This window comes from Bos taurus, chromosome 21, assembly GCF_002263795.3.
Source record: "Bos taurus isolate L1 Dominette 01449 registration number 42190680 breed Hereford chromosome 21, ARS-UCD2.0, whole genome shotgun sequence".
In the NCBI taxonomy this organism is placed as follows: Eukaryota; Metazoa; Chordata; class Mammalia; order Artiodactyla; family Bovidae; genus Bos; species Bos taurus.
The window spans coordinates 18,077,375-18,221,553 of record NC_037348.1 but is presented as its reverse complement, the minus strand read 5'-3'; positions in this window follow the sequence as shown (position 1 = coordinate 18,221,553).

Genomic DNA, 144,179 nt, shown 5'->3' with positions numbered 1-144,179 from the left:
GCGTCTACAAAAAATGCAGGAGGGGGAAAATAAAGCAGACTGAGTTAGTGAAAATGGAGAACTAAAGAGGGGAATCTTAATAAAGCATGGAATGCAAAGGTGAGTTACTAATATAGGTAATCAGTCCAATTTGGGGTAAAACAAAACAAAAACTCAAAAATTTCAAGATATACTGATCTGGTTAAAATGAAGAACTCCTTGAAATCAATTTTTTTTTTTTTTCCAATTTAAGAACTATAGTATATTGACTAGAGGCTGCTTGTGAGCTTTTGGCTTTTATTTATTTCTTTTACTAGAGTATAATTGCTTTACAATGTTGAGTTGGTTTCTGGTCTACAACAAAGAGAATTAGCTATGCCTGGAGAATCCCATGGACGGAGGAGCCTGGTGGGCTACAGTCCATGGACGCTAAGAGTCGGACACGACTGAAGCGACTTAGCAGCAGCAGCAGCAGCATACCTGTATCTCCTCCCTCTTGAATTTCCTCCTACTCACCCTCTTCTGACCCCTCTAGGTCATCACAGAGTGCCAAGCTGAGTTTATTGGAAATTTTAAAGTAATTATCAAATAGACCAATATTACAATTATAGGGCATTAGAAGAATACTAGAAGGGATATATATTTATATGCATAGAAATACATATATTTTATTTATGTATATAGCCATATATCTATGTAAATAAAATAAGATAAACTTCCCATGGACAATGTCAGTCTCTCCTTTCAGCAAAAAAACTTACCTTTTAAAGAATAATGTAGTATTCTTCTGTCCATGAAAAGCCTTGTTTATATAAAATCAGCAAAATAATTGCTAAAGTCATCAGATTTTCTTTCCAATGACCATGAATTAAATAAACTCATTCTTCCAACAAGTAGTTATTGAATTTCAACTCCATGTTAAATACTATACAAAATGCTGCAGGATATATAAACAAGTATAGAAAATTGTCTTCCTTCAAGGATTTTAAAGTCTTGCGTGTATATGTGTCTATGTACATCTGTGTCATCTATATCTATCTGTTTGACATGTGTGTGATTTTGTTTATAAGTATTTTTATTTACATAAAATTTTAACAATGAAGAAAAATATATAATAGACATTATTCTAGATCATTCATTGCTTGTTCTGACTGTGCTACATTTTGGGAAAGAAAGGTATGTATAAAATGTTATCTTTACCATTTAGGAGTATTCAGATTAGTAGGGGAAAACATAAATACCGAGAAGCAGATAATCATAAAACCATTCCCCATATATCAAATAAAAAAAGTGCAGCCAAGAGGAAACAATTAATCTAACTTAGAGGCATCAATAAGCTTTCAAAGTAAGCTACTAAGGACATTCCAGTGGAAGAGAAACACAAAGGTGGGAAAAGTCTTTGAGGTAGATGGGAATAGCATGATGACATGTAAAAAAGTCATGAAACAACTACCTTTTGGGGAAATGTGTGGCTAGACCAGCTGGAGGAGCAGAAGGAACATAAGATGTATAGCAATGAGAGAGGAGTCTGAAAAATACATGAGAAAGTACAGGGTGTGCCATGTTATGGAATCAGAACAGGATCTCTTGGATAAGGAGCCGTTTTCCTACTAAAATAAACTAATCTATTTTCTGTTTATATAAAACATAGTTCATTCAGTATATTCAGTTCAGTCTCTTAGTCGTGTCTGACCCCATGAATCGCAGCACGCCAGGCCTCCCTGTCCATCACCAACTCCCGGAGTTCACCCAGACTCACGTCCATCGAGTCAGTGATGCCACCCAGCCATCTCATCCTCTGTCGTCCCCTTCTCCTCCCTGTCCCCAACCCCTCACAGTATCAGAGACTTTTCCAATGAGTCAGCTCTTCGCATGAGGTGGCCAAAGTACTGGAGTTTCAGCCTTAGCATCATTCCTTCCAAAGAAATCCCAGGGCTGATCTCCTTCAGAATGGACTGGCTGGATCTCCTTGCAGTCCAAGGGACTCTCAAGAGTCTTCTCCAACACCACAGTTCAAAAGCATCAATTCTTCAGCGCTCAGCCTTCTTCACAGTCCAACTCTCATATCCATACATGACCACAGGAAAAACCATAGCCTTGACTAGACGGACCTTTGTTGGCAAAGTAATGTCTCTGCTTTTGAATATGCTATCTAGGTTGGTCATAACTTTCCTTCCAAGGAGTAAACATCTTTTAATTTCATGGCTGCAGTCACCATCTGCAGTGATTTTGGAGCCCCCAAAAATAAAGTCTGACACTGTTTCCACTGTTTCCCCATCTATTTCCCATGAAGTGATGGGACCGGATGCCATGATCTTGGTTTTCTGAATGATGAGCTTTAAGCCAACTTTTTCACTCTCCACTTTCACTTTCATCAAGAGGCTTTGTAGTTCCTCTTCACTTTCTGCCATAAGGGTGGTGTTATCTGCATATCTGAGGTTATTGATAATTCTCCCGGCAATCTTGATTCCAGCTTGTGCTTCTTCCAGTCCAACGTTTCTCATGATGTACTCTGCATAGAAGTTAAATAAGCAGGGTGACAATATACAGCCTTGACATACTCCTTTTCCTATTTGGAACCAGTTTGTTGTTCCATGTCCAGTTCTAACTGTTGCTTCCTGACCTGCATACAAATTTCTCAAGAGGCAGATCAGGTGGTCTGGTATTCCCATATCTTTCAGGATTTTCCACAGTTTATTGTGATCCACACAATCAAAGGCTTTGGCATAGTCAACAAAGCAGAAATAGATGTTTTTCTGGAACTCTCTTGCTTTTTCCATGGTCCAGCGGATGTTGTCAGTTTGATCTCTGGTTCCTCTGCCTTTTTTAAAACCAGCTTGAACATCAGGAAGTTCACGGTTCACATATTGCTGAAGCCTGGCTTGGAGAATTTTGAGCATTACATTATATTAACCTAATTTAAATTATGAATTAATGTTATTTAGTAATTGTGTGCATGTGTGATCAGTTGCTCAGTCTGACTCTTTGCGGCCCTATGGGCTATAGCTTGGTAGGTTGGTGGTCCCCCTGGCATATAGTATCATAACAGAGCCCAGAGCTGGTTATGCAATTGCAGAAGTTGGTACTCATTCACAGCAATAGCTGAATCCTAATTGGAGAAGAGAAGTCCATGTGTTGAGCCTTTTATAAACTGCATGCATGCCACCATAAACGTATCAATGAAGCTGTAGGGCTGCTGATGGAAAGACGTTTTCCATGTGTAGGTATTTTGTTCACCTGATGACTAAAGCCTATCCCTGTTGTGAGGCAGTACTCACCTGGAAAACAAGCTGTCTTACTCAAGGTCCATTCTGAGATTCCTTTTCATAAAATGATTACCTAAAATTATTTTTTAAGCTGAGGTATAACTGACTTACAGTATTAACATTAGTTTCAGGTGTATAACATAGTCATTTGATATTCTTAGGTATTATGAAATAATTACTGTGTTAAGTCTAGTCACCATCTGTCACCATACAAAGTTATTACCTCCTATTTACTGTATCCCCAATGCTTTACATCATATCCCCAAGACTTGCTTATTTCATAAGTGTGCACTTAATTCCCTTCACCTACTTCAACTCTCCCCACACTTCCCCTCCCCTCTGACCATCACTTGTTTGTTCTCTGTGCATATGAACCTGTCTCTGTTTTGTTCTGTTTTTCATTTGTTTTGTTTTTAGATATCACACATAAATGAAATAATTTTGCATTTGTCTTTCTCTGTCTACTTTATTTCACATAGCACAGTACCTTTTAGGACTATCCATGTTGTCTGCAAATGGCACGATCCAATTCCTTGTTATGGCTGAGTAATATTCTATTGTACATATAACCAACATCTTCTTTATTCATCTGTCTTTATTCATTTTCTTTATTCTTTATTCATCTGGGCACTTATGTTATTTCCAAAATTCTTTAATGCCAGTACACCAGACTTCTTATTTTTAAATCACTAAACATCCAGCCAAACCAAAGCTCTTAGAATTCTTCATTCTATTATCTAATTTTCTTCATAGCTGAATAAAATCATTGATTATTCTGTTCCACTATAAAAATTTAAGATAGTGCCTACAACATGGTGGGCAATCATATTTTTTCGATGAATGCAAAAATGCAAAAAAACAAAAAAAGCTGTTGAAGTTTACAAGCAGTAGAATGTCAAAATGTCAGGTGGGACAAATGAGATACATAAGTGAAAAGTGAAAGGGTGGTCACTCAGTCGTGTCTGACTGTTTGCAACAACATGGACTGTAGTCCATCAGGATCCTCTGTCCATGGAATTCTCCAGGAGAGAATACTGGGTGGATTGCCATTCCCTTCTCCAGGGGATCTTCCTGATCCAAGGATCAGATCTGTGTCTCCCACACTGTGCAGATTCTTCACCATCTGATCTATAAGGGAAGACCCTGAGATAGGTAAGCAGGGTGGAAAACAAATATTAAATTAAAAAAAAAAGAAGCATAGCAAACATTATTTAACAGTATGCCAGACACTGAACTGAGAGCTTTATGCACATCATCATTTAATCTTCACAATTCCATGAGGTAGGCACTGAAAGACCTTCTAGCACAAACACCCCCAAAAGATGTCCTTTCCGTTATAGAGGACTAGAATGCAAAAGTAGTAAGTCAAGAGATACGTGGAATAACAAGCAAATTTGGCCTTGGTGTACAAGATGATGCAGGGCAAAGGCTAATAGAGTTTTGCTAAAAGAATGCACTGGTCATAGTAAACACCCTCTTCCAACAACACAAGAGAAAACTCTACACATGGACATCACCAGATGGTCAATACTGAAATCATATTGATAATATTCTTTGCAGCCAAAGTTGGAGAAGCTCTACACAGTCAACAAAAACAAGACTGGGAGCCGACTGTGGCTCAGATTATGAACTCCTTATTGCCAAATTCAGACTTAAATCGAAGAAAGTAGGGGAAACCACTAGACCATTCAGTCATGACCTAAATTAAATCCCTTACGATTATACAGTGGCAGTGGCAAATAGGTTCGAGGGATTAGATCTGAAAGAGTGCTTGAAGAACTATGGATGGAGGTTCATGACATTGTATGAGGGGCAGAGATCAAGACCATCCCCAAGAAAAAGAAATGCAAAAAGGCAAATGGTTGTCTGAGGAGGCCTTACAAATAGCTGGGAAAAGAAGAGAAGTGAAAGGCAATGGAGAAAAGGCAAGATATACCCATTTGAATGCAGAGTTCAAAAGAAGAGCAAGGACAGATAAGAAAGCCTTCCTTGGTGATCAATGCAAACAAACAGGAAAACAAAAGAATGGGAAAGACTAGAGATATCTTCAAGAAAATTAGAGATACCAGGGGAACATTTCATGCAAAGATGGGTTCAATAAAGGACAGAAATGGTATGGACCTAACAGAAGCAGAAGATATTAAGAAGTGGCAAGAATACACAGAAGAACCATACAAAAAAGATTGTCATGACCCAAATAACTACAATGGTGTGGTCACTCACCTAGAGCCAGACATCCTGGAATGTGAAGTCAAGTGGGCCTTAGGAAGCATCACTATGAACAAAGCTAGTGGAGGTGATGAAATTTGAGCTGAGCTATTTCAAATTCTAAAAGATGATGCTGTGAAAGTGCTGCACTCAATATGCCAGCCACTTTGGAAAATTCAGCAGTGGCCATCAGTCTGGAAAAAGTCAGTTTTCATTCCAATTCCAAGGAAAGGCAATGTCAAAGAATGTTCAAACTACCATGCAATTGCCCTCATCACACATGCTAGCAAAGTAATGCTCAAAATTCTCCAAGCCAGGCTTCAATAGTATGTGAACTGTGAACTTCCAGATGTTCAAGCTGGATTTAGAAAAAACAGAGGGGCCAGAGATCAAATTGCCAACATCCACTGGATTATTGAAAATGCAAGAGAGTTCCAGAAAAACATCTACTTCTGCTTTATTGACTATGCCAAAGCCTTTGATTGTGTGGATCACAACAAACTGTGGAAGATTCTTCAAGAGATGGAAATACCAGACCACCTGACCTGCCTTCTGAGAAATCTGTATGCAGGTCAAGAAACAACAGTTAGAACTGGACATGGAACAACAGACTGGTTCCAAATTGGGAAAAGAGTACGTCAAGCCTATACATTGTCACCCTGCTTATTTAACTTATATGCAGAGTACATCATGTGAAATGTTGGGCTGGATGAAGCACAAGCTGAAATCAAGATTGCCAGGAGAAATATCGACAACCTCAGATATGCAAATGACACCACCCTTATGGCAGAAAGCGAAGACAAACTGAAGAGCCTCTTGATGAAGGTGAAAGAGGAGAGTGAGAAAGTTGGCTTCAAACTCAACATTCAGAAAACTAAGAATATGGCATCTCATCCCATAACTTCATGGCAAATAGATGGGGAAACAGTGGAAACAGTGAGAGACTTTATTTTGGAGGGCTCCAAAATCACTGCAGATGGTGACTGCAGCCATGAAATTAAAAGATGCTTGCTGCTTGGAAGGAAAGTTATGACCAACCTAGATATCATATTAAAAAGCAGAGACATCACTTTGCCCTCAAGGGTCCATCTAGTCAAACCTATGGTTTTTCCTGTGGTCATGTATGGATGTGAGAGTTGGACTGTGAAGAAAGCTGAGTATTGAAGAATTGATGCTTTTGAACTATGGTGTTGGAGAAGACTCTTGAGAGTCCCTTGGACTGCAAGGAGATCCAACCAGTCCATCCTAAAGGAGATCAGTCCTGGGTGTTCACTGGGAGGACTGATGCTGAAGCTGAAGCTCCAGTACTTAGGCCACCTCATGCGAAGAGCTGACTCATTGGAAAAGACCCTGATGTTGGGAAAGATTGAAAGCAGGAGGAGAAGGGGATGACAGAGGATGATATGGTTGGATGGCATCACCGACTCAAAGGATATGAGTTTGAGTAAGCTCTGAGAGTTGATGATGGACAGGGAAGCATGGTGTGCTGCAATCCATTGAGTCGCAAAGACCTGGACACAGCTGAGTGACTGTACTGAACTGAGGCACTAATATATTTATTTGTAGATAAGTAATGTGAGGCACAGAGAGGCTAAGTAACTTTCCAACAATCACACAGCTACTCAGTGACAGAATCTACAATTTTGGTTCCCAAGGCCATCTTGAACTCCTATACCATGTATTGCTGGAGAATCAATGTAGAGGAAAGATAGATAATGGCATGACAAAGTCTTTAGAATATATTAAACATGCTTGCATTCAGCTTTTGATGAGTTTATCTCAAAGGCCAAGGAGAAGGCATCAAGAAAAATGAATTTTCCAAGATAGTTGAGATGGGGCCTTGAATTGATGAAGACCATGGCTATGAAAACTGGGAGTTTGTGTAAGGAACAAATAGATGGACCTACCCTTCTTGGTTTGTGTAGTAAATAATTTGTGATGTTGTTTAGTCGCTAAGATGTGTTTGACCCTTTTGCAACCCCATGGACTACAGCCAAGCTCCCTGTCCATGGGATTCTCCAGGGAAGAATACTGGAGTGGGTTGCCATTTCCTTCTCTGGAGGATCTTCTCAACCCAGGGATCAAACCCACTTCCCAAAAGAAGTGTAGCCTTTATCTTCTAGGAGGCAATCTTTAATCCCTTAGACTGACATGCCTGATAGGAGTATCTTTGTTTGCCTGGGGCCTTGGATCACAATGGATATAGGGTGGAAACTTTGGGCCAAGACAATTCATAACACCACAACTGGAGGATTTGGGTTCACCCAGGATCAGTCAAATTGGAGCTGGAGATCGCCTTTATGTTCAATTATCCATGCCTCTGTGCTGGAGCCCCAGTGCAAATTCTGGAAACTGAGGCTCGGCCACAATCCTGGCTGGCAATCCTCCCTGCCTGATGTTACACATTGTATCTGGGAAGGGTTAATGAGTGTGGGATCCACAGGGAGAGAATGACTGAAAGTTCCATGTTCAGAGACTTCCTAGATGCTGCTCCATACATCTCTTCCCTTGGCTGATTTTATTCCATAAAAAGTGTTTGTAGCCATAACCAGAACAGCTTTTGGTGAGTTCTTGCAAGCTATTCAACCCAAGGATAGTTTTAGGAACCACCATCCCTGGTGACTCAGATGGTGAAGAATCTGCCTGCAGTGCAGGAGACCCAGGTTTGATCCCTCAGTCACAAAGATTCTCCTGGAAAAGTGCATGGCAACTCATTTTCAGTATTCTTGCCTGGAGAATTCCATGGACAAAGGAGTCTGGTGGGCCACAGTCCATGGGGTCACAGAGTCAGATATGACTGAACAACTAACAATTTTTTTTCCCTAACTTACAATTGGTTGTAGTAGTGAGGGTGATCTTTCGTGGACTGTGTGACCTCAAACTTGGCCCAGACTATACACAACTATAATAGTGAGGAAAGGTAACTCGTATATATGAGTGTGTGCATATCTATGAGTGCGTGGTATGCTAAGTGACTTCAGTCATATCCGGGTCTGTGTGACCCTATGGACTGTGGCCTTCCAGTCTCCTGTGTCCTTGGGATTCTCTAGGCAAGAATACTGGAGTGGGTAGCCATTTCCTCCTGATCCAGGGATCGAACCCATGTCTCTTACATCTCCTGCATTGGCAGGCAGGTTCTTTACCACTACCACCACGTGTGAAGCCCTTGTCTGTGAGTGGAAAATCATTTAGGACCAGCACTGAGCTCTTTGCTTGAGTGGTCTTGCACAACACACCAGGTGACCTGCGACAGAGATGCTATTATTCCTGTTTTCAGATGAAGAAACTGTGGCTCAGTGAGGTTTTGTGACTAACCTAAGGATGCAAAGACCAAGGAATATATTCAGGTCCCTAATTGTTATTTTATATTAAAACTAAGATTTTGTTTCTAGTACTGAGGGTGGAACTGGGTCATATCAGGGGTGAAAGACGGGCTGTAAGAGGGTCCTGCCCACCGAACAGAAAGGAATAAAAACAATTCCATGAATTATTGAATATCTTAGACTTCTGCAAAATGTAACCAAATGAATCTGAACTGGATTATTCCTCAAGCTCATACTTTAGCCCTAATTTATCACAAACACTACCTTCTATTTATGGAGCTCAGTAATTATGTTTTAGAAACCTCATTATATTTATTGCAAATACAAAGGATGCAAAATAGATACTGTATCTGCCCTAGTGCAGTATTGGAGACACAGTCAACAAGAACTAAAGGAAATAGAACATATATAAAATTACAATTTTGGTAATTGCTCCAAAGGAAAAGTTCAAAGTCTAGGGCTTTGTATGGGGAGGTCAGAAAAGCCTCCATAGAAAAAGATGCTTTAACTGAAAGTTAATAGATACTACTCAGGAGAGGTGAAAGAGTAAGAATGTTCTTGACAGAGGGGAGAAAAGGATTTTGACACGTTTCAGAAACCAAAGGCGATGTGACTAAAGCATAGTGACAAGGAGAGAGGAGGGCAGAGCCAGGCCATTGTGAGCTATAATAAGGACTGCAGAGTTGGGAGACAGGCTAGAATCTGGATGTTAGATATGATAGCATTTAGGGTACAAACAAGAAAGGCGAGAAGGTGAGTGACAGAGAAGAAAGGGTTAAGTTCAGTGATGATGTCAGTAGCGTTGAAGATAAACCTGAAATACCCCAGTGTACAGAAAGTCTGGAAAAGCTGGTGCATATAGTGTGTTCAACCTAATCAAACTACCCCTTCTAGTGGCTTTGACAGAAGATTTCCTAAAGGGGCCACAAGAAATTAAAACAAACAAAAAAACTGTGTGCAAGTCTTCTGTATATCTCTATTTCAGTAGGTTAGAATGTCTTATGAACAAAATTCAATTAAAATTTCAGATCACTCCTGAGGAATGGAAATGACCATTTCCAGTGGGAGAAAACCCAGGAATAGAAAGGAAATCCATCCTATAATAACATATTATTTAAAATTCAGCTTCCTGTCACTTCAATGACCCTTGATGTGCTTACCATGTGGATGTGGTCCCTGGGTCTGAAGGCTGCTGAGGTCTGAGAGATACTACACTTGTGCTAAAGTATGTAGACTTGCTATTTAAAGCCTCAGTTGTTGGCAATCCAATTTTCTTTTAGATTCTTTCTGTTTGTTTTTGTTCAGTTCTAGGAACTCAGCCTGAGTCTGGTAAATAATTTAAGAATCCTTACTCCAACCACTGGGACATATCTTTCTAAATCATCAGCAACATTTTCTCTTTTCAAAGAAGACCAGATGAGTCCTAGCTCCCCGTCCTCAGTCCAAAGGAATTTCTGAGAACTTCAAGTTCAAAATGGCTGGTGGAACATTTGAGGTTATACCTGCTTCCTCCCCTAAGCTCAGTGAATTTACAGTGAAAAAATAATGGCACCAGCTTTAGGAGCCCAGGGTGTTGTTCATCAGCAGGAGGTAACATTTGGGATTCTGTGGATGCTACAACATTCCGTGATGGAGCACATGATAAAAAATAAAACAAAGTGAGCATATCAACATACCACATAGAGAGGAGAGGATCTTCAATACAAGGAGGTTTCCTGGGGTCAGTGTAGACTGCAGGAATGGGCTATGGAGAAACTGGCGGCCATATTAATTAAAATGAAAAAGCTGTTACATAGCATAGCTGGCTGGACCAGTCTTTGCCGTATAAACTAACTGTGGAAACAGTTGTCCTGTGTACATCTGTTATTGTGGAATTTGCCATCCTAGCTAGAGATTTTTTAGTATTGCAAGAGAAAGAAGCTGAGCAGCTCCAGGTACTTCCTGGCCGCCACACAGAACACGGAACACCTTCCACTGTTGATCTACGAATCTCACTGTTTGTTTAGCTGTTGTTCAACTGCTCAGTCATGTCCAACTATTTTGTGATCCCATAACCTGCCAAGCTCCTCTGTCCATGGGATTTTCCAGGCAAGAATACTGGAGTGGTTTGCCATTTCCTTCTCCAGGGGATCTTCCTGACCCAGGGATCAAACCCATGTCTCCTACAAATCTCCCGCATTGAAGGCAGGTGCTTTGCTGCTGAGCCACCAGGGAAAACCTTGTTTATTTTGTTAGTTACCTTCATAATGTTTTACCAGCCCATGAACATATCACCCGTAACAGAAGCTGAGCCACAAGGGAAGCCCAAGAATACTAGAGTGGGTAGCCTATTGCTTCTCTAGCGGATCTTCCCAACTCAGGAATTGAACCGGAGTCTCCTGCATTGCAGGCAGATTCTTTACCAACTCAACATCAGGGAAACCCATAACAGAAGCTAGGATCTTGATAATGGTCCCTCCATCACTCCGTTACCCATCCCCTGTTAGGATGATCGTCTTAAATCACACCCCCTATTCATCATTTCCTTTCCACATGTGTTTATTTCTTATACAGAAATTCTTTTAAAATTATATTATTATTTTACTTTATAAAAATCGGTATAATGCTGTGTGTAATCCTTTTTTTAAACTTTTTATTTTATATTGAGGGATAGCTGATTAACAATGTTATGATAGTTTCAGGTTAACAGTGAAGCGACTCAGGCATACACGTACATGCATCCTTTCTTCCCCAAACTCACCTCTCTTCCAGGCTGCCACATAACATTAAGCTGAGTTCCCTGTGCCGTACAGTAGGTCCTTGTGGTTATTCATGTTAAATATAGCAGTGTGTATATGTTCATTCCAAACTCCCTACCTATCCCTTCCCCCTGGCAACTGTAAGTTCATTCTTTAAGTCTGGGAGTCTGATTCTGTTTTGTAAATAAGTACGTTTGTATCATTTCTTTTTATATTCCACATATAAGGAATATCATATATTAGAAGATATGATCCACATATACAATGGTGTTACTCAGCCGTTGACAAGAATGAAATAATGCCATTTGCAGCAAAATGCATGGACTTAAGAGCTATCATACTGAGTGGAGTCAGTCAGACAGAGAGAGAGAAATATAATTCTTTTACAGTTACTTTTCTATTTAAATTTATATTGCTATATTTTATCCCTATTCTTTCTAGTTATGCATTATAACCGCTACATGAGATTTTGTCGTCTGCGTTTACTTATTTTAGTCGTGTTCTCTCCTGCTGTGAGTGCTCAGACTGTTTCTAGTTTTTTGATGATGTAAACAGCGCTCCTATGAATGTGCTGAACAGCTGTCCTGTGTCCAGGTACAGAGGCTTCTCTTGGTATACACCTAAGAGACAAATTGTCAGACCATAGCAGGGGGGATGTCTGACTTTAGCCAGGAACACCAAACCATTCTCTAAAGTGGTTACCCAACCCACAGTCCCTCCAGCAAGGTACACTTTATCCAAGTACTCGTCTTCAGTACTTCATATTGTCAGATTTTTAACTTTTGTGCATGAAATCATATAATGCCATTGTGGTCGTTACTGACATTTTTCTGATTATTTATTATGTTGAATATTTCTTGACAAATTTGTCATTTGTGTTTACTCTTCTGTGGAATGCTTGTTCTTGTTGCCTATTACCTTGCTTTTTAAAATGAGTTTGTTGGTATTTCTCTAGTTATTTTTGTTGTTGTTACTGAGTTGTGGGACTTCTTTAGATATTCTGGATATCTTATCACATATATGATGTGCAAGTATTTTCTCCATTATATCAGCTGCCTTTTTACTTTTCTGTGTCCTTTGGTGCATTTTTTTTTTTTTTGGTGTGTTTTTTGCCATGCTGTGCAGCATGCAGTATCTTAGTTCCCCAGCCAGGGATCAAACCCGTGCCCCCTGCTGTAGAAGTAAGAAGTCTCAACTACTGGGTTGCCAGGGAAGTCCTTCTAGCTAATTTTTGAGCCTTTAAAATATATTTTCAATAGTAATCTTTTGATTTTCTGTTTTGCAGAGATGCTTTCCCAAATTGTAACTTACTTTTCCACTTTCTTGAACATGTCTTTTGATAAGTAAAATCTGAATTTTAATATTGCTTATTTGTTGATATTGTATATGCCTTGCTATTTCTATGTTATTTAAGGAACTGCTTTTTAAAAATTAATGTAGTCATCTTGATAAATTATTATATGATTTGTAAATTATTTTCTGTGTTTTATTTTAGGTTTTGTGTATAAGCAGTTATCTTCTGGTGATGACATTTTTGCTTTCTCCTTTCTAAACTTGTGAGTCTACTTTTTTTCCCTTTCATATCTCTTAAATCTTACTGTACTGGCTAGGACTTCTGTTAAAATATTGATTAGAAGTGGTGATAGTGGATCCTCTTGTCATATTTCCTGTTGTAAAAGGACTATTTATGATATCTTTCCATTTATAATTAAAATTGCCCATATATTTTTATTCCAAGTGAGTGTTGAAAGTGAAAGTGAAGTCGCTCAGTCATGTCCGACTCTTAGTGACCCCACGGACTGCACCCTACCAGGCTCCTGCATCCATGGGATTCTCCAGGCAAGAGTACTGGAGTGGGTTGCCATTGCCTTCTCCAAAATGAGTGTTAGATTTTATCAAATCCTGTTTTGCATCTCTTAAAATAACGACATGAACATTGCTCAGTCGTATCCAACTCTGTGACCCCATGACTGCAGCCTTCCAGGCTTCTCTGTCCATGGGATTCTCCAGGCAAGAATACTGGTGTGGGTTGCCATTTCCCTCTCCACATGATCTTTCCTACCCAGGGATCTCCTGCAAGTCGCTTGCATTGTGGGTAGATTCTTTACCACCTCACCACCTGGGAAAACCCTCAAATTTAACTGGGTCTACTGTAATTTGTATTTCCTAATTTGACGGCTCTAGTATAGATACAGGCATTATTTATCCCAGAGTCTCTTGGAATACTTGGTAAAGCGCTGATTTTTCAGCTCCACTCCCTCAGTTCTGATTGAGTTTGTCTGGGAGAGACCCCCAAAATTTAAATTTCTCACAAGCTCCCTGAAGGTGCTAATGCTAGCCTGGAGCCAGACTTTGAGATCCTTTAGTTCATCCCAAAACAATGGTCAGGGAGAAAGCAGAGAACTATTGCTTTTTATCCTCCTACAAAACTACTGCACCACACAAACCAGCATGCACTCTAGAGATTTTTCACAGTTTTTGATGTATCTTGGTTTTTCTTCTGTTTGCCTTTTGGGATCATTCCTAGGAGAGACAGTCAGAAACTGTGCTAGTTCAACATCTTGGTAAGAACTGGAATCATAGAACAGTGACTTTATTTTAAATTGTGGAAGAAAATTTGCAACAGAAATTCTCCCAGAACTAGTTATGTTATTTTATACCTGTATACAACAGTAGGGCTTCCCAGGGGCGCTACTGGTAAAGAATCTGCCTGCCAATGCAGGAGAGGCAAAAGACGGTGGGTTTGTTAGGCACACTAGACTCTGAGAACAGATTAGAGTTTCTTTTCTTTCTTTCTTTCTTTATTTTTTTTAACTAATTCTATGAGATTGGCAAGTTGATAACAGAGAGGTAGTTGTCAAGAACACTGTTCTTGTTTTAGAGGAAAAATAACTGTCAGGTTTTATAATTAGCCCAAGAAAGACACTTAGATTTGTTTTCTCCACTATTTTTAATGAACGATTTTGAAAGTTTGGTAAGGTAGATAATTCTATTTTGACAAGTCTCTTTTAGACAGTGTAGAGTTATTGTACATCGTGTACACAAACTGAGATTCTTGATTACCCAGAATTTAAGTGAAAGATAGCCAAAGGAATATACAGAAGTTTGGTTATGTAGGAATTTTTTCATCATTTCAATTCAGCTTAGCTAATAAAAGCATTAAATTTGTTCTAGGTTATCTGTGTTTATTTTAAAGTTGCTAATTATTTTAAATTAGACATGACTTGCAAGGTTTAATAAATAATTTGTGATAAATAACTATGCTATTTTCAAAAATAATTAAGTTCACAGGAAGTTATGCATTAGAAATAAACACTGCTGCTGCTGCTGCTGCTAAGTCGCTTCAGTCGTGTCCGACTCTGTGTGACCCCTAGAAGGCAGATACAACCAATTCTTGCCTTGGAAACTTTGACAGCTAGCTTATGTAAATGCCTTAAGTCTATTCACCTGGGGTGACCTCCCACATTTTAGACAAAAAACGAAAAAACAAGTAACTACTGTCTATATCCTGTAGTACTACGGTCTCAAGAGTGGGGTGTCTGCGCTGGGTATACAAAATACAGTCCTATGGGGGAGTGCAAGAAGAAGTGATCAGAACTTCTATTTACATTTATTTAAAATATTATCATTTGCAATTTTCTATTTTTGGTTGCATATTGTAATATCCATGATATTCATGTGTATGTGTGTGTTAGACACTCTCTCAGTCGTGTCTAACTCTTTGCAATCTATGGGCTATAGCCTGACAATCTCCTCAACCCATGGGATTCTCCAGGGAAGAATACTGGAGTGGGTTGCCATTTCCTTCTCCAGAGGATCTTCCCAATCCAGGGATTGAACTCAGGTCTGCTACATTGCAGGCAGATTATTTACAGTCTGAGCCACCAGGGAAGCCCATAATATTGGTAATAAGTGATAACAAACAAATTACTTTATACATCAGTATAAAGTATGTTGGTGGTACCAAACAACTTTGCTGTATAATAGGAAATAACAACATTGTATATCAACTATACTTCAATAAAAATAAATAAATAAGAAAAACTATACTGATGGTGTATATACTGGAGGTGTATGCTCTTGCACTTTTTTTTAAATTTATTTTTTATTGAAGGATAATTGCTTAACAGAATTTTGCTGTTTTCTGTCAAACCTCAACATGAATCAGCCATAGGTATACATATATCCCCTCCCTTTTGGAACTCCCTCCCATCTCCCTCCCCATCCCAGCCCTCTAGGTAGATACAGAGCCCCTGTTTGAGTTTTCTGAGCCATACAGCAAATTCCTGTTGACTATCTATTTTACATATGGCAATGTAAGTTTCCATGTTACTCTTTCCATACATCTCACCCTCTCCGCATGTCCATAAGTCTGTTCTCTATGTCTGTTTCTCCATTGTTGTCCTGTAAATAAATTCTTCAGTTCTATTTTTCTAGATTCTGTATATATATGTTAGGATACAGTGTTTATCTTTCTCTTTCTGACTCACTTCACTCTGTGTAATAGGTTCTAGGTTCATCCACCTCATTAGAACTGACTCAAATGAGTTCCTTTTCATGGCTGAGTAATATTCCATTGTGTATATATATACCACAACTTCTTTATCCATTCATCTGTCCATGGACATCTAGGTTGCTTCCATGTTCTAGCAATTGTAAATAATGCTGCAATGAACAATGGGATACACGTGTCTCTTTCAATTTTGGTTTCCTCAGGGTATATGCCTAGGAGTGGGATTGCTGGGTCATATGGTAGTTTTATTCCTAGTTTTTTAAGGAATCTCCATACCGTCTTCAGTAGTGACTGTATCAATTTACATTCCCACCAATAGTGCAAAAGCATTCCCTTTTCTCCACACCCTTTCCAGCATTTATTTTTTGTAGACTTTTTGATGAGGGTCATTCTGACTGGTGTGAGGTGATATCTTATTGTGGTTTTGATTTGCATTTCTCTAATAATGAGCAATGTTTTCATGTGTTTGTTAGGCATCTGTATGTCTTCTTTGGAGAAATGTCTGTTTAGGTCTTTTTCCCACTTTTTGATTGGGTTGTTTGTTTTTCTGGTACTGAGTTGTATGAACTGCTTGTATATTTTGGAAATTAATCCTTTGTCAGTTGTTTCATTTGCTGTTATTTTCTCCCATTCTGAGGGCTGTCTTTTCACCTTGCTTATAGTTTCCTTTGCTGTACAAAAGCTTTTAAGTTTAATCGGGTCCCACTTGTTTACTTCTGCTTTTATTTCCGTTACTCTAGGAGGTGGGTCATAGAGGACCTTGCTTTGAATTATGTCATTGAGTGTTCTGCCTATGTTTTCCTCTAAGAGTTTGATAGTTCCTGGTCTTACATTTAGGTCTTTAATCCATTTTGAGTTTATTTTTGTGTATGGTGTTAGGAAGTGTTCTAATTTAATTCTTTTACAGGTAGCTGTCCAGTTTTCCCAGCACTGTTTATTGAAGAGGGTGTCTTTGTCCTATTGTATATTCTTGCCTCCTTTGTCAAAAATAAGGTACCCATAGGTGTATGGGTTTATTTCTGGGCTTTCTATCTTGTTCCATTGGTCCATATTTCTGTTTTTGTGCCAGTACCATACTGTCTTGATGAATGTAGCTTTGTAGTATAACCTGAATCAGGAAGCTTGATTTCTCCAGCTCCATTCTTCTTTGTCAGAACTGCTTTGGCTATTTGGGGTCTTTTATGTTTCCATATGAATTGTGAAAATTTTCGTTCTAGTTCTGTGAAAATGCCGTTGGTAATTTGATGGAAATTGCATTGAATCTGTAGATTGCATTTGGTAGTATAGTCACTTTGACAATATTGATTCTTCCTACCCAGGAACATGGAATATCTCTCCATCTGTTTATTTCATCTTTGATTTCTTTCACTAGTGTCTTATAACGTTCTGTGTACAGTTCTTTTGTCTCCTTAGGTAAGTTTATTCCTAGATATTTAATTCTTTTTGTTGCAGTGGTGAATGGGATTGATTCTTAATTCCTCTTTCTGATTTTTCATTGTTAGTATAAAGAAATGCAAGTGATTCCTGAGTGTTGACTTTGTATCCTGCAACATTGTTAAATTCATTGATTAGCTCTAGTAATCTTCTGATACTATCTTTAGGGTTTTCTATGTACACTATCATGTCATCTTCAAACAGTGAGAACTTTACTTCTTCTCCAATCTGGATTCCTTTTATTTCTTTTTCTTCTCTGATTACTTCTTCTCCAATCTGGATTCCTTTTATTTCTTTTTCTTCTCTGATTGCTGTAGCTAGGATTTCCAGAACTATGTTGAATAATAGTGGCAAAAGGGGACACCCTTGTCTTGTTCCTGATCTTAGGGGGAATGTTTTCAATTTTTGACCTTTGAGATTAATGTTTGCTGTAGGCTTATTATGGCCTTTACTATGTTGAAGTAGGTTCCTTCTATGCCCATTTTTTAAAAAGTTTTAACCATAAATAGGTGCTGTATTTTGTCAAAGGCTTTTTTTGCATCTATTAAGATGATCATTTGGTTTTTATCTTTCAATTTGTTAGTATGGTGTATCATATTGATTGATTTGCATATATTGATGAATCCTTGCATCCCTGGAATAAACCCAACTTGATCATGGTGTATGAGGTTTTGACATGTTGCTGAATTCTGTTTGCTAAAGTTTTGGTGAGGAATTTTGCATCTATGTTCATCAGTGATATTGGCCTGTTTTCTTTTTTTGTGTTGTCTTTGTCTGGTTTTGGTATCGGGGTGATGGTGGCCTCTTAGAATGAGTTTGAAAGTGTTCCTTCCTCTTCAATTTTTTGAAAGAGTTTTAGAAGGATAGGATTAGCTCTTCTCTAAATGTTTGATTGGAGAAGGAAATGGCAACCCACTCCAATGATCTTGCCTGGAGAATCCCATGGACAGGGGAGCCTGGTGTGCTGCCGTCTATGGGGTCACACAGAGTTGGACACGACTGAAGTGACTTAGCAGCAGAAGCAGCAGCAAATGTTTGATAGAATTCTCCTGTGAATCCATCTGGTCCTGGGCTTTTGTTTTGTGGGATATTTTTGATCACAGCTTCAATTTCAGTACTTGTAATTGGGTTGCTCATACGTTTTATTTCTTCCTGGTTCAGTCTTGGAAGATTGAACTTTTCTAAGAATCTGTCCATTTCTTTCAGGTTATCTATTTTATTGCCATATAGTTGTTCATAATAGTCTCTTATAATCCTTTGTGTCTCTACCTCATCTGTTGTAACATCTCTTTTTTCATTTCTAATTTTGTTGATTTGGTTCTTCTTTCTTTTTTTCTGATGAGTCTGGCTAAGGGTTTGTCAGTTTTGATTATCTTCTCAAAAGAACCAGCTTTTAGTTTTCCTAACCTTTTCTATTGTTTCTTTCATTTCTTTTTCATTCATTTCTGCTTAGATCTTTATGATTTCTTTCCTACTACTAATTTGTTGTTGTTCTTTTTCCAGTTGTTTTAGGTGTAAAGTTAGGTCATCTATTTGATGTTTTTTTGTTTCTTGAGGTAGGATTCTATTGCTATAAAATTCCCCTTAGAACTGGTTTTGCTGCATCCCATAGGTTTTGAGTGGTTGTGTTTACATTGTTATTTGTGTCTAGAAATTTTTTGATTTCCCTTTTGATTTCTTCAGTAATCTTCTGGTTATTTAGAAAGATGTTGTTTAATCTCCATGTGTTTGTGTTTCTTTCTTACAGTTTTTTCTCTTTTGATTGATATCTAGTTTCATAGCATTGTAGTCAGAGAAGATGCTTGATATGATTTCAGTTTTCTTAAACTTACTGAAGTCTAATTTGTGACCCAAGATATGGTCTAAACTGGAGAATTTGCCATGTGCACTTGAGAAAGAAAGTGTATTTGGATTTGGATTTGGAATGTCCTGAAGATATCAATGGGATCCATCTCATCCAATGTATCATTTAAGACTTGTGTTTCCTTATTACATTTCTGTTTTGATGATCTGTCTATTGGTGTGAGTGGGGTATTAAAGTCTCCTACTATTATTGTGTTACTGTCAATTTCTCCTTTTATGTCTGTTAGTGTTTGTCTTATGTATTGAGGTGTTCCTATGTTGTGTGCATAAATATTTATAATTGTTATGTCTTCCTCTTGGATTGATCCCTTGATCATTATGTAGTGTCCTTCCTTATCTCTTGTAATCTTTATCTTGGTCTATTTGGTCTGATATGAGGACTGCTACTGCAGCTTTCTTTTGCTTCCCATTTGCATGGAATATATTTTTCCATCCTCTCAGTTTCAGTCTACATGTGTCTTGAGGTCTGAAGTGAGTTTCTTGTAGACAGCATATATATGGGTCTTGTTTTTCTATCCATTCAGCCAGTCTGTGTCTTTTGGTTGGTGCATTTAATCCATGTACATTTACAGTTATTATTGATATATATGTTCCTATTGCCATTTTCTAATTGTTAGGGGTCGATTTTGTAGATCTTGTTTCTTCTGTTGTATTTCTTGACTATGAGTCTGTTTAACATTTGTTGTAAAGCTGATTTGGTGGTACTGAAATCTCCTAACTTTTGCTTCTCTGACAAGCTTTTTAGTTCTCATCAATTTTGAATGATATCCTTGCTGGGTACAATAATCTTGGTTGTAGATTTTTCCTTTTCCGTACTTTATATATATCCTGCCATTCCCTTCTGGCCTGCAGAGTTTCTGCTGAAAGATCAGCTGTTAAGGATATGGGGTTTCCCTTTTGTGTTACTTGTTGCTTCTCCCTTGCTGCTTTTAATATTCTTTCTTTGTGTTTAGCCTTTGTTAGTTTGATTAATACGTGTCTTGGCATGTTCCTCCTTGAATTTATACTGCATCGGACTCTTTGTGCCTCTTGAACTTGATTGGGTATTTCCTTTTCCATGTCAGGGAAATTTTCAACTATAATCTCTTCAAAATTTTTCTCATACTCTTTCTTTTTCTTTTCTTCTTCTGGGACCCCTATAATTTGAATGTTGGTGTGTTTGATATAGTCCCAGAGGTCTCTGAGACTGTCCTCAGCTCTTTTCATTCTTTTTACTTTATTCTGCTCTTCAGAAGTTATTTCCACCATTTTATCTTCCAGCTCACTGATTCGTTCTTCTGCTTCAAATATTCTGCTATTGATTCCTTCTAGAGTATTTTTAATTTCAGTAATTGTGTTGTTTGTCTATGTATGCTTATTCTTTAATTCTTCTAGGTTTTTGTTAATTGATTATTGCATTTTCTCCATTTTGTTTTCAAGGTTTTTGATCATCTTTACTATCATTATTCTGAATTCTTTTCCAGGTAATTTTCCTATTTCCTTTTCATTTATTTGGACTTCTGTGTTTCTAGTTTATTCCTTCATTTGTGCAGTATTTCTCTGCATTTTAATTTTTTTTTTTAAGTTATTGTATCTGAGGTCTCCTTTTCCCAGGCTTCAAGGAAAGTTGAATTCTTTCCTTGAAGAAGGTTGAATTCTTCCTTTCTTTTGGTTTCTGCCCTCCTGAGGTTGGTCCAGTGGTTTGTGTGAGCTTCATATAGGGTGAGATTTATGCTGAGCTTTTGTTTGTTTGATTGATTTTCCTCTGATGGACAAGGCTGAGTGAGGTGGTACTCTTGTCTGCTGATGATTTGGTTTTTATTTTTGTTTTGTTTGTTGTTTAGATGAGGTGTTCTGCATGGGGTGCTATTGGTGGTTGGATGATGTCATGTCTTGTACTCAAGTGGTTTCCTTTGTGTGAGTTCTCACTATTTGATACACTCTAAGGTTGGTTCTCTGGTAGTCTAGGGTCTTGGAGTCAGTGCTCCCACTGCAAAGGCTCAGGGTTTGATCTCTGGTCAGGATTGAAGATTCCACAAGTGGTTTGTTATGGCATTAGGGAGAGTAAAACAATTATCCAAAAACAAGGAACCAAAGATGAACCCCAGACCAATGGCAGTTACAAAATCATGCAAATAATAATTAAAATAATGGAATAAAGACATATATATATATATATACACCCATGAGGAAAATCAAAACAGTCCAACAAAAATAAAGTACGGTAGATTGATCCAGCAAATAAAGGAAATCAAAAATTATATTTACCAGTTAAGAACAAAACTAACAAGCAGAAACTGGAAAACAAAACTAAAGCAAGGTGCCAAGTGGGGAATAACACAATGAAAACAAAACTAACAAATCTGTTGAAAGTAAAGCAAAGAAAGAGGGAATAGATATGCAAAGAGGTAGATGAAGAAGATTTATATGCGTTAAAGATTAACTGCAAGGAGAAAAGAACAGTAGGAAAATCTAACAAAGGAATAAATGTAGAAAAAATATAATAGATTTTAAAAAATTAAAAATTAAAATTATAGAAAAGAGAAAACAAAGGAAGAAGAAAGAAAAAAGGGGAAAAAAAGGAAAACTCCACAGAACTGCAAACACCCAATTTAGAGGCAGAGGTTTATAACAACAATAGAAAATGTGAGTGATATACACATATACATATACACCCACAAGCAAAGTCAAAACAGTCCAACAAAAATTAAGTATGATATATTGACCTGGCAAACAAAGGAAACCAAAAACTATATCTACTAGAACAAAAGTAATTAAAGCACAAACTGGAAAACAAAACTAAAGCATGGTACCAATTGGGGAATAAAGCAATGAAAATAAAACTAACAAATATGGTGAGAGGAAAGGAGAGAAAGAAAATAAAGAAAAAATAGATATTCAAAGTTAAATAGAGGTAGATAAAGAGGCTTTATATACATTAAAGATTAACTGCAAGGGGAAAAGAACAGTAGGAAAAACAAATAAAGGAATACATGTAGAAAAAATAATAATAGGTTTAAAAAATTAAAAAAAAAAGAGAGAGAGAAAAAGAAAACTCTATAGAATTGCAAAAGCCCAATGTAGAGGCAGAAGTTTATGATAACAATAAAAAATGTGACTGAGGAAAAAGAAAAAAGAAAAATAAGTTCAAAAGCTTAATTGGATTTCTTAGTGCCAATAAAATCGACAACTACAACAGAGGGTGGAAAAATGGAAAAAAAAAAAAAATCTACAGAACAAGTCATAAAATAAGAATAATAAATGTTTTTTCTTGAGTCACTGCTGTCAGAGTCCTTTCTCTAGCTGGGAATCAGAGCCCACCTTACCACCCTAGGATGCCCTTCAACACTATGCAGATCTCTGTATCTGCTGTGGGGGCTGTTTAGATTCTAATCTGGTCCTACTCCTGTGTGTTCTCACCTCCAATGTCCACAGCTATCAGAGCTAGTGCGTTTTCTTTTGTGGGAGCTTTCAATGGCTTTTTATATATTTCATAGACATAGAGTCTGCTTAGTTGATTCTGCGATTTAATCGGCAGCTTGTACAGCTAGTAGGAAGGTCTTCTTCCTTAGCCACACTGCCCCTGGGTTTCAATTGTGGTTTTATTTCCATCTCTACATGTGGGTCATCCACTCGGGTCTGCTCCTGAGGCTGCCCTGGGGGGCTTGGGTTTACCCCTGTGAGGGCCAGGCCTGGAGGTGATACAGCTGCTTGAGTTGCAGGGGTTCAGGTACTCAGTGGGTTGGCTGCTGGAGTAGCAGGAAATATAGTGCTCTAGAAGGGTATGGCAACCAGTATTGGCCAGTACGCTCCAGTATTCTTGTCTGGAGAACCCCTCTCTCTAACAGAGAAGCCTGGCAGGCCACAGTCTACAGGGTTGGAAAGAGTTGGACAGGACCGAAGTGACCCTGTGCGGATAAACACAAGACTTTCTTTTTGCCTGTGGCAGCTCTGCCCCAGTGACAGTTGAGCATGAAGGTGGTGCAGCTGCTTGGCTTGTGGGGACCCTGGCAGTGCCAAGTGTGCAGGGACACAGACTGCCTCTGCAGCAGGAGTTATGTCCCTATCGGAGTCTTTTTTTTTTGAGCCTCTTGTAGCTGGCGATCAGAAGGCCTCTTTGGCCAGTCTTTCTCTGTAGCTCCACCCTTTCAGGCACTTACAGGGATCCCTTGCCTGGGTCCTTCTCTGTTGTTGTGCCCATCAGGCACATAGAGGTGGCCTTCCCTGACTGGGGTCCTACTCTGTAGATCAGTGCATCAGGCACTCAAAGGGGCACCCTGGGTGGGGTCCTACTCTGTAGTTCAGTGTGTCAGGTGTTCCAGCTGCCAAAGCGGATGCTGCGTGTGGAGAGAGAGGCTGTGGTGATGGCTCCACCCCCAAAGCATGACTCAGCAGAATCGCCTTGCTTCCGTGGCTGCCTGGCTTTCCTCCACATGCATTTCCCACCACAGTCTCCTCCCTCACATCCCCTTGCTCTGTCTCTCTGCAGTCAACAGTGGCCCTCATGCTGTGATTTCTCCACAATCCCTCAACTCCAGCTCCCAGCCACTGCCCCTTCCAGAACACCAGGATTTCTGCCTGGCGTACGTATGGCTGCGCAAGGACTGTCTGATTCTCATTCCATTTAGGCAGCCACAGATCAGCTGTTTCACTATCAGCCTTAAATGTTTCTCCTCTGACTTAGACAGTGGCCCCAATGTGGGGATTGGACCCCTGCTTCAGTTGCCCCGCCTGCTGAGGGCAGGTCCAGTCCTACTAACACTCCTGCTTTCCCCCCTAGTTCCTTCCTCCTACTAAGTTTTGCATGGGTCTATATATTCTTTTCCACTGGTCAGGTCCTCCTGTCCACTCTCAGCTGGTGTCCTGCATGCACTTCTGTGTCTGAAGGGGTATTCCTCATGTATCCATGGAGAGAGATGTACTCCTTGTCCACCTAGCCCTCCACCATCTTGTTCTCCCCGCTCTTGCACTTTTAATTGCACATTTGGCAACTTCAAGTACATTTAGAGATCCCTGCTCTAAAGCCTTGCACCTCTTTATGGGGTCTACTGACCACCAGCTATAGCCTCCTCTGAGCAATTGTTTTAAATTTAAAATTTAAATTAAAAAAAATTTTTTTTGCAGGCCCAAATCCAGTTCAGTTCAGTTGCTCAGTCATGTCCAACTCTCTGTGACCCCATGGACTGCAGCATGGCAGGCTTCCCTATCCATCACCAACTCCTGAAGCTTGCTCAAACTCACGTCCACCGAGTTGGTGATGCCATCCAATCATTTCATCCTCTGTTGTCCCCTTCTCCTTCCACCTTCAATTTTTCCCAGCATCAAGGTCTTTTCCAATGAGTCAGCTCTTTACATCTGGTGGCCAAAGTACTGAAGCTTCAGCTTTAGCATCAGTCCTTCCAGTGAATATTCAGGACTAATATCCTTTAGGACTAACTGAACCGGAATCTACATTTTCATTATCTCCTCAGATTTCTTTGCCTAGTTAAATTTGAGGAGCACAGAGGACTGGCCTTGTAAATCCTTTCCAAATTAATTCTCAGGGATCCTATGAAGGAAAAAGCAGATAAAACTCTTTGCCCTGATGACTCAGTGGTAAAGAATCTGTCTGCAATACAGGAAATGCAGGAGATGTGGTTTCGATCCCTGGGTTGGGAAGATCCCCTGGAGGAGGAAATGGCAAGCCATTCCAGTGTTCTTGCCTGGAGAATCTCACAGACAGAGGAGCCTGGCTGGCTACAGTCCATGGGGTTGCAAAGAGTTGGATATGACCGAGCACACACACACACACAATACACAATTTATTTAATTCTGTTAGTAGGAGAGAGGGGCACATTTTCTGTTTCTGTCCTGTCAGTTTTAGCTCAGAAAAGCCAAAGGTGGTCTGTCTTCTTCAGTCACAGATGTTCTTTTCCCTTGTTCTTTTTTTCCATTCTTTTTTTTTTTAAACAGTATTATAGGTTTTCCCCTGGGTTATATTATTTCTTTAAAAGACAATGCCCTTGGACACATACCTCTATTTGAGACTATTTTGCAGTGCAGAAACTAGAGAGAAGTCTGCTTGATTGCCTGATACTTTCTGTGACTCCAGTTTCCAGTATCGAAATAGCCTTCTAGCTGACAACTCTTACCTTTTCCTCCAGTACACCCTCTGTAAAGCAATCAGTTAGTTACCTTTCTAAAACTGGATTGTCAGACAGTTCCTCTATTTAAAAGTATTTTAACAAAATAGTAGTTTCTGGTTTTTTAAAACAACCTATCATTAAACATAACTGAATATGGAATTTCTCAAAAATGTTTATATTTCTATTTTATATTAGTATCTATAAAGCATAATCATGAATTATAATATTATGCTAGCATATTTCAATATTATTACAATATTATGCTAGTATTAGCATACTAATATATTTCATATTAATATATGAGGTAAAAAGCATGAGAACAGGATGAAATCATATTTTACTATCTTATTGATCATCTGGAATTTATACTATTATTATAATAGCTAACAGCTTATAAGAAAATATACCCTTAGGACAAAGTTCATTAATTTTTTCAATATTGATTTATTTGGCTGCATTGGGTCCTAGTTGCAGCACGTGGGATTTTCGTTGAGGCACATGGACTCTCTACTTGTCGCACACAGACTCCAAAGCATGCAGGTTCAGTAACTGTGGTTGGCAGGCTTAGTTGTTCCATGGCATACGGGATCTTCACTCCCAAAGCAAAGGTAGAACCCATGTCTCCTGCATTGTAAAGCAGATTCTCTAACCACTGGACTACTCCAAAAGTCCCCAAAGTTCCTCCTTAACAGTAGCAGATATAAGCATTTCCAAGAATTTTCTTGATCATTTCAAGTGTTTTTTGCTGATCCCTTGTCAGAGCTGATTGCATTGTCATTATTTCTGCTTCGTCATGTGGCTGATGAAGAGCTACTGTGAGGTTAAAGGAATGTGTCAGCTCTGCCGTTTTTGACTAGCTCACTTGTTCTTGCTTTATTAGTATTATCTTCAGTCTGCAGTGCTTGGGGGGAAAAATCTTTTTAAACCACTTGTCCATTTCATGATGGTTTAATTAAAACCAGATAATTTAATGCACAACTCCATGCAGCTTAGCCCACAGAACTACAACATATTGTGATGTGCTGAAAGCAAGTAAATAAGAAAGGGTGGGGCTGTCTATACTTGTTTTGGGGGCCTCACATCTTCCTACTGGACACCCGTACATTAGATGAGATTGGGGACCACCTTACACACATCCCAGCAAAGACTTTGGTGACAATCCACATGATAATGTAAATAAAACTTCTTTTATTATTATTATTTTTTAGCTTAATAGTATAAGTAGAAAGTCAAATATATATTATCCCAGTGGGTTCTTTTGTACCTAATGAAGACTGCTGGCCTTAAAAATTAAATTCAAATTCAGGAAGCTCAAATAGGGTCTCTGTATCAATTTAGAGACATGGGATAGGGAGGGAGATGGGAGGGAGGCTCAAAAGGGAGGGGATATATGTTACCTATGGCTGATGCATGTTGAAGTTTGACAGAAAACAACAAAAGTCTGTAAAGCAATTATCCTTCAGTAAAAAAAAGAAATTAATTAAAAAAATTAAATTCAAATTCCAATGCCATGTTTATTGGATTAGACAGCCTAAGATTACACACACTTTATAGATTGGGATAAGATTTCTCACTTCCCTATCCAGGAATCTTCATTTAGAGCTTACTTTTTGCCCAATGAAAGTGAAAGCGTCAGTCATTCAGTCATGTCCGACACTGTGTAACCCCATGGACTGTGACCTGCCAGACTCCTCTGTCCATGGGATTCTCTCCAGGCAAGAACACTGGGAGAGAATTGTCATTCCTTTCTGCAGGGACTGTTCTCAGTCCAGGGATCAAATCCAGGTCTCCCACATTGCAGGCAGATTCTTTACTATCTGTGCCACCAGGAAAGTTCTAGTAATAATTAAATGATGCCATTTACTTTTTGTCAAAAGGGTCTAAAGTCATTTTATTGGTTTTTAAGGATCTTTGAACCACATTAATGTTCTTTACGCAAGCTTTAGTTTCTTATTTCTTTGTGCATTGTTATGTCTCACAGCAGAGGAGAGAAGTTCAATAGAGAATTCAGTGACCTTTTACTTATTCACTGCTATTTGATAATCTACAAACTCTTCCCAGAGTTACAGCACTGTGGGCCTTTATGGGTTCCTTCTTCTCATCATACCAATTGCTTACTTATTTATTCTCTTATTTCCAATAAAAAAAATCTGATACTCAGAAAAAAAAAAACTGAGTGGATATGAGATCATGCATGATCGCACCGTATTCTCTCCATCTTTCTGGCAAATGTTCTTGCAATTTCTCTGATAAATGGGTGGCGAGTGAGTGAAATTCTGACACACAGACAGACTAATTCTTACATTCTTCCTTTGGAAGAAAGCTAAGCTATGAAAGGGATTGTTAATAGCTCTTTGGAGCATCCATAACTTTGGCTTTTAATACTGTGGTTGGAAAAGGAAATATTATACTCCATACTGAAGGGATCTACTTTGAATAGTACATGGATAAAGATTTGACTCAGCTCTACTAGGAATTGGGTGTGTGGTTTCCTGAGGACTGCACATACTATATCTGATTTTGAGATTCCTAAACCAGACCTTTAGGCAGATTACATTGCCTAAGTATTCTTACAGTGCCAAGGACCTGCCTATATTTTTGCTTATTTCTCTGAGATAGCTTTTTTCTTTCCTTCTTTCTCTTTCTCCCTTTTCTTCTTTCTCCTTTCCTTCCGTCCTTCTTTTCTTCCTTCCTTTCCACATTTTACAATAACTTATCATCTTATCCTCTTCCTCCTCATCCTCCAACTCTTTCTCCTTTTATTTATTTATTTATTTTTAATTTAGATCTTAGTTGCTCTCGGAAACCAATTCTCTTTGCTTCAGATCAGATCAGTTCAGTCACTCAGTCATGTCTGACTCTGCGACCCCATGGACTGCAGCACACCAGGCCTCCCTGTCCACCACCAACTCCCAGAGTTTGCTCAAACTCATGTCCATCAAGTCGGTGATGCCATCCAACCATCTCATCCTCTGTTGTCCCCTTCTGCCCCTGTCTTCAATCTTTCCCAGAATCAGGGTCTTTTCAAATGAGTCAGTTCTTCACATCAGATGGCCAAAGTATTGGAGTTTAAGCTTCAGCATCAGTCGTTCCAATGAATATTCAGGACTGATCTCCTTTAGAATGGACTGGTTGGATCTCCTTGCAGTCCAAGGGACTCTCAAGAGTCTTCTTCAACACCACAGTTCAAAAGCATCAATTCTTCAGTGCTCACATCTTTATAGTCCACCTCTCACATCCATACATGGGTACTGGAAAAACCATAGCCTCGACTAGATGGACCTTTGTTGGCAAAGCAATGTCTCTGCTTTTTAATATGCTGTCTAGGTTTGTTATAACTTTTCCTCCAAGGAGTGTCTTTTAATTTCATGGCTGCAGTCACCATCTGCAGTGATTCTGGAGCCCCGCAAAATAAAGTCTTAGGGTGTTCAAACGAACCAGTCTGAATTGATGGTAGAGAAAAGTAAATCTTGGTCAGTGTTAAGACAGGACAATTAATAAGTAAAATGTATCAGTTTCAATAAACTAAAAATAAAGATTTTGTTATAAAACCTATACAGTTAAGTCAAGCAATCTCCGTATGGTTGGTCTATAGGACTCACCACAAGGCAGAGTTCTGTCACATGGAGGGAAGAACTGAGCCTAATTGTTAGAAAAAAGCTCACTTTCCATTTTACCTTCCTTAAGTAAAACAAGTTTATTAGTTCTGTGTTAATGTCAGGAAGAAATAGCTGCAACAGATGAGAACTATGGTTGTGTCAAAAAATGGTAATGGAGAGAGATATCGAAAACATTAACATTGCTTTACTAGGTTGGTGCATTTTATTTGGTTTGGAGAGAGACAGACAGAAAAAAATGTTTGGGATGAATATACATTGTACATATTGTCGTTACTGAGAACTGATTCTAAAATTTGAGAAAAGTGATCTAAAAATTTGACATAAAATTGATTATCTGAAGTGTTTTTTACACTTGCAGATGAACTAAAAACTTATTTTTGAACAAGTAAAACGAGATACAGGGCACACAAAGGAAAAAAAAAGTGAGAGAGAAAGAGGCATCTACTTCATAAAGCAAAAGATGTGCTGAAGCTGTTCGAAAGTTGGATGGATACAGTATTATGATACTATAATCTCCTGTAATTTTATTCTTAATTTTATTGTTCTGCCTTTGCTGTCTAGTTTCTTTCTCTTGGGGGTAAAGTGATGTGTCCAATGAGCTAACTTTTTAAGCCAGGGTGTGCCTCTCCTGGTCTAACATACCTTAGTACTAAAACCATAGGCCTGTTCTCATTGGGGTGCCAAGTTTGAGACTGATTTCTTAGTCCATTAGGATGTCCCTTATCCTAAAGGGACAATCCAAATGCCTTATATTTGTTACCAGGACAACAACTCAAAGGGACCTGTGTTTGCTACCAGGACCATAAACTGAAGGGGCCTTTCCTTCAATTATTGTCCCAGTAGCAAATACAAGGAATGGACACAGCATCTATTCGAGTCTTCACAGGTTAGCAGCATCATACCAAGTGTTACCAAGGAACACAAAAGAAGATAACATTTAAAGCTGTCAGGCACAATTGTTGTTTAATCACTAAGTATCCGACTCTTGTGACCCATGGCCTGCAGCCCACCAGGCTCCTCTGTCCATGGGATTTCCCTGGCAAGCACACTGGAGTGGGGTGCCACTTTCCCCTCCAGGAGATCTTCCTGACTCGGGGATTGAACCTGTGCTTCCTGCATTGACAGGTGGATTCTTTACCACTCAGCCACCGGGGAAGCCCAAGGCAGACACAATACATGATGCCTTTAGGCTTCTTTTTATAGATAATAAAATCATGGATAGAAAAATAATATGAAAGATATGAGAGCACACAATGAGTTAATACTAAAATTGAGACTGAGGAGGCAAAGCTTTGCTCCCCAGGTCTGTGTTTGTTCTGTGGAATCACACCTGCCCTCTGCTTAGGCTGAAGGAAAGGGACACAACTGAACTGGACAGACCATCTGATGTATTGAGTTCAGGGCTTTCCCAGAGTTAACCGGACCACTTTGACTTCTTGGCAATACTTAGCCAAGCCTATTCAATTATGTTTTCTTATTTAATCTTCATCATTGTTAAATGCTTGCCTGGTGACTCAGTAAAGAGAGACTTGGGTTTGATCCCTGGGTTGGGTATGTCCCCTGGAGAAGGAAATGGCAACCCACTCCAGTATTCTTACCAGGGAAATCCCATGGACAGAGGAGCCTGGTGGGCTACAGTCCATAGGTTCACAAGAGCCAGACACAACTTAGTGACTAAACAGCAATATAGTTAAGTGTGGGAAGATATCATTAGTCTCACATTTTTGGAGGAAATACCCAAGTTGGAAGAGTTCACTCAAGGGTTTACCTATATGGGCACTTACAATTTTTTTTCTTTTCATTTGGAGTTTTATAAGATTAAACAAAAGTTTTTCATTCACTTTCATATTTAGCAAGATTGATTACAGTACACTCATGGGAATTTAATTAAATTCTGGATCTTATTTAAGTTAGCTTACACTTAAACCTTTGCACAGTGCCCTGATCCCTAATTCAGACACAGGATTCCTGCACAGGGTTGAAATTTTCTCTAAGAAACATGTACTCTATCACTCAAAGAACTTATGAGTCTAAATTCAGTGTATTTTTAAACCATTCCTTGGGGCTTTATTTTAAGAAAAATTGCCTTTGGTTTTCATTTTCCAATCCAACACTCAAGGGAGTGATTGCTGTACAGAGCAAGAAGGGCCATGGCTGCTCATTTCATTTGTACTCATTAAAAAAGATTAAAAAAAACACTAAATAGGAAACTATGCACAATAAGCATTGAATTTATAAGATGATGTATAGAAATAGAAAGTCTCTTGAAACTAATTCTGAATAGTTAGAATGCAGTCATCATGCCATGTGGCTAAAAGGTTGGCACTATCTTCTACTGGAAAATTATGTTTTGATTTAATGAATGTGTGTTCAACACCTATTTGTACCAAGCAGTAGTATAAAATTTGAAGAAACAATGGCAAATGAAATAAAATCCTGACTTCATATAGAAGTTATTTTCTATTGAAAGCTACAAGTATAAAGTGGCTCAGACCATAAAGAATCTGCCTGCAGCGCAAGAGACCCAGGTTCGATCTCTGGGTTGGAAAGATCCCCTGGAGAAGAGAATGGCTACCTACTCCAGTGTTCTTGCCTGGGAAATCCCAGGCAGGCCTGGTGGACCACAGTCCATGGGGTCACAAACAATCAGACACAACTGAACAACTAATACTTTCACGAGTGCGAAACAAGCAAACGTACTTGTGATTGAGTGGTAAAAAGGGGGGAAAAAGGTGCAGTTGGATGTAGTTGGGTCAATTTGTAGACAGTTGAGTAACTGACTCATTTGAAAAGACCCTGATGCTGGGAAAGATTGAAGGTGGGAGGAGAAGGGGATGACAGAGGATGAGATAGTTGTATGACATCACTGACTCAATGGACTTGAAATTCCTCATGCAGTGAGTACTCATGAGATGACCAGTGGCATCTTGATTGTTTAAATTACAGTTAATCTTCAGTTCCAGAGTCAGTGTGTTCCCATTTCCTTGAGGCTGATTCTCAGAATCATGGAAGCTTATGTCATGGCTACAGTCTGGTCATCATGTGGTTAACTTCTTCCACTTGGTGGGAGTTTCAGTATCTATATGACAGCTCACAGCACATGGCTCAGAATATTATCTGTAGCCCTTGAGCAGGAACTAAATGCCCTTGCCTTTGCTTACTGACTAAACTGTTACTGTTTGTTCCTGTTTGACTATTTTTCTTTGCTTCTAATTTTCTCACTTTGCTGATTAAACATGTTCTTTGGCTAAAGTTTTTCCACAGACAAAAGACAGGTGGAGGATGTGGTGCGGGAGTAGGGGATGGAGAACCACTGGGTCTTGTTCCATTTCAGAGGGAGAAGGGATAACCTTGGCTTTTGAGTCATTGCCTCCTTGTCTTCTCTTTGCCCTGTAGCCTGCCTTTTGAATATTTCTGTTGCTTCTTTTAATTGAAAGAGGTCCAGGCTCATCTTTGTAGGTGTGCAGGGAACTCCACATGTTTGCACTGGGAACATTGCCCTGGCCATCCTCTTCCTCAGAAACACAAGCCAGAGTCTGTTTTCTATTGATTAATGTTAGTTAGTGTTAGTTGCTCAGTTTTGTCTGACTCTTTGCAACCCCATGGATGTAGCCCACCAGGTCCCTCTGTTCATGGAATTCTCCAGGCAAAAATACTGGAGTGGGTTTCCATTCCCTTCTCCAGGGGATCTTCCTGATCCAGAAATTGAACCCAGGTATCCCACATTGCAGGTGGATTCTTAGCATTCTCATCATCTTAGCCATCATATTACAAAAGTATCTAGGAAACGTTGAGTTTGGAAAACAAAGAAATCACATGAAAAGGAGACTGCCGAAGAAAATCAGATACCTGTTTTTGACTTCTGGTGAAGCTTTATTGTTCAGTAAACTTGAACATTGATTGTAGACATTTTTTTCTTATGGTGAAAGGGAGTGTATGGAAACTACTTGGTGAGGTTAGAGGGGAGACTTGATTTAACGGGGTGTTAAATTCTAATTGAATTGACTTTGATGAAATCTGTACCCCCAGTGCCATGAACACAGGCTGGACAGTTGTCTCCTTTTTAAATTTCAGCAAGCAGCCAATCACCCCCAGAAAGATTTAAAGGGAGACCAGGTGGTAAGAAATAAAGATAAACATTCTAGCATTCTTAGGACAGGTAGGATTATCTCACCTAATATTATTCTAGCCTACATATATCAAACATAGCTATCTAAATACACAGACATTGATGGTCAATGTGTTTCTACAGCAAGACAGAATAAAGAGTCTGAGGTATGTTTAATCACAATGGCTTATTGTACAGATTGTGAAGCATGTTTTGTTGGCCAAACTATATGCGTTGTATAAATGTGAAGCATGTTTTGTTGGCCAAATATAAATGTTTAAGATGATGGTAGTAAAGAGAGATTGGCTATTTGGGATCTTAAAGCTTTCAAAGAGAAAAGACTTGCAATGATCACTGTAGCAACCAACCCAAAATAAACGATTTAAAAACCCATAGCTCAAGTCCAAAGACAATTTTATTTGGGACATCAGACACATTTAATAGTTTTAAGAAAAGCATCCATCTAAAGCAAGTTTCTTTATAACCAAATTTGTTGGCTTGTGGTTCCATGTGTTACTTTAGACCTAAATGGATTAAGATTGCCCTGAAGCAAACACAGAAAGAGCATTTTTTTTATAGAGACACTTGTGGGATTTGTGTTGGAGGAACCCCATTATCACAGTGTTCTTTGGGGCATATTAGCAATTCTTCCCTCCTGAGAAGAGTACTGAGAATGTCATTTCCTTCCTTAAAAAACCTTGCCATTGCATACACTCAAAATATTTCAGCACACCATTTGAGACTATTGATTATAATGAGAATGGTTACTTCTGTAGAGTTTACAATAAAACCATGCACTCTAGAAACAACATTTTATTTCCATGTCTTCTGGTTCCCCATCTTATTTTGTCAGCTAACCACTCTTTTTGTTTTATCAATTCTTCAGCCAGTTTCTTCCTCTAAATTTCTGCATGCTTCTTCACCATTATATTTATTTTTTCCTTCTGAGTGAGAACACCTTTTGGGCATTTAATGCATTCCTTGACACATAGAACATTCTCAGTAATATGATGAATGAATGAATAACTACAGAAAAACTTAAGTCTTCACTGGTTTCACTCCATTTTTACTCACTGAAATTCTCTTTTCCTTCAAAGCTCACTTAAAAAGATGTCATCTCATGAAATATCTTAATTGTATTATTTAAATTAAAATGTATTTTTTTCTTGCTTAAAATTCTTTGTAGCTTCATTATAACAGACCTCTATTAATTATATTTAAGGATTACATGTCCCTGAAGGGAATTATAAACTCCTTGAGGGACAAATTCAGGTTTTCTTCACTTTTTTAGGATCAGTGGTGATTAACATAGTACTTTTTATAGTTATGTATTACTTGAAAGTATATATTATCACTTGAATTTTATATGTAGGGTGACTAATTTTCCAAGGGTTTGTCCCTATGTGAACTCTTTTTAAAATCTGTTTATCTGCCTTTCCAGAGAGTTTCCCAGGTGGTGCTAGTGGTAAAGAACCCACCTGCCAATGCAGGAGACATAACACACATCAGTTTGTTCCCTGGATTGGGAGAATACCCAGGAAAAGGAAATGGCAACCCACTCCAGTATTCTTGCCTGGGGAATCCCATAGACAGAGGAGCCAGGAGCTCTACAGTCCCTGAACACAGCACAGCAGAGCCTTTCTATAATAAACATTTATCCTCTACAAAAACAGCCCCCTTGGGAGGATGTGTACTTCCCAAAATAATGCTGCTGTTGTCCAAGTCATTTGCAAAACTATTTTGGGGAATTGCCTTACAACCAAACATGTATCATAACTCTCCTTTTCCTTTTGAATATTTTTTTTTTCTATTTCCTGCCACTTACCATATGTAAATAACAAGATAAATGTTTCCTTAGGGTATACACTGATAGTACACAATTATGTTCTGAAAGAGGATTTTGTTGAAGGATTAGGGTTCTCTCCACTCCCAGATGGAGCGTCCCTGGTGGCTTAGTGGTAAAGAGCCAATGGCATCTTTGGCATCTGCATTGGCAGGAGATGCAGGTTAGATCCCTGGGCCGGGAAGATCCCCTAGAGAAGGAAATGACAACCTGCTCCAGTATTCTTGCCTGGGACATACTATGAACAGAGGACCCAGGCAGGCCACAGTCCATGGGGTCCCAAACAGCCCTCCTGGCTAGCCCAATTTATATAGGGCAGGCTCAGGGGGAGGAGAAAAAACATATAAAGAAGCCAAAATTGAGCCTGGGGTTTCTCTTCTCTTTGTGTCTTTTGGGTAGGCCCACCCTCACACCTCCAGGATATATTTTCCTTTGTTAACCAAATAAAACTGAGCTGCAACATGGAGCTAGAACACTGGTTCATCCATTGCTTCAAATTTTTGCTGCAGCGAGACAGAACTGAGGAAATTACACACTCTCCTGACATATATATGCTCCAATAATTCGCATGTGATTAGGAAACCTCTTTGGCAAGAGACAAGTATATTAAATGAATCTGTGGCTCAAGGAGAACCAGGGATTTAGGAAGAGAGAGAATCTTGCATTTTTGGAGTAGCAAGTGGTCTGGAAATAGCCTTTACAGAACTTTTTGGATATTACTATATAATAGGGGATCCTTTGAAATATTAAAGACTAATCTAAAAAAAAAAAAAAAGAGCTGAACACTAAACAACCACCACCACACAGCAACAGCAGCCACTCCCAAATCTCAAGTCAGGTCAATAAGACTTCGCTATACTTGGTCAACACCAAAATATGAATGTCAAGGATTAAGACTGATTTACACACTCCTCTATCTTTTAGTACAATTTATTTTTGTTTCAAAAGCTCACTAATTTCTAATTAACCATTGAACACCCAGATAAAATAAAAGGAAGGGAAAACCACCTACATTCTTATTTTATTGTTTGTAAGATTTTTGCATCATTTTCTCACGTTTCTAACTCACTTTTAATTTCATCTTTTGGAGACCAGAGATATCTTATAAATGGCCTCTAAGTTGGCTCTCAAAATAAGAGCTTTTGGTGATTTCAGAAAGACGTTCAGAGGTATTTCTTGGAAATATGAAATATAAATGTGATTATATAGCTTCTAATTTTTAATTTGTGTCTTACTTTCTTTATCTTCTTGTTTTCTCTTTCTCAATCCCAATCCCCTCTTTCAACTTCCAGTTGGTCAATTGGAGAGAAAAAAAAAGGGGGGGGGGGCGGAATGGGATTTGGAGTCAGACAGACTTGGATTTTAATTGCTGTTCTGACTGTGAAGTTATTTATTCTATCTGAGCCTTGTTTCCTTCATTAAGAAAGTGATACTCTTAATAGGAAATTGTACATATTTAAGGGACCATGGATAATGCATAATGTACTTAGCACAGCATAGGTGCTTATTGAAATTTAGCCTAATTGGAAACACATGTGTTTTACAGTCTGAAAAACAATGGCTCATTTTTTTCCTTATCTGGACATAATGAGTGGTGTCCTTTCCTTTTTGGTTTGTTGTAATGACCAAATTAAATCATGTATATAACATGAAACAGGGAGGCTGGAATATAATATCTGTCCAACAGACCTCTAAGACATGGATCTATTATATGTTTCATGTTTTAGTCCTAGTCCAATGCTTTGCGGATAGTAAGATTCCAAATACTTTAAAAAAATGAAGTGAATTTTATTGTTTATAGACTTATGCTGGTCTATAAACTTCTCCAGCAAGATATGTCATGCTATTTTACTAGAAAATATACAGGAAATGCATGGAGTGCTGTTTGCTGTAGGAGGTATATTAGTAAAACAAATAAGTAAACACACTTTCCTCACCTAAAACATACACATTAATTATAAAGAAAAATGAAAATTACAGATGAAAACAAAGAAACAACCTAAAAATATTACAAAGGATCCTATGATTCTTCTCTGATTGTATTTACCTAATTGCCAAGGGCATCAAACAACACTGGTAGTTGGGGCAAAAAGCTTTAGAAGCCAAGTTCAAATGGCAACCCAGGTCTTCTGGGTTTCACTCTGGTTTCCACAGTGTTCCTTCACTGTGAGTGACTTTGATGTTCATTTCTGTTCCTTGCACCAATTCTGTACGTGTGGCTCTTCACATGACTTAAAACCTTCTTGATCTGCTTTTCCCACCCCCATGGCTGCAGCACCTCACGCAAGCTGCTTTCCTGTTGCTCCTTCCTTTAACTTCTGTGGAAATCTTTCACAGCGCATTTGAATGATATGTAACTTTCATTTCAAAGGCTTCATTTAATCACAACAGACTTTTATTCTATAATATCTATTTAGAATAGATAGGATGGCCTTTTAGAGAACACGATTTGTAATGAAGGAGCTTTATTGTCTATTTTCTTTCTCTGTCCCCATCATACACACACAGTACCTTCATTATGTTAAAAAATATTTCCTATTTTACTAACTTGGTCACAAAATTATGGCAGTTTAATGAAAACTTCAAGTCATTGTACATGAAAACCTCTCAAATAGAGAGTGATTTTAATGCACTCCCTCACCTGGACAGTGTGATACTGTTTTCTTTATTGAGCTAACCCCTCACACACACACTGTCTTGTGCACACACACACACACACACACACTCACATGCACACACTTCCTCACATATGTACTCACTGTCTTACACATGTATTCACTCACAGGGACATACACATGTTCTCACTTTCTGACATCCGTATATTTCCTTATTTTCCAAACCCCTACTCTCAAAAAGAACTCTTAATTATGGTTTTCAGAGGAGAAGAGTGTGGGGGAAGGATCATTAAGGAGTTTCAGATGGACGTGTTTTGTTATTCAGTCTCTAAGTCATGTCTGACTCTTTTTGACCCCGTAGACTGTAGCAGGCCAGACTTCCCTGTCCTTCACTGTCTCCTGGAGTTTGCTCAAGCTCATGTCCATTGATTTGGTGATGCCATCCATGTAAATACACGGGTAACCAACAAGCCCACTTGACTTCACATTCCAGGATGTCTGGCTCTAGGTGAGTGATCACACCATCATGATTATCTGGATCGTGAAGCTCTTTTTTGTACAGTTCTTCTGTGTATTCTTGCCACCTCTTCTTAGTATCTTCTGCTTCTGTTAGGTCCATACCATTTCTGTCCTTTATCGAGCCCAACATTGCATGAAATGTTCCCTTGGTATCTCTAATTATTTTGAAGAGATCTCTAGTCTTTCCCATTCTGTTGTTTTCCTCTATTTCTTTGCATTGATCACTGAGGAAGGCCTTCTTATCTCTCCTTGCTATTCTTTGGAACTCTGCATTCGGATGCTTATATCTTTCCTTTTCTCCTTTGCTTTTCACTTCTCTTCTTTTCACAGCTATTTGTAAGGCCTCCTCAGACAGCCATTTTGCTTTTTTGCATTTCTTTTCCATGGGTATGGTCTTGATCCCTGTCTCCTGTACAATGCCACGAACCTCAGTCCATAGTTCATCAGGCACTCTCTCTATCAGATCTAGTCCCTTAAATCTATTTCTCACTTCCATTGTAAAATCATAAGGGATTTGATTTAGGTCATACCTGAATGGTCTAGTGGTTTTCCTTACTTTTTTCAATTTAAATCTGAATTTGGCAATAAAGAGTTCATGATCTGAGCCACAGTCAGCTCCCAGTCTTGTTTTTGCTGACTGTATAGAGCTTCTCCATATTTGGCTGCAAAGAATATAATCAATCTGATTTCAGTGTTGACCATCTGGTGATGTCCATGTGTAGAGTCTTCTCTTGTGTTGTTGGAAGAGGGTGTTTGCTATGACCACTGCATTCTCTTGGCAAAACCCTATTAGCCTTTGCCCTGCTTCATTCGGTACGCAAAGGCCAAATTTGCCTGTTACTCCAGGTGTTTCTTGACTTCCTACTTTTGCATTCCAGTCCCCTATAATGAAAAGGACATCTGTTTTGGGTGTTAGTTCCAAAAGGTCTTGTAGGTCTTCATGGAATCGTTCAACTTCAGCTTCTTCAGTGTTACTGGTTGGGGCATAGGCTTGGAATACCATGATATTGAATGGTTTGCCTTGGAAGAGAACAGAGATCATTCTGTCATTTTTGAAATTGCATCCAAGTACTGAGTTAGAAAGCATCACTATGAACAAAGCTAGTGGAGGTGATGGAATTCTAGTTGAGCTATTTCAAATTCTGAAAGATGATCCTGTGAAAGTGCTGCACTCAATATGCCAGCAAATTTGGAAAACTCAGAAGTGACAACAGGACTGGAAAAGGTCAGTTTTCATTCCAATCCAAAAGAAAGATAATGCCAAAGAATGCTCAAACTACCGCACAATTGCATTCATCTCACATGCTAGTAAAGTAATGCTCAAAATTCTCCAAGCCAGGCTTCAGCAATACATGAACCATGAACTTCCAGATGTTCAAGCTGGTTTTAGAAAAGGCAGAGGAACCAGAGATCAAATTGCCAACATCTGCTGGATCATGGAAAAAGCAAGAGAGTTCCAGAAAAACATCTATTTCTGCTTTATTGACTATGCCAAAATCTTTGACTGTGTGGATCACAGTAAACTGTGGAAAATTCTGAAAGAGATGGGAATACCAGTCCACCTGACCTGCTTCTTGAGAAACTTATATACAGGTCAGGAAGCAACAGTTAGAACTGCACATGGAACAACAGACTGGTTCCAAATAGGAAAAGGAGTATGTCAAGGCTGTATATTGCCACCCTGCTTATTTAACTTATATGTAGAGTACACCATGAGAAACGCTGGGCTGGAAGAAGCACAAGCTGGAATTAAGATTGCTGGGAGAAATATCAATAACCTCAGATATGCAGATGACACCACCCTTATGGCAGAAAGTGAAGAGGAACTAAAATGCCTCTTGATGAAAGTGAAAGTGGAAGGTGAAAAAGTTGGCTTAAAGCTCAACATTCAGAAAACTAAGATCATGGCATCTAGTCCCATCACTTCATGGGAAATAGATGGGGAAACAGTGGAAACAGTGTCAGACTTTATTTTTTGGGGCTCCAAAATCACTGCAGATGGTGATTGCAGCCATGAATTAAAAGACACTTACTCCTTGGAAGGAAAGCTATGACCAACCTAGATAGCATATTCAAAAGCAGAGACATTACTTTGCCAACAAAGGTCCGTCTAGTCAAGGCTACGGTTTTTCCAGTGGTCATGTATGGATGTGAGAGTTGGACTGTGAAGAAAGCTGAGTGCCGAAGACTTGATGCTTTTGAACTGTGGTGTTGGAGAAGACTCTTGAGAGTCCCTTGGACTGCAAGGAGATCCAGCCAGTCCATTCTGAAGGAGATCAGTCCTGGGTGTTCATTGGAAGGACTGATGCTAAAGCTGAACCTCCAATACTTTGGCCACCTCATGAGAAGAGCTGACTCACTGGAAAAGACCCTGATGCTGGGAGGGATGGGGGGCAGGAGGAGAAGGGGATGACAGAGGATGAGATGGCTTGATGGCATCACCGATTCGATGGACATGAGTTTGGGTAAACTATGGGAGTTGGTGATGGACAGGGAGGTCTAGCATGCTGTGATTCACAGGGTCTCAAAGAGTTGGACACGACTGAGTGACTGAAGTGAACTGAACTGAACTGAACCAACAAGGACCTACTGTATAGCACAGGGAACTCTGCTCAATGTTATGTGGAAGCCTGGATGTCAGGGGAGTTTGGGGGAGGATGGATACATGTATATGTATGTCTGAGTCCCTTTGCTGTCCACCTGAAACTATCACAACATTGTTAATTGGCTATACTATGATATATAATAAAAAGGTTTTTTTTTTAATAAATTAATTTAAAAAGCTCTCAGGTGGCAGAAACATCAACTTAATTGATGTAACCCACATCACTGAAATGCGTGGACAATACTTGGTCAATAATTTTTGACCGAATAGCAACATTCCATTAATTCAATCTGTGTAGCTATAGATTGACTGCAGCTCATTAGTATTTTCTTCTTTCTAAATCAGAAGTGACAGCCTCCATTATCTAAATCTATGGTTTTCAGTCAATATATGAAATACTAAAATCATCCTGAAACTCTAAACAGTATACTTCCCAGACTTCAACTTGAGCCATTTGAACTCCATTAAGCGGGGTGAGACCCTCAGCATCGTTTTTCTTCAGTCTTAGGGGACTCTAAGATTCCTCAGAGTGCATTGCCACTGGTATTCCTATACTTTTGAGTTGCCTGCCCCAGGGGGCTGCTGGCCACTTCATCCTAAAAAGCTAAAGCTAGAGGCTTTAACTGGAGAAGGAAATGGCAACCCATTCCAGTTTTCTTGCCTGGAGAATCCCAGGGACGGGGGATCCCGGTGGGCTGCCGTCTATGGGGTCGCACAGAGTCGGACAGGATTGAAGTGACTTAGCAGAGGCTTTAACAGAGGGCTATAGAGGGGAGAAACATTCCCCCAAATTCTTAGAGAACATTGAAAACAATCTGTAAACAGTAAATGATCCATTTAAAGAGAAGTCCAGAGAGAAGAAAGCTTAGAAGATAAAGTATTAAAAAAAAAAAAAAAAGCCAGGAAGCAGATGGATGTTTATGGAAACTAGCTGGAAAACAAAGTAAATAAAATCATCTGTTGTTGTTGCTGCTGTTGTTCAGTAGTTCAGTCGTGTCTGACTCTTTGGGACCCCTTGGGCTGCGGCAGGCCAGGCTTCCCTGTCCACCTGGAGTTTGCTTCCTTGCCCAACCACCTGGAGTTTGCTCAGATTCATCTCCATTGAGTCCTTGATGCTATCTAACCATAGATGCTATCTAATGTTGGAGTATTTACACATCAATGTCTGGTTCCAGTTACCTTAAAGGCATCTAATCTGGTCAGACAATCTCCATTGACTTAAGTCTTCACTGGCTTCATCTGTGTTTATAAAGACTGTAGTATAGCTAAGAGCTCCTCGCTAGACTTTTCAAAGTAATTGAACATATATTTCGACAATACAGTCACAATGACCACACTATGGCTTCTCTATTGTTGGGGAAAAAGCAGACCCTAAGTACTTATCTCTCCCTGAGACTATCTTGAAAGCAATTAATGGGCAGTAATCATTGTCAGATTCTAAGTTCATTTCACTGAGGTCCATCTCAAACTTTGTGCACAGTATAGCTTGTCCTCGGGTGAGACTGAAGCCAATAACTGTCATGCCCCCATAATTGCTAGGACCCAGAGCCAGAAAATTTCTGCCACTGAATGAAGATTTTTACAATGAATAATTACAAATGAGGCAGGCAATCATTTGTGTCATGGTTCATTGGCCCCGTCAGAGTGAAACAAAGATATTTTTCATTCTCTTCCCTCTACCATATGCACTATTAAAATGCCTTTGTAGATTACTGTAAATAATTCAAATGTTTATTAAAAACTCCGTTGGAAGATCAAGGAACCATAGATAATAGGAGAGAATACCATCCAATTTATTTTTATGTGGCATGTTCCATCCATCATATGACAAGGCACTTCAAGGGGAAACACAAAGGGAGACAGGTATTTCAGGCACAACTCAGAGAGGAGGTCACTGAAAATGATCTGAGAAGATGTGTTAAGAAAGTGATTCCTTGCTTCTAGGGTCCTAGTTACTGTGCTGGGTTAGGTCATTTTTCTAATTTAGCTCAAACGGTTACTTATTTTCATCATAATGATGGACTTGGCTTAGTGTAAGGAGAAGTGGGTATATTTTCTAGCATCTGTACACATCCCATCTTCTGTGTCCTTCTGTTTTTTGGTGTGTGCACACAGAAGGAGAAAATGTGAACCCCACCTGGCTCCACCTTGGACTAGGGGCATTATGACGGCAGCATTGCCACATGGCATGTGACTGCCATGCTGACCTGCTGTGAGATGAAGTAGGGGAGGCCAGGCCAGGACAAAGTGGCATCCTTATCTGATCTATGATGTTCTTGGTTGAGCATGATCACGGACCCTCAGCCCCAGTGACACTTGTAGCTAACAATAGTAAGGTAATCATACCTGCCATTCATGAGGCACCTGACCTGTATCAGGCACCATCGTTTGTCATTTTGATACAATAATAGTGATTTTGTCTCCTGATGACTGAGTTGCTGGCTTGGTAGTCAGACTGAAGAATGTGGAGTCTTGGCTTCACATGCACCAGTTCAGTGCCTTGAGCAAATTATTTAACCTTTCTAAATCTCAAGTTCTTCATCTTTAGAATGTATTTAACAATGAAATCTGTTTCACAGGGTTGTGGACTGGACGGTACTCCATGAATAAGCATGAGCCTCTGATTAGCACTGCTAACATTCCAGAAATGTTTGCAATTATTATTAATCTCACTTGATACTTAATACTAATAACTGACACACTGTAGTGAAGATACCGGGTTGGCCAAAAAGTTGGTTAGGGTTTTTCTGTAAGATGTAATAGAAAAATCTTAACCAACTTTTTGGCCAACTCAATACTTTACTATTAGGGCAATATTATCATTTCTATTTTATATTAAAAAGAGGTACTGAGAGTCGGTGACATTTAATAGCTTGTGTGTGACCCAACTAACATTTGAATCTAGGCTTACTTGATTTCATAGCATGTTTCAAATGTGGTTATCAAAAGGCTTTACCCTTATCCACTCTACAAATAGAATTTTAAAGTCATTGTACCTCCTTTAGAAAAAGAAAATAACAGAATTTTCAGAGGCAGTAACAGATATCTAAGTACTCCAAGCTATATTTCTCCCTTACTGTGGTATCCTGGCTTCTGTAAGCATCTGGACCTTAAAGCTTTTCTTGTTATCCCATAATCCAGTCTGAAGATACTCTGAAAAATAGAAGTGTTAGTCATTCACTCCTGTCAGACTCTTTGCAACCCCATGGACTGTGACCCACCAGACTTCACTGTCCATGGAATTCTCCAGGCAAGAATACTAGAGCGGGTTGCCATTCCCTTCTCCAGGGGATCTTCCCAACTCCAGGGGATCAAACCCAGGTCTCCTGCATTGTAGGTAAATTCTTTACTGTCTGAGCCACCAGGGAAGGCCCTATGATGAGTGAGGGATATATATAACTGAAAGACAGTAGGCAAATACTTGATATGGTAGGTGACACCTAACATAACCCTAATCTTTTAATTGAAATTCTATTTTCAGTCCACAGGATTATGGCTTTGCCTATACTGAGCAATCACTCAAACTGCTGCTGCTGCTAAGTCGCTTCAGTCGTGTCCGACTCTGTGTGACCCCAGAGACGGCAGCCCACCAGGCTCCCCCATCCCTGGGATTCTCCAGGCAAGAACACTGGAGTGGGTTGCCATTTCCTTCTCCAATGCATGAAAGTGAAAAGTGAAAGTGAAGTCACTCAGTCATGTCCGATGCTTTGTGGCCCCTTGGACTGTAGCCTACCAGGCTCCTCCGCCCATGAGATTTTCCAGGCAAGAGTACTGGAGTGGGTTGCCAGTTCCTTCTCCCACTCAATCTAGTTTGTATTAAAAGAGAACACCAACCTTTCCTTTAATGAGAGTGGCTTGTAAGAAACTTCAAGCAGTTATTCCCTCATAAAAGTAAAAAGGACAGAAATGTTAGGTCATGATTCTGAAATTACCCATAGCTGAGTGAAATAGAATAATCTCCTCATAAATTGGGATATTCAGGTAACCAAGTCTATGAAATGAAAGTTTCCCATTTCTCAAAAGTCTTTCATTATTCTTTTATAAATTTCAGTTTGTGTTTTTTTTAATATTTACGTATTTATTCATTTATTGGGCTGTGCTGGATCTTAGTTGCAATATCTGGGATCCTTAGTTGTGGCATGAAAACTGTTAGTTGTGGCATGTGGGATCAAGTCCCCTGACTAGGATTGAACCCACGCTCCCTGCATTGGGAGTGTGGAGTCATAGCCAATGGATTACCAAGAAAGTCCCAAGAGATTTCAGTTTGTCTTGGAATCTTTAGATATAATATACAAGTATGAACATTGCCAGATGCCCCCCGGGACAATATGGCATGAAGAATTGTCCTACCTAAAACATAAGAATCAATGATTTATTTCTGTCTGGTTACTCCTTGGAAAGAAAGTTATTACCAACCTAGACAGCATATTAAAAATCAGAGACATTACTTTGTCAACAAAGGTCTGTCTAGTCAAGTATGGTTTTTTCCAGTAGTCATGTATGAATGTGAGAGTTGGACTATAAAGAAAGCTGAGCACTGAAGAATTGATGCTTTTGAACTGTAGCATTGGAGAAGACTCTTGAGAGTCCCTTGGACTGCAAGGAGATCCAATCAGTCCATCCTAAAGGAGATCAGTCCTGGGTGTTCATTGGAAGGACTGATGTTGAAGCTGAAACTCCAATACTTTGGCCACCTCATGCGAAGAGCTGACTCATTGGAAAAGACCCTGATGCTGGGAAAGATTGAGGGCAGGAGGAGAAGGGGACAACAGAGGATGAGATGGTTGGATGGCATCACCGACTCAATGGACATGGGTTTGGGTGGACTCCGGGAGTTGCTGATGGACAGGGAGGCCTGGCGTGCTGCGGTTCATGGGGTCACAAAGAGTCAGAGAGGGCTGAGCGACTGAACTGAACTGACTGAGCCAATAGCAATAGAAGCTGATGCCTGCTAATGCTTAGCTTAGCTGATTTGTGTTAAGTGTATTTCAATCTCCCATCCCTGTATCTAGTCAGGGTTGTGTGACAAGTCTAGTAGTGGACTGTGAACAGAAGGTATGTCCTTTCCAGATTCAGGCTGTGAAAAACTCCTGCACAACTGTCTGTCTCTTCCCTTTTGGTGAGAGTGGAGGCTATGTTTTAACATAGTGATGACACAAGATGGAAACAGCCACATAGATGACAGCAAGGTAGGGCTCAGCCTAATGAAGAATTTTGATTAGGCAAAAATCTCTCTGAAACCCTGGATCCCTTATTTCTGCCTTGTTGTTACAGTTGAAACCTCGTAATCACTTTCTGTTTTTTCACCCTAGTAATCATATGTGATCAGTTCTATTTTCAAAGAGCCTCTCCAAAATAGTTCTCTTATCTACTCTTATACCGAGCATCTTAGTCCATGAGCTTGTCCACAATTATCTGGACTATTTTAACAAGGCTCTAAGTGGAATCTTTCACTCAGACTTTTCCTGCTGCTTCTTCCTTTTTTTTAATTGGAGTATAATTGCTTTACAATTCTGTGTTTTAGTTTCGTTTCTACAACAAAGTGAATCTGGTATATGTAATGTATACATACACACCCCTCCCCGTATCCCACCCATCTGGGTCACCACAGAGCACCAAGCTGAGCTCCGTGTGCTATACAGGAGCTTCCCACTAGCTGTATGCTTTACACATGGTAGCGTATTCATGTCCATCCTAATCTCTCACTTTGTCCCACCTTCCCCTTCCGCCCATGTCCACACGTTCATTCTCTACATTTGCATCTATATTCATGCCCTGCAGATAGGTTCATCCATACCATTTTTCTAGATTCCACATACATGTGTTAATAGATGATATTTGTTTCTCCCTTTCTGAATTACTTTACTCTATATGACAGACTAACTTAGATACTCAAACACAATATTAATCTCCCTAAGGGAAGCTTTGATCAATCCAATCTCCTACTCTGTAACCTTTGAGGACTGACAAGTACCTAAAGAATGACATTTGAAATTTCTTATCCTGACATTCTCTTTTTTTCAGTGTAATATTTTTTCTCCTTTTATTATTTTTAAATTGGAGTATAGTTGATTCACACTGTTCTGTTAGTTTCAGGTATACTGCAAATATATCTATTTTTTTCCAGATTCTTTTCCCTGGCCGACTATTACCACATTCCGAGTCTAGTTCCCTGTGCTGTGTAGCAGGGCCTTGTTGTTTATCTGTTTTCCATGTAGTAGCGTGTTTGTCCCAATCTCCTCATTTATCTCTCCCCCACTTTCCATTTGGTGATCATATGTTTGTTCCCAGTATCTGTGAGTCTATTTCTGTTTTGTAAATAAGGTCCTTAGTATCATTTTATTTCTTTTTTTAGATTCCATGTATAAGCGATAACATACTCTATTTTTCTTTCTCAGTCTGACTTACTTCACTTAGTATGATAATCTCTAGGTCTATCCATATTTCTGCAAATTAGTGTGGCATTCTTAATTCATCGTGCTCTAGTCAATGGATCAATTCCTTCCTCACCCTAAGTTCATACCTTAAAGGGAGTACATTGGAGAAATTAAAATATGACCCAATCTAGCTACACACACTTCTGTGGGCAGGGAGATTCTTGAAGTCAAGTGGTAAACATGGTTATTTTACTCATTAGGCTGGGCATAGGCTGTGATGGTAAGTAAACCCAAGATCCCAGTGAATTATTATAGAGTTTATTTATTTATTTTTTTGGTTGATCCCAATTATTTTATTTTATTTATTTAAAATATGTAGAACAGTCTTTTGGACTCTGTGGGAGAGGGAGAGGGTGGGATGGTTTGGGAGAATGGCATTGAAACATGTATAATATCATATATGAAACGAATCGCCAGTCCAGGTTTGATGCATGATACAGGATGCTTGGGGCTGGTGCACTGGGATGACCCAGAGGGATGGAACGGGGAGGGAGGCAGGAGGGAGGTTCAGGATAGGGAACACTTGTATACCCGTGGTGGATTCATGTTGATGTATGGCAAAACCAATACAATATTGTAATTAGCTTCCAATTAAAATAAATAAATTTATAATAAAAAATAAATAAAATAGAGTTTATTTTTTAAATGCCCAGAGTCTGCTTTACATTGGGTTCTCCCCGACCTATTTGGCTGACTCTTGCTCAATGGCTTAGCAATCCAATCTGCCTTGATCACGTGACCTTATGGTGTGAACACATCACTTTCACACTCACCTCCAGAGGAAAATAAATGGCTAGAAGGTTATTTGGGGAATTTTATTACCTGAACCAGGAGTGATACACATCACTTCTGCTCATAATCTACTAGACAATAGTCATTTAGTCCTGATTACTGCAGAGGGCTAGGATGTGGACTATACTTTTTTCACTTCCCACAGAAGTGAGGAGACTCAGATAGGAGTAACACTAGCAATATCCATTCATCCATTGTGCTCAATAATTATCTTTGCTGCTCCATGGTAAGAAATTACAGTTGATACTTTTTAAATAATAAAATGGGCAAATCATCCAAGAATGTGTTTTCATTAATATTTAAACTAATAAGATTTGAAAGAAATTCTGCACTTCTGGCAATTGCTTTAGATCCTGTCCTTAAAACCTGGCAAAATAATTATTTCATTTGTGGTTCTTTGCTGAAAAAGGATTTGAGTAACACTGAATAGATCTATGATTATCTCCTCTTCCTGATGAATTACTAGTGATTTTATTAATAACATAATTTTCCACTTATATTTCTATTATTGTTTTATGTTGGTGACACTTTCTTAGCTTAACCATCTGATATATGATTTTGTCTAATTTTTTACAAAGTAAGTTATTTTTTAAAAGGTTCTCAAATTTCTAACTTGGAAAATTTTGCCCAATAATTTGTAGAACCTATTTTTATAAGGTTTCAACTTATTGTGAAACAAAAATTCAGATCTCTGTCTTAACAAATGCAGTGTTACACCTCCAAAGCCAATAACAGTACAGGCATAACTCAGAAATATTGCAGATTTGGTCCAGACCACAGCAATATGCCTGCAAATTTGGAAAATGCAATAGTGGCCACAGGACTGGAAAAGGCCAGTTTCCATTCCAATCACAAAGTAAGGTAATGCCAAAGAATGCTCAAACTACTGCACAATTGCCCTCATCTCACACACTAGTAAAAATGCTCAAAATCCTCCAAGCCAGGCTTCAGTAATACGTGAACCATGAACTTCCAGATGTTCAAGCTGATTTTAGGGAAAGGCAGAGGAACCAGAGATAAAATTGCCACTGGATCATCAAAAAAGCAAGAGAGTTCCAGAAAAACATCTACTTCTGCTTTATTGACTATGCCAAAGCCTCTGACTGTGTGGATCACAATAAACTATGGAAAATTCTGAAAAAGATGGGAATACCAGACCACCTGACCTGCCTCAAGAAATCTGTATGCAGGTCAGAAAGCAACAGTTAGAACTGGACTTGGAACAACAGACTGGTTCTAAATAGGAAAAGGAGTATGTCAAGGCTGTATATTGTCATCCTGCTTATTTAATTTATATGAAGAGTACATCATGAGAAACACTGGGCTGGATGAATCACAAGCTAGAATCAAGATTCCTAGAAGAAATATCAATAACCTCAGATATGTAGATGACACCACTCTTATGGCAGATAGTGAAGAAGAACTAAAGAGACTCTTGATGAAAGTGAAAGAGGAGAGTGAAAAAGTTCAATATTCAGAAAACTAAGATCATGGCATCTGGTCCCATCACTTCATGGGAAATAGATGGGGAAACAGTGAAAACAGTGGCAGACTTTATTTTTGGGGGGCTCCAAAATCACTTCAGATAGTGATTGCAGCCATGAAATTAAAAGACATTTACTCCTTGGAAGAAAAGTTATGACCAACCTAGACAGCATATTAAAAAGCAGAGACATTACTTTGCCAACAAAGGTCCCTCTAGTCAAAGCTATGGTTTTTCCAGTGGTCATGTATGGATGTGAGAGTAGGACTATAAGGAAAGCTGAGCACCAAAGAATTGATGCTTTTGAACTGTGCTGTTGGAGAAGACTCTTGAGAGTCTCGTGGACTGCAAGGAGATCCAACCAGTCCATCCTAAAGGAAATCAGTCCTGAATATTCATTAGAAAGACTGATGTTGAAGCTGAAGCTCCAATTCTTTGGCCACCTGATGTGAAAAACTGACTCACTGGAACAGACCCTGATGCTGGGAAAGATTGAAGGCAGAAGGGAAAGGGGACGACAGAGGGTGAGATTGTAGGATGGCATCCCCAGTTCAATGGACATGAGTTTGAGAAAGCTCCAGGAGTTGGTGATGGACAGGGAGGCCTGGCGTGCTGCAGTCCATGGGGTCGCAGAGTCGCACACAACTGAGCAACTGAAGTGAACTGAACAACAATAAAGCGAATCTTGCAACAAAAAGAGTTGCACACATTTTCTGATTTCCCAGTTCATATGCAAGCTGTGCTCAGTCGCTTAGTCTTGTCTGAGTTTATGACTACATGGACTGTAGCCTGGCAATAGTAACATCAAAGATCACAAAGGTTACTGATAATATATCATTATTATAAATATAATAATAATAAAAATGTTTCAAATGTTGCAAGAATTATCAAAATGTGACACAAAGACACAAAATTATCAGATACTGTTGTAAAAACAATACCAATAGACTTCCTCTATGCTGGGTTGCTGCAAGCCTTCAATCTGTAAAAAAAAAAAAAAAAAGATATCTGTTAAGCACAATTAAGTGAAGCCCAATAAAGCAAGACATGCCTTTAAATGCAGGTATTTAAGGAAAGCTGATAGACTAGACTTAACAGATTAAATTTCAAGTTCAGTAACTAGGATGAACTATAAGTCATGAAGTCTTTCTAGTTTTATCTCAAGAGTATATTCTTTCAGGATACTGATATACTCCATGTAATGTGACAATAATAGAAATATATTAGCCAAATAGGTGGACTATTTTGTAACTGACATAATGTCTCTCGAGTTTCTATTTTGATGCTGTGGGCACCTGTCAAATGTGAATATCTCTGATTTGTGAAAGCATCAGCTAAGAGAATAGATTAGAAGAACAAAACATTTATGAAATATCATATACTCATGCAAAATGATTTATGAATGGATTACAGATTAAAGGAGTGAATTAATGAATAAATGTCTGTTTCTCCAACCAAAAATGTTACATAAAGCTGCAAAAAAAGCAAATACAGGATACATCCTAGCCAAATACTTTTTCTTTTCAACTTTCTAATTGATTTTATTTCCCATGGATTATATTCACAAAAACGAAATAGTCCTCAATATGCCTTTCAGTATATAGATTTAGTATAGCCTCTGTTGATCAGATTTACTAGAAAGAGTCTGTTGCGAAGTGGTAGCACTTCTACTTTTGAATTTGAACCAGAAATTTGGTCACAGATGCTGTGCTTAGCTCTCTTCTATAGAGTTTAGTAATTTCAGTGTTTATGGGTAGAGCAATATTGAAACCATTTGAAACATGTGATTTTATATCTGGCTTTTCATATATTGGTTTTCTGGGGCTACACACTCCAGTATTCTTGCCTGGAGAATTCCGTGGTTGGAAGAGACTGGTGGGCTACAGTCCATGGGGTCGCAAGAAGTCAGGCATGACTGAACTACTAACACTGTCACACTTTTCCGGGGCTACTGTAACAAGTTACCATAACTGGGTAGCTTAAAAAGAACCCAGAAGTTTATTCTTTCACAGTTCTAGAGGCTGCAAGTCTGAAATCAGAATGTCATGCTTTCTCTGAAAGCTGTAGGGAATAATCTGTTCTATGTCTTGCTTTACAGCTTCCCAGGTGGCTGAATGGTAAAGAACCCACCTGCCAATGCAGGAGATGCAAGAGGGGTTCGATCCCTGGGTTGGGAAGATCCTCTGGAGAAGGAAATGGCAACCCTCTCCAGTATCCTTGCCTGAAGAATTCCATGGACAGAGGAGCCTTGTGGGCTACAGTCCATGGGGTCGGAAAGAGTCAGACACGAACTGAGCACACACAGAAATAGAAAACATGCTTCTCTTTTAGCTTCTGGTGTTGTCAGCAATCCTTGGCCCTCCTTGACCTGTAAAGGTATCACTTGCAACATTTTCTCTTCATCTGGTGTTTGTCCCTGATTCTGAATCTCTGTGCATCTCCCCCTTTGCTCCTAAGGACACCAGTCATATTAGGTTGGGTCCCACCCTAGTGACCTCATATTGACTACTTCTGCAAAGACTCTATTTCTAAATAAAACATTCATAGGTTTTGGTGGGTGAAGACTGCAATTTATATTTCTAAGGATACAATTCAGCACACAGCATCATCTGAAGAGTGAGTTTTAGCTAAGGTGAACAAAGAACTTCAATAGTAAAACTCAAAAGCAGTTGTCTAAGAGTTATTAGTACTTCTCTACCTACAAGCTTTCTCCAGATTTGTCTTTTTCTTTAACCACTCATTTAAAAATATGTGTGTTTGTTCATGAGTTTAATTCAGAATCGTATGATGTAGTTTGTCTCTAGACAGAATTTCAAATCTCCTACAGACTTACATTATGTGTTAACTGTCTCTTTAAATAGGGGATTTTAGCCCTCATCTTCACCCCAAACTAAGGAATATTTACCTGAACCTCTTTTCTTTCTCAATAAAGAAATCTGATGTCATCTGGATTCTTAGTGAGAATACGAATACAGCAGAAGCATCAACAGCGTCACAGGGAAGTTGGCAAGGCAAAGAGAAAATTGAAAATTCAAACTCAGCTCCATAAATCCTCGAGAATGTTTCATTTGATGCTATTTACCTGTTAATTAGGATCAAAGGAGAAAATTTATATAATAAATCTCATAAAAGCATACTGGATAAATATTAATGAATTCAGTGATGAGCTTCTGTTTCCAGGCAACTGGATATTCCCTGAGAGTATTAATACAGGCTGTAAAATAGCAACAGTTCAGGCAGGAGTACTGATGGTTCTGTAGAATAAAGACTCTGGATCCTCTGGGCCAGACTGCCACCCATCCCGAGCTACAGATTGAAACGATGGCTTCAAAGAAAACTGCTCGTTTTGTCTCTATCGTGTCTGTCACCAGCGTGGGCTGCACACTCAAAATTCAGTGGGGTATGGTGAAAAACTGGTGTTGACACAGCTAGGAAAATAGCGAACTGGGTGACTGTCCACAGTGTCAAGGAGCATGAAGCAGGGGGATTGTATTTCACTCCTCACTCTATTGCTAATGGATTAATTCCTGTAAACTTCTGTTTCCATACCTGTCCACAAAAGGAGAGAAAGAAGGAAGGAAGGAAGAGAAGAGAAAGGAGGTTTTTTTTTTTTTTTTAATTTACTGAATTGGACTGAATCACGTCCAGTTCTGACAGTCTGTGATGGTTCCTGTTCACCATGATTAAAATAATAAAAAGGACTGCTCAAATGTTGGGAGGCGATGCCAATAGAGATAGCTTGGAAATAAGCTACCACACTGGAAAGGAACATTTGGGTCCCAAAGCTAAGACTGGATAAACGGCAGGTCCAGCATCAGGAGTGGTGTCCTTTTTTAAAAATTATTTTTTACTGGAGTATAGCTGTTTTACAATGCTGTGTGAGTTTCTACTGTACAGCAAAGTAAATCAGCCACACATATGCATGGATCCCCTCTTTTTTGGACTTCTTTCCCATTTAAGCCTCCACAGAGCATTGGGTAGAGTTTCCTGTGCTATTCAGTAGGTTCTCATTAATTATTTATTTTATACGTAGGAGTGTATGTATGGCAGTCCCCATCTCCCAGTTCTTCCCACCCCAACCCCAACCCCTTTCCATCTTGGTGTCCATACATTTGTTTTCTAGGTCTGGATCTCTATATCTGCTTCACAAATAAGATCGTCTCTACCATGTTTCTAGATTCCACATATATGTGTTAATATACGGTATTTGTTGTTCTCCTCCTTTTGATGCAGGTTGTCTAATTAACTCCACCTCTCATCTAACTCCGTGTCTGCCCTCTCCCCATCCCCAGATACACCCCCAGCCCACAGCCCCCCTTTCTCTCTCTCTCCTGATGGAGTGAGAATAAATAGGCGATCTGGAATAAACATGCTCCCGCCACCACTCATCTCCTCCTCATCAAATCGACCCAGTTGCAGCCACTGAGAGAGATGAGCCACCCCACAGCTGGCATAGTGGCCCGTCTCGCATTCCCGTTGTCAGTGCCTGGCTGGCTGAGTCAGTGAATTTGAAAAGAAGGGCCCTGTTGACAGTGTGTGATCCGGGACACGGCCACCTCTGGTGAGAGTTCACACTTGGGTGTCCGACTATGAAGCCAGCACCCAAGATGGGGGGATTATCAATTTGCTGACCCTTCAGAGCAACCTCTAGCCAAGGACAAGGTTGCCTCCAGCCCCCCTGCCTAAGAAAAGGGAAAATGGTATAGTGGTTTTGAATCAGACAGACCTGTGTTCCCATGCAGCTCTGTCTCTTTCAAGCTTGAACCCAGGGCAAGTTACTCGGCCTCTCTGAGCTTATTTATCCTTCTTTAAGATACATATAATGTTGCCTACCACTGGGTTGCAATGAGAATTACATTCGCGTGTTTTAAGATGTCTTGTACTGGGTCTTGCAATTTCCATCACTCAATAAGTGGTAGCTGCTATTGTTATGGAAATGATCATCATAATTATTACTATGAAAATAGGCAAAGAGCAAAAATGCTCAAATGGAGGTGGCTGGAACTAGTTCTAGGGGAAAAATATGAAAGAGGTGAAAAAATGGCCATTGAAAATCGGCACTTAGATTATGGAAAATGGATTTGGGGGAAAAAAATCAGGATTTCATTTACATTTTGAGACTCTAGCAATTGCTTTCTTGAAGGGGCAAAAGCAAGGATAAGTCATTTAGAATGCCCGGTTTCACTGTCGTCATGTGTGCAATACAGATAGGAGTGGCCATGTCAGGAGACAAGAGGTGGGAGCATTTTGGTGTATTATGAAGTGTATGTCAAAAGGTGGTTATGTTTTTGAATATTGTTTTCTTTTGACCCTTCCTCTTTTTTTTTTTTATTTTTGTGCAGCACTTTTATTTACTTTTTTATTGGAGCATAATTGCTTTACAATGTTGTGTTAGTTTCTCTTGCACAGCAATGTGAGTCAGCTCTATGTAGACATGTATCCCCTTCCTCTCGAGCCTCCCTTCCACCCTCCATCCCCCGCCCCCAGGTCATCACAGAGCATGGAGCTGAGCTCCCCGCGCGACACAGCAGCTTCCCACCAGCCATCCGTTTTACACACAGTAGAGTATATATGTCAGTGGGAAATTCTAGAGATGGAAATATCAATATTAAGCCTAGACCAGAAAAGGAATAGCACTCTTAACATCACATGCTAGAAAGCTGCCTAATTTCCCAATGAGTAGACCTGCACATCTTTCTGCTTCATCCTGGCCTTAGGCTTTGCCTCCCTCCAACCTCCTCTCCCCAGAGCCGCAAAACAGATCATTCGGATGCAATCATTTCTGGTAATTTTTTTCTAGATCAAAATTTGGTTCTATGCCGGTGGGCATAATTCATCCCCCTCTCTCCCCTTCACCCGGTTCTTTGCGCTTTGATAAACACTGCTGTGTGGCTTCTTCTATCTGTCTTTGTTCCTGCTGGTCTTTCTCACACCTTTATTCCCTGGACAGCTTGTCATATCTGGGTCAGGCATCATCTCTGTCAGAAAACCTACCCTGAGGTCCTTCAGGCAGAGTTAAGACCTTTCTCAAGCATCTCATAGCACTCACAGAAGCGAGTTAAGATCATCAGTTTGCATGCATTTTCCTTCCATTAATCTGTGAATTCTTGGAAGATACTGATGCTATTTGATTCATTTCTGCACTCCCCACAGAGCCTCACCCAGATATACAAATAGATGACATTCTGTTTTAGGTGTTCCTTGCTCAAAAATTGATCTCTTTTCTTAATGGAAACACACACACAAATGATCTCCTCATCTTTTTCTCCTCTACCTCCTTGCTGTTTCTCACCACTGCCTTTCCTTTCCTATCCCAGATTGCACTGTGGACCCTTGAGGTCAAAATCAAGGCTGGGGATGCCGGGCCATGGAATAAAACATAGGAGTGGCTGTAAATTCAGAAGATGTTTTATTACTATTCGTAAGGGCCACTGGAATAAGAAGGATGAGGATTCCTTTTTATAAGATTAACATTTTTGCCAGCAGCAGGGAGTCTATAAAAATTAAAACACAGGAGATCACAGATGTCAAATATGGTTCATGTGTGAAGGAAAGGGGAAAAAAGTTCTCCATTTTCTTTCTGGTGACAACGACAATCACTTTTCAGTGAATAACTGATTGGCTCTGGAGGAAGACTCTTAGCTCCATGGAGTGCTGTTTATTTATATATTTGTAGGCTAGAGGCCAACTCCTTCCCCTGTCCTATTTGTCTAGGGGAACCTCAAGTCCCTGCTTAGCATTCTGTTATGATTGCTGACAAAATACTGCAGTTGTCTCCCCGGATGTAAATAGCTAATTTCTGGACTTTGGGGAAAAGATATGTGGCTATGATTTACTGGTGTTAATGAGGCAAGACAGTACTCTTCCATAGGTGGAAGAGAAGGTGAAACTCAAGTTCAATCCCCTGCATACCTTTTCTTGCAGATACACTGAGAAGGAGCTGTAACTGAAAGTGGGGCCAGGCTGCTCACTTCTCAAAGCCAGTAAAGAGGCCAGGTTGATGGAAAGGAAACCTGCTTTATTTTGGATGCTGGCAACTGGGAGGGAGGTGGGGAGGACAGATGCCTGTCCAAAGGCTGACTCCCCTACTCCCCACTGACAGTCAGTGGGCAAGAGCTTTTAGAGACGGAAGGAGGGGGCGACATGCAGAATCAGCACAGTCAGCTCTGATAGTCATCTTGAAATCGGTCACTGGTGGGCTGCTCAGTGTCATCATGATGGTTTTAAGTACAGTTAATCTTCAGTTCCAGGGTCAGTTTGTTTCCATGTCTTGAGGCCAGTTCTGAGAATTGGGGCAGCTTATATCATGGCTACAGTCTGGTCATCGTGTGGTTAACTTCTTCCACCTGGTGGGGGTTTCATTACCTATAAGACAGCTACAGGATACGGCTCAGAGTATTATCTAAAGCCGCTGAGAAGGTCCTTTACTTTGCTTAGTGACTACATTATTTTTACTTGGTGTCCTTTGACTGTTTTTCTTTGTTTCTGCATTTTCTCACTTCTCTGATTAAATTTATTCTTTGGCTAAAGTTTTTCCACAAACAAAAGGCAGCCAGAGGACACAGGGGGCAAGGACCATAGGGTCCTGTTCTGTTTCACATGGAGAATGACTTTCATATCTGGTTGTCACAAGCCTCTGTGTACAAGGATGGGTATATGGCCTATGAGTCTTGCTTCAATTTTTCTTTCCCAAAGAAGAAGAACAGGATCACTTTAGATTCCTAGCTTGAGCTTGATGGATTGACCAAAAGGAGAGCTCACGTGTGTCACAGAAAGGAATTCCTCGTTTATTTATTAATGATGAACAATTTCTTACAACAATTCAGTGTGTGCCTTTCATCTGATTTGCTTACAATATAATAAACATGCATGGATGCACCTTAGGAACTTCAGATTTTCGACTTGGACCTGAACCCAGATGGCCAGATGCTTATCAGAATCTTCTGTGAACCATCCAAGCTTCTTGTATGTCAGGAACTGCAGGGGACCACTTTGCTCATGAGCTTTCAGGCATTTCCAGGAAGACCTTGACTAATGCAAGAACAGGCTTTTTTCAAAGTGTTGGCCCTTCACCAAAACTTTACAGCACTTCCTTATAAAGACACCTCCCATAAGCCTGTGTGCAGTTGATCTCCTGGGCCTTTTGAAAGGCAGAGTGGAAAATCTCCATGTTCAGATAAAGATGCTGACCACATAAGGAAAGACAGAAGCATTATGTGTGGTGTGGTTAATGAATGAGGTGATATCCTCTTCCTAATGTCTTTCTTAAATGTGTCTTTCTCAATAAATACAGATTGCACCCTTTGAACTTTGCTTGTAAAATCAAATGGATTTTGTTTTGCAGTTTTAGCTCCTTTTAAAAAATTACGTTGATAGCTTCCGTAAATATTTTGTGTCCTGGTGGTTTGAATCTGTCTATTTCTTTCTGAATTTATTAAAAAATTCAGTTGGCTTAGCCTAAGTGAATATTTGTAATTCAATTAAATGACAAGATTCGTCAATATAGGGACACGTGGCATGCGTGCCATGGGTGATCTAGAATCCTTGGACAAAGAATAACTGAGTGAAAATGTATATGATGAATTTCCACATTTTATCTGTTACAATAGTAGCCATTGATTAATTATCAGTTCACATATAATGAAAGATGCAGCAGGACTGTTTAATTAAATTTCAATTTCTTTTCCGAAATATTTTTCTAACTGTTTTACCTCTTTTTATTGAAGTATAGATGTTTTTACAATATTGTGTTAGTTTGTGCTATGCAGCAAAGTGAATCAATCATATATAAATATATATATATATGTATATTATTATATATAATATATATGTATAATATAATATGTACATATTATATATATATATATACACACACACACACACATATATCGGAGAAGGCAATGGCACCCCACTGCAGTAGTCTTGCCTGGAGGATCCCATGGACGGAGGAGCCTGGTAGGCTGCAGTCCATAGGGTTGCTAAGATTCGGACACGACTGAGTGACTTCACTTTCACTTTTCACTTTTCACTTTCATGCATTGGAGAAGGAAATGGCGACCCACTCTAGTGTTCTTGCCTGGAGAATCCCAGGGACGGGGGAGCCTGGTGGGCTGCCATCTACGGGGTCGCACAGAGTCGGACACGACTGGAGTGACTTAGCAGCAGCAACACATATATATTCATTCATTTTTAGATTTCCTTCCCATTTAGGTCACCACAGAGCATTGAGTAGAGATTTTCATTCTCTATCAATTTCATCCATAGTAGTGTATTATGTCAATTTCAACTAAGTTTAGAAGAAAGTTCAGAAACTGCTTATAGTCGATTACCAAAGTGAAAGCCATTTGTTTAAAAACTCAGTTTTTTATTTCATGTCACAGAACTGAATTAAGGCTTCTAGATTCATACTTACTCATTTTCTTCAGAAATTTTTCTTTTTAATATTTTTAATGAAAGTTTAATTTTAGAACAGTTTTAGACTTAAAGAATTATTGGGAAGATAGTAATTCCCATATGCCCAAAGCAGTTTCTCTTATATTAACATCTTATTTTAGTATGGTATATTTATGATTGATAAACCAATAATGATACATAATTATTAACTGAAATCTATGCTTTATTTGGGTGGTTCAGTGGTAAAGAACCTGCCTGCAGCACAGGAGATGCAGGTTCCATCTCTTGGTCAGGAAGATCCCCTGGAGAAGGAAATGGCAACCCACTCTAGTATTCTTGCCTGGAAAATCCCATGGACAGAAGAGCCTGGTGGGCAACAATCCATGGGGTTGTGAAGAGTCAGACATGTAGCGACAAAATAACAATGGTTTATTTAGAGTTCCTTATTTTTTATACCTATGTCCTTTTTCTGTTCCAGGATCCCATTCAAGACACCACATCATATTTGTAGTCATGTCTTTTCAGGCTCTTTTAAACTGTGACAGTTTATTCATTTATTTCGACAAGCATTCACCATACTTGTGATTGCCTTAGATGTTAAGATGGTAAGAGTTGCCAGTTAGGTTTTATTGAATTTGCCAATTTAGTTTGCTTAGACAGTGGTTTTGAAGGTTGTTCTGAGAATGAGTTTGCAGCTGGTTTAGTAGCAAAGAGCATCAAGAATGATGTCAGTCAATGAAAAAGAGAGAGAATGCGCACACATGTGCCCAATGGTGGCTTCACCCAAGCTGTTGAAAATATAAATTAAATGGAAATAATTAACCTTTACAGTTTTACAGTGCATTTTTGTGGCCACGGTCATGCATGTGTTAAACCTTAGCAATAATCCGTGCCCACTCTCTCATTCATCTGAAATTCATCAAACAGGTGTTGTGTGCTGGGCCCTGGTCTAGATTATGGAGAAGGAGGTAAACCCTATGCCTAAAACTTGGTAACAACATGTGAAGCCTAGGCAGTAGGCTTTATGGAAAGGTCCTTCTGTAGAAAAGGTGCTCATTGTGTAACTGATCAGAAAAAATGTTGTGTGTGTGGTCATTGTTTTGTTTTTTAAAAGTAGGACTGGAGTTATTAGCTTTTAAGAAACAGAGGGGTTGGTGGGGAAAGGGTGCTTTTATAAGCCTTGGTGTTGCTGTTTAGCCCCTCAGTCATTTCTGACTCCTTGCGACACCCTGGACTATAGCCTGCCAGGTTTCTCTGTCCATGGAATTCTCCAGGCAAGAATATTGGAGTGGGTAGTCATTCTCTTCTCCAGGGGATCTTCCTGAGCCAGGGATTGAGCCTGCATCTCCAGCATTGGCAGGCGGATTCTTTACAGCTGAGCCACCAGGGAAGCCCTTTTATAAGCTTGCCACGTATATATTGGGGATGAGAGTGGGGGAAGGGTACAGAAACTCTTCCTTACCCCCAACTAATCTGATTTCTAAGGGACAAAAGGGCATGGTGTTTTATTTGCCAAGAAGCCACTTAACTTGGGCCTCCCTTGCCCTCTCAGACCATCACTTCACTACATGCATTCTTTTATTCAATAGATGGCCAATATATAGGTTTTCAGAACTCAAAGGGAATAAAAAGGTTACTCGGAGCCCTGCAATTGGGTAATTGAATGGACAGAATCATATGCTCAGCTTAAATTTCTTAGAGACTCCCATCTGCTCCAAACTGTAATAATCTCGAGGCTGATTTGTGAGTGCAGTTTGTAGGATCAGATTTAAAATTCCAAAGTCACGCCATGGTGTTCTCTCTTGAATGTCAAATGCAAGAATGGGAGGAGGAAATTAATGTATTCTGAGGACTGACTCTGTGCCAGGCTGTAGGCTGGCTGTTTTTTAAGCATCTCTCTCTATCTTCCTCAAGAAGTGGGAAAGCATTTGCAAACTTGAAATATTACTAGAGAAAAAGTCTTATGTATTTTGAGCCTCTTTCTTAGAAATTCCACCAGGATATAGAGAGTGAGATGTTCTAGTTGTCCGATTTCCCACCATTGACACCTGAGCTGGATGTAATAATGTCCCTTAAAGATAACCATGCCCTAATCCTTTGTAAACAGACTAGGTGACTTCCCAGGTGGTCCAGTGGCTGAGAGTCTGGATTCCCAGGACAGGGGTCCTGGATTCTATCCCTGGTCAGGGAACTAGATCCCCCATTCTGCAACTAAAGGTTCTGCATGCTACAGCTAAGGGAAAAGAAAGAGAGAAAGAGAGAAAGATCTCGCAGGCCACAACAAAGACTTGGCACAGCCAAATAATAAATGAATATTTTAAAAAAACAAGTAGGGCTTCCCTGGTGGCTCAGATGGTAAAGAATCTTCCTGCAATGCAGGAGACCCAGGTTCAGTCCCTGGGTCAGGAAGATCCCCTAGAGAAGGGAATGGCTACCCACTCTAGTATTCTTGCCTAGAGAATTCCATGCACAGAGGAGCCTGGTGGGCTACAGTCCATGAGGTTGCACAGAATCAGACATGACTGAGCAACTAACTTTATTGAGCAACTAACTTTATATATATATATATATATGGCAAAAGAGATCTCTGAAGATAGCATTCAGATTACTCTAATCCAGAGATTATTGTGGATAACATGGGTGGGTTCAATATAGTCACCTAAGGCCTTAAAAGCAGAGAAACTTCTTTGGCTCCAGGAGAAGAAGGAAAGGGATGAAGCAGAAGAGAGATGGGGAAAAAAAAAAAAAGACAGTGATATCAGAGAGATTTGAAGAATGAGGAAGATTTGAGTGGTCATTGCTGGCTTAGGAAATGAAGGGGACCATCAACCAGGGGACCAGGCAGTCTCTAAAGGCTTAGAATTACTCTTGGCCAACCATCAGTAACAATATGTGGACCTTAGTCCTATGCCTACATGAAACTGAATATGACCAACCACCCGAATGAGTTTGGAAGTGGATTCATCCCCAGACATTCCAGTAAGAAACGCAACCTATTGACATATTTATTTTGGCCTATGAACTGTGTTTTTGTCCCCTAACATATAGAACTGTGGTGGCTTCCCTGCTGGCTCTATGGTAAACAATCCACCTGCCAATGCAGGAGACATGGGTTCAGTCTCTAGGTTGGGAAGATCCCCTGGAGAAGGAAATGGCAAGCCACTTCAGTATTCTTCCCTGGGAAATTTCATGGACTGATGAGCCTGGCGGGCTATGGTCTATGGGGCCGCAAAGAGTTGGACATGGTTTAGCAACTAAGCAACAAAGACAATATAGAACTGTGAGATATTAAGAGGGCATTGTTTTTTCTTTGTTTGTTTCTTTTTAAATTTGTTTTGGCCATGCTGCAAAGCATATGGAATCTTAGTTCCCCAACCAGGGATTAAAGCTACAACTCTGCATTGGAAGTATGGAGTCAACCACTGGACTGCCAGGGAAGTTCCAAGAGGGCATTGTTTTAACTGTTAAGTTTATGCTAATTTGTTAGGGAAGCTATAGAGAAATAATGCAGAGGCCCCTGTCATTGGACCTAAATGGGGCAGAGGCTGTACACGTGGGCCACGGAGTAAAGGAGGAATGAAGAAGGCATCTAAGAACAAAAGCAGGTATGGATACTTGGAAATCAATAGCAGAGTCTAGAAAGTTTCAGATCTGAAGGTGAAGAGCCTAAATGTGAGACCAGAGTCTAAATAAAGGTGAAGGGAGGAGAGTGGAAACAGAGCAAAGAGGAAGCCCCAGGTGCTTAGAGAAGAATTACTGAAACAGGAACATGAGTGGGGGATTATTAAAAAACAAAGGCTGGTCTCCTTAGGAGCAATGCTGTGAGCTTCATCTCCCCTGCAGAAACCTCGGGGTTCACAATGGGCCAATCAAGGATGCTTTGGACCAATCAAGGATGCTTTAGTCATGAGTGCATGCATGCATTCTAAGTCACTTCAGTCATGTCTGATTCTTTGAGATCCCATGGACTGTATCCCGCCAGGCTCCTCTGTCCATGGGATTTTCCAGGCAAGAATACTGGAGTGGGTTGCCATGCTTTCCTCCAGGGCATCTTCCCAATCCAGAAATTGAACGCACGTCTCTTACATCTCCTGCGTTGGCGGGTGGGTTCCTTACACTAGCACCATCTGGGAAGCCCTTAGTTGTGAGTATCCCTGTGTTAACTGGTTCCCCACTTATATGACTTTACCCTATAGAGGATGTAGTGAGGCATTTTGCCCTGTGACTGAGAAGCAACAAACCCAAGTCCACATTTTTCTCCTCACAGACATAGGGATAGTCGGCAGAAACTCACAGTACCCTGTGGGAAACAAAGTTCTCAGTCTACGCCTGTGATGGATTCCTTGTCATATGAAGGATGAAGAGTGGTCATTATGGATGATCTGGGGTAGTAAGAGAGACAGACTCTGTCAGAGGGGAGAGTCTTTCTCCTCATTATTTCCTGGGCTACTTCTGCTCATTCTCAAGGCTCAGTCTAGTCCAAACCTCCACCATAACCCTCCCTCACTCCTCCCACTCCACCTCCAAGTGGGTTAACCTTCTGCTTCATGCTTCCTTCAACCAGACTCCTTAACACATTACAGAATATCTGCATGTCCCTATACTCTACTGATGGATTCAGGCTGACCATGGACTAATTACTATATCCTCAGCCCTTCAGGCAATGCCTGGAACATAGTAAGCTCTCTTATTTACTTTATGGTAAAGAATATGTTGGGCTTCCCTGGTGGCTTTGATGGTAAAGGATCTGCCTGCAATGCAGCAGACTTGGGTTCAATCCCTGGTTTGGGAAGATCCCTTGGAGAAGGGAATGGCTACCCACTCCAATATTCTTGCCTAGAGATGTTACCTTTGGTTTCTCTTCTCTTTGGTTATGATCTTGACCATAAGATAACCAGTGCCTTATGTTAACAGACTTTTGATGGAGCAACCACACAAGGATTCCAGGACATTTTAAATTTGATTAATTTTTCTGCAACTATATTGCTTAGCCTGTCTTTCAGTACTTTGGTTAAAATGAACAGGCTAGTTTGGAATTAGAGTGAATATCATTACTGTCACATTAAATTAACATCTAGCCTGTTGCATCAATAGTTCCTCAAAAAAGATGTCAAAACACTCGATCGTAGTGATTAAGCCAGTGCTTGTTTATATACACTCACAATTTACATGTCACCTACTTATCTGTGACTTCCCAGGTGACGCTAGTGGTAAAGAACCCTCCTGCCATTGCAGGAGACATAAGAGACCTGGGTTCAGTCCCTGATTTGGGAAGATCCTCTGGGGAAGGAAATGGCAAGCCCCTCCAGTATTCATGCCTGGGAAATCCCATGAACGGAGGAGTCTGGTGGGCAACAGTCCACGGGGTCACAAAGAGCTGGACCCAGCTGAGGTGACTTAGCACATGCACACACACTTACCCGTATGGATCCTGTGGATCTGGACCTGCTTTAATGACAGAGAACACACCTAAGTGTCTTCCACTGGTAGCTGTTGTTCACATGTCACCTTTCTGGCAATGATACACTCAGGGCCTTAAATGTTAGATCCGCCCTCCGAAATCCATCAGGCACTCCTGGAAGCTGGGCACGTCTGTCTCCCTGGCTCTGTTGCCAGCTTTGCATTAATTGTTCACTCTGAATAGAGAACATATGGGCTCTAAATGCCGAGGTTTGAAATATTTTTTCCTTTCATTTTGAAAGGCTTTTACTTGAAATGTGGAAGGTTCTAAACATTGCTTCATTTCTGAAGGGAAAGAAAAGGGGAAAAACAAGTCCTCTACAAAAAGCTTTAAGAAGGAGAAAAAAAAGAAGAAGAAAAAACTTTCCCAATGTAAAGTTTTAACTATCTACGCCTTTATAGGCACAACTAGTGAAGAGCTGGCTCTCATGGACACAAAAGAAAAATGGATTTCAGTTTATTTTCCAAATAGGGGTGGGGGAATCCATCTTCCCACTGATTTCAAGAGAAAAATGGACCAATTAGTTAAGGCAAAAAGAGGAGTAGGGCAAAGAAATACACACTGTTTTATTTTTCAAAGCCCCAGCTTGACAATAAGTTTTTCTTAACCAGCTCTGGGATGGTAATTAGCATAACTCAGGGCTGAGCTGTGTGCTAAGACATCAGGCCTGTCTGCCTCTCCCTACAACACTCACACAGCAGCAGGAGGGAAACACAAGGGAAGGTCACCTTGGTCTCCACATCATGGTGAAGCCTTAATGCGAAGAGTCCTGGGCTTATTTACCACCACAACGGACCGTAGAAACCCCTGTATACCAAGATCAAATGTCCAGTGTATTGGCAGAGATTTTTGTTTTTCCTAGACAAATAGTTTAAAAATATCACCCTTATTTTGGTACTTATTTGTATTTTGGTATTTCTTTGGAAAGAATGATGCTAAAGCTGAAACTCCAGTACTTTGGCCACCTCATGCGAAGATTTGACTCATTGGAAAAGACTGATGCTGGGAGGGATTGGGGACAGGAGGAGAGGGGACGACAGAGGATGAGATGGCGGGATGGCATCACTGACTCAATGGACGTGAGTCTGGGTGAACTCTGGGAGTTGGTGATGGACAGGGAGGCCTGGTGTGCTGCAATTCATGGGGTCGCAAAGAGTCAGACATGACTGAGCAACTGAACTGAACTGAACTGAACTGAAGGGAGTGTATGACTTAAAGACGGGGAAGGCAAACTGTTAGGAGCCTCTTGGTGTGGAAATAGCAACTCTAGCACAGCCTCTGGATCATGGACCCCCTGGGAAAAACCACCAGTTTCTGTGTGGAGATCCTGGAAGACTTGAGAAGCACCACCATGGGCCAATAGCTTTCCTGGAGTTGATGAAAATTTCCTCTAGAGTTGCACTCTTGTGAAACTCTTTTTCCTCTTTAAAATAGCAAAATGAAAACCAGGTGACATCTACGGCTTGAGTATGTTTCCACTAAAGTTGGACATTTTGTTTTCCAATTATTTTTCATCGTCTCATAGGTGAGAATTCTATTCTTGACAATGTCTGTGTCCATATCACCATGAGGCCAATAAACTAGACCCTTATCTGGTAGAACTGTCCACTGTGGCCATCTTTGGATGAGTAAGGATGGATGGGACAGAAGTGCACGTGAGAAACAGCTTCTTTTCTCAAGGATAGCTCAAAAAATTGTGCGAGATGAACATCACTCCAGTTAATTTGTGACCTTATGTAAAACACCCATCATGCTTGCTGAATTTAGATCTATATTTGTTTATTAATTTATTCATCCATAAATTGAATACATATAATGTACATATGGTGCTAGTGGTAAGGAACCTGCCTGCCAGTGCAGGAGATATGAGAGACACAGGTTCCATCCATGGGTTGGGAAGATCCCCTGGAGGAGGGCATGGCAAACCACTCCAGTATTCTTGCCTGGAGACACAGGTTCGATCCCTGGGTCAGGAAGATCTCCTGGAGGAGGGCATGGCAACCCAGAACAGTATACTTGCTGGAGAATTCCATGGACAGAGGAGCCTGATGGGCTACATTCTGTAAGGTTGCAAAGAGTTGGACATGACTGAAGCAACTTAGCACACATGGTGTATATATAAGTAATGTGTATATATGTATGTGCGTGTGTGTGTGTGTGTGTATTAAAATCATATATATATATAAACACATAGATTTATCTATAGCCTATCTTGTGCCAGGTGCTATGGGGGATACTAGGAATACATCAGAGGACAGGACAGCCAAAGTCATGGAGATTATAAACTACCAAAATTAGTTGCTCAGTCATGTCCAGCCCTTTGTGACCCCATGAACTGTACCCTGGCAGGCTCTTCTGTCCATGGGATTCTCCAGGCATCAATACTAGACTGTGTTGCCATTCCCTTCTCCAGCGGATCTTCCTGACCCAGGGATCAAACCGGGTCTTCAGTATTACAGGTAGATTCTTTACCATCTAAGCCACCAGGGAAGCCCATAAACTAGCAAGAATGATGACAATTAAACAAGAGAATCTGACAAAGTATGTGCTGCTGCTGCTGCTGCTAAGTCGCGTCAGTCGTGTCCCACTCTGTGTGACCCCATAGACGGCAGCCCACCAGGCTCTGCCATCTCTGGGATTCTCCAGGCAAGAACACTGGAGTGGATTGCCATTTCCTTCTCCAAAGCATGAAAGTGAAAAGTGAAAGTGAAAAGTGAAAGTGAAGTTGCTCAGTTGTGTCCGACTCTTTGCAACCCCATGGACTGCAGCCCACCAGGCTCCTCTATCCATGGGATTTTCCAAGCAAGAGTACTGGAGTGGGTTCCCATTGCCTTCTCCGAAAGTATGTGCTATAAGACACTATTCTTAAGGGTTTTATTCCAGTCTAGGTATGTGACAATTTCTCTCTAGGAAGAAATTAAATTTAAATAAAGAGAACTTTGGACTTGGCCAGCAGAAATGTGTTAGGATGGAGGAAGAAACTGGTTCAGGAGGAGAGAGGGCTGGAAATAATGGGAAAGCTGGAAACTAGAAAACATGGTTTGTGGGAAAAAAAAAAAAAATCAAAATAAAGTCGAATATTGTTCCCTGAATTGCAAGAGGCCTTGAGTTGTAATAACTGCTCAGTTGACTACATAGTTATTGAGACTAGTAGACACTTAATAAATAAATGTGTGTTGAATGATGAAGTGTATCAGTTACCTATAGCTGTGTAACAAATTACCCCCCCCCCCACAAAGGTAATAGCTTAAAGCAGCAATTATTTATTATGTCATACAGTAGCCAAGGCTTAGAAATCCAGGCATGGCCCAGCTGGATGGTTCTGGCTCAGAGTCTCTCATGAAGTTGCAGTCAGGAACTTGGTGGTGGCTGCCTCACCGAATGCCTGCCTGTCCTAGAGGGTCTCAAACTCACTCATGTTACTGTTTGCAGTAGGTCTGAGTTTCTCTGGATGTTGGCTGGAGTCCTTGGTTCTTGGTGACCTAGGCTTCTCCATAGTTCATGACGTAGCAGCTGATTGAAAGTGAATGATAAGAAGTATTCACACACACACACACACACACACACACACACAGAAAGAAAGGAAAAAGACACAAGATCTTTATAGCCTGTCCTCAAAATAACATACTATTGCTTTTGTCATATTCTATTGATCAAACAGACCACTCCAGATACATTATGGGAGAGTTCATACAAGGGCACGAATACCATCTTGGAAGCTGACTCTCATAAGGAATGAGTATTAAAAACAATTACAATAAAGTCTTCCCTGGCAGGCCAATGGTTAAGACGGTGCTCCCAATGAAGGGGACACACGCTTCTCCAGGGGATCTTCCTGATCCAGGGATTGAACCTATGTCTCTTACATTTTCCTGCATTGGCAGATGAGTTCTTTACCACTAGTACCACCTGGGAAGACCCGATCATTAAGTATTAGGGGCCAAATGGCAGCCCATGTTTTAACGCCATCTGCAACCCTCAGCTCCCAAGCAATCTTCCCATCACTTGTCTTGTGCTTCTCCCCTGTGCAAGGTTGTGCCCTGTTTCCAGATTTCCAACTTTGAAATCTTACCCAAATCACCTTTCTTCCTTAAGATCCCATTTCCTTTATCTCAGGTCCATCTGTCCATTTCCAGCTCATTTCAGATGCTGTTTCTCTTAGGGATATTTTCCTGATCAGTCTCTAACCTACCAAAAGTGACTTTCTCACCCAACTTGTCATCTTTTCTCTTGCATTTGCTTTTCTTTTTGTTTGTTTGTTTTGTTTCACGTGGTAATTATTTATATACCTGTCATGTCCTCTAATAAATTTTAACATCCCTGAAACAGCAGACTTCTGTCACACTCTTCTGAAACCACACAGCACCAATGACTGCGTTTGATACTTAACCTTGCCGTTATCTGATCTTCCTTTCCCTGTTCCTCATGTAACTTTAGATATTTATCTGCATCTTCTGGCTCCATATTGGTTAAAGTTTAGTTTTTCACTACTATATAGAAATAATCCACATAGTTTCCAACTCTTGCCTTTCAACTCAGTCAAGCATACACATGTGATTCTGTTTTAAAAACATAAAACCTCAATTGCTTCTCTGTGGTACCCAGATTTCTACCTCAAATCACATGGGAATTCCTTGTTCATAGTTTCCAACTCCCTCGGGTCTCCCAGATTTGGGTTTACATACAGGACTTGTGGTGTTGGAGAAGACTCTTGAGAGTCCCTTGGACTGCAAGGAGATCCAACCAGTCCATTCTGAAGGAGATCAGCCCTGGGATTTCTTTGGAAGGAATGATGCTAAAGCTGAAACTCCAGTACTTTGGCCACCTCATGCGAAGAGTTGACTCATTGGAAAAGACTCTGATGCTGGGAGGGATTGGGGGCAGGAGGAGAAGGGGAAGACAGAGGATGAGATGGCTGGATGGCATCACTGACTCAATGGACGTGAGTCTGAGTGAACTCCGGGAGTTGGTGATGGACAGGGAGGCCTGGCGTGCTGCAATTCATGGAGTTGCAAAGAGTGGACACGACTGAGCGAACTCCGGGAGTTGGTGATGGACAGGGAGGCCTGGCGTGCTGCGATTCATGGAGTCGCAAAGAGTGAACATGACTGAGTGACTGATCTGATCTGATCTGATCTGACAGGACTTGTGGCAGCTCTTACCAATGACATGGACCTGTTTCAGAAACGTTATTCTGACTTTATCTCTGGCATATTCTCTAATAGTCCCAGAATCCTGGCTCCCTGCACTAGAGGTGTGGAAAAGACATTCTGACCACAGACTTGAGATTGCCATCAACTGGGCTAGTTAGTCAACCAGTTAGGCAGACTGGTCCTAAAAGAATACTATATAGTTGTAGCATGCTTTGTAGTATATTAAGCTCATCAAAGTCATTACCACATTTAATTCAATCCTACATATGTTGCAGTCTTATGCTCATTTTTTGTTTCTGTCAAGAAAGAGAGGTCCTAAAATGTTATCGTTTAGTCACTAAGTCATGTCTGATTCTTTGTGATCCCATGGACTATAGTCTGCCAGGCTCCACTGTCCATGGGATTTCCCAGGCAAGAATATCAGAGTGGGTTGCCATTCCATCTCCAGGGGATCGAAACTGTGTCTCCTGCATTGGCAGGTGGGTTCTCTACTGCTGAGCCACCGGGGAAGCCCCTTAAATGTATATGACTCACCAAAGAAAACAGAGTCATCAATTAGTGAAATCAGGAGTTACTTCCAGTTCTCTGCCCACGAGTCCGATGTTTCTTCTCTACAACTGTAACTTTATAGCTCACAGACCTTAAAATCCTCACATCAACATGGACCAAATTTATTTTGGGGACATTGCCCTCCCTACATGCTCCTCAACAGCCTATCAGAATCGCTGGCCCAGCATCAAGGTATTTTAATTGCCTTCTGTTCACATTCATCATTGCTAAGTAAGGAAGCAGAGACAGACTTATGCCAGGGACATAATAAGCCAACATCTCACTGAAGCCAGGTTAGGGTAGGTGTGGAGAGGCATAGCCCTGAGCTTAAGCTAGTCAGGTAATTCAGCTGACTGGAAGAATCAGGAATTAGGGTAAAATGCTGAAGCAGTTGCTTTTGCAGTCTTGCAGCCCCCAAAGCAAGTAAGACTTCTGATAACATGTCTTTCAAAAACTAATGGTTTCTGCTCAGACCCAGCCACTAAAGCAACGTAGGCTGAAAGCTTTTTTTTTTTTTAACTTGGCTATAGTTATCTCTGTATTTGCTAGATCCCAGGACAGGCTGAGAAGTTCTTGGTGAGGTCTGTGTATGAGAAATTAAGGATGACATCATCCTATCAAAAGAACTGGCACCCCCCATGTTGAAATCAGGGACCTTGATTTCATAGTAAGGGAAAGATCTTGGCAATCTCGAAGGCTAAACATGAGTGGGTGTATGTTGGATCATTCAGATCTTGTTTCAAAGTCTATCTTTCACACTTGACAGCTTTGGGCTATCACCAATGTAAACTGAGGATAGTAATGTACATCTCTTTACTGGATTGTTAAATACATTAGATGAAATTGCATATATAGATGAAATAACATATAATTTGGAGAAGGCAATGGCACCCCACTCCAGTACTCTTGCCTGGAAAATCCCATGGACGGAGGAGCCTGGTAGGCTGAAGTCCATGGGGTCGCTAAGAGTCGGACACAACTGGGCGACTTCGCTTTCACTTTTCACTTTCATGCATTGGAGAAGGAAATGGCAACTCACTCCAGTGTTCTTGCCTGGAGAATCCCAGGGATAGGGGAGCCTGGTGGGTTGCCATCTCTGGGGTCGCACAGAGTCGGACATGACTGAAGCGACTTAGCAGCAACGTATAATTAGACTAGTACAGTCACACCTCAAAAATATCCTGGATTTTGTTCCAGACCATGACCAAGGCAACAAAAAAATTTTGTTCCAGACCATGACCAAGACCACTTCCAATTTACCTTGATTCTTGGACCTAACATTCCAGGTTCCTATGCAATATTGCCCTTTAGCATCGTACTTTACTTCCATCACCAGTCACATCCACAACTGGGTGTTGTTTTTGCTTTGGCTCCATCTCTTCATTCTTTCTGGAGTTATGTCTACACTGATCTCCAGTAGCATATTTGGCACCTACCAACTTGAGGAGTTCATCTTTTAGTGTCCTAACTTTTTGCCTTTTCATACTGTTCACAGGGTTCTCAAGGCAAGAATACTGAAGTGGTTTGTCATTCCCTTCTCCAGTGGACCACGTTTTGTCAGAACTTTCCACCATGACCCATCCATCTTGGGTGGCCCTACACAGCATGGCTCATAGTTTCACTGAATTAGACAAGGCTTCGGTCCCTATGATCAGATTGGTTAGTTTCCTGTCATTGTGGTTTTCGTTCTGTCTGCCCTCTGATGAGGAAGGATAAGAAGCTTATGGACGTTTCCTGATGGGAGAGACTGACTGAGGGGGAAACTGGATCTTGTTCTGATCGGCAAGGCCATCCTCAGTAAAACTTTAATCCAATTTTATGTTGCTGGGTGGGGCTGTGTTCCTTCCCTGTTATTTGACCTCAGGTCAAACTACGGTGGAGGTAAGCAAAAGAGTTCCAGAAAAACATCTACTTCTGCTTTGTTGACTATGTCAAAGCCTTTGACCATATGGATCACAACAAACTGTGGAAGATTCTTTAAGAGATGGGAATACCAGACCACCTGATCTGCCTCCTGAGAAATCTGTATGCACGTCAAGAAGCAACAGTTAAAACTGGACATGGAACAACACACTGGTTCCAAATCGGGAAAGGAGTATGTCAAGGCTGTATATTGTCACCCTGCTTATTTAACTTATATTCAGTGTACATCATGAGAAATGATGGGCTGGAAGAAGCACAAGCTGGAATCAAGATTGCCAGGAGAAATATCAATAACTTCAGATATGCAGATGATACCACCCTTATGGCAGAAAGTGAAGAGGAACTCAAAAGCCTCTTGATGAAAGTGAAAGAGGAGAGTGAAAAAAGTTGGCTTAAAGCTCAACATTCAGAAAACTAAGATCATGGCATCTGGTCCCATCACTTCATGGGAAATAGATGAGGAAACAATGGAAAACCGTGAGAGACTTTATTTTGGGGGGCTCCAAAATCACTCCACATGCTGACTGCAACCATGAAATTAAAAGACACTTGCTCCTTGGAAGGAAAGTTATGGCCAACCTATACAGCATATTCAAAAGCAGAGACATTACTTTGCCAACAAAGGTCCACCTAGTCAAAGCTATGGTTTTTCCAGTAGTCATGTATGGATGTGAGAGTTGCACTATAAACAAAGCTGAGCACCGATGAGTTAATGCATTTGAACTGTGATGTTGGAGAAGACTCTTGAGAGTCCCCTGGACAGCAAGGAGATCCAACCAATCCATCCTAAAGGAAATCAGTCTTGAATATTTATTGGAAAGACTGATGCTAATGCTGAAACTCCAATACTTTGGCTACCTGATGAGAACTGACTTACTGGAAAAGACCCTGATGCTGGGGAAGATTGAAGGCAGAGGAGAAGGGGCCAACAGAGGATGAGACGGTTAGATTGCATCAGCAACTTGATGGACATGAGTTTTAGTAACTCCCGGCGTTGGTGATGGACAGGGAAGCCTGGCATGCTGCAGTCCATGGGGTCACAAAGAGTCGGACATGACTGAGCAACTGAACTGAACAAATGACCAAGACCATGGCCTTCTGCAGTGTTTCGGTGGATGAGACCCTGTGCTCCCGGTACAGGGTCCTGAGCTCATTCCCTGGTTGAGGAACTACATGCTGCAACAAAAGATCCCACATACCACAGCTAATATCCAGCACAGCCAAATAAATAATTAATATTTTAAAAAGAATACATTGTCTTCTCCCCCCCAAAAAAGAAAAAAAAAAAAGAATACAAAAAAGAAAAAAAAAAGTCTTCATTTCAAGAGTGTGTTCATAAGTCCAGTTTTTTACAAATCAAACAGTTAACCTAGGTACCCAACTAACACAATCAGCTATTTAGTATTGTACTGTAATATGTTTATAATACTTTTTCACACAAATAATACATAAAACAAACAGAAAATAAAACATTTTTAATCTTACAGTACTGGAAAAGTGAAGTGAAGTGAAAGTCGCTCAGTCATGTCCAACTCTTTGCAACCCCATGGACTATACAATCCATGGAATTATCCAGGCCAGAATACTGGAGTGAGTAGCCTTTCCCTTCTCCAGGGGATCTTCCCAACCCAGGAATTGAACTGGGGTCTTCTGCATTACAGGTGGATTCTTTACCAACTGAGCTATCAGGGAAGCCCTAAAAGTAAAATAGTACAGTAAACAACCGGCATACAGGGGCTGGCACCAAGTGAAGAGGCCAGAAGAGCTACTGGCTGGAGCAGGGAGAGGTGGTGGGAGATGGTAGAGCTGAAGGACTGTCAGCAATAGGAGATGGAGGGCAAGCTGCCATTTCGCTCATGTCTGATGTTGATGCCTTGGGTTCTGATTCCTTGCTGGATTCAATTCTATCTATAAAGATACTGCACTACTAAACTCTATACAGTGCTGTAAAGTAAGGTACTCTAAAGCACAGCTTCTTCTAGAGAACACATGCGTGTGACAATGTACACTAGACACATGAACTAACTTACACGATTGGATATGCAAACACATGTTTGCATCTTTGAAAGTTCGCAACTTGAAGGTCAGTATGTAGGGGACTTACTGTATTGCAATAAAGTGAGTCAGGTGAATCTGTTGAAAGGTATATGAGAGCATATGAAAGGATAAAAGAGCATAGGAAAGGTATGTTTCTAATATAATGTAGTCTATTAAATAGCCAATAGCATTATCTCTAAAAAATAATATATTTACCTTAATTTAAAATATTTTATTGTTAAAAAATATTAACCATCATCTGAGACTTCACGGAGCTGTCATCTTTTTTGTAATAGTAACATCAAAGATCACTGATCATAGATCACATAACACATATAATAATACTGGAAAAGTTTGAAATATTGAAAGAATTACAAAACATGTGACACAGAGCCACAAAGTGAGCAAATGCTGTGGAAAAATGGCACCCATAGAATTGCTTAGCACAGAGCTGTCACAAAACTTCAGTCTATAAAGTGTGCAGTATGGGTGAAGCAGAATAAAGAAAAATAATGTGAGGTATATCTATACTTGGCACACGCAAGTTCCATGACTTTGTATTTGTTTCCTCATTTACGTTTCTTGATCCTTTGTAAGTATCCTTCCATGTTCTCAAAAACAAGTTTGAACCCCCTGGAGAAAAAGCATAAGAAAGTGCCAGAAATGCAATTGATCAGAAGGTCAGGTGTTTTCTGATCATGAGCCAACCTCTGTGCTCTTCAAGAATTAGAGGTTCCCCTCAGTGTACAACCAGAAAGCTATAATGTCAAGAACAACATCTGGCCAGTGGGGCTGGAGCAAAGGCACCCCTTCCCCTATCACATTCCCTAATCATCTTTGTTCTACTTCTGTGTCCAGGACTCTGAAATAAAGAGATGCAATAGATAATCAGGTGAGCCTTTGGTCTGTAGGCTGTCCATGGGCATTAGCCTTTGGAAGTACCCAAGACTTTGGCTGAGACAAAATGACATACTGGGACCAGCGTTCTCCCTCCCTGTGCAGAGGACGTGTGCACAAACGTGCCAGCTCTCTTTCCACACCCTCTAGACAGCGCAGGCCCCAGTGGAGCGCTGTTCTCATTAGTTACTCTCCTACAACTGGCTTTTAGTGCAAATGCAAAACACAAACTGCCTCCCAAGGGGCTGATTCTAAGAAGCTAACAATGTAGAAATAGGCATAGTACTGAAAAAACACGCTGAAAAATAGTCAGATTTGTGGCATGAGTTTTCTAATACCATCTAATTTTCATACTGAAACATGAGTAGAGATAAGCTCTGGTAGTTAGAGATGAGCTGGAGTGAAGGAAGCCACTAGGGAGGCAGGGCCCCTACTGCTCCCCTCCACCCAGAAGAGCAGCAGAGGCGCCTGGCCTTGGAGGGAGGAGTCAGGGAGAACCGGATGGGAGAGGGGGACTGAGCTCTGTCCCAGAGGTGGAAATTCTTTGAGATTTTTACCATTCTTAAAGCCCGGACCCAAATGATCAAAGTCAGGTGAATTCTGACTCTACATCAGTGATTGTTTCACAATCTAGTTATTATTTTCAAAAAGAAAGTTCATTTTCCCTCTCTCTCTGTCTCTGTGTGTGAATATGTGTGTGTGTGTATATAAAGAGATAGATACATATAGATATACATATACACATATAGATATGCATATATCTCTATATATACATATATAGAGAGATATACATATATATCTTTATCTATCTATCTGAAACTGGATTATGTTGGGGAAGAAAATAACTAAATATTCATGATAGCAAAAATAAGGAAATGTACTTAATATTAAGACATTTCATTTTAAATATCTTACATAGTAAGATGGAAATTTAGCTTTTTTCATGTAGAATCGTTCTGGAGATGGGAAGTCAAGCCCCACATGACTCAAGGCTACATTACTCCAGGCTCCCTCCTCTTCTCAGCTCACCATTTACACAGATGGGACCCTGATTCTCATGACCCAAGAAGGCTGCAGAGCTCCGAGCCTTACACCAATGTTCCAGGTGATACGACAAAGAAGCTAATAAGAATCATCAGAAATTTCACATATTTCTGCGTACATTTCTGCTTTAGCTCAGGTTCCCCCAGAAGCAAACCCTGAGACAAGGTTTCCAAGGCTGCTGTAGTTTATTCAGGAAGTATAAGGAATAAACTTAGAGAAATGTGGAATGATATATGGAAGAGAAGGTAGCTAGAAGATATTTTGCCTTAAGCCAGACATCAAAGTGGACAACTGGAACACAACCGTAAACAAATCCTGGGCAATTGTGTAAAATACACAACTTTAAATTTTCCCACCCAAGGGATGAGAAATCGCTGGTGTGTGTACACCAGTTCCAGGGAGCCATGCATTGAGGGCTATTCTTGACTGTGCTAACTTTTTCTCCTGATGCACTGCACACAGGCAGGGACCTTCCACAGCACTGGGAGATGATGCAGCAAGCGCAGAGGTGCAGACCCTTGCTGTCAGAACACGCACTGGGCAACTTATAGTCTCTATCAAGTTCGCTTAGCAAACTGTGCCTCAACGCTCAACTGGAATCCCTAAGGACCTTTAGTGAATGAATTAGATTTGCATTTCAAAGTGAGTTGATTTGTCAAGATATACCTCTTACATCTGGGACTGAAATCATTCTGCCTTTCGTATGAGAACTCTTCTGATCAAGGAACATACAAGGTATTCCTTTAATAAATATTAATCTCTTGATTTGAAGTTTAACTTACGTATTTTAATTTTTAGCATTCTATTTCTAGCTCTAAAATATATCGTGGAGGAACAAACCTCCATATATAAACTGTTACCTAGTTTGTGTAATACAAACTATTGCATAGTTGTAATTATGACTTCTGAATTCTTGACATATCAGACAATTCAGGATGCAAGACCTATGTTTATCCCTATTTTGGAAGAAGTCAGAAGACAGATCCTTTTTTAAAAAAAAATCATCAATTATAAAGAGGCAAGAATGATCTATTCTGGCTGTGATTACTGAACTTCTCCAGGGAGTAATGTCAAACATCCAGTGTAACCAGGTGCAAATTAACTCAAGCAGATGTACATCATATCTCATAGTGAGAAAGTAAGAATGAGCTAAGAGTAAGATGAGGGATGAGGCAAGAGGGTGAGAGAAACTTGCTGGAACAGAAAAGATAGAACCTTCCAGAGAAGGTGCAAGGTAGCTCAAATCAGCATGTCCCTAGAGGTACAGTTATGAATTGTATTAAAATCTAGATTAGAACTGACACCTAAGAGCTTTTTCCTTTTTTTTTTTTCCCGGAGAAACAGAACAGGTTGTAATAATGGACTAATCATAGATCAAGAAAGATTGTGAGCCTATAAAAGTGATATATACACCTTTATATCACCAGTGACGTACATAAGACTTGGCACAGAAATCAGTAACTATCAGTGAAAAAAAAATGAATGAATAATGAGTGAATTTCTAGGTCTCCCATGTGACGCAGGAAGTGAGCAAGGGATAGCTAATGATTCTGAAATAAACTAATATAAAACTGTACATATGAAATGTCCTTTGGAGGTTCTGTGTTTTTTGTTCATTTGTTTTTCCCTTTGTGATAAGAATTAGTTTCATTCATCAAAAAATCCACAGCTCGCCACCTACTAAGAACTAGGGAAGAAGGCTCTTCATGGAGCTCTTGGTGTCAAAAGGCATCATGTGGTTGGTTCTAGCCAATCAGCTGTGAGCAGAAGGGACATATGGTTTCTGGGATGAAATGCTAGCTCTTCAGGGCTCTCTTTTCCCTCTGTCACCCGACCCACAGATTTCCAGACAGCAACTGTGTTGTCAAACTCTATATCCAGTTTGGATGACACAGAGCAGAGGCCCCCAGCCAAGACACAGTGTCTCTGGAGCATTGCAGGAAATAGGTGGTGTTGTTTTAAGCCATATTTTGGAGATATCTGTTACTTCGGCATTATCAAAACTATCATGACTGATTCCACCCTGGGGATAGTTTATCGAACTTGCAACATATGCTCTCCACTGTGTTCTGAAAATTCTATTTCTTTCTCCCACAGCTCTTTTCTTCATTCACTTCTCTTTTAGGGAGGAATCCATTTATTTCCCTAAGGGAACCCTATATTTGGATATGAAAACTTTTTCTTTTTTTTTCTTTTTCTTGGCAGTGCCACAGGAAGAAAATCTTCCCCAAGAAACTGATTCTCTTTCTTTACAAGTTCCGAGGTTCAGCGCAAAGGGATAGCGTTTCAGAAAGACATCAAAATATGTCGTGTGAATGTTCCCTTGCTACTCTTCCTGACCCCTGACTACTTGATTGATTAAAGACAGGCGGAAATGTCATTTGCACATTTAAACCTATTCCTGCCCATGTGTGCAGATCATTCACACTCTGGTCCCTCCTGCTCATGCTTAGTCATGTCTGACGCTGCAACCCCATGAACTGCAGCCAATCCGGCTCCTCTGTCCATGGGATTTTTCAGGCAAGAACACTGGAGTGGGTTGCCATTTCTTCTTCCAGGGGATCTTCCTGACCCAGGGATGAAACCAGTGTCTCCAGGGTCCCCTGCATTGGCAGGCAGCTTCTTTTTACCCCTGAACCAACTGGGAAGCCCACTCTGGTCCCTAGGAATCCACAAAATTATCTGTTAGGATATATGCTATGGGGGACATGATGACCACCTTACTTACTCTCAATCAAGTCAAGAACAAAGTGGAATTGACTATAACAAATAAAACAAAGCATCATTACACAGAAATGGTGTAATACTGATGAATGTATAATTGGGTTTCAAAAGATGAGAGATGAATCTCCTTTTAGCCAAGGCTCTAGAAGAGAAACGGGCATATATTACAATTAATACTGGCTAAAGCGAAGATGGTAATAGAAATATCATCATGTGGAAGATGACAGATGGATCCTACCCAGGCTACTTCAAATCCTGAGTTGCACCATAGGATCCTAACACCCTGATATGCCAGTTGTTGTAAACGATTGTGAGTGATGGAGGAACAGGGATTCCTGCCTTTCCAGCAGAATCTTCCAAAATTGCTTCATGAGCACTTGGCACCGCTCCCAGCTCTGCACTGAGCATGGCGAGAGACAGCTTTTCCTAGTGGAAACCTCATTTGCAGCTTTATTTTCATTCTATTTCAATGTTGACCACCGTATGCTTATCAGAGAAGAAAGGAGAGGTGAGGAGAAGCTGGCTGTCCCCAAACCATTGTGAAATCATTGCTCTTTGTTGCTGGCTCTTCTCTGCCTCCATCCGTCCATCCTCTTTTATAATAGTATTCTTTATTTTAAATCTTCATTAACATTCTGAACCCAAGGCATGTTTTCTTCTCTAAATCTTATTATACTCAGGATATTTTTGGGATTCCATTTACTTTTGCCTGTTGATATTTTCCTAACTTCGTTTTTTAGTTTTATTTGTTCTTTTAACTCCAGTGTGGTCAGAATGAGATAGTATTGTCAGAAAAAGTGATGGGTTTGAGGAGGAGGTTGCCATGGAAACCACTTAGGTTTTGATGATGGAGGAGGATGGCACATCTTCTGGAAAGAACTTGAAACTCTAAGGATACTTGATCCTTTTAAAGGCAGAGATAGCAAAGAGCCTAGAATTAAATTTCCATCTAGTTCAATGGGGCAGCATTTTGCATTTCTCTCTCACAACGCCCTTCACCCCACACACACATCTTAAAAAATACAGGGAAGCCTGGCATGCTGCAGTTCATGGGGTCGCAAAGAGTTGGACCCAACTGAGCAACTGAGCAGCAACAACTCCGATCTTTATAACATAGACGTCCAATACTTGAAAACATGGTGGTAGTAGAAGGAAGTGAAGTATTTCAGAACCTGTTTCCTTGAGAATAATGCTTGACTCAGGTTAGGGAGTCATAAATGAGATGATAAATAGGGTGAATTTATATGATAGCTGTCTGGTGGTCTAGTTTCTCATTCTCTCAATCCCTGTTAGAATGCATCTAATTTATTGTTCATTTCCGGTAGACATACAAAAGGAAATAATGAATGATTGAAGAAATAATATAATTAATTTGTCTTAAGACACTCTCATAAAAGAAAGTGGGGCCTTCATACTTTCTTTGGCTGCCGTGGAGGACATTTGAAGAAAGGCTATTCTCACACAAAATGGCTTGAGGTGTCATAGATGTGCAAATTGTATACGGCCACCACGTACTGAAATTTGGTAGCGTCTGAGTTTTTTTCTTTGCTCTGATACCAAAGTGTCTTTGATCTTGGACAAAGAGCTCTATCTGCTAGACTTCAAGTCATCTTGTGAGGGAGTTGGACTAAGGTCAAGGGCAGGGTTTCCCTGGTGGCTCAGCCATAAAGAATCCAACTGCCAGTGCAGGAAACGTAGGTTCAATCCCTGGGTCAGGAAGATCCCCTGGGGGAGGAAATGGCGATCCACTCCAGTATTAATGCCTGAACGTTCCATGAACAGAGGAGCCTGGCAGGTTACAGTCCATGGGGTTGCAAAGAGTCAGATGTGACTTAGTAACTAAACAACCAACAAGAACAAGGTCAAGACCCTTTTCAAATTAAAGGCCCCTTTTTTTATAAGTCAGTCCTGAATATTCTTTGGAAGGACTGATATTGAAGCTGAAACTCCAATACTTTGGCCACCTGATACGAAGAGCTGACTCATTGGAAAAGACCCTGATTCTGGAAAAGATTGAGGGCAGGAGAAGGGGACAACAGAGGATGAGATGGGTGGATGGTATCACTGACTCAGTGGACATGAGTTTGAGTAAACTCCAGGAGTTGGTTATGGACAGGAAGGCCTGGTGTGCTGCAGTCCATGGGGTCACAAAGAGTTGGACAGGACTGAGCGACTGAACTGAACTGATTTATAAAATAAAGCTTAGCTTTGAGATTTCTGTGTATAACAAGTGTGACTCTTTTTCATGACTGCATTCTTGGGTTATTTTTTCCCTCTGTAGTTACCCCTCACCTGGGAACAGTATCTGGTACTTATCCCCAAAGACTAGCTTCCCTTTGACTTTGCAAGGGCAACCATGCAGAAAAGACAATGAGAAACACTAATTGTTTGAGGGCAAAAAAACCCACCTCAGAGTGAGACTGTGTTTAAAAGACTTATGAAGAGATTTATACCAGCCAGACCATTGTGAAATGAGAACTTGACTCCTAAGATTGAAGTATAGATCCCAAAGATGTTTTGGTTTCATACTGTCTGTCATTTGAGAAAGTGACACATACTGATTAAGTATCTTGCTGTTGCTGACTTGGAGGAAGGTTGCTACTACTACAGACCAGTAGAATTGCCTGTGACTGTACACATGTTCATGCTTGGAGTGGCATTATCTCCTCATAAGTACAACAGTCCAGCTGGTCTAGTTGTCAAGGAGATTGACATGTCTGGCATGGGTTACCACTCAGCCAGTTGCACAGTTTTTCTTTGCCATTTTTCCTATGTAGAAAATGTGAAAGTATCCTAATACAATAGATATATTATTGAAAAATTTGATCACAATGTGAATAATGATCATTTATGCATGATTTTGTTTACATCCATTAGAAACACTAGGTAAACAGGAAAAATGCATTAAGAATATACACATGTGCACAGCTTAAACATCTACCAGAGAGCTCAGTTCACCCTCTAAATGTCGTGAGCCATACCTACCCTCAACTGATGCTAAACTTTGTCTTCAATTTCAGTTAACCTTCCCTTCACCACTTCATAAGAATGCGTGAGCTACCATCCTTCCAACACCTAATTCCAGAAGCAAACTTCTGATCTTTCCTATGGTAAAGTACCATATTTATTACAGTATTTATGCCTTTGTTAACCATTCACATACATAAAACTATATTACCACGTTTATTAGATGTCCACCTTTTTAGAAGTTATTTTGCATGTGTTTGTCAAGGTTTTAAGTGTTTTTGCCTTTGATTCCTGTGTTTTCCATAGCACAATTTTTTCATATTCAGTTTCTATTATCACTGTAATAAGTAAGCTCAAATGTGGCTGCTTGAAATAACACAAATTTATTATCTCACAGTTCCTAAGAGTCAAATGTCCACACACAGCATGGATCAGCTGGGTTCTCTTCTTAAAGCTTCATGAAGCTAAATTCTAGGTGTTGATCAAGTTGGGCTCTTGGTGCAGGGGTGGGGTGTGAGGTGTAGAAATCCACTTATTAAAGTTGTTGGAAGAATTCGGTTCTGTGCAATTGTAAGTCTGAGATCTCATTTCCTTAATGGTTAATGGTCAGACCTGTTTTTGGCTTCTAAAGGCTGCTTGTAGGCTTTGGTTTATAATCCCCTCTACCTTCAAGGCCAGCAACAATGCATGAAATCCTTTTGCTTCAAATTTCTCTGCACCACCTCCCCTTCTGTTGTATTCCTTGACTTCCTCTTCTAGATGTCTTCAGCTAGGAGAAAAGCTCTGCCTTCAGGGCTATATAAGTACATTCAATCTCCTTATTTTAAGGTCAACTGATTAGTAACCTTAATTACATCTATAAAGGAACATTGGCCACATGACATCACATATTCAAAGCAGGGTGTAAAGGTCACAGGGGCCAAATGCCTCCCTACCATTTAGTGACCTTGCAGAACACATGCATCATCTTTCAGCAGAACTGCCTCTGATTATGGGTCATCTTTCTACTTCATAGCTTTCCTATTCTTTCTTCTCCCTCCATAATGTTGAGATCCCACAACATTCATTCTTTACTGTTCTTTGCATGCACTGCACTGCTGCTGCTGCTGCTGCTGCTAAGTCCCTTCAGTCGTGTCCGGACTCTGTGTGACCCCACAGACAGCAGCCCACCAGGCTCCCCTGTCCCTGGGATTCTCCAGGCAAGAACACTGGAGTGGGTTTCCATTTCCTTCTCCAATGCATGAAAGTGAAAAAGTGAAAGTGAAGTTGCTCAGTCGTGTCCAACTCTTAGCGACCCCATGGACTGCAGCCTACCAGGCTCCTCCGCCCATGGGATTTTCCAGGCAAGAGTACTAGAGTGGGATGCCATTGCCTTCTCCTAGTATATATCTTTTCTTTGAGTGACATACAATGGAGAATATAATAAAAGTTGTAGCCCATCCCCTCAGACAAATGCAAGTACACATAAGATTCCACTGATCCTGCTACAGAGAACAGCACCATGGAGACCCTGCAAAGTAGTATCTTCCTCTTTAATCTTATGTGGAAAGATAACTTTGATGTAACTAGTTCTTGTAATGTGGCAGTGAAGATGCAACACATTCTCTCTTTACTGTCTTATTGAATCCTGCAGCAAAACCATGAGAATGGCATTGTCATCTCATTGAACATGAGGCTTTAAAGTAGCTTAGTATTTTATTAAGATACAGGCCTAATAAGTGATCACCCATACATTCAAATCCAAGTTTGTGCAGCCTGTGATGACAAACACCTGACTTAAACTACTAGATTATTACAGATCATGAAAAAATATCCATCTTTAGCCCTGATATCCCTTGTGGCTCAGCTGGTAAAGAATCTGCCTGCAATGTGGGAGAAACTGGGTTTGATCCCTGGGTTGGGAAGATCCCCTGGGGAAAGGAATAGCTACCCACTTCAGTATTCTAGCCTGTAGAATTCCATGGTTTATATAGTCCATGGGGTCACAAAGAGTTGAACACGACTGAGCGAATTTCACACACACTATCTATCCCGATGTCAAATCCAACTGGTCCCCCTAAGTAGCACCAAACTCATCATTTCTAGACTTGACTAGATGTATTACTATCATCCCAATTTGCCCTCAACCCTCAGGAAAACTCACAGAACCTGTTTTGATTATTCTCTTCTCCATGGCTCAGTTGGTAAAGAATCTGCCTGCAATGCCAGAGACTCGAGTTCAATACCTGGGTCAGGAAGATCCCCTGGAGAAGGGAATGACAACCCACCCCAGTATTCTTGCCTGGGAAATCCCATGGACAGAAGAGCCTGGTGGGCTACAGTCCAGGGGTTTGCAAAGAGTCTGATATAACTGAGCGACTAACACTTTTGTTGCACTATATCACCAATCATCAAATATCTGCTAATATCTACTTCCCATTCCTATAATAAAGTTTTACTTATTCTTAAAGAAACATAACATGTCACCACTTCTGAAAGTTTCTCTGGCTCTACCATGGAGAAACATTATACATTTTTACAGTTTAAAACAACCCCCAGTAAATTATTGTTAAAATACTCTACTGTGGCACCTACTTCACTGTATCATAATTATTTGTATATGTCACAAAGTGGATAAGAAGTGGAAGTTCCCACAAGTAAAAAGTCAATCTCTTGATTGTCGTACCATTCTTTTTTACACATTTTCTGGAATATAGTGTGAGCTTAACAAATATTTGCTAAAGGAAACTGATTTGAATTAAGTTTAGGTAGAAACAGCAAAGGTATGTTTTAAATGAGAACAGTCTGACTTTTGTCAATCAATCTTAAGTTACCGCCCCCATTTTAAACATCAGATCAGATCAGATCAGTCACTCAGTCGTGTCCGACTCTTTGCGACCCCATAAATCGCAGCACGCCAGGCCTCCCTGTCCATCACCAAGTCCTGGAGTTCACCCAGACTCACGTTCATCGAGTCAGTGATGCCATCCAGCCATCTCATCCTCTGTCGTCCCCTTCTCCTCCTGCCCCCAATCCCTCCCAGCATCAGAGTCTTTTCCAAAGAGTCAACTCTTCGCATGAGGTGGCCAAAGTACTGGAGTTTCAGCTTTAGCATCATTCCTTCCAAAGAAATCCCAGGGCTGATCTCCTTCAGAATGGACTGGTTGGATCTCCTTGCAGTCCAAGGGACTCTCAAGAGTCTTCTCCAACACCACAGTTCAAAAGCATCAATTCTTCGGTGCTCAGCTTTCTTCACAGTCCAACTCTCGCATCCATACATGACCACTGGAAAAACCATAGCCTTGACTAGACGAACCTTTGTAGGCAATGTAATGTCTCTTCTTTTGAATATGCTATCTAGGTTGGTCATAACTTTCCTTCCAAGGAGTAAGCGTCTTTTAATTTCATGGCTGCAGTCACCATCTGCAGTGATTTTGGAGCCCAGAAAAAGAAAGTCTGACACTGTTTCCACTGTTTCCCCATCTATTTCCCATGAAGTGATGGGACTGGATGCCATGATCTTTGTTTTCTGAATGTTGAGCTTTAAGCCAACTTTTTCACTCTCCACTTTCACTTTCATCAAGAGGCTTTTTAGTTCCTCTTTACTTTCTGCCATAAGGGTGGTGCCATCTACATGGCAAAATTTAAACATTTTCTTTTAAATGGGATAGGAAGATGAAATCGTTAATAGACTTAATCCACTTTGAAGGTTTGTTTGTTTTGTTTGTTTGCTTGTTTTTTGGCCCAGATGATAATGAATCTTCCTGAAATGCAAAAGACCCAGGTTCAATCCCTGGATCAAGAAGATAACCCAGAAAAGGGAATGACTACCCACTCTAGTATTGTCGCCTGGAAAATCCCATGGACAGAGGAGCCTGGCAGGCTGCAGTCCATGGGGTCACAAAGGGTCAGACACAACTGAGCAACTAACACTTCCACTTTCACACTGGGGGCCTTCCTTAGGAGAGATGGCTCCTTATGCAGAACGCTCTTCTATTCTTTGTCCAGGTGAGTCAGCCCCCTTTTTCTCTACTGATATTCCACAAAAACTGGAGTTGAGGAATATGAATACATGGAATCAGTCAGTCAAACAACTTTTCTTATCTCCTTTTTTAGTGTTTTTATTCTTTAAATGTCAGTGAATGTGACATCATTGCTGGGTTTGAGAGAGGCTTTGATTTCTTTTACCCTCATCTCATAAACCTGATTCAAGTTGAAACTTTGAATCAGGCCCTACTAAGACTGCCTATCTACCCTTACAAGCAAAAAATTTAGGTACCAGCATATATTACAATGGGTTATAAGAAGCTTATCCTGAACAGGCTCAGAGGATGAGTCAAGCCCCACATCCACCTAATATCAATGAATGTGATAATATATCTCCGGGAACAAAACTTTTCTAAATGTTATTCCGTGCCCAGCCCAGGAATGGAAACATTCATTCTCTTTACCATACTTAATTCATGGGACCATACAAATAAGAGTAAATTTTCTTATATTCCAGGTTTTAGAGGAGGAAGTTAAGCTGATGGTGATTAAGTAACTTACCTAAGTTTTCCTGCTACTAGAAAGTTTGAGTTTAGGTCTATCTGATGCCAAAGATTGTGCTCACTCGGTTTGTGTTCAGGACTGAATGAGGTAAGGTATTAGAATTCCTAAGCCAGGAAACTGTGCTAGTGAAGCCAGGTCCATCTGATTCATGTCCCTGTAGCTTCTCTGGCAGCAGCCTTGAACCTGGGGGTCGAATCATCCATCTGGGACTCCAGAAGTGATGTCCCATAATCTTCCCCAGTGAACTGAGGGAGTCTTGAGCAGATGTGATTTCTATGGCTCTGCTACAAGTCACTGCACTGACAAGGTTCCTTCAAGAGCCTTGCCAAGTCAGACACCAGGCCCTATCTTTTGTAGGCCGCCAGCCCTTCAGCTTCGTGTTCATTAACTTCTTCGAAGGCTAAGCCAGTGGGAGGACATGGAGCCTGACTAAATGCACTCCAGTTACAGGTTTGTCTTCCACTTGTCAGTTTGAATTCAGACAAGGAGATAATCTGATTAGGTGAACTGGGAATTATCAAGATTCATTCACTCTACATATTTGCAGGTAACAGACAGATCTAGAGATTGCCGGTAACCAGTGAAGTACATGTAGAGTAGCTGATTAAATTCCCCAGGATCCATTTGACTTCTCAAATTGAAAATCTAATCCTCAATTTCTCTTGGCTGTTTAAATCAGCATAGATCTTTCTTGGCACGTGACCTACTCTGACCCAGGAGAAAGCTCCTTCAAATCCCCTATTATTGGCATTGATCATGTATTATCCAAGGTTTGTCATTAATTTTCAGGGTCTCAGATGTAAGTCACTCAGTCCTTAAGAACACAGTCCAGGGTAGGGAAGAAAAATAAGGGGATACTAGGAATATTTAGACCAGAAAACCTGATCCTTTGAGGTTGAAATGATGGAAAATCTCTTGCTTTCCCCTAAAATGACCTTTAGGGCTGTTGTCAAAGTCAGAGCATGATAAACTCTGTGACTTGACCTAGCATGACATTTCATATATGATCATGGCACAGAAATTGAAGAGTATTATGTGCATGCTTAAGCGGTCAGACTGGCCACTCAGTAGACGTTATTAGAACCTCACAGATGTTGACATTCACAGTGTTATTTTCCAGAGATTACCCTTCACTCAAATGATTCCTAATGTAAAAATGGCCCAAGAGGTCCCAGAGTTTTCCAGAGTCCCCAAATCATATAATAATACTGTATGATTCGGCAGAGGTAAATTTTTATGAACTCCAAGTTTCAAGTCCCATCACTTGCATGGGCTTCTCTAAGACTCTGAGAGGGAAACTGGGAATATTTTAACTTGGTTATATATTAAAATTTGCAAAAGTAATCTACTCTAACCACAATCCATTAGGACTTCTATCTCATTCCATTATAATGCCCACTTTCCCTAACAGCTTTCCTTTTGTTGAATAGAACTGGAATAGCTGCAGGCATTATGGGGATTCAGCTAAGGTTAGGTTGGGTTTATTGAGATCTTTTTATGTTATCATGTCTGTAGTTAGGTGATGGCTGGCCAGTTCAGCCTAACTTCCAGAAATCCTCGTCCTGTTTATCTTACTGAATCATTCAGTATTGTGGTACAAAGTTGTGGATTTAAGGATCATATTGTAATATGATTAAGGTGCTCAATACTAAAATAGGTAGTGAGCTTCAGTCATGTCCAACTCTTTGCTACCCTATCAACTGTAGCCTGCTAGGCTTCTCTGTCCTTGGGGATTCTCCAGGCAAGAATACAGGAGTAGGTTGCCATGCCCTCCTCCAGGGGATTTTCCTGACCCAGGGATCAAAACCGCATCTTTTTTGGCAGGCAGATTATTTACCACTAGTGCCATCTTGGAAGCCCAAAAAACAGGTAGTAGAGAAAGAGAAACAAAGTTTGATATAAATGGAGCCAAAAGTTAGTCTGTGGAAAATTATTCAAGTTATCAGATATGTAAATCTCTAAGTAGAAAATGAGCGCCTCTGCTATCCCTGGTCAAAACAAAAGTTCTCTTTTGTCAAGAAATATACCAGTGAATCAGCATATACATGTATAAAGTCATCAAAAATAGGGATTTCTTGATAATCTGGTTAGTGAAGAGAAGTTAATCATATGAACTCACTGGAAAATAATTAAGCATAAAAGCCTTGTTATTGTGACATGAAATATTAACACACATAAAGATAACTAAAAACTCATATTTTATCATTGCAACTAGGACATTGGCAATAATTTGGACAAAATGGATATGGAGTGGCAGCAATACAAAGAATATTCAAGAGGAGTTAGAACACAGGAAACCTTAACATTGTTTGAAATCTTACAGTCCATGTGTCAAAGAATATTGATAGAAATTTTCCCAAATTTCACAATAGCTCACATTTTTACAATAGCATCCTTAGCAATTATGGTTTATGTACCTTAAAAATATGAACTATTAAAATTTTAAAAGAGCAAATATTGATTGAGCATCAGAAGAAACATGAGTTCACTTTTGTCTTTAGAAAAATTACAGCAAAAAATTGTTATCTTATAAAAAGGAAAATTAAACATATATAGCCAAAAAAGGGCAAAAAGAGAAAAGAACAACAAAAGAAAGCATTTTATATATAATTAATTGACAAAAATATTATTTTGGGATTTTATAAAATTGGAGATATTTGTTAGCTTTTTAAAATCCATGATTTCTTTTCAAATTCTCAATAAATAATTTTTCCTTATTTTCTTTTGATAAAGTTGTACCCTTCCCTTCAGTTCAGTTCAGTTCAGTTGCTTAGTCGTGTCCAACTCTTTGCAACCCCATGGACTGCAGCACTCCAAGCCTCCCTGTCCATCTCCGACTCCTGGAGTTTACACAAACTCATATCCATTGAGTTGGTGATGCCATCCAACCATCTCATCCTCTGTCATCCCCTTCTCCTCCTGCCTTCAATCTTTCCCAGCATCAGGGTCTTTTCAAATGAGTCAGCTCTTCGCATCAGGTGGCCAAAGTATTGGAATTTCAGCTTCAATGTCAGTCCTTCCAATGAATATTCAGGACTGATCTCCTTTAGGATGGACTGGTTGGATCTCCTTGCTGTCCAAGGGACCCTCAAGAGTCTTCTCCAACACCATAGTTCAAAAGCATCAGTTCTTCAGGGCTCAGCTTTCTTTATAGTCCAAGTCTCACATTCATACATGACCACTGGAAAAACCACAGCCTTCCTTTAATGAGGGCAATACAAATTATATCCAAACTTTAGACTCCATGAAATCCTAATCCACCTACTATGTCAGTCAGATTCCTCTAGTTGAAAGTGATAAAAAAGAATAGCCGACTTTAGCAACAACAGTGAAGTGTGAAAACTCAAGTGTGGCTGTGCCCAGGGTCTCAGATTATGCTGTTGGGCTCCAGCCTCATGCCTTCCAGTGCTCAGCTTGTTTTTTCCGTTTTTGTGCCTTCTGTTCTGTTCTTAGTTGGGCCTCATCTCCTGGTAGCAAGGGCTACGGGCAGTGAGGCTTCTACTCTATCCTCAAAACAATTTCAACACTTCTGACAAGAGTCCTGTATTAAACCTCCTTGGCTTAGACTAGCTAACAAGCTCATCCATGAACAAAGTCAGGGGACTATCAGTCTCTAGCTATCCAGAACTGAACTGTGTGCCAACCTCTCATCCGTCTCATGAACAAGCTGGAATGAGAAAGTGAGAAAATGGGCTTCCCTGGTGGCTCAGGGGATAAGAATCCACCTGCTAACGCAGGAGACACGGGTGTTTGATCTGTGATCCCAGAAGATCCCATAGGCTGCAGAGCAACCAAGCCCGGGAGCTGCACCTACGGGGCCCTCATGAGAAAACTACGGAAGCCCGTGTGCCCGAGGGTCTGTGCTCCACAGCACGAGACGCTGCTGCAACGAGAAGCCCAGACGCCACAAGCAGAGCCTAGCGCCCACTCACCACAGCTGGAGAAATGCCTGGGCAGCAACAAAGACCCCCCACAGCCAAAAAATTAAATCAATTTTAAAAAAGAGAAAAAGTGAGAAGATTATTCCCTAACAAAAATCAGGACATTGATATTAACAGAGGAGAAATGGATACTGGCTCAGCAAAAACAGAACAACTCCAAAACACATATACTCTTCTATATTTTCTATTTAGGACCTGGGTGGGAAAGAGTGAAGGCAGGAGGAGAAGGGGACAGCAGAGGATGAGATGGTTGGGTGGAATCACTGACTCGATGGACAGGAGTTTGAGCAAGCTCTGGGAGGTGGTGATGGGCTGGGAAGCCTGGCATGCTGCAGTCCATGGGGTCGCAAAGAGTCAGACGTGACTGAACGACTGAACTGAACTGAACTACGCCCAGAAGGCTTAGGACCATAACAAGAGGCATATGCCTGGCTACAGACTGGGAATGAGGGGGAAAGGATCATGAACTTCTCATCAGAGTGTTTCTATACTTTTTTTGAAATTTGACCATATTTTTAAATTCTAAGTTTAAAATACAGTTTTAAAATAAGTATTTTAAATAACTATTTAAAATAAGTTTTAAATAGTTGCTAGATCTGGAAGGGAAACAACAGGACCAAAGATTCATCATGAATAATGTTTGACATTTGAAAGGATACAAGTTTCATTTAGTCATAACATGAGCTACCACTGCTGGGTATCTGACTTATTCCAGACACAGGGTTAGATGCTTTACATATGTATTTCTGATCTTCACAGTCATTACGAATGTATTCTTATGCATACTTTCAGGGTGAAGGATGTGACCCTCAAACAGATTGACTAAATCGCCCAGTTTGTGTATAGAATAGCCAATATCCAAACTTCCAAACTGGTACTTTGTATTATACTACACTGCCTCTAAAATATTTTGCCATACTTCAAACCTTTATTATGCCTGTATGTGATTGTATGGGGCTTCCCTGGTGGCTCAGTGGTAAAGAATCCACCTGCCAATGCAGGAGATGAGGGTGGAGGAGATCCCCTGAAGGAGGAAATGGCAACTCATGCCAGTATTCTTGCCTGGAAATCCCATGGACAGAGGAGACTGGTGGGCTACAGTCCGTGGGGTCACAAAAGAGTCAGATACAACTCAGTAACTAAACAACAACATTTGATGGTATAGTGTAGAAGAAATCTTGCTAAAATATATCAGATCACAGTCCTATTTTTAATAGCATATAAATGCTCCCATTGTAGTTCCAATTCTGCAAAAATGGGATACATCCCAGCTCCCAAATAAGTAGTGATCTTGTTAGATCAATTTTAATGAAGTATCTGGTGCTGGCAGAAGGTACCATGTTGAGTTAATATGAGAGAAATATTGCCATTGTAGGCTTTGATATGGTAAAAAAGAGAGTCCAATACATTCTGAAACTTACCAGGACATTTTTAGTCTCCATGCTTCAGCCTTCTTTCTGGGCAGATGCTTGTGCAAGCTTAATCTGCTTTAAAAGGCCTCATTAGAAACATTGTGTGGTTCTATGGCACTTTACATTTTGTGAAGCAAATTTGTATGTTAGTGTTGAAAGAGATTTGAAGAAAGATGAAAGGTGGGGGAGATATTCAGCTTCTCTGTTCCCCAGGAAGAAATCAGACCAAGTGAACCGAGAGGAAGCAGTAAGACTTCTAGGTCCTACACATAACATCAGCCCTTCTCAGGCCCCATTTTGTGCCCAGCACAGGAAATGGGAAACACTATTATTCTGCAGCATTATTACAATGAAGACGGAACCAACTTTGCAACATAATACAGTCTTTTCCCAAAATGGCAGCATAAATAGTTAGTAGAGCCAACACTCAACTCTTCCAAAGGAAGGAAGAGTTACAGTGGTGAGTTCCATGAGTTGATAGCATTAAACTATTAAGGGGAAGATCCAAGAGTCACGATTTTCCACATGTAAAAGAAGATGTAGCCTGGGCAAAGGTGTGGTGGGTCATGTTGTTGCCGTGAAAATTTAAAGAACATACAAAACAACTCTAAAAGAACAGATTTTTTAGTAAAGCAAGCTTGAAAAGTGTCTCTGGCAAATGCCTATGTCTTATAACTCCAGTAAAATGTGTAAGTGTTCCTTCCAAGAGAAGCATGCTTAGATTGGAAAAGGGTCAGCAAATCGTGTAACTACTCTCTATTCTCATCTTTTCCCATTCCTCCAGGTAAACCTCACACAAACTGATAGTTTAAAACTGAAATAAGGTTTACAGGAGTTTTCAAAAAATAAATGATTGCTGTTACTACTAATAAAAATAAATCCACTTAATCTGTGAATTTCAGATGAAACAAATTACCCATAATATTGAAGAAAAGGAGAAATCCAGCCTGCTTCACGGGAAAAAGATGACCTCATGTACTAATGCATTATAGTGACCGTTGAGAGGAAAATTCTCTGGGCTTGGATATTATACCTAATCAAGTCTCTTAATGCATTTTTATTGGCACTTTATGTTTTCCTTCACAGAGATGCTAATCAGAATAATCTGTGAGCTGTTTAAAGAGTTTCTCAGGGACAATAATGAGAAATAGAGGAACTACAGTCAAGGAGCTTTTATGATATCTCGCTGTCTTAACTTTCTTCATTCGTCAAGTCTTTTCCTTCTGGTCATGAGTATATTAAAATGGGGCCTAGACGGGCTGAGAACCATCAAGAATGCCTTTAAAAAATATTTAAAAGGTCCACATATTGTATTATAAATATGATAAAAGGTCCACAAATAGATGCTCAACATTACTAATCATCAGGACAATGTAAATAAAAGTCACACAAAGGTATTATATCATATCTACTAGAATGGTGGTGGTTTAGTTGCTAAGCTGTGTCCTATTCTTACAACTTCATGGACTATAGCCTGCCAGGCTCCTCTGTCCATGGGCTTCCCTAGGCAAGAATACTGGAGTGGGTTGCCATTTCCTTCTCCAGGGGATCTTCCCAACCCAGGAATTGAACCCAGGTCTCCTGCATTGCAGGCAGATTCTTTACCAACTGAGCTACGAGGGAAGCCCTATCTACTAGAATGGTGCTCTTATAGAAAAGATAATAGTGAGTGTTGTTGGGAAAGTGGAGAAAAAGGAACCCTCCTGCACTGCTGATGGGAATATAAATTGGTGCAGCCACCATGGAAAAGGTAGGAGTTCCCTCAAAAAATATAAAGAGAACTACCACATTATCCAGCAGTTCTACTTCTGGGTATTTATATAAAGAAAAGCCACTGTCTCAAAAAGTTATCCTTTATACCTTCGTGTTCATTGCAGCATTACTTACATTAGCCAAGAGAGGGAAACAATCTAAGTGCCCATTGAGAGATGAATGGAGAAAGAAAATGTGATAGATATATAATTCAGCCATAGAAAGAGAAATCCTGCCACTTGGGACACCATGAATTCACCTTGAGGGCATTATGCTAAACGAAATAAGTCAGACAGAGAAAGATGAATACTGTGTGACCTGACTTGTATGTGGAATCTAAAAACCAAACTCAAGTGATACAGAGAATTGGTGGTTGCCAAAAGTGGAGGCCCAGGAGGTGGGAAAATGGGTTAAAGATAAAAATAATAATAATAATAATAATGTGGTACCTACATATTTAATGAATATGCAAGGAAAAAATCAAAATATGATAAAATAATGATTAAGAAATTCATGAATATAAAAGTTGAAATCAGTGATTTAAAAGAGAGAAAGAAATTTAAATCATGAATAAAATCCATCACAAGATTTTATTTATGATTCATCTCACAGCGAGCAGATGTAGCCTGAGAACAATTTTTTTTTTTAATGGATGAACTATTTTCTAGACCCATACACATCTGAAAAAGGTTCTTCTGATAATTCTGCCTAAAATCAGAATGTTATCAGGGGACAGTATTATTAAGTAACAACAATTCCTCACTTAAATTAAGTAGGTATTTATCAGCTGACAATATTGTAAACAGTCTGATGTTAGCATTATTCCATTTAAAAAATTTTGTATTTCTCTGCTTTATCTTCATAAGAATCTCTTTTGAGTGAGGTAATTTTTTTTTTGTCAGTAATTTTGGATTATGAAAGAGTGCTTCTATTTTTCGGTTTAATGTTTTCTTCTGTTAAATGTTTGATGATTATTTTTGCTTGCTTATTCTGGATACTTCCTGAGGATGACTTTTATTAATACATGAGTCCTTATTTTCTGTCATTCTTAACATTCTTTTTAAGAAGAAAAGAAAAGAATCAGTATGCGATGAATGTGTACGAGAGAAACAACAATAAAAAACACATCAATGTTCCCTAACTTTGGGGAATAACAGTCTAAGATAATAAATATTCTATTAAGTTGTATATCTGTTTAGTTACTTTTATATAACTTTCAAACTTTTTTTACTTCCCACCACCGCATTCTTAGAACTCTAGCTTATTATCTACATACTGTCTTAATGTCCTACTGTGTTAATTTTATTTTTAGTATTCTTAATACAAGTTGCATTTCTTTTTCTTGGGGATGGTCTTGATCCCTGTCTCCTATACAATGTCATGAACTTCTGTCCCTATTTCTTCAGGCACTCTATCAGATCTAATCCCTTGAATCTATTTGTCACTTCCACTGTATAATCATAAGGGATTTGATTTAGGTAATATCTGAATGGTCTAGTGGTTTTCCCTACTTTCTTCAATTTAAGTATGAATTTGGCAATAAGGAGTTCATGATTTGAGCCACAGTCAGCTTCCGGTCTTGTTTTTGCTGACTGTGTAGAGCTTCTCCATCTTTGACTGCAAAGACTATAATCAATCCGATTTCAGTATTGACCATCTGGTGATGTCCATGTGTAGAGTTTTCTCTTGTGTTTTTGGAAGAGGGTGTTTGCTACAACCAGTGCATTCTCTTGGCAAAACTCTATTAGCCTTTGCCTTGCTTCATTCTGTACTCCAAGGCCAAGTTTGCCCATTACTCCAGGTATTTCTTGATTTCCTACTTTTGCATTCCAGTCCCCTATAATGTAAAGGACATCTTTTTGGGGTGTTAGTTCTAGAAGTTCTTGTAAGTCTTCATGGATCCATTCAACTTCAGCTTCTTCAGCATTACTGGCTGGGGCATAGACTTGGATTACTGTGATAATGAATGGTTTGCCTTGGAAATGAACAGCGATCATTCTGTAGTTTTTGAGATTGCATCCAAGTACTGCATTTTGGACTCTTTTGTGGACTACGATGGCTACTCCATTTCTTCTAAGGGATTCTAGCCCACAGTAGTAGATATAATGGTCATCCGAGTTAAATTCACCCATTCCAGTCCATTTTAGTTCACTGATTCCTAAAATGTCGATGTTCACTCTTGCCATCTCCTGTTTGACCACTTCCAATTTGCCTTGATTCATGAACCTAACATTCCAGGTTCCTATACAATATTGCTCTTTACAGCATCAGACTTTACTTCCATCACCAGTCATATCCACAACTGGGTATTGTTTTTGCTTTGGCTCCATCTCTTCATTCTTTCTGGAGTTATTTCTCCACTGATCTCCAATAGCATATTGGGCACCTACCGACCTGGGGAGTTCATCTTTCAGTGTCCTAACTTTTTGCCTTTTCATACTGTTCATGGGGTTCTCAAGGAGACAATACAGAAGTGGTTTGTCATTCCCTTCTCCAGTGGACCACACTGGAAAAAAACAAAAAAACAAAAACAGAGTTTTTTCAGAACTCTCCATCATGACCCATTCATAAAATTAGAGATACCAAGGGAATATTTCATGCAAAGATAGGCTTGATAAAGGACAGAAATGGTATGGACCTAACAGAAGCAGAAGATATTAAGAAGAGGTGGCAAGAATACACAGAAGAACTATACAAAAAAGAACTTCATGACCTAGATAATCACAATGGTGTGATCATCAACCTAGAGCCAGACATTCTGGAATGCAAGGTCAAGTGGGCCTTAGGAAGCATCACTATGAGCAAAGCTAGTGGTGGTGATGGAATTCCACTTGAGCTATTTCAAATCCTAAAAGATGATGCCGTGAAAGTATTGTACTCAATAAGCCAGCAAATTTGGAAAACTCAGCAGGGGCCACAGGACTGAAAAAGTTCAGCTTAAATTCCAATCCCAAAGAAATGCAATGCCAAAGAATGCTTAAACTACCGCACAATTGTACTCATCTCACATGCAAGCAAAGTAATGCTCAAAATTCTCTAAGCCAGGCTTCAACAATACATTAACCATGAACTTTCAAATGTTCAAGTTGGATTTAGAAAAGGCAGAGGAACCAGAGATCAAATTGCCAATATCTGCTGGATCATTGAAAAAGCAAGAGAGTTCCAGAAAAAAATCTATTTCTGCTTTATTGACTATGCCATTATTGATTGTGTGGATCACAACAAACTCTGGAAAATTCTTAAAGAGATGGGAATACTAAACCACCTGACCTGCTTCCTAAGAAATCTGTATGCAGGTCAGGAAGCAACAGTTAGAACTGGACATGGAACAACAGACTGGTTCCAAATTGGAAAAGCAGTACATCAAGGCTGTATATTGTCACACTGCTTATTTAACTTAAATGCCGAGTACATCATGAGAAATGCTGGGCTGGATGAAGCACAAGCTGGAATCAAGATTGCTGGGAGAAATATCAATAACCTCTGATATGCAGATGATACCACCCTTATGGGAGAAAGCGAAAAAGAACTAAAGAGCCTCTTGATGAAAGTGAAAGAAGAGAGTGAAAAAGTTGGCTTAAAACTCAACATTCAGAAAATGAAGATTATGACATCTGGTCCCATCACATCAAGGCAAATAGATGGGGAAACAGTGAGAGATTTTATTTTCTTGGGCTCCAAAATCACTGCAGATGGCGACTGCACCCATGAAATTAAAAGATGCTTGCTCCTTGGAAGAAAAGCTATGACCAACCTAGACAGCATATTAAAAAGCAGAGACATTACTTTGCCAACAAAGGTCCATCTAGTCAAAGCTATGGTTTTTCTAGTAGTCATGTATGAAAGTTAGAGTTGGGATATATAGTAAGCTGAGCATCAGAGTTTTTCTGCTTTTGAACTGTGGTGTTGGAGAAGACTCTTGAGAGTCCCTTGGACTGCAAGGAGATCCAACCAGTAAATCCTAAAGGAAATCAGTCCTGAATATTCATTGGAAGGACTGATGTTGAAGCTGAAACTCCAATACTTCGGTCACCTAATGTGAAGAACTGACTCATTTGAAAAGACCCTGATCGTGGGAAAGATTGAAGGCAGGAGGAGAAGGGGATGACAGAATGAGATGGTTGGATGGCATCACCGACTCAATGGACATGAGTTTGAGTCAAGTCTGGGAGTTGGCAATGGACAGGGAGGCCTGGCATGCTACAGCCCATGGCATTACAAGGAGTCTTACTTGACTGAGTGACTGAACTGAACTGACTGAATACATGTTTTGGGCCTTTATTTACATTTTAAAGCATTTCCTTATTTGAAACATTTCTGTAAACTTCTCTTTTATTGCAGATTGCATCTTACCCCAATTTATCCCTGTATCTTTAGCATTAATTCATGATTTTTGGCTTTTATTGGTCCACTTCTGGCTCACTGGCCTTGTAGCTATATAAATGGATGTGGCATGAGCAGTTAAGTTTTGAACAAATCTGCTCTCTGAAACCATAAACAGAAATAACTTTTTCTGTATTTGGAGAATTTCTTTTTTTTTTTTTTTTGGTTTGAATTTTTCATAAATTTACTTCTATATAAGATAAACAATTTATAAAATATAACAGAAAGCTTATACACAAAATTTAGATAAAATTGTTAAAAATATTCAGTTGTTATTTATTTTGACATTATATTCATAAATGCATACAATTGTTTCAAAAATGATGGCAGACATGAAAACTAACATTATTGCAATTAAATGAGCATATATTTGGAGTTTTCCAGCAGTGGCAAAAATTTACAAATATTCTTTTCCTCGAGATAAAAATAAAATAAAACATTTAAAAATAAATAAATAAATAATTCTCATGCCCATAGTAGCTTCTAATTTACTACTAATATAATAAGTTGCTTCAGATGATGAAAAGTGAGAAATATTTGGAGAATTTCTGATGCAGAGTCTTAGTCCTTGAGGATGTTGTGATTTTTTTTCAAAATCATACTGATTTGAAAGGGAAGCTAGAAGAAGCAAACCATATATTGTTGTTCAGTCACTCAGTCATGTCCAACTCTTTTTTGTGACCCCATGGACTGCAGTACTCCGGGCTTCCCTCCCATTCATTATCTCCCAGAGCTTGCTCATACTCATGTCCATCGAGTCGGTGATCCCATTCAACCATCTCATCCTCTGCCATCTCCTTCTCCTCCTACCTTCTATCTTTCCCAGCATCAGGGTCTTTTCCAATGACTTTGCTCTTCACATCAAGTGGCCAAATTAGTGGAGCTTCAGCTTTAGTATCAGTTCTTCCAATGAACATTCAGGGTTGATTTCCTTTAGGACTGACTGGTTTTATCTCCTTGCAGTCCAAAGGACTCTCACGAGTCTTCTCTAGCACCACAGAAATTTGAAAGCATCAATTCCTTGCCACTCAGCCTTATTTATGGTCCAACTCTCAAATCTGCACATGACTACTGGAAAATACCATAGCTTTGACTATATGGATCTTTGTTGACAAAATGTTGTTTTTCTTTAATTTTTCTTTCTTTCCTCCTTACTTTTCCCCCCTCATTTCCTTCTTTCTTTTCTTCTTCCATTATATTCTATACCATGTTCCATTCTCAAGGTAATGGGGCATTTTTTTTTTTTTTTTCTCATCCCTTCAACTTCAAGTGAGGTTTCCCAAGTTTGGCATGAATGTCTGGGTGGAATTCTCCAGGCTCATGTTCCCAATCCAGTAGTGGTCACTATGCCAACCAAATGGAGTGGGAGACTTGTTAAAAAAAAAAAAAAAAGACCCTGGAAAATCAAATAGCCTTATAACGTATTAGTAGGTGAGGCAGTGTCAAGGGTGATTGCATGTCCAAAAACATTTTAGAGCAGAGAATCCCAGAAGATGGTTCAGGACCAGTGGCATCATGCCCCCCACCCCAGGGAATTTGTTAAAAAAGCAAATTCTTGGGTCCCACTCTAGACCTGTTAAATTGGAGATTCTAGAGCTGGAGCCTAGAAATTTGTGCTTCAATAAACCCTTGAGGTTATTCTGATACACACTAAAGTTTGCGAAACAGTATCTTAGTGACTAAAGCTTATAATAACCAGTTTACTGTGAGACTGGGTTCCTAGTTTAGCATATAGCCTACCATCCCAGCAACTGAGTTGAGAACAGATGAAAATAAATATAATAGGTGGTTACACTGTTTACTTCTTCATTCAGTCAACTTCTGTGTCCAGCTATGCACTCACCCGGTACTGAAAATACAGGGAGGAGTTTCCAGTGTAGTGACAGATGGAAACATGGAAACATCCAAATTATAGGTACATATACACAATGGAGTATTACTCAGCCATTAAGAATACATTTGCATCAGTTCTAATGAGGTGGATGAAACTGGAGCCGATTATACAGAGTGAAGTAAGCCAAAAAAGAAAAACACCAATACAGTATACTAACGCATATATATGGAATTTAGAAAGATGGTAACAACAACCCTGTATATGAGACAGCAAAAGAGACACTGATGTATAGAACAGTCTTTTGGACTCTGTGGGAGCGGGAGAGGGTGGGATGATTTGGGGAAATGGTACTGAAACATGTATAATATCATATATGAAATGAGTCGCCAGTCCAGGTTCGATGCACGATACTGGATGCTTGGGGCTGGTGCACTGGGACGACCCAGAGGGATGGTATGGGGAGGGAGGAGGGAGGAGGGTTCAGGATGGGGAACACATGTATACCTGTGGCAGATTCATGTTGATATATGACAAAACCAATACAATATTGTAAAGTTTAAAAAATAAAATTAAATTAAATTAAAAAAAATAAATTATAAAGTACTCTGGTCAGCACATGCTTTGAAAGACTATGAGAACACTTCAGTTGACCCGGAGGCATAGGCAAGGCCTCACAGAAAAGAAAACATTTGAACTGGAACTTGGGGTCTGTTGCAAAAAAAGATGATTTGCAGAAAGAGGTCAAAGATAATGCAAGTGAATGTAATATGAGAGGCTTATGGAATTAAGAGAAATTCCCAAGAGAATATGTTAAGAAAATCTTGTATCAATGCTAAGAGTATGTGTTAGTAGCTCAGCCGTGTCCAATTCTGTGACCCCCCCATGGACTGTAGCCCGCCAGGCTCCTCTGTCCATGGAATTATCCAGGCAAGAGTACTGGAGTGGGTTGCCATTTCCTCCTCCAGGGGATCTTCCTAACCCAGGGATCAAACCTGTGTCTCCTGCATTATAGGTGGATTCATTACCATCTGAGCCACCAGGGAAGCATCAGTGCCAAGAGATATCACATTAATAGGAATGATGGAACCTAGATTCAAAGAGAGTTTGAATCAGAGTGGATCCAAAGTTAAGGACAAGAGGCATGACTTCTAGACAAAGTGCTGAAGACAACAAGCCAGGTTTGATGTCCCTGAAAGTTATTTGGGCACAGTCAGAGCTCACCTCATCTCTTCTGGATGTGTCACTGGTGACATATTGGATATGACATCTCACTGGAACCATAGCATGAGGTCTGATTCCATGTACCCTCCTCCAACTGAGCTCTCCAGTTGGTGAAATCTTCCCTAAGAATTGAGGAACTGTGAAAAGCTCCAGTGTGTCAGGGAATTTGGCAGCCAGACTTGGAATCCTATATTTGATACATGGTCCCATCATATATCCCAATGTCTAGAGTTTGGGATCAAGCCTTTTTTGGATATAAGACTCTAGCATAGCTTTAATTAGAAAGAAATTCTCCCTTTAAGCCAAGTTTCTTGGAGTTTTTTGAGCAATAAACTTGAACTTGCCAGATGCATTGGGATTTTTTTAAATAGACTTTCTTAACTGAAAAGTTATATGGCAGTCAGAATGGCTGAGCTCCTGATGCCAGTGCCTAGGAGACCATGTAGATGACAGAAGCTGGATTCTATGATTTTGACATATGAGTTTTAAAGAATTAGAGAAAAGAAAGCTTAATATCAGAAGTTTTGACCCGAAGAGAGTTTGTAGGTGTCTTTGGTTCTGAGGAACAAGATATAACAGTTCTGGAAGTTATCAGAAGAGAAGGAATATGGTTTGAATGCCAGGCATTATGCTAGAAATTTTCTCACGTGCCAGGCTATTTAATTCTCACACAAGGTGGGTAGAGACAAGGAATTAGCATCACCATATTCAGATAAGAAAATGTGTGCTCAAAAGATTTGACAAATTATCCCAAATCTCACATAACTAAAAGTGGCAAGTTGTTGTTCAGTCGCTAAGTCATGTCTGACTTTTTGCCATCCCATGGACTGTGGCATGCTGGGCTTCCCTGTCCTTCACTATCTCCTGGAGTTTGCTCAAATGCATGTCCATTGAGTTGGTGATGCCATCCAACCATCTCATCCTCAGCTGCCCTCTTCCCCAGGGTTCAAACCCAGGCCTACAGGATGTCAGTAACTTCCTCTTACTGAACCTACCAATCTTCTTTGATCATTCCATCTCATCTTCTCTTATGAGCTTCAGCCTAGCTACAGAGCCCTGGGTATCTCTTGATGGCTTAGGTAGGGGCCAGAGCAGCAACTTTTAGCAGTTCCACAAAATACATCTGCAACATGTTTCATTGAGTCAAGTAGAATGGGGCCAGATTTATGAAGTTCAGAAACATTAAATTCTTTCTTTTCCTGCTTTCTGCCAATCAAAAAACACAATGGTTTCTCATTCTTCAAGGCTGCATTCAGAAGCTCAGGCTTCCAAGATACAGGAAATGTATTGATGAACAAAGTTCTAACATTCTCCCAACAGAGACAGAGGAGACTCCACAGTCATCCAGAGTCCAGCTCACTCTGAATGGGCAAGTTTCCCAGGCCCTGAAGCGACATCTGGAATCAGACATAAAGGCTAAGGTAAGGGGATCGTCCGAGGTGGGGCCATTTGTTCAATCATGTGTCCCCTCACTCAACCGATATTTATTTTGGCAGGCCAGGAAAGAAGTGCGGAAAGCAGCCAAAATCTTCATTCTACTGCAAACCCAGAAGTTCCATAAAACTGGATGGGGGCTAATATCAGACCGATGAGGCGGAAGCTAGGGCTGAGAGAAGCAGGATATGGGGCAATAGGAAGGCAGGTCTGTCTAGGAATGGAGCAGATTCAGAACCTGGTTAGATAGCCAAGGAAAATCCAGCATTCAAGCAAGATGCAATGGCCAGGGGCTCCTAGGGGCCAGGACCATCCAAGTAAAAGGGGCCTGTGGCACAGAGGTAAGGAGGCAGTTGGAGTCCGAGCTCCAGAACTCCAGTGTTTGTGAGTTTCAAACACTGACTTCTTTAATTATCCAAGATCCACATCATTCTTAGCACTTATGCAAACTGGATCCCCTAATAGAAGAAAAATTGTTGTTTAGTTGCTAAGTCCAGTCCAACTCTTTTGCGACCCCATAGACCGTAGCCCACCAGGCGCCTCTGACCTGGGGATTTCCCAGGCAGGAATACTGGAGTCAGTTGCTGTTTCTTTCTCCAAGGAATCTTCCCAACCCAGGAATCGAATCCTCATCTCCTGCATTGTCAGGCAGATTCTTAACTACTGAGCCATCAGGGAAGCCCAGAAGAAAAAGACAATCTGTGAAAGATCAGGTGGGCAAGAGGAGATAAAAAAGTGGTGAGCTAGGCAATTTTAGCAGCTCTGGAGGCAGTCTGGGCTTTAGAAGGTGCAAACTCAGTGTTCTGTTTCCTGGTAAAATGCAGTACACCATTCTGCAGCATGGAAACCGACACCCCAGTGTTTTGTGAAGTCTCATCTAATCCATACTGGGGATACAAAAAGATTAATGATTTTAAGTTTCACAAGGTAAGTCCTTCTGAAAATGCATATGCCTGCTAAAATGTCCTTAACCCAATCAAGGTCCATTTAGACTGGTTTACTTTTGGGGAAGAAAAAAAAAAAAAAGATACTGTTATATTTCTCAAGTGGCAATAAGGAGAGATGTATTTATTTATTTGGCCTTGCCAAGGGATATGTGAGATCTTAGTTCCCTGAAGAGGGATCGAACCAGCACCCCCTGTATTGGAAGCACAGAGGCGAGCCACTGAACTGCCAGGGAAGTCCCCAAATGGAGAGACTTAAAAGCAAACCCTGGGCTTCCCAGGTGGCACTAGTGGTAAGAAACCTGTCTGCCAGTGCAGGAGACACAAGAGACATGGGTTTGATCCCTTGAGTAGGAAAAGGCAACTTACTCCACTATTCTTGCCTGGAAAATCCCATGGACAGAGGAGCCTGGTGGGCTACAGTCCATGGGACTACAAAGAGTTGAGCATACACAGGACAAAAACATGGCTGCTGTTGTTAAAAGCAAACCCTAATTTTGGAGATTTATTTCTAAACTTTACCATCCCAGATAGAAATAATTTTTGCTCATTCTTCTTATCCTAGATTGGAAAATTAAGAGTATTTTTTATGTAGTTTACACTTTTAAAATTTCACCATGTTCTCAGAGCCCAGGTCTTATTAACATGAGTGAGTACAAGCAAACATTCCCTCTGAGTAATCCAACTGGGATGACAGGGGCTTCTGCAACTGCCATGCATCCAACTAGTGTTGGTCAAATGGAAATACTAAGGAGATTGTACCCAGAAAGATCTGAATTGGTGTCTCAAGCTCACCAAACATACCAAGCATTAAATACCAATGAGGATGAGGGCTTCCCTGCTGGCTCAATGGTAAACAATCTGCCTGCCAATGCAGGAGGCACAGGTTTGATCCTTGAGTTGGGAAGATCCCCTGAAGGAAATGGCAACCCACTCCAGGAGTCCTGCCTGGGAAATCCCATGGACAGAGGAGCCTTGTGTGCTACAGACCATGGGGTTGCAATGAGTCAGACATGACTGAGCCACTAAACAACAAACAAGTGAATCTTACCTGCTGCTGACACGATAACACCTTTAATGTCATCATTTCTTCAAGTTTTCCTTCCCTCCTTCTCTCCCTTTGAGAAGAATGCTCTTAACTCATAAACCTACTCACGTCTGCATGTGATATGTTTTTTTTCCCCAATCACTCTCCATCTCTAGCCTCTTCTAGCTCACAGTGCATACCTAGAGGCGATGCTCAAGACACAGGAAGAAATTGACTCAGAGAAGCCAAGGCTCAGTGGGAATCCTGAGTCTTGCCCTGAACAGCACCTCCAAAAGTCAATTTGTCCAGGCACCCTCGCAGACAATAAAACACGACAGGATGGCACCCCACACAATAGCTACCACTTTTCCTCCTCTTTTCTTTCGCCTTTCCAAAAACCATCTACAGATTGCTTCATCAGGCATCTTCTTTGCAGCTCTGTATTGGAGCCTTCTCAGAGCCCTCCCTCCAGGAAGCAGTGTGCTAGACTGGTAGCCGACACTGTCTCATCATGAAGCACCCAAATCAGTGGCTGCTTTCTGCCTTCAACCCGGCCAGGCGGCTGGGAGAACATAGATTGCTGAGTCACCTCGTAAATTGTTTCAGATGAATTTTTCTTTCCTGTTAACATACCGCAGCAGGAGGAGGTGGCCGGGGGAAGGATGTTGAGCAAAGAGAGACAAGGTTGAGAGGAAAGGGCTCCAGGGAGCTGGAGGGAGGGAGGGTGTAAGGATGGGATTTAGTTGCCTTCTCGGTTACGGCAATCAATTTCAGCCATAATAACACAATAACGCAGAGGGGGAAACGCAGACGTGACAGAAGTGATAAAATGGAAATGAATCCTCATTACCTCTCTGAAGAGCGGGCTACAGCTGCTGCTATGGTTTTGTCACCAGGCAAGGGGGCATTTCATCCCAGTGCTTGTCATGTGGGTCTGGGCAAAGAAGGGGAGAAGAGAAAAACATGCACTCTGATGTTTAGCTGCATAGCCGTGAGTCTGGCCAGCGGGGACTGGGGAATCTCAGATAGGCTCTAAGATTGACTTTCCCTTCGCTCTGCTCGTCTCCCCAAGCTCCCACCTTCTGGCTGTAGGGGAAAGTGCCTTGGCCCTCTCAATCAAATAACGGAAGCACGCAGAGCTTTACCTGGCTTCCAGTTCTCCAGCAGGAGATCGCATCATGTCCAAAAGCGTGAGTGTGCATGGGCTGTAGGCGATGGAGGGGCAGTGAAGCCATACTGCACAGTTAAGCATGTGTCTGGAGTTGGGGGCGATGGTGGATGACAGGACACATGGTCAAGGAAACCTCTAAGACTCCTTGGCTGTCTTCCAGCCCGTACTCCTAAGCAGGATTTAGACAAAGATGCATTTTTGCCAGTTCGATCACTGGGTTAGGAAAATGCCCTGCTGAAGGAAATCACAACCCACTCCAGTTTTCTTGCCTGGAGAGAGGGGTCTGGCGGGCTAGAGTTGCAAAGAGTCAGACATGACTTAGTGACTAAACAACACCAACAAACTGAAACCGCTTCTTTTGTCATTCAAGAACTCTCTATTAATTGGCCCCACATCATTGCACCCAGTTCTTTAAGCTCTCTGCCAATCTAGCTTTATTTAATGACCCACTGTTCCTAGAAAATGCCTGTATTTCCCACACATGTTGGCTTGCATGCCCTTCTCTGTTTCTTGTGTCTGTTTTCCCAGCGTTAGACGTCTGAGTCTCATCATCCTTAAAGATATAGATCCCATGGTTGTAAATGGCATCTCCTTTTTGTAAATTCCTTTATAACTTATCTCTAATTAGTTTATTTTATATCTTGGACCATAGTTACTTGTACAGGTGTCCCTTACTGGACTGTAACACATTTAGACGTTTATATCTATACATATAGATATAAACGTTTTCATCTATACAGGGTCTACTACGGTGAAAAAGAGCTATCTACATAGTAGGTACACAACATATGTTTTGTTTGCTTTGTTTTTAATGAATGAATGAGAAGAGCAGGAGAAAAGTGAATGCCTCTTGCTCACAGCCAGTTGCTAGGATCTCTTTCCATCCAATTCTCCAGTCCTCTGTGGATCCTTGGAATGTCAGCTGTTGTTGATTCCAGACTTGATGACAGATTCAACCTGAGGCCTTTCCAGTTCTAGCCGATACTTCCTCCCATGATCTCCTGGATAAAGCATGCGCTGGCAGGAAGCATTAGCATCCTGACTCCCATTATCATATCTTAAATTGGACAACCGGCTCTGTTTGCCTATGTATTTCAACAGTCTGATTCCCTGCAGAGCAGGCCTCCTTCCTGGCTGACCCTGACCCTCCAGATGCATTCTTGTCATCATGGGTGGCTTCTCCCCTCCCCACATCGGGCTTTTTCTATCTTTAATAAGGGCCACCTCCAAGGTGGGGTTTCCCGGGTGGCACTAGTGGTAAAGGATGTGCTTGCCAATGCAGGAGACTTAAGAGATGTGGGTTCGATTCATGGGTCAGGAAGATCCCCTGGAGGAGGGCATGGCAACCCACTCCAGTATTCTTGCTTGGAGAATCCCAGGGACAGAGGAGCCTGGCAGGTTTCATCCCATAGAGTTGCAAAGAGTCAAACACAACTGAAGCAACTTAACACACATACACACACACACACACACACACACACACACACACACACATATACCACCTTTGTGAATCTGAGTCAAGAGTGGAGTAGAATCTATGTCTAAGATGCCATCCTTACCTTTAGTGGGTATGCGGTACAGAATACTTACCCAGCAGTTGTCAAAACCTCTTGGGATGGAGATATAGCAGTGACAGTTTTATTCCAGAGCAAAATTTGGACTCGTGAAGAGACAAGGATGCCCATTTGCAGGTGTGCACTCAAGCACTTCAAAATATGTCTTTCTGAACATGGAGTTCATGTCCAGCTGGCAGCATTTGGTTTTCAGGATGTGCCTAGGCAAAAGAAATTAAATCCTCTTGGATCATGTACAAAATGTACATGATAAATCACCTTTCATCCTCCTGATCACACCAAAGAGAAAGTCTCAGTTTGGTGCTACTCTTGACTACCCTTGAACACTCACCAATACTGTCTTTCAGCAAAAAGAGAGTAAGCCTGAGGTCTGTAGCCTCAGAGCAGCACTACATGGCCGGAATTTAAGAATAATGCGTTTGTTTTCCTAGTATTGACTGATAGGGTTGCCTTTGGTTTACAGAAGATAGTTTATGTCCTGATGATAAAAGTAGCCAATAGTTCTTGAATATTTAATCCACGCAGGCACCACCATGTTTACCATCTTTTGATCTCATTAACCCCCAGGGCAAGCCTATGAGTTGGGTGCTATTGTTACATCCTTTTCCAGATGAGACACTGAAGTAAGGAAAATAGTTAACTGATGTCATACAGCTAAAGAGCAGTGGAGACGGGATGCAAATCCAGTACGGGCTCTTTTGGCTCAGTGGTAAAGAATCTACTTGCTAATGCAGGAGATAGGAGTTCGATCCCTGGGGCGGGAAGATCTCCTGGAAAAGGAAATGGCAACCCATGCCAGTATTCTTGCCTGGGAAATCTCATGGACAGAGAATCCTGGTGGGCTACAGTTCATGGGGCAGCAAAAGAGCTGGACATTACTTACTGACTAAACAACAATTACAGCAATGGGCTCTTTTAATCTCTGCCCTAGCTTAAGTGGTTAATCCTCAGCCTACTTAGAGAAGACCTTTTAAAATTTCTTTCAGGATCAGTTTATTAATGATGGACACTTTTAGTTTCTGCTTGTCTAGAAATTTCTTTATCTCTTTTTCAATTCTATGTGATAATCTTGCTGGGCAGAGGATCCTAAGATGCAGGTTTTTCCCTGTCGGCACTTTAAATATTGCTTGCCACTCCCTTTTGACCTGTAGAGAAATTAGCTGATAGCCTTATGGGGATTCCCTTCTAACTGACTCTTTTTCTATTTTTGCTTTTAGAATCCTCTCTTTAACTTTAGCCATTTTACTGATGAAATGTCTTGATGTAAGTCTATTTGGGTTCATCTTGTTTTGGCCCCTCTGTGCTTCCTGCACCGTGCTGGCTCAGATGGTAAAGAATCTGCCTGCAGTGTAGGAGACACGGCTTCGATTCCTGAATTGGGACGATTCCCTGGAGAAGGGAATGGCAACACACCCCACTATTCTTGCTTGGGAAATCTCCTGGACAGAGGAGCCTGGTGGGCTACAATACATGGGGGTTGCAAAAGAGTTGGACATAACTGAGCATGCATGCTCACGCTTCCTGAACCTAGAAATCTGTTTCCTTCTTTAGGGTGAGAACTTTTTAGCCATGATTTCATTAAATACATTTTCGACCCCCTTCACCCTCTTTTCTCCTTCTGAGACCCCTATAATGCAAAGGTTGGCATGCTTGATGTTATCCCAGAGATCTCTTAAACTTCATTCAAGAGTCTCCAGAAGATGGTTGTTTTTTAAAAGAACTTTTACTGTAGTTTAGTTGCTTTACAGTGTTGTTAGTTTCTACTGTACAGCCAAGTGAGTCAGCTATATATATATATATATATATATATATATATGTCCCCTCCTTTCTGGATTTCCTACCCTTTTTTAGGTCACCACGGAGTATTGAGTAGAGCTCCCTGTGCTATACAATAGGTTCTCTTTAGTTATCTATTTTGTGTATAGTAGTGTATATGTGAGTTTCAATCTCTATTCTGTTACTGCTCATAGTAATGATAGAAAATCCATTTTTGGGAAAAGCTTATTTCAATAAAAATAAAAGAGCGATTAAAATGTAAATAATAATAAATAATAAATAAATAATGACTTCCCAGGTGGCACTAGTGGTAAGGAACCCTCCTGCCAATGTGGGAGACACCAGAGATGCGGGTTCGATCCCTGGGTTGGGAAGATCCCCTAGAGGAGGGCATGGCAACCCACTCCAGTGTTCTTGCCTGGATTTATGATTTATATTTATGATTTATACAGAACCACAGTACTAGATTTCAAACAATGATCCATTTCTTCTAATTCTGTGATTTTTTATTGTGATAGACGCCAGGATGTGCAAAAGGTTACTGGTTTGGCCCGGCTCACAGCATGAAGACTCTTCCTGAATTGAGAATTTAAATTATGTGGTATTGCTATCACAGTCTTAACCTCATATGGCACTGGGTTCTACCCAACCCCCACTCTGTTCCCAATGCTAGACTCTAAAATGCTTAACAGGGAATTTGGGTAGAAGACTGCATGTTGAAGATATGCAAAAGCCATATTCCTTGCAGGAGAATACCAGTAATGAAGCACTTGCCTTCCTTGCAGAGAAGAATGGTAGGGAGGTCTCAAAGACCATCTCTGGCAAAATGTGGAAAGCATTTTCTTTTACCATCTCCAGAGGTTCCTTTATATTTTCTTTTTCTTCTAACCAAGCCAATCAATAAACATTGATCTTATATTGTTTCAGCAAATAATGAATGATAAATATTAAGTATCTTATTGATGGGAAGACAGTCTGTGTCCTCCAGGAACTTAGTTTGGTTGGAAGAAAAAGAAAAGTAAACATGTAACGTGCCAATTTGATAGACAAAAAAAGAAATTAGGCCCAGCACTATCCACTATGGTGGATGGCAGAAACTCAGTATTTACTGAGTGATTGAATGAATGAAGGGATGAACCCTGAGATCAGAAAAATATACTTTTCTGGAGCATACACAGTAATTTACTTTTCCAGTAAAGCTTCTTCTGACCTATCAATACCCTGTACCTACCCCCTCTTTTGGTTGACAGGTTTGCCTTCTCCAATAGACTGAGGGCCCCCTGATAGTAAATGTGTTTTTGATGTTTGCCTTTGCCAGAGCCTGGCATAGACTAGGCACTTACTAAAAGTTTATTGAATTCATGTTTATATGAGCTTTATTTCCTGGGATGACTTTCTTCTAACTCTGGTACTTCGTGCATTAGAAATGGGGTGGGAGTTCCTTGGTGTTTATGGATCCTACAAAAATGACTATTTATCCAGCACAGGTATGAGATAAAAACGACTGAGGTCATTTTAATAAAACTTCAATTTTGCCCTCTAGTTATTTTGCAACCAGCTCTATATGGTTATATTATCCTTTATCAGTTTATAAATCAGTTTCAGTAAGTTCATAAATTTTGTATTATGTGTCACAAGAATTTGGCCCTGACTTGAAAACACTGGCTGTGTTGATTAAAATCCAGGTCAGGGCTCATACCCAAGCCAGTTCTGAGTCTGTCTTTCTCATAATGGCCATCTTAGTTTTTTTTTTTTTTTTAATTTTAAATAATGCTTCCTATGAATGGATTATGAATTTACACTCAGCTAAATTTGTGACTGGAGAACAGAATGGGCTATTTGGGTCTCATTTAGTGGAAATATTCCTAAGAGAGAGGAAGATGAGAAGAGATAAGAGTTGACCAGAGGGAATTAACCTCAACGCTGTTGTAAGATTCTCTGCTGGGAGCTTTATATATGTTACATATGTTGAAGGTTATTATAATCACTACACTATGAGACCTGTGTTATTAGTCTCTTTCCTATTTAAGAAAGTTGTGTTTCAACAAGAGATTTTGATAAGCCAAGGTTATGCAAAAATGACAGGCTTTAGGATTTAAGACCCTTGCAGAATTTTTAACTCTATTTCTCCACTGGGAAGTGGAGATAGGGAGGCAGGGGGAAACTAAACTGATTTAGATGTCTCTGTCGAAAATGGATTATGAAGAGGCCATCTTTCATGAATATCCATGGAAATAACAGGATTTAAGGAACCCATTCAGCATGTCAGTCTTCATTAGCTGTTATGGCGAGATCAGAGGGGCTGAGGATGGTCCAAAATTAGGAAGACCTGGTGGACTGTGATGAGTGTTTAGTATATAAGTACTTGGAAAAAGGTGTTTTTTATTTTTATTTATTTATTTTTGTGGTGGGGGAGGTTTGATTACTTTGGTAAGAAACAGATAAAGATTAAAAAGATTAAAAAGGAAAGCATGAATTAACTTTACAGAGAGAACACACACGCACACGCTTTAAAATGTCCCATTGCTTCCTTTCGTCCTTACGAAAACATGCAGACTCATTTCATGCCTTACAGAGACCTTTCGCTTTCTGCCCAACTCCCTTCCAATCCTTGCAGTTTGGCAGCAAACACTCACATCTATGCCCATCTTGCTGAACGACTTAACTTAGGCTTCATCTCATTCTCTCTCCCTGTCTTTTTAAATGGCTTTATAGACGCATAATTGACACACGATAAAGTATACTTGTTTAAAGTATACAGCTTGATAAGTTTTGACATATGTATACCCCTGTGAAGCCATCAGTACAATCAAGATAGCGAACATAACAATTATCCTGCAAAGATTCCTCCTGTTCCTCAGTGTTCTCGCTCTGTCTCTCTCCCCACACTAAGCAGTCACTGATATGCTTGCTGTCACTATAGATTAGTGTGAATTTTCTAGAGATTTATATAAATGGAATCATGTCACTTATGGTTCTTCAGCTTTGTCGCTCAGCTTAATTATTTTGGGTTCATTATTTTTGCACCCATATCATCCTGGGTATCAGCATTTCATTCCTCTTAATTGCTGATAGTACTCCATCGTATGGACATAATACCATTTGTCCATACCTTTTCCAGTTGCTTTCTGTTTTGAGATATGTATAAGGCTGCTCTGAAGATTTGTTTAGAAGTCTTTGTACAGATATATGCTCCATTCCTCTTGGTTAAATACCCAGGAGTGGAGTGGCTGGGTCGCATGGTGGGAGTGTGTGTCTGTGCTCTGTTGTGTCCAACTCTGCATCCCCAAGGACTGTAGCCCTCCAGGCTCCTCTCCCCATGGAATTTCCAGGCAAGAATACTGGAGTAGGTAGCCATTTCCTACTCCAGGGGACTTTCCCCACCCAGCGGTCGAACCCCTGTCTCTCTCGTCTCCTTCATCGGCAGGTGGGTTCTTTACCAGCACTATCTGGAAAGCCCTGGATCACAGGGTAGGTGTGTATATGTTTATATTCAGTTTTAAAGAAACTGCTAAGCTGTCTTCCAAATAGTTTGCACCATTTTATACTCTAATCAACTGTCCATGAGATTTCTAGTTCCACCATATCCTTGCCAAGTTAGCACTTGATATAGTCAATCTTTTTAATTTTTGTCATTCCAATAGAAATGTATTATTTCTCTTGTAATACTTAGTGTACAGGCTTTGCACATTATTGTCAAATTTATTCCTAAATATTTCATATTTGAATGTACTATAAATGATATTTCATTTTTAAACTTCCTATTATGTTTTATACAAAAGTATAATTGATTTGGAAACATTGATTTTGTAATTAGCAACATCACTAAACATACATATGAGTTCTAGTAGTAATTTTGAAGGTTTCATCAGATTTTCTACATAGACAATTATGTAATTTGCAAATACAAAAGTTTTAGCTATGTCTTTCCAATTTGGATGACCTTTATTATTTTTTTCTTCTTGCTTTATTGCATTATGTAGGCCCATCATTAAAACGCTGAGTAGAAAGATTGAGAGCAAATACCTTTTCTTGTTCCTGATATTTGGGGAAAGCATTCAGTCTTTCACCATTACATATGCTCATATATATTTTATCATTTTTGTAAATGCCCACTATCATATTAAGGAAATTCACTGATTTTCTGAGAGTTTTTATCAGAAATGGCTGTCGACTTTTTTCAATTGCTTTTTTCCCTTGCTTTATTGAGATAATCATATTTTTTTCTTTTTTAGCTATTAATATGGCAAATTGCTTTGATTGATTTTCAAATATTAAACCAATTTTGCATGTCAGGCATACATTCTACTTGGTCATGATATAGTATCAATTTTACATATTGTCTAATTTTATTTGCTAACATTTTTGGAATGTTTTATCTGTGTATTTGAGAATATTGATGTGCAATTTTATGCTAATATCTTTGTCTGGTTTAGGTATCAAAGTAATATTGACATTATAGAATAAGTTTATAAAGAGTCCCTCCATTTAAATTTTCTATAAGAGCGTGGGAACTTGGTGTCACTTCTTTAAATGTTTGGTAGAGCCTACATAGTTAAAACCAGTTGAGCCTGAAGTAGTTGTTTGTGAGAGGTAGGGAGAAAAGGGGGGCTTCCCAGGTGGCGCTAGTGATAAAGAACCTGCCTGCCAATGCAGGAGCATAAGAGACCCAGGTTCAATCCCTGAGTCAGGAAAATCTCCTGGAGGAGGGCATGGCACCCCACTCCAGTATTCTTGCCTGGAGAATCCCATGGACAGAGGAGCCTGGCGGACTACAGTCCATGGGGTCACAAAGAGTTGGACATGCCTGAAGCGACTGAGTGCCCACGCACAGGGAGGAAAGGGAATATGCTTAGTTTGTCTTTTAAGAAATTTGTCTTAGTCTTTTAAGAAATTTGTCCATGTCATGTAAGTTTTCACATTAATTTATAAAATTATAAAATATTCCCGTGTCATCCTTTTTTTTATTTATTATTTTTTTGTGTGTGTAATAAAGTTTTATTAAAGTATAAAGGAGATAGAGAAAGCTTCTTTTTTTTTTTTTTCAATTTTAATTTAAAAAAATTATACGTGTGTTCCCCATCCTGAACCCTCCTCCCTCCTCCCTCCCCATACCATCCCTCTGGGTCGTCCCAGTGCACCAGCCCCAAGCATCCAGCATCGTACATTGAACCTGGACTGGCATCTCGTTTCATACATGACATTTCACATGTTTCAATGCCATTCTCCCAAATCTTCCCACCCTCTCCCTCTCCCACAGAGTCCATAAGCCTGTTTTATACATCAGTGTCTCTTTTGCTGTCTCGTATACAGGGTTATCGTTACCATCTTTCTAAATTCCATGTATATGCGTTAGTATACTGTATTGGTGTTTGTCCTTCTGGCTTACTTCACTCTGTATAATAGGCTCCAGTTTCATCCACCTCATTAGAACTGATTCAAATGTATTGTTTTTAATGGCTGAGTAATACTCCATTGTGTATATGTACCACAGCTTTCTTATCCATTCATCTGCTGATGGACATCTAGGTTGTTTCCATGTCCTGGCTATTATAAACAGTGCTGCGATGAACATTGGGGTACACGTGTCTCTTTCCCTTCTGGTTTCCTCAGTGTGTATGCCCAGCAGTGGGATTGCTGGATCATAAGGCAGTTCTATTTCCAGTTTTTTAAGGAATCTCCACACTGTTCTCCATAGTGGCTGTACTAGTTTGCATTCCCACCAACAGTGTAAGAGGGTTCCCTTTTCTCCACACCCTCTCCAGCATTTATTATTTGTAGACTTTTGGATCGCAGCCATTCTGACTGGTGTGAAATGGTATCTCATAGTGGTTTTGATTTGCATTTCTCTGATAATGAGTGATGTTGAGCATCTTTTCATGTGTCTTTTAATATCTGTAGATTTATAGCGATGTCAGCAGACTCATTCATGATTTTGTTAATTCCTGTCTGCTTTCTCTCACTTTTTTCATTAGCCTGGCTACAACTGTGTCAATTTGTTGATTTGTTAAAAATATATGTCTTTTGTTAATACATTGATTTTCTCCATAGCTTTACTGTTTTCTGTCTTATTTATTTCTGCTCTTTTGGAATCCTTTCTCTTTTCTAATAAAGGCATTCAGTGCTATATGTTTTCTCCATGTACTGCTCTGTTTTTTATTTTTAATTAGTTAAACACACTCTATTTTCATTTTTGCTGCCTTTGACCTAAAGTTCGTTCAGAAGTATTTTGTTCAGTTTCCCATACATTTTTATGCTGTGTCTAATTAAACCCCATTGTAATTTGTATGAATTAAATCCTGTGAAGTATCTTTATACCTTGCCTAGAATGTAGTTTATGTTTTTAAATGTTATGTACTTGCATCAAAGGATCCAAAACTCTGCTGCTGTTAAGTGGGGTGTTCTATAATTGTCGATTACGTTGTTAATTGATAATATTTTTCAAATCTTATATATCTTTACTGAATTTTCAGTCCGTCGTTCCAAGAATTATTGAAACAAAGGTATAGAAATCTTTAAATTGTAGATTTGTCCATCTCTCCTTGCATTTCTATAAATATTTTGGATGACTATATTCTCTTGACAAGTTAATACCTTTATCATTATGAAATGAGTGACTATTATTCTTTGTTTTGTTATTTTAATGTTGCGTGAGAGTGGTATATATATATCACTCTCACGCAACATGTATGTATATATATATATATATATATATATATACACACAGACAGACAGACAGACACACCCATAGGGTCAGTTGGCCCCGAATTTGTCTCTTTTATGCCTGAAAAAGTCTTCAGTTTGCATTTAGTTTTAAACTAACTATACATTTTCACAAAGTAGAAAATTCTAGACTGACAGATTTTTTTTCCTTTTAGTATTTTTACAGTGTTGCCCCACTCTCTTTTCTTCTGCAGAGCTTTTGTGAGAAATCAGTTCTTATTTTTGACCTTGGGTCCATAATTTTGCCTTTTTTCTCTCTGTCTTCTTTTAAACTCTCCCCTTTGTCACTGGTTATAAGCAAGTGGCTCATGGTGCACATGTTATTTTCTTTATTTCTGTTCTTGACTTCCAGCTTGTCGAGCTTCTGGGGTCTATGGTTTATAATTTCAATCAATTTTGGAAAGTTTCACCCATTTTTCTCCAAATAGTCTCCAATCTTATTTCTTTTGGGAATTCTAATTACCTACATATTAGCCATTTAATGTTGTCCCAGAATGCAGTAAATTTTTATTTTGCAATGTCTTACCTTTTATTTGGGCTTCCCTGGTGGTTCAGTGGTAAAGAACCTGCCTGCCAATGCAGGAGATGTAGGTTTGTTCCCAGCTTTGGGAAGATCCCCTGGAGAAGGAGATGACAACCCACCCCAGTATTCTTGCCTGGGAAATCCCATGGACAGAGGAGCCTGGTGAGATTCTCTTACAGAGGACTCAGTATAGGACCTGTCCTGTCCCATGGGGTAGTAGACAAGTCAGACACAACCTAGCAACTAAACAACAACAACAATCTCTTACCTGCCACTAATCTAATCTCGTGTATTTTTAATCATATGCATCATAATTTTAATCTCTATGTTTGTCCATATGAAATATAGTTAATAATAACTGTATGCTAATTTTAATAACTTTCTATTCTGCATTAGTTTTGATGTGTTTTTCTTCTCATGAAGAGTCATATTTTTTCTATATTATGTCTGGTAATATTTAATTGGATGCAGGACATTGTGAATTGTACCTTTTTAAGTGCTGGATATTTTTGTATTCTTATAATGTCGGAGAAGGCAATGGCACCCCACTCCAGCACTCTTGCCTGGAAAATCCCATGGACAGAAGAGCCTGTAGGCTGCAGTCCATGGGGTCACTAGGAGTCAGACACAACTGAGCGACTTCACGTTCACTTTTCACTTTCATGCATTGGAGAAGGAAATGGCAACCCACTCCAGTGTTCTTGCCTGGAGAATCCCAGGGACGGGGGAGCCTGGTGGGCTGCAGTCTATGGGGTCGCACAGAGTCGGACATGACTGAAGTGACTTAGCAGTAGCAGTATAAGTATAATGTAACTTTTCCCCAGGTTGCATTAAGTTAGAGACAATTTGATCCTTTTCAATCTTGTTTTAAGAATTGTTTAGAAGTTTCCAGACCAGAATTTGATCCAAAGATGATTATTTTTCACTACAGATGCAAGACCCTTCTGACTGTGCTACCTAAATGTACCTTTAATCCTTTAATTATGAGGCTTTCTAGTCTGGCTACCATTTATGGTCCTTTGTGAACACTGGGTACTGTTCCTCCTAATCTGTTTGGGTAATTTTTTTTTTTTTTTCTGACTTTGGCTAGTTTTTCACATGCACCTATGAACCAGTACTCAGCTGAGTACTTTAAGGGGCCTTCTGCATATCCTTAGAGTTTTCCCTCTGTGCATGCCTCTCCCCTCTGGTTCACTTTCCCATGAATTCCAGTCTCATTGCCCACTCTGGACTTTCAGTTGTATCTCATCAGTCTAGAGTCCCCTGCTTTCTGCCTGGTTCCTGCTTCCTTTATCATAGCCTGAGAATTCTTTCAAAACTGTAAAGAGGGGGGCAGTTTTCGGACTTATCTCACTTGTTTCTTGTCCCCACAAGGATGGCTACCTTTTGTTCTTTGAGTGGGGCTTGGAAATCATAGCCTCGTATATTTTTTTGGTTGTTTCAAGTAGGAAGGTAAACATAGCATCTGGCCAGGAATTGTTGTTCATCGCTCAGTCGTGTCCAGCTCTTTGTGACCCCATGGACTGCAGCTAGTCAGGCTTCCCTGTCCTTCACTCTCTCCTGGAATCTGCTCAAACTCATGTCCATTGAGTCAGTGATTCCATCCAACCATCTCGTCCTCTGTTGTCCCTTTATCCTCCTGCCCTCAATCTTTCCCAGTATCAAGGGCTTTTCCAGTGGCTCTTGGGTTGGCTCTTCATATCAGGTGGGCAAAGTATTAGAGCTTCAGCTTCAGCATCAGTCCTTCCAATGAATATTTAGGGTTGATTTCCTTTAGGATTGACTGGTTTGATCTCCTTGCTGTGCAAGGGACTTTCAAGAATCTTCTCCAGCAACACAGTTGCAAAGCATCAGTACTTTGATGCTCAAATGGAATCCCCCTCTAATTCTTCCTTTGTTCCTGCCTTTTTCACAATCTGTTGGGGTTACCTGAAATAGTATTGCCTCTCTCTTCACAATCCTTTATACGAATTTCAGGTCTCTATTGGGTCAGTTCTTTTCCTGAGTGACATTCCCACTGCCTTTTACTAGTGCTTCTGGAACAACTCAGGCTTAGCCTTCCTCATCAGCAATAACATTGACTATAATTGTCAGTTCTCATTGCCTTCTCTTATACTAGACTAGAAACATCTTGAAGGTATCATGAAAACAAGAATTGTTTTATTTTTACTGTTACATCCCAGGTGCTTTCCCTGAGCTTTACACATCTTCATTCATATTTTCCAAAGTGGAAATTAATAAATGGGTCAGCTCTTGATTGATTTTAACACACTGGTAAAACAACTGGAGAAAAGAGGTACACCTTATGTTTATTTTACTCATATATGTTTGGCCAGCTATTGGGCTCTTTGCACTCCAGATGCCATCATTGTATTCTCTGGCATGTCTTCAGAACTGCCAATTCCACACGAAGATACAAGGATCAATGTATCTCCAAAACATTGCCTCCTAAATCGTTGAAAGCAATAGTAATGCGAGAACTCTGTGAAGAGCTCATTAGAAGAATGGGCTGGTCTTGTGATGGCTGTAGTACTTTCACATAATCACAGAAGTCAGCAAATCAGAAACCCAAGCATGGCATTTGTTGGTGATTCCAAGGAGCTCTGCCAGCTTGCCCTTACTTTGTTCAGTGACAGGATGACAAAGACAGTGAGAGATGTGAGAAAAGATAGCCTGACGAAGCCCCAAGATAACACCATGGCCTCATCTGCATCATGATATGCAGAACAATTCCTACTGAGAGTTCAGGTAAAAAGGGCTGATGTTATCCCCCTGACATCAAGAGAAGTTCATGAGGGTCAGGGTTTGCAACTTAGTTTCAAAGCAAAGGGAAGTTTGGGATTTGTATTTCTGGAAAGCCAACATGCAAACCATCATAGATTATCACCTATGTAATACAGATCTCTTCAAAAATATCTATAAAGAATGATTATCTCATGATGTGGCTCCAACTGATGAGCAACCTATGGACTTAAAAAGGGGTACAGTCCAAATCTGAGAAATTTAATTACGCAGAGCAAAACCCCTGCTATATTCCTCTGCAATTTTCAACTATGGGCATTAGTGCTGTTCTCTGTGAACTGTACGTGTGTTTGCTAGTTTCCTCATATGCTAATTTTCAACACTGTACTGGAGTTGCTTATACCTCCTGTGGGAGCTGGCCTTCTCAATGCCATGTTTAGTGGCACAGTAGACGTTTGAAATTAACCATGATGCAGTGTGGGTGGAGGGGGAATTCCTATCATGGAAACCAGCAACAATTTAGGACTTTCTCCCCAGAGAGTCAGTTGCTAAACATTTACCAGTGTGAAAAAAGTGAAAGTGTTAATCACTTCAGTCATGTCCGACTCTTTGTGACCCCATGGACTGTAGCCTGCCAGGCTCCTCTGTCCATGGGATTCTCCAGGCAAGAATACTGGACTGGGTAGCTATTCCCTTCTCCAGGGGATCCTCTGATCCCAGGGATTGAACTCGGGTCTCCTGCATTGCAGGCAGATTCTTTATCACCTGTGCCAGCAGGGAAGCCCAAACCTTTACCAGGATACCACTGGTTATTTGTCTTATTAAATAGTTGTTTACAACGACTATTTTAATAACTTTTATAACTGAGTGCCCATGTTGGACTGAGGTCTGTGTGGCAGGGCAGCTGACCCCTTCAGGATGTTTTCCAGGCAGACGTCTGTCTAGGTCTGGCCATTTGCAGGCACTGATGGAAGACTGGTGGAAGGGAAGCCGGATAGGCCTCTCCTTCTGTTTCTGCCCCAGGGCTCCTACAGTGACTGCATCCCTTCTTTGGTTTCAGCCCCTGACAAAGAAACCTGCCATGATGCCAGCTTCTGGAAGTCCTCCTAGTCCTTGACTATAGTTTTGGCATTCTCTCCCTCTGTCCCCTGTCGTCTCAGGGTGTAATGGCTTCCTGCTATTACTAAGTGCCTGACTCCCCTCTCTTAGACTTTTTTATTTTATATTGGAGTGTGGCTGATTAACAATGTTGTAATAGTTTTGGGTGAACAGGAAAGTAATTCAGCCATACATATACTTGTGCCCATTCTCCCCCAAACCCCTCTCCCATCCAAGCTGCCACATAACACTGAGCAGAGTTCCCTGTGTATACAGTAGGTCCTTGTTCATTATCCATGTTAAATATAGCAGTATTAGACTTCTAAGCTTTCTCATTACCTGTGTAAATCCTGAATCAAATGCCTTCTGCTTAAATATTCAGATGGCATTTGAATCGAAGCTAGATTCTGACTGTTAGAATCCTTAAGCAGTTGGCCCAGGTTCACACATAAATTAGCTAAGCTTGGACTTGAACCCTGGTATGTCTAACTATATAAACTGCTATATCCAATACCCTGGCACTTCCTTCCAATCTTATCCTGGCTTTCAGATTCTCTATTCAAGCTGTCCTTCATGGCCTTCTTAGAAAGAATACTCAAAACTCCAGGAAGCTCTGGGTAAGGCCACCATGGAGAAATGCCTTTATCTGAGTTGAAATGGAAATCTTCCAGCCATTCTCCTTGCTTGGAGTTGGAAAATGAAAGACTACACGAGCTTTCCAAGAATCTTCTGCTGTAGGAGGATATGGTCTTGCTGTGTCTAGAAATAGTGCTGTTTTACGTTTTTGGCCCAAAATGAAGACGTTACATAATGTGACTTGACAATAAACATAATAATATTCCTGACCCGTTGTAGGCCCACACTCAGCTAAATTTGTTGTTGAATGTGAAATATGTCACATGGTTACACAGGGAATAGGAAGCAATTACGGAACACATGCACCTGGTCATCATTACCCTGTTTTTCTGGTCCCTTGTTACTCATCTTTCTTGGCTTCCTTTGTACAAAATCTGACCCAGTTTTCCTGTCTAGGCTGTTCACAAGCATGGATTCTATCACTGTGCTTGGTTATTCTAAATCCCTGGTAGTTATTATCATTGATATTTTGCCCTATCTGGTGTTCTGGGGTGGGCATAAAGGCAACCTTCTGAGAGGCCAGGGCTAAGTTAAAACTCCTGCTATGGGACTCCTGTGTTTATTACTATGACCAGTTTGATTTTTCCAGCTTCTCATCCTTGTATCTGTAGGTTTCTTGGGTTTGGGATGGTGGGGTTGCTGAGCCAGTGAGAAAATGGAAATCTTCCAGCCATTCTCCTTGCTGGAAGTAAGTCACATCTTACTGCCCTTGACCGAGGACACACCAGACGTCACATACCACCCCATTCCTGTCTTAGAGGACTTCACCAAAGAGCAAGATTGCAACCATTTCTCAAGGCATTCCTTTCATTTTCATAATGTTTGTTGCAAATGCAGTTCATTTCTTTGCTTGTCATTTATTGTTCCTCTTCCTCCAAACCATTAACTCATGAGGACAGAATTGCTTTCTCCACCTCTATGGACAGGATGGTTTAGACAGGATTGTAGGGAGACCAGAGATATTTGTTTCTTTAAAAAATGCCTGAGTGAAATAGACAGATGGATACAAGCCCAGCATCACGCAACACCCAATGCCTTCTCTCTGTGCTCTTATGAGCCCCCCATCCTTCCCTAGAGCGGGAATGAGCAACCTGCTCGACCAGTCCCAGGGTATTTCCAGCCTCAGCCTGATCTCTGTCCTGCCATTAATAAGTCTGCTGCTCTGACTTGATTTTCTGAAACATTCTGGTACATGATGTCAAGCTAAAAAGAAATCTGGAAAAAAGAGGGTGACTTCTACGTTTTAGACATAGACTAAATCAAAGTATCCTGTGTTTGTAATAAACATGATTATTACCATCACCCTGAATTTAAATCAGTTCTTTATCTCTTATAAGCAGTACTACCTAAGACAAGACATTTGCCTTCTCTGATTTTCAGTGTTGTGCTCATATGTAAAATGTCAGTGATCATTGTACCTTCTTTTACTGATTCATGCATTGCTGAGGAACTTAAAAGTAAGTTCCCTAGGCAATGTTCGTACTTCCAAATGACCTCTTTCCTTTTTGCCTATTTCTCTTCTTTCACAAAAATTCAAGCTCTTTAATGCATACATCTCACCCAACTACCTGAAAGGAATTATTTCAAATATCATCATTCCTATGATGATGGAAGTGACTGATAACCAACCCATACCCTTCTCAGGGAAATTTATATTAAGTGTGGTGTTTACTTGGCCAAAGTGCTATAATTTTAATAAGAGAACTCCAAGCTGTGTTATAAACTTACTAGGAAGCTATTTGGATTCAGAAGGAATTTTTAAGATGTCTCAAAATAAAACCACAGATAACTCTCTCTTATCTATACCTAAGGTTTGCCAGGTTGATCAATTCTGAATATGCTGTGCCTAACACTTGCCAATGTTGCTGTTGGTGTGATATTAATTGCAAAATATTGGCTCTCTCTGCATCAGTGCTAAAAAGAAATAGAGTTTTGGAGGACCAAGAAAGAGTAGCTTTATTCTCTGCCAGGCAGAGGGAACAGAACAGAATACTGCCTTAAGAACTGTACCCCAGTCCTTTCGAAACAGGGAGAGGTTGTATATCCTAATGAAGGTCTTGCTATTGTTTGTTTTTTTTTTTTTTTGTAAAATTTCAAAACAGCCACAACTGGCATCAGGCAACTTGGTAACTAGGGTTGGTCTTTTCTGAAGTTATTGCCATGACTTTTTTTTCTGAAACAAAAAATGCTACAAGGGAGTGTAAGGGGGAAAAGAATGCCAGGTGCAGAGTGTAATTCGTATGGAGTCAGAGAGCAATTAGCTTTGTGAAGGACAAGCCCAGATACAAGCATTTGTTCAGTCAGATCAGTTCAGTCTCTCAGTCGTATCCGACTCTTTGTGACCCCATGAATCGCAGCACGCCAGGCCTCCCTGTCCATCACCAGCTCCTGTAGTTCACTCAGACTCATGTCCATCGAGTCGGTGATGCCATCCAGCCATCTCATCCTCTGTCGTCCCCTTCTCCTCCTGCCCCCAATCCCTCCCAGCATCAGAGTCTTTTCCAATGAGTCAACTCTTTGCATGAGGTGGCCAAAGTACTGGAGTTTCAGCTTTAGCATCATTCCTTCCAAAGAAATCCCAGGGCTGATCTCCTTCAGAATGGACTGGTTGGATCTCCTTGCAGTCCAAGGGACTCTCAAGAGTCTTCTCCAACACCACAGTTCAGAAGCATCAATTCTTCGGCACTCAGCCTTCTTCATAGTCCAACTCTCACATCCATATATGACCACTGGAAAAACCATAGCCTTGACTAGATGAACTTTTGTTGGCAAAGTAATGTCTCTGCTTTTGAATATGCTATCTAGGTTGGTCATAACTTTAGTAGTAACAAATAAAGAATAATCAAGATTCAGCCTTGCTGTTTCCTCAGCTTGTGCATTGTTTCCTTATTTTCCTTGTTTATCAGAAAAGTTTCATGTTTTTATTTAAGGAAAGTCTCATTTCTCTCTCTCTCTCCTCTCCTCTCTCTCTCTCTCTCTCTGTGTATATATATATATATATATATATATATATATATATATGTATATATAGCTGCAGCAGTGTGTTATATACTGCAAATGTTTTCTAAATTGGTAAAGTACAGAGCATGTAGAATCAGCCCTGGATAAACAGTAACTCATGCACTTCAGGGGCAAAATGACCCCATGGTACAGTCTAGCTGCTCAGAAAGTGGACTTGCTCGAGGAAAGTTTTGAGTGGTAAGAACAAAATAATCTATCATTGGAGTGTGGGCCTCAGATGACAGTCAAGGGAGGAGCTACAATACCAGCAAAGATTATTCATAGGCTAATAAATCTATGGATTTGTGAATTATATATTAATTAATTAACAATAAATTCAACAATATTAGTTGTCGCCTCAGATCATTTATTCAAGCTTCTATATTGGGTTGGGCTTCCCAGGTGGTGTTAGTGGTAAAGAACCCACCTGCCAGTGAAGGAGACATGAGATGCAGGTTCAACCTCGGGGTCGGGAAGATCCCCTGGAGGAGGGCATGGCAGCCCACTCCAGTATTCTTGCCTGGAGAATCTCCACAGACAGAGGAGCTTGGCAGGCTATAGTCCATAGGGTTGCAAAGAGTTGGACATGACTGAAGGGACATAGGAGACACATAAAATTGAGTTGACCGAAAAATTTGTTCAGATTTTTCCATAAGATGTTACAGGGAAACCCAAATGAATATTTGGCCAACACAATAATTTAAGGTCTGGAAAGTACTTTATTAACTGTACTATTTAGAATAGTCTAGACTTTTCTGTAGTATAACATGATCCATCTAATTCCAGTGGCTTAATAAGGTTCTTTCTTACTCTGCTATATACCTCATGTGTGTTGGCAGGGTCTCTGCTCCATAGAGTCACTCAGAGACCCAGGCAGACATATTCCAAATGCACACCTTTAACTTAGAATGGACACATGTGCCAGAATTAGTTACCTGGCCTTATCTAAGTAAAACAGGGATGAGACAGGAAGTCTTCCTGATATTTAGAAGGTACATTGAGCCTGCTGTTAATTGCAATACCTAGTATAGAAGGCTGAGTGCTGAAGAAGTGATGCCTTCAAACTGTTGTGCTGGAAAAGACTCTTGAGAGTCCCTTGGACTGCAAGGACCAAACCAGTCAATCCCAAAGGAACTGACAGAAATATGCTGGAGCTGATTTTGAGCCATTTGCAAGAGCTGACTATAAAATGCCTAGAAATTTTGCAGGCCACTTTATGCTTCACTGTTAGCTTAAGATGGCTGAAGTGGGAATTGTTATACCATGGAAACTGGAAAGTGCTACCAATCAGCCTTCCCCCGCCCGCAGTTTTCCTGTAGAGTGGATTTCCTAGCACTCCAATGCTAGATCACAGATCTCAAAATGTTGCATCTCACATGTCTTTTTTGTTGTGACTGGTGAGTGATTTCTTAGAGCACTGTTTTGAGAAAGAACGTCAGGTGTGAAAGGGCACGAGTATCAGTAGCAACGTCCGACGTGGTGTCAGAGCCTGGCCTGGCAGCAAAAGTGAATCCCTGCTTTCCTGAGACAATGGCCTCATGGTACAGATAGGGACACTAAGACCCAGAAGATTAAATTAAATTACTTGTTTGAGATCAATTAATGTTGTCAACAACCATGGAACGTTGATCCTGGGATTCCAACACTGTGCATCCGTGTCTCTGAATTAGCACCGAAACAGCTAGTATCTGCAGCAACCAGAATGACCATGGGTCACCCAAGACACAGTGATTCAGGACGGTTATGGCTTCTCAGCTGATCTTATTATCTTGACCTTTGAAGGGCATAGCTTTCTTTGTAGCTGTGCACTTACTCTAGTACCCTTCAGCCTACAGGTTTGAAGAAAACCCTCTTTCTGGGAGAGGAGATTGGGCTTTATATAACCGAGGGCATCTGAGATCTCTATCTGAATTGGAGATCAGATTTGGAGATCAAGTAACAGGACCAGAAAGTGAAAATGAAAGTGAAAATGAAGTCGCTCAGTCGTGTCCGACCCTCAGCGACCCCATGGACTGCAGCCTTCAGGCTCCTCCGTCCATGGGATTTTCCAGGCAAGAGTACTGGAGTGGGGTGCCATTGCCTTCTCCAAACAGCCTTTAAATTGCTAAGCCCCTGCTGGCAGGACAACCCCTTGATGTTAGTTCCCAAGATCACTTAATACATTAATCTTGAGTGATTGTGTTTTTAGCATGTGCAATTAAATACATGTATGCTGCTGCTGCTAAGTCGCTTCAGTCGTGTCTGACTCTGTGCGACCCCATAGACAGCAGCCACTAGACTCCTCTGTCCCTGGGATTCTCCAGGCAAGAATACTGGAGTGGGTTGCCATTTCCTTCTCCAATGCATGAAAGTGAAAAGTAAAGGAAGTCGCCCAGTCATGCCGGACTCTTAGTGACCCCATGGACTGGAACCCACCAGGCTCCTCCGTCCATGGGACTTTCCAGGCAAGAGTACCAGAGTGGGGTGCCATTGTCTTCTCCAATATATGTGTATATATATACACACACACACATACACACACACACACACACACACACACACACAAAGCCTGAAATCAAAGGGGAAAGAGCTAGGGACCTAGTGGAAGCAACTCCCACATGGTCTGACTTTGAAGCTATTCAGGGTGCTTCCTCTGTCCATGACCATTATTACAAAATGAGTGAACATACCACAGGAGTGACTCCCTCATACACGGGGGTACACCTATGCCCACCATTCTGGATGCCCAACCAAAGAGTACACTAAACCAAACTCCTCCCACTCTTTAACTGCTGTGCTGCTAACTGACCAATGACCTCCAGAGCATTAGAGAAGGAAGAGATATAAAGAGTGCTGTTGCAACGGTTAATGATGACTACTGATGAGAAGGATCAAGGCACTGCTGCTTTGAACAGCCCAGGACTCAGCGCCTGCCCTCCAGCAGCTCATGACCTGTGGGTGATGGGTCTTATTTCAATGAAAAGAGGTGAGGACATTATGCTCTGCTTTGATGCTCAGAATTCCCGGAGCCTCCTGAAACAGAAGGCTCACATCCCAGACCAAGAGGGACTTGCTTGTCCTCTTATTTTACATCCTGGAAGTAGCAAGACTGGGAGAGTCTAAAGGATGGTGTTGCAACACCTTCATTCTCTGGAAAAATCGGGGCCATAAGGGGAAGTGATCTACACAAGGATGCACAATTATTTTATGTTAAAGCCCATGGAAAGACCAGTATTCTAACTTTCAGTCCAGTCTGCTAATTAGTAGCATTTTAAATAGAATTGAAATTATCTAAAAATTTCCGGGAAAAAGTGGCATAATTATGCCAAGTTCTATGTGACTCATTTACAATCAAATAATCATTTTGTTTACAAGTGAGTTTTTTTTTCCCCCTGATTATTTCTAGTTGTTTTTGCTGTTGTTGATTTGACTGCTTTGGATTTCTGTTTTTGACTTGGTTCTGTTCTTCCTTAATATTCTAGTTTCTGTTAGTCATTACCATGGAAGAAATTAGGATAGAGGCTGAAAAGTAATTAAGAGCAAGCACACATTCATGCATATAGTACCTTTTTTTTTTTTTTCAAAGAATTTTCCACACTCATGCCCTCAGTTCATTCTAAAGCAACTTTGTGAGGCAAATCAATCATTATGATCTGACCCATTTTATTGTTGCTCTTACTGGGCAGTTAGGTAACTTTCACAGCATCAAGTATTTAGTATCAAAGTAATGACTTAGGACTGGTTTTTATGACTTGAAGTTTAGTGTTCTTTCCATGATAATGATGATACCTGCTTGAATCAATGTGATACACATACTAAGTCACTTCAGTCGTGTCCGACTCTGTGCAACCCCATAGACAGCAGCCCACCAGGCTCCTCTGTCCATAGGATTTTCCAGGCAAGAGTACTGGAGTGGGGTGCCATTGCCTTCTCCGGATACACATACTAGTCCAGCACAAAACATTTTTTTATGTGGGACTCTATAAGAGGTTATTAAAATAATACTCATCATTTTAATATGATGATCTCACATGCTAGGCAGATAACTTTTTCTCTCAACCCCACTTATTTGGGATATTGCCAGCTTCTAGCACAATAGTAAAAAGCAGCCAAACCATATGTCAGTGTCCATATGCAAAATTATGAACATCTTATTCACAGAAATGCTCTTAAGCCATCACTCATAATTGAACTATGTTAATTTTGCACCCAGTTCTAATCAGTTGCCAAACCTAGAGCAAATCCAGAGGGGGGTTCATGGAGGATGGACATACAAAATAGGGATTATACTATTATAATTACTTTGTGATAACAATAACAAATAATAGGTGGAAAGGAGAAAGCAAGGAAGAGAATGAAAAAAAAATTGGAAATCAAGACAAAAGAAAAAGCAGATAGTTACTCTTGAAATACCTGGTAACCTGGTACCATTTTTTGAAACTTAGTAGGTCTTCAGGTCTAAAAAATGATCTTGAGTCATTAAAAACAATGTAATGTAAATTCACTAAGGACCTGAGAACATTAGCAAATGCAGGTAGGAACTGCCACCCATCAAAGAAACATTTCAATCCTGCCTTGTTGAGACTAATCCACCACAAATACTTATTTTTAATGCCTTGCAGGACATAAGCAAACAGAATTAGCATGTCTTTTGTTGTTCTTGTGTCTTTTAATTTGGCAAAGGGATAAACTTCTGTTACTTGAAAATATCATCCACATGGGAAAGGTCCTTTGCCTACAATCTTGAATACAGGAGACATTGATACCTTTTTTGCTCTTTCTTTTTTTAAACTTTTTATTTTTTATTGGAGTATAGCCAGTTAACAATGTTGTGATAGCTTCAGGTGAACAGAGAAGGGACTCAGGCATGCATGCACATGTATCCATTCTCCCCCAAACTCCCCTCCCATCCAGGCTGCCACTTAACATTGAGCAGAGTCCCCTGTGCTATACAGTAGGTCTTGTTGGTTATCCATGTTAAACTTAGCACTGTGTACATGTCCATCCCAAACTCCCTAACTATCCCCCCATATTTCCATCCTGGTAACCATAGTGAGTTCTCTAAACTGTCTCTTTTTGTTTGGTAAATAATAAATTCATTTGTATCATTTCTTTTTCGATTCCGAATACAAGGGAATCTAAATCGTCAAGTCGTGTCCAGCTCTTAGCAACCCCATGGACTGTAGCCCGCCAGGCTCCTCTGGCCATGGGATTTCCCAAGCAAGAATACCGGAGTGTGATGCAATATTTCTCCTGTCCCTTTCACTTTCTTATCGGAGAGGATTCAAGGCTTGTGGGTCGTGAGAGAGCCTGGGAACTCTCCCCTCATATCAGAATTGGAACAACCCACCACCACAGTTCCCCCTTTGGTGATTTATTATGGAAGAGAGTGACAATTAATTGCCTGTGGAGTTTCCCAGAGCTGAGAATGACACTGGTCTCTGGTCCTGGAAGAGCAGAGAGTCAGGAGGCTGGAGGGGCCTGGAGTGGGGGGCTGGGAGTGCAGAGAAGGGCAATCCAAGGCATCACTGAAGGACCTTCCAGACTCTCCAGAGGCTGGCAGCTGTCAGGGCAATTCAGAGATTTCCATCCTAAAGCTGACTTCCACAAACTGTCCTTCCCTCCTTGCCTTAAAAGGGGACTACCTGAGTGCTTTTGTTATTCACTTGCCACCTTGGGTCCATTAGCCTGTATATGTCTGTGCACAGCAGTCTTGTCTCTGGGATAATGAACTGCTGGGGCTCTGAGCGTGGTCACTCAGGGGAGCCATACTAATCATGGCGGGTCTTTGCAAGTCCACTTTCTTCCTGGTATTCCAGATTGAGCTCAAACACCTATCCTAATGACACCTTCACCTGTGCTCCAGACAATGCTTTATGGTCTCATTGCCCAGTCCACTGTTTCTCTTAAAAGCATCGGAAATGATGTTAATCTTTGCGTGAAAATAAAGTGAAGTGTTAGTCATTCAGTCATGTCCTAATCTTTGTGACTACATGGACTGTAGAAGCCCTCCTCCTCTGTCCATGGAATTCTCCAGGCAAGAATACTGGAATGGGTTGCCATTCCCTTCTCCAGGGAATGTTTCCAACCAGGGATCAAACCCAGGTCTCCTGCATTGCAGGAGGATTCTTTACTGTCTGAGTCACCAGGGAAGCCCTGATATTTTTTTACTTGTTCACTATTTCTTTTTCCTTCACCGGGGAGGGTTCCTATCTGTGTTGCTCACTGCTGCAACCTCTCTGCTTACATCATGGCGTACGACGTTGTGGGTGCTTAATAATACTCATGAGAAAATGGTGAATGAATTAAGTGGATGCATTAAGGCTATTCTTTTTCTAATGACATTTCTGCTTTTTTTTTTAATAGACTTTATTTTTTAGAGAAGTTTTAGGTTCACAGAAAAATGGAAAGAATAGTACAAAGATTTCTCAAATCCCCCTACACTTACACATACATGGCTTCCCCCCAAGATCAACATCCTCCACCAGATGGATGCGTGTTTTACAACTGATTCACCTACTTAGACATATCATAATGACCCAAAGTTCACAGTTTACATTAGGGTTCACTCTAGATGTTGAATCTTCTATGAGTTTGGTCAAATTAATAATGCCATGTGTGTGTGTGTGGTTAGCCAAGTCCAAATTTCTGTGAATCTTTGGACTGTAGCCCACCAGGCTTCACTCTCCATGAAATTTTCCAGGCACGAATACTGGAGTATTCATCATTTCCTACACCAGGGGATCTTCTTGACCCAGGGATCAAACCCATGTCTCCTGCACAGGCAGGTGGATTCTTTATCACTAGTGCCACATGTGAAGTGGAAACTGGCAAATTTTATTTTCTTGGGCTCCAAAATCACTGTAGACAGTGATGGTGACCGTAGCCACAAAATTAAGAGATGCTTTCACCTTGGAAGAAAAGCCATGACAATTATAACAGTGTATTAAAAAGCAGAGGCATCACTTTGCCAACAAAGTCCATATAATCAAAGCTATGATTTTTCCAGTAGCTTTGTATGAATGTGAGAGTTGGACCATAAAGAAGACTGAGTGCCAAAAAATTGATGCTTTCGAATTGTGGTAGTGAAGACTCTTGAGAGTCCCTTGGACTGCAAGGAGATCAAACCAGTCAATCCTAAAGGAAATCAGTCCTGAATATTCATTGGAAGGACTGATGATGAAGCTGAAGCTCCAATACTTTGGCCACCTGATGTGAAGAGCTGACTTATTGGAAAAGACACTGATGCTGGAAAAGATTGAGAGCAGGAGAAGGGGACAACAGAGGATGAGATGATTGGATGGTATAATTGATGCAATGGACATCATTAATAATATCATAGAGAGTAGTTTCACTTCCCTAAAAACCCTCTGTGCTCCACTTACTCATCCTTCACTTCCCCTTTACCCCTTGCAACCACTGATTTTTTTTCCCCCATATTCATTCTTTTGCCTGGAATGTCATATTGTTGAAATTGTACAGTATATGACCTTCTCAGACTGACTTCTTTCTCTTATCAATATGCATTTAAATTTCTTCCATGCCCTCTCATGACATGATGATTCATTTCTGTTTAGTGCTGAATAATATTTCATTGTCTGGATGTACCAGGGTTTATTCATCCTCTCACCTACTGAAGGGCATCCAGATGGCTTCTGAATTTAGGCAATTATTTACAAAGCTGCTATAAACATCCCTGTGCAGGTTCTTCTGTGGAGATACATTTTAACTCTTTGGGGTAAACATGCAGGGGCACAATTGAGGAATCACTCCGTGAGAGTACTAATTTTGTTAGAAATTACCAAATAAACTTCCAAAGTGACTGTACCATTTTAAATTCCCACCAACAGTATATGAGAATTCCTGTTGATCCACAACCTCATCAGCATTTGGTGTGGTTGGTGTTCTGGATTTTGGCCATTCTAATGGGTGTGAAGTGGTCTCCTTTTATTATGGTTTGCATTTCCCCGATGACCTATGAGGCAGAACATCTTTTATATAAAGCATACGCTCATGTGGCATCTGTATCTTCTTCAGTGAATGGTCTGTTAAGATCTCTGGCCCATTTTTTAAATACAGTTGGTTGTTTTCTACTTGTTGATTTTTCAATGTTCTTTGTATATTTCGGGTAAATGTACTTTACCAGATGTGTCTTTTGCAAACATTCTCTCCCAGATTGTGGCTTTCATGTGTCTTAATTTAACATTTGCAGAATGTGAGACATTGCGCCTGGTTTTCTCAGTTAGTGATGTCAGTAACAGTGGCAAAGAAACCAATGGAATCACAGGGAAGTGAAAAGACCATCCCAGGCCATCCAGCTCCACTGCTGTGAGAAGTTCCATTTTAGAAAGACAGAAATAGCTCATCTATTTTAAGAGGTTTTAGTAACTTCAGTGACATACATTGATATCTCCTGTCCTAAGTGAATGTTCTTTGTACTTCACTGCATCTGTGTAAGTCTTTGATGGGGAAACAGGCAAGACAGGATCCCATCTGGTTTGGACAAACCAGAATTCATCTTGAGAGGTCACCTCACCTGCCTGCGCAAGGAGGGAAGGACCGGATATAAGAAGTCAGCTCTAGGGACCTAAAGATCTATGTAACACTGCAAGCTGAATTTAGATATCCTGGGATCTTCTGCTTTACAGAAGTATAGGAAAAGGTGTCCAGAATTCGAATCATATCTCTGATCTTATCCCTTCTTTTAGCTATTCTCAAGACAGAAGTCCAGAGAAGGCAATGGCACCCCACTCCAGTACTCTTGCCTGGAAAATCCCATGGATGGAGGAGCCTGGTAGGCTGAAGTCCATGGGGTTGCTAAGAGTCGGACACGACTGAGCGACTTCACTTTCACTTTTCACTTTCATGCCTTGGAGAAGGAAATGGCAACCCACTCCAGTGTTCTTGCCTGGAGAATCCCAGGGACAGGGGAGCCTGGTGGGCTGCCGTCTATGGGGTTGCACAGAGTCGGACACAACTGAAGTGACTTAGGAGTAGTAGTAGTAAGACAGAAGTCAAAATCCCTCCCTTGCTCATCATCCTGTGTGGCTTCCACCACATTCATTATGTCCAGATATTCTCCATGCCTCCATGATCCTGTGTAATCTCCTCAACCCCACACTTTCTGACTCATATCTTCTTCTTTCCCTTCACACCCTGTGTGGCCAAACATGCTTATCCCTGTTTGGGTCATTTGAATCTCCCAGTACATATGACAAGACCAATCCCCTCCTTGAGAGCTGCCCACCTCTACTCAAGTATTACCTTTTCAGAGATGGAGACCTCTTGCTGTTATACTACCTTAAGAGAGTACTCCACTATAGCTTTTTATCCTCTTGCCTTTTTTTAACCATCTAACATCATTTACCATATATCTGTTCATTCACTGGTTATCTGTTTGCTTCCGAAACTGTAGCCTAATGAGAGGGAGGGGATTTTGCTGTCTTCTTTCAGCTGATACATTCCCCCCAGCTGTTACAGTGACTGACACATAGTAGGTACTCAATAACCAGTTGTTCAGTGTATTGCTAAGTTAATTACAAGACATGGGACACATTTGCTAATAAAATTGACTAGTTTGTGTTTGCCCGACTTCATTAGTTTTGTATGATTCTAATGGAAAATTTTAAGAATTTCTACAACACTATAATGAATGTAAGAATGTTTTATTATTATCCCACCAGCAGTAATTTGCATTTAAGTACAGCCTCAGTGACAATTAAGTGGAGAACACCAGCACCCCAACTCCATCTGGGCTACTCTTAGAAAAGGAAATTGGACCAATCAACATAGACTCTGTCTTTCTTCATGACTGGAAAATGTATCCCTTTGCTCTGTGACCATCATCATCAGCTCTCCGACTCTGCTCTTACTGTAATATTGCTGCTAAAATATGATGTTTCTCTCAAAGCTCAAGGATAAAATTCTATTGAGACACCAGACTTTTGTGTGACTGCTTTGATAGACCATTCTAAGACATAATCTTATTTTATCTTTTTTCTAAAAATTCATCCTGTAGGCAGCTAGCTACTTATTACTGCACTGATACTCTAGGAATAGGAGCTTGTCACCTCAGAGCACCCATTAAGTCTTCTGCACCATTTTTCTGGGCTCTGTAGGTGGCTGAGTGGTAAAGAATCTGCTTCCCAATGCAGAAGACACAGGAGATTCAGATTCAATCCCTGGGTCAGGAAGATTCCCCTGCAAAGAGAATGGCAACCCACCCCAGCATTCTTGTCTGGGAAATCCCATGGACAGAGGAGCCTGGTCCATGAGGTCACAAAGAGTTGGACACGACTGAACACACATGCACCATCTTTCTAGATTCCACATATATATGTTAATATGACATGTTTTTCTCTTTCTGACTTACTTCATATGTGAAATCTAGAAACTATGGTACAGATGAACCTATTTGCAGGGCAGGAATAGATGCAGACATAGAGAGTGGACATAAGGACACAGGTGGGAGGGAAGGGGCGGGTGGGGCAACTGGGAAAGTAGCACTGACATGCATACAGGAGCGTGTGCAAAATGCACAGATGGTTGGAAGCTGCTGTGCAGCAGAGAGAGCTCAACTCCGTGCTCTGTGATGACCTAGAGGGTGGGATACGGGGGGTGTGGGAGGGAGGCTCGAAGTGGGGATATATGTATACATTTAGCTGATTCACTTTGAGCAGCCGAGAGAAAAACACACTATTCAGAACTATTGATTTCTGTCCATTTTTTTTTAATGGTCAAAAGAGAGCTTAAGAAGAGGCAGGAGATAGAGATGAGATTTGCTCACCATTCAACTTCCTACCATATACTAATCTTGTGACCTTGGCCAACCCACTTAACCTTTCTGGACTTCATCTGGGTAGAGTACAACTTCATTTCCTTGGGGTCAAGAGGCTGACAGTTATCTTCCTTGGGACTTTTCCTATTCTAATTTCCATTATGTATTTGTCCTTGACCCATGGACCTGCTATTTAGCCCTTCTTAGTGACATCATTTTCAGGAAGTGATCCAGAGTAAAGCATTTTGCCACTAACTTGCTTTGGAAAAGAGATTGTAGTGTATCTTGATTTATCCTCTGGTTATATCAATTTGTTTACATGTCTAATGAGTAGAAGAAACCTCTCCTTTCTATGGCCTCACATGACCAACAGGTGAGTGACTTGCTTGGTGAAGGCTGAAAGGGCGTGAAGCCTTGAGACAATGGCATGCAGGTAGACTGACTGTGAAGACCCATCCGCAGAGTATCACTTTGTATCATCTCCTCTTGAATCTTCACACAGCGCCCACCCCCCTCCCCACTCCTACACACTTGCCATAGTGCAGAAGATTACTTACAATCTTACCTTCAGCTTAGGTGTAAACCCAATTCTGAAGGATCAGATTCCATTCAGTTAAAGAGGATGGATCTGATTTTTAGTTTGTTTCCAATTAAGTCCCAGGGAGGATATTTTTCATAACCTCGTTAGTTGGGAAGAAGTAGCCCTTCACCAGGCTTCTAGAAGACTTGGTTACCTGGATCTGAGAGGCAAACAGGGAGTGGAACTTCCTTCTCCAGCTTGATGCCCAAGTTTGTTCTGCACTCAGTACTGAGTGGATTAGTTCATTTCAATTAATATTTTCCCATGACATTGACTGATATCATATATAATCATGGTAACTATGATGTTGAACTTAATCTTAGTTTGATGATCTCTTTCTCCAAACTCTTTGCAGCCAAAAATTGGGACTTGAACGTGCACAGCTGGGACTTGAACCCAGTCAAAACCCAGATTGGGACTTGAGGCCAGGACTGGACCCTGGCCAAAACTCATGGTCTTTTGACTGAGATCACACCCTGGTTTCAAGACTTAATGAAACTCAGGTCTTGATGTCTCATCGCAGAAAGAATTCAGTGAGAGACAAAGTAGTAGGTAAGAAGTGGATTTATTTAGAGAGAAACTCACTCCACAGAGTGTGCAGTGTCTCAGAAGGTGAGCTGCTAAGTCACTTCAGTCGTGTCCGATTCTGTGCGACCCATAGATGGCAGCCCACCAGGCTCCCCCGTCCCTGGGATTCTCCAGGCAAGAATAGTGGAGTGGGTTGCCATTTCCTTCTCCAATGCATGGAAGTGAAAAGTGAAAGTGAAGTCGCTCAGTCGTGTCTGACTCTTAGCGACCCCATGGACTGCAGCCTACCAGGCTCCTCTGCCCATGGGATTTTCCAGGCAAGAGTACTGGAGTGGGGTGCCATTTCCTTCTCCATCAGAAGGTGAGAATCACCTCAAAATACGATGTAGTTGGTTTTTATGGGCTGGCTAATTTCATAGGCTAATGAGTGGGACAGTTATACTATTTCAGGGAAGGGTCAGATATTTCCAGGAATTGGGCCACTGCCCACATTTTGGTCTTTGATGGTCAGCCTTGGAACAGTCATAGCATTACCGGGTGTGTCACTCAGCATGCTGATGTGTTATGATAAACATTACTGGGGTTCAAGGTCTAGTGGAAGGCAACTCATCTGCCATCTTGGACCTGTTTATTTCTAATCAAATTATGTGGTGTCCTCAGGCTATTCCATTCTTTCAAAGGTTGTGCCCAGCCCCCTCTCCTCCTGTTTCATCACCATCTTGAAAGAAGACATTCAAGACCCTCTTGGTTTTTCTGTATGAATGGTGGTAGTGGGGATTTACATTTTTCCAGACCATCATATTTTGGATTATTAATGGAAGAAGTGTTGGTTGGGATTAACAGCTGGAGACATGAATATCATTTTAAAGCGGACATTTTATGAGTAATTTGCTGATGGCTGGTGGTTAATTGGAGGCCATTCGGAGGACTCATCAGCAGTGAAGCAGCTTCCTGGTCCTAGCGATCTTTTCTTTCAAAGATTATTTTTATCTTATCCTTACACCCTTGTCTCTTCCATCCCTCTGATTCTGCACTTCTCCTTTCCTGGCCCTGCCATTTATCAGTCTCTGCAAATGGAGGCCAGAATCTTTTTATCTAAAGCCATTTAGAGACTATTTGTCAGTGTTTCCAGAGTGAGTCACTATCCACTGTCTATTTGGAGAAGAGAGAAGACATGGGCCCTCGGGGTGTAATTGAAATAATTTCATGGGGGTGGGGGACAAGCTGTTGGATTCTGGAAAATACCATGCTTCCTCATATAGATGATTTTAGTGATGGAATATAGCATCTTGTTCTTATGCAAAGCTAGGGTGGTGTTGAAGGCTTTAATGAGCCTAACAAAATGACAGTCTTGAAGTCCTGTCCAGTGTAGATGTGCTTTATATAATATTGAGTACACAGGAAGTTCTCAATAGAGATATGCTGGATCAAATTGAAGGCATGATCAAAAGACTCATGGTCAAGAGACTCTCTGTATGTAGTCTTCTAGTTCCTTATCTTCTGAGACTCCAGATTCAGGCAAGGCTTAGCTTTGTTGTTTGTTGGAACTGTGTTTCAGGAAGTAAGGAAGGGAGTGCTTCTTAACCCAACACTAGGGTTCATCCTGACATTGAGGGCCATCCCTGCCCAATACTTAAGACATCATTATTACAGGTTATCTTTTAAAATACTTCAACATAACCTATAGTCACTTCCAAGTATTGTCTATGATCACTAAGAAACGAGGGGGTTTGTGGCATAGCAGGCTTGTTTTTGCTGTTCACCCCGTAAAATTGTGTCTGACCCTTTGCTACACCATGGACTGCAGCACACCAGGCCCCTCTGTTCTTCACTATCTCTCAGAGTTTGCTGTATTCATGTCCATTGAGCCAGTGATACTATCTAACCATCTCATCTTCTCCCACCCCTTTCCTTCTGCCTTTAATCTTTCCCAGCATCCGCGCCTTTTCCTGTGAGGTGGCTTTTTGAATCAGGTGGCCAAAATAATGGAGTTTCAGTTTCAGCATCAGTCCTTCCAATGAATATCCAGGGTTGATTTCTTTAATATTGACTTCTTTAATCTCTTTGCAGTCCAAGGGACTCTCAAGAGTCTTATCCAGCACCAAATTTAAAAGCATCAATTCTTCAGTACTCAGCCTTGTTTATGGCCCAACTCTCACATCCATACATGACTACTAGAAAAATCATAGCTTTGACTTTATAGACCTTTGCCAGTGAAGTGATATTTCTGCTTTTTAATACATTGTCTAGGTTTGTGAGTGTTTTGTCAGAACTCTTCATGATGACCTATCCATCTTAGGGGACCCTGCGCAGCATGACTCATAGCTTCATTGAGTTATACAAGCCTCTTTGCTACGACAGTGTTGTGATACATGAAGGGGGACATAGGTAGTTGTGTGAAAAATATATCAGCTTTGAGGGAGAATATAAACCTTGTCATATTTACCAAATTTCAAAACCTCTCTAAAAAGAATGTACTAATATATTCTAGATATAGTCTGCTTTTGAATGGCATAGTATTGGGTTGGCCAAAAATTTCATTTGAGTTTTTCCACACAATCTTAAAGAAAACAGCAAACGTTTTGGCCAACCAAACATGGCCAATTTGTCATGTCAAACATTTAAGACATATAAATGTGTATCAGTGTTATGAATCTCTTTTTTTTAATGCAGTAAAAAAAATTAAATGAAGTTCTGTTGATGACAGATGTATTGCTTTCTTCTTTATTCATTGTAAATTTACTCATTGTCCTATTCTACAAAGGAAAAAGGAGAACAAAACTTTCAGCCCTAAGGAATAACCTTCCTTCTCTCCATGACTTCTTATCTTTACCACCAACTAGGTTGCATCTGGATATTGATTGTTCAGAATTTTGATGGAAGTTGTGAGCTAGGAGTAGTTTGGTCTAAAACCATAGTTTTGACTATATGGACCTTTGTTGGCAAAGTTCTGTCTCTGCTTTTAACTAAGCTGTCTAGGTTTGTCATAGCTTTTCTTCCAATGAGCAAGCATCTTTTACTTTCCTGGCAGCAGTCACCATTCACAGTGATTTTGGAGCTCAAGAAAATAAAATCTATCACTGTTTACACCTTTTCCGCATTTATTTGCCATAAAGTTATGGTGTGATCACTCACCTAGAGCTAGACATCCTGGTCTAGAATTCAGAGGTCCCCAAATGTTATACTAAGGGCATCCAATGTTATTTGATAGACCTTAGAAGATATCCTAGATACAAGTGTTAAATGAATAATTAGAAATATCTGTAAGGAAATAATTGCAGTAGTGTTGAAAAGAATGAATTGGATGATAAATAGGAAGAGAGGGACTTTCCTTGCAGTCCAGTGGTTAAGACTTCACCTTCCAATGCAGTGGCTGTGGGTTGAATCCATCTTTGGGGACCTAAGATCTCACATGGTGTGTGGCCAAAGATAAAACCATAAAACAGAAGCAATAGTGCCGGGGAACAGCCCCGGCTGATCCAGGGTATTCGAAGGAGAGACGTCGTCGGCGAAGATCAGGAAACAATTGCTTAATTAAATGTTAATTAAGGATATAAAGAGTAATAGAATGAGGATAGCTCAGTGAGGAAATTCAGTGGAGAAAAGAGGCTGAATAATTCAGCCAGAAGGTAAGAGAAAGAACGACATGGTGAGACCAAGTTTCAGTGAACAAAGCCTGCACTTTATTTTCCAAAGTAGTTTTTATACCTTAAGTTATGCATAGAGGATAATGGGGGAAGGGGTAGAGTCATGCAGTAAGCCAGGCTTTCTTCCTGCAAACTTATCATATGCAAAAGTTTAGGTGATTTGCATCATCTTCTGGCCCGGAGGCCTTTTTCTCTAAAGGTGATTATTCTAAAGTCAGGTGCCAGCCTCCAAAAAGCATTAGATAAAGTTGCATTCCTACAGAGCAAAGGTGTGGTGGGCTATAACAAGAAAAAGAATTAACTCAAGGGTCCCAGGTTACAAACATTAAAGCTACTACTTACACCAATTATATTAATCAATACACTGCCAGGGACACAGCAGGTAAGGGATATGGAGACTTAGCAGTAAACATTGGCCCAACAAGTGAAAATTCCCTTCACCAATACAATTTCTTATCAACCTTTCAACTGCTCAAAGGAATCTGTATTCAGACAGTTTAGAACATCTCATGCCTCTCACAGTTTGGAGGCTCTGAGCAATCACATGTGGCCAGAAAAACCTATTCAGGCAGGCTAGAGGACTTCCAAGGGACTTTGTAGGTTGAAACACTGTCACACCCAGGAATTATTAACTGGAGCTGTAAGCTAACTCTTTTTTCAGAGAAGTAGTGGGGGACAGCCCCCCGTAAAGTCAGAGGTGTAGGTGAAAGCACAAAGCAGAAAGTAGGCAGACTCTGGTTTTGGGGGTATATGCTCGAGAATTTCCAGGGGGACTCCTGAAGCTCAATCCTGCCTTTGCGTATGCTGAGCCTCCTTCCTCATGACCTTTGTCATGCGCAGGGTTCCTCACACTGGCTCCCGGCAGTGATAGAATTCCAGTTGAGCTATTCCAGATCCTGAAAGATGATGCTGTGGAAAGTGCTGCACTCAGTATGCAATATGCAATATGCAATATGCACTCAATATGCAATATGCCGGCTCCCTGGCACAATAGTGTAACAAATTTAATAAAGACTTTAAAAATGGCCCACATTAAAAAAAAATCTTAAAGATAAATAAATAAATTGGAAGACATTGAAAGTGGAAGCCACATTAGAAGGCAGTGGTCCAGGTAAGACAACTAAAAAAAAAATAACTGTGCTGTGACATTACAATGGAAAGGGGCACGAACACTGTCACGGAGTCTCTGTATTACAGCAACCCCAATGTGCAACACTAGAAATAGACACGAGCCTTTCCACACTGCTGCTAGCATAGTTAACAGTATTATTTGTTATAAAAATTATAATAATAGTAATGTCTGGTTACTTCCTGCGTACTTGCACTTTACTCAGCGCTTCATGTTTATGAACTCCTGTCCTATTCTCAACCACTGCCCCAGGCAGTTGTTGTTAAATCACTCAGTTCTATCTGACTCTTTGCAACTCCAGGGGCTGTAGCCCCACCAGGCTCCTCTGTCCATGGGGTTCTCCAGGCAAGGATACTGGAGTGGATTGCCATTTCCTACTCCAGAGAATTTTACTAACCTACGGATCAAACACGCGTCTCCTGCAAGTCTCCAACATTGTGGGCAGATTCTTTACTGCTCAGCCGCAGGGAAGCCCCAGCATTATCCTGTGTTTGTAGGTAAGGATATTGACGCTTTATGAAACTAAGGAACTTGTCCAGTTCTCACAATAGGTGAAGAGCAGAGCTAGAATTTGAACATTAATCTCTATGACTTTCTAGCCCACTCTCTACATGATACACTATTCCTCATCTCTACCATCTAAAGTGATGCTCACAGAGATTAAGAAGTAAGTTTCTTCTAATATTTTGATAATTTCTACTTCTTATGCCCAGGGTTTCCCAGATGGCACTAGTGGTAAAGAATCCGCCTGCCAATGTAGGAGATGCAAGAGACAGCGATTCGATCCCTAGATTGGGAAGATTCCCTGGAGAAGGAGATGACACCGGACTCCAGTGTTCTTGCCTGGAAAACTCCATGGACAGAGGAGCCTGGCAGGCCACAGTCCAAAGGGTCACAAAGAGTCAGACACAACTGAGCAACTCAACACTAGCACTAGCATTCTTGCCTGGAGAATCCCATGGACAGAGGAGCCTTGTGGGCTTCAATCCCACAAAGAGTTGGACACAACTGAGTGACTGGGCACAGTTGTGTCCAAGCAGAAATATTTTAGAGGAAGTCCACCTATGTGTGCCAAAAGAAGGTAAACTGAAGAGATGAGCAGAGAAACTCTAATTAGCCTTCCAGAGTACTGATTCAACACCTCGTGTTCCTGAGCTTGTCACTGCTGATGGGATTACAATGAACAGACCAGATGGTTGAGGTTTTGGAGCCTCCTGGGTTGGACATTTCTGGTATTAGCTGAGAGACTGATGGTGGCCCAGACAGTAAAGAATTTGCCTGCAATGCAGGAGACCTGGGTTCGATCCCTGAGTTGGGAAGACCCCTGGAGAAGGGAATGGCAACTCACTCCAGTATTTTTGCCTGGAGAATCCCCATGGACAGAGGAGCCTGGCAGGCTACCGTTCATGGGACTGCAAAGAGTTGGACACAACTGAGCGACTAAATCTCGCACTCTCATTCTGTCAACTCACTGGCAATGGGGAAGCGTGGAAATTGATACCTTGGGGTAGACCCTGATATTGTGAAAGTCTCGGGTGAGAATGATGGCACCCTTGACTTAATTATTTATTTTTGGCTGTGCTGGGTGCTCATTGCTGCACATGGGCTTTCGGATTTTCTCTAGCTGCAGCAAGCGGGGGCCACTCGCTAGTTGTGGGGCACAGGCTTCTCGCGGTGACTTTTTTTGTTGCAGAGCACGGGCTTTAGGATGTGAGGGCTCAGCAGTTATGGCACACAGGCTTAGTTGTCCCATGACATGTGGGATCTTCCTGGATCAGGGGTCGAACTGGTGTCCCTTGTGTTGATGGGTGTATTCTTAACCACTTGACCACCAGGGAGGTCCTACACTAACTGATTTTAATGTTGAATAGGAGGGATGGGTAAAGAGCGTTACTTAGAAATATTCAACAGAGGGTGCTTTGGAATCACCTGAACCCAGGTTTCTATGCAAACAAAATAGCAACTAGCTGGGGCCAGTCCAGTTGATGGCTCCCGTGGGTAAGTACTGTTATGTGCGCATTGGAAGTCAGTAGAAGATGGAAATGTAGAGTTCTCAGAGCATTTCTGAGGAAGTATCTCATGTTAATGCATGCTTCAAAGTCTTAACTTCCCCAGGGAGAGATCTTTGCAGTGTTCGTGTCTTCCATTTAGGCATGAGGAATTACTTACCAGAAGTTTGCTGCTAACGAGAGCTTTGATTATATAGAGGAATTTTGTCCTTTTCGTGATAAAAATGCTCATTGCTGTGCATTAAATTAGCTGCAAAACATCCTCATTAACACCACCAATCTGGTAAATAACGTGTCTTAAGAAAATTGTCTTATTAATTAATAATTAGGGTCTCTGCTTAACGGCATGTTGGAATCTTGGTCTCATAAATGAGACTCCCCTCCCCAACTTGTTTTTTTTTTTTTTCTCCTTTATGCTTGTGAAACTGGTAACATAAGAGAATAATAAAAATAAATATCTTAAGTGAATTGAGCTCAGCTCAGTTCTAAGCTTTTGTTCTAAGCTCTTTACTGCAGCTGGAGTTCCTCCTTGGTTCAATAACAGAATAAAGCAAATGCTTGTCTGGATCTTTACAGATGTTACAGATACATAAATGCTTCCAACTAAAGATGGCTTTAGACATCATTTAGTTCAGCCTCCTACTTATCCAGGGTGTGACTGTGCAATTTCTTCAGTGCACAGCTAGGCAATTTCTGATTGTTTGTATACAATTGGACTCTTTCACAACTTCATTCTGCTAATAATGTTGCCAGATCGGTCAGATTAACAGGAAGCTGTTCCTAATTTTGAGCCAAAAATGAGACTCCTTAAGTTCTACTTATTAGTCCTAAATGTGCCTCTGGCGTAAGTTCTACACCATGGGTCTCTCTGTTTCCCTTTGATGGTGCTTCATCGAGTTGCAGGCAACTCTGCTATAGTCCTTTACTTTAGCAGTTTAGTCACTAAGTCATCTTGACTATTGTGACCCCAGGGACCATCGCCTGCCAAGCTCCTCTGTCCATGGGATTTTCCAAGCAAGAATACTGGAGTGGGTTGCCATTTCCTTCTCCAGTTTAAATTTAGTCCTTTACTCCAGTTTAAATTTAGCAGTTTATCTCTGTTTTTCTTGACATGATTCCTTTCCAAACAAATTTTGGTATTTTTTGGCTGTGCCATGCAGCATGTGGGATCTTAGTTCCCCTATCAGGGACTGAACACTTGACCCCTACATTGGAAGGGTGGGGTCCTAACTATGGGACCACCAGGGGAGTCAGTCCTTCAAGCAAATTTATTTTGAGGCTTTCTGTTTGGTAGCCTAGGGAAAGCCAAGATAAATGAAGCCCTGTCTTCATACTTCCATTTCTAAGGAAAATTAGAATGTCTTAGAATTTAGATACCTAAACACACAAAAAGGCTTCCAGTGTGGCTCAGTGGTAAAGAATCTGCCTGCAGTGCAGGAGATGCAGGCTAGATACCTGGGTCGGGAAGATTCCCCTGGAGGAGGAAATCACAACAGACTCCAGTATTCTTGACTGGGAAATCCCATGGACTGAAGAGCCTGGAGGGCTTCCATGGGGAGAGAGAAGAGTTAGACATGACTTAGTGACTAGACAACAACAACAAAAAACACATAAAATGATATTTTCAAAGAGATACATGCAAAATGAAGAAAATAAAGTAGGGTAACGTGCCAGTGGGTGACTGGGGTGGGCAGGGAATGAGGCCAGTAGTTTTTGATAATAGAAGTGCTCTGAGGAAGCTGCTTTTACATTTAAACCTAGATTCCAAAAAGGATCCGACATACAAAATTCAGGAGGCAAAACATTACAACTGAAAGGAACAGAGGTATATTTATATGCACTAAGTGGAAATAGCATTCATGTAGTTGAATGGCTGAGGCCAAAGCTACTCTCCTCTGGATCAATTCTACTTTTTCACATTGGTCTTCAAGGGAGGGGTCAGATCTGAGCGCAATGGGCTCTGACCAGGGCAGATTATAGAAGTCTTACCCGTGGAGGTTTCACTTAGGAACCTTCCGGCACAGTTGACTCGTTTAAGCTGTGACAACTTCGACTCCCAGCACTCACATGAACTGCCCTCAAGCCAATCTCTCTACATCTGCATTTGTAAACTCAATCATTTTAATGAATATAGGCATTTTCATACTTTCCATTTTATTCTTATTATTTTGGTTAACACAGCATATAACAACTTAAAGTATTTGAATTTTT